Below are 126,534 nucleotides of genomic sequence, written 5' to 3'. Positions count from 1 at the left end.
TGGCAGAAACCCATGCAGACACTGGCAGAATGTGCAAACTCCACACTCTAGTCTTGGGCTACTGTGAATCAAACCTGGGTCCCTGGCGTTCTGAGGCTGCAGTATAACCACTGAGGCACAGTGCTGCCTGTTATAAGATCTTTTTGTTAAACCTGTCTTATTACAGATTGCCATGTCTAAAATACTGAGCTTCCTTTGTTGGTTACTTTGTACATGAAGGAGATGAGCAACTAAATATTAGGTTTCTACTGATTATCATTATTAGAATGTGATTCACCTTCTCCATGCAAACTCTCATGCTTTGAAGGCTACACTGTAATGTCCAAATCCTTTATTTGAAAAAAGATCATGCTTGGTGTGTTTTTATTCCTTCTCCCAATATAATCTCTCCTCTTCACCTGCCTGTATTGATATCTATCAACATGTGTTGTGGTCAGAGGAGGCTTTTAATGGCAGCTCTCACTCCAAAGTCTTAAGGCTGGTGCCATAAATTTTGACAGGCATGCAAGCTAACATATTACTGCTTTCTACTTTCACCTGGTATTCCAATGCCATCTTTTTTAAGAATGACATTGCTCAACATGCCACACATGTTCCAGATAGGAACTGACTCAGCACTGTACAGCCACTACTCAAACACACAATTTAAACTCCTCTTCCATGTCAGGATAGCCCCTGCAGGGCTATCTTCAGTTCTTCCTTGCTGTTTCTGTCAGGCTTCCTCCATTGCTAGCCTTCGGCGCATTTACCCGTGCAGAGTTGGAGTGCTGCATGAGGCCATAGGGTGGAGGGCAGCTTCAGCCTTCAGGAGTAACCAACTCTTCCAAAGGTTGAGAAATGAGCTGCTTCATGATTTGAATGTCAATGGCATGTACAGTTGGTGGATATTGGCCTGAAATGTTTGTTCCTGGATGAGCATTATACTTTGTGCTGATAGCGAGGTAGGCCTTCAAAGAGCTGCAGGAAGTGAGAAATGTGGTTCGAGATTGTAACTCATCTGTTGCTCAGCTAAACAACCAGTAGGAAGAGGAAGCCAGGAGATCCATGATGGACAAGTTTGAAGCATTTGCATTCACGTTCAGCCAGAGGGCCAAGTGGATGATAAACCCTGAAAACCCTCCTGCTAGACTTCAACCACTTTGATTAAAAAAAAATGGCAGAAGACACTGAATAACTTATCCATGATGTTCCAATGCAGCAGTAACGCTGGTATCTGTGACACTGTGGAAAATTGCTCAGGCCTGTCTGGCCTACAAAAGGGACAAAAACAATCCAGCTACTTACTGTCCCCTTGCTCTACTCTTTATCATTGCTAAAATGGTAGAACCGATTATTGTCTACAGTACAATCAAGCATCACTTTGAGGACTAATGTGCTCACTGCTCAGATTAGCTTCCAGCAGGGCACTTAGCTCCTGATCTCATTATAGCATTCATCCAAACGTGGACAAAAGAACTGAATCCTTAGAGGTGAGGTGAGACTGCCCATGACATCAAAGCAATATTTGACTAAACGTGGATTCCCGATGAAGAGAGTGAGTGTGTGCATGCGTGTTTCTGTATGCACATGCTTGGTAGAGTCTTGCATGAGTTGTGGCCATTTCAGAGACATGGGTAAAGCAGGGACAGGAATGGGTGTTGCAAGTTCTGGGAATTAGATGTTTCATTAAGTACAGAAGATAGTAAAAGAGGTGGGGGTGTGGCATTGTTGGTCAATGACCGTATTATGGTTGCAGAAAGGACATTTGAGGACTTGTTTACTGAGGTACTATGGGTTGAGATTCCTCCCCTGGCAGGAAAGAAGTCACCCTGTTGGGAATTTTCTATAGGCTTCCGAATAGTTTCAGATGTAGAGAAAAGGATAGAAAAGGTGATTCTCGATAGGAGCGGGAGTGACAGAGTAGTTGTTATGGGGGACTTTAACTTTCCAAATATTAACTGGGAGTACCATTGTTCAAGCACTTTAGACAAAAACTGATCCACCTAATGTGTGCAGCAGGGTTTCCTGACAGTATATAAACAGGCCAACAAGGGGTGAGGTCACATTGGATTTGGTACTGGGTAATGAACCTACCTAATGGAGTTAGGTGAGCACTTTGGTGATAGTGACCACAATTCAGTTATGTTTACATTGGCGATGGAAAGGGGCTAGTATATACTGTAGGGCAGGAGGGAAATGCAATTACGATGCGATTAGGCAAGATTTAGGATGCATAGGATGGGGAAGGAAATTACAGGGGATGGGCACAAATGAAATGTGGAGCTTATTCAAGGAACAGTTACTGCAGGTCCTTGATAAGCGTGTACCTGTCAGGCATGGAGGAAATGGTTGAGTGAGGGAGCTGTGGTTTACTAAGGAAGTTGAATCTCTTGTCAAGGAAGGCTTATGTTAGAATGAGATGTGAAGGTTCAGTTAGGGCACTTGAGCGTTACACGTTAGCCAGGAAAGATCTAAAGAGAGAGTTAAGAAGAGTCTGGAGGGGATATGAGAAGTCGTTGGTGGATAGGATCAAGGAAAACTCTAAAGCTTTCTATAGGTATATCAGGAATAAAAGAATAAAGAGTAAGATTAGGGTCAATCAAGGATAGTGATGGGAAGTTGTTCATGGAGTCAGAGGAGATAGGGGATTCACGCGCTTATCTAAACATTCTTCTACCACTGGCAGTGTTCCAGACTCCTTCCTCTTTTTCAAAAAAAAGCTTGCCTCTTAAATCTCCTTTTGAACTTTCCCCCTCTTTCCTTAAATGCATGCCACGTAATATTAGACATTTCAATTCTGGGGAAAAAAGGATTGTCAACTCTATGCATCTCATGATTTTATAGACTTCTATCAAGTCTCCCCTCAACCTCTACTGCTATAAAGAAAACAACCTGAGTTTTTCAAGCCATTCCTTTATAGCTCCTATCCTCTAATGCATGCAACATCCTGGTAAACCTCTTTGGAAAAGCTCTGGAATCCATTATTAAGAAGGTGGTAGTAGAATTGTAATACAATTTGTGACAAGTTGGTTAGAGTTCTTTGACAATGCAACAAATAGGATGGATAAAGAGAGCTAGCAAATATCTTATAGTTAGATTTCAAAAAAAGCATTCAAAAACATGCCATTTGAAAGACTGCTACATAAGACAAAAATCATGATATTGGGTTTAACTTATTAGTAAGGATTGAGGATTTGCTGATTAGCAAGAAACAGAGTTAGACATTTTGGTCATTTTCTGAATGGTAAACTACAGCTTGTGGATTGCCACAGGGATCAGTCCTGGGGTTTCAACTGCTTGCTGTTTAGATTTGGATGAAGGGACAAATTGTACTTTAGTCAAATGCACTGATAATACAAAGATAAATAGGAAATTAAGTTGTGAGGGGGATGCAGAATCTGCAATGGAATACAGATGGTTTATCTGAGTGAGCAGAAAATTGGCAGATAATAGGGGCAAAGTGTAAGGTTGTCTATTTTGGCAGGGATAATAGTTTTTAAAGAAAGGAAAAATAGCAAAAGAGGAAAGATTGAGCAGGTTTGGCCTATTCTCATTGGACAAGAAGAGAGGTGATCTTATGTAAGTAAGGGGGCTTGATAGGGTAGATGCTGAATATTTTCACTTAAGCAGCATTTTCACTGCAAAGAATTAAAAGGGAGAGTGGAGTTCTCCCGTTTAAACCTGGGATGAAGAAGAATTCTCTCAGAGAGTTGGTAGTGTTTAGAGTTTTGAATCCAGAGACAAGCAGTGAGAGGAGAAAGTGAGGACTGCAGATGCTGGAGATCAGAGCTGAAAATGTGTTGCTGGAAAAGTGCAGCAGGTCAGGCAGCATCCAAGGAACAGGAGAATTGACGTTTCGGGCATAAGCCCTTCTTCAGTGAGAATCAACTTAAAAGTGTTTTGGGAGAAGTCAGCTCAGTCACCTCGCCTGAAGTGATTAGAGACCTGGTATCAAAGAACAGTGAAGCCCCAAACATTAGATCACTACAGTGATTCCTCCCTCACTTTAAACCAGAGAGAGAGCTGTTAGAAAACTGTATAGCTTAGAAACAGCAGAACCTCAGAAGTGTACATCATCTTGACCAACAAAGACTGGCAGGAGCTCTGAGCGGACATATAAATTGAGGGAGGTTTTGCATCCACAAGATATCTAGGATGTCACATGCATGAACTGCCAGTATAGCATTTCTTATACAACATGTGGCTGATTTGGAGCAGTAATTCTCCTCACAATGCAGGAGGAGAGAGATTTTTGGAACAGTTGTACTAGAGGGTGATAGGCAGACAAGGAGAAGTGGAGAGATGGCAGGAGTGTAGGTGACCATTCGTCGAAACAAAAGAAAACAGCAGATCCAGGAAACCCAGGACTTGGAGCTGACTCACAGGAATGAGCAACATGACTGAGCCAGGGGTGGATCACTCTGGCGATAACCACAGTACTATGGTGCCTAATGCTACTCTGGGAAAAGAGAGAGGGGCTAGTGGAAAGATTAGTAAGGTAGTAGAAGCAGCTGACTCAATAGTTTGAGGGATAAATGGTCTAGTTTGCAACCACCATCGTGAGTCTTGTATGGTCTGTTGCCATCTGGGTGAAAGGGTTTTGGAAATAACAGAATAATTGGATAAACATCTAGACAGGCAGAGTGAACAATTAGTGATTGTGGGTCATGTGGGAACTAACAGCATATGGAGGGACAGCTTGGAGATCTTGCAGGACAAGTAGGGTTCTGAGAGCTATTGATTTTAATTTCCCTTGGGTTGATGCGAAAAAATAGATTTGAGTCATGGAAGGGGAGAAATTCCTGCAATGTGTGCAGGAGAACTTTCTGGAACAGTATATTTCCAGCCCTACTAGGGAGGGTCTGTATTGGATCTGATCCTAAGGAATGAGACAGAGCAAGTGGAGAACACCAGAATTGGGGAGCATTTGGGAAATAGCAATCATTACATAATGTATGGAGTTGGAAAGGATTTTAAAAATCAGTCGAGAATTAAGATCCTGGACTGGAAAAGGGCAGATTTTAGGGGTCTAGAAGTTGAACTGGAGCATGTTGATTGGAAACATATTTTGGTGGATTAAACAGTGGATGACAAATGAGAGAATTTCACGAATGTCCTTTAGGGAAGGAATCTGCCACCTTTAGCCCGTCTGCCCTATGTGTGAGTCCAGACCAACAGCAATGTGGTTGCCTCCCAACTGCCCTCTGGGCAATTAGGGATGGGCAATAAATGCTGGCTTGCCCAGTGATGCCTCATGAATAAATAATAAATGAATAATTAAAGCCAGATGAATAGGCCAGAAACTAGGTTCATAGCCATGAGAAATAAATAAGGGATATCCAAAGCTAGGGTCCCCCTAGATGCCTAATGATATTAGTGAGAAGATAAAGAAGAAAAAGGAGATATATGATGCATATCAGAATAATCATATCATTGGAAATTAGGAAGAGTAAGTCTAAAGCAGGAGAGAGCTGAAATAAGGAAGGCTAAGAGGAAGCATGAGGAAAAGTTAGCAGTCTGCACTAAAACAAACAGTAAAATGTTCTTCAAACATATTAATAGTGAAAAAGAGAATGGAGCCTCTGAAGCAGAGGATATGGCAGAGCTATTAAATGAATATTTTGCTTCTGTCTTTACCAACTTAGAAGATGTTGATAATAACCTAGTTGAAAACGTGGGTGTTTAACAATGGAATAGTGTAGTGATAGATAAAGATGAGGCACGAAAAAGGCTGGCAGCAATTTAAAACCTATTGTCAAAAATACTCATAGGATAGGGGTAATGATGTAGACTTCTTAATATTTGCTACCAAAGATTTCTCGAATAGATCTATTGGGTTTAGTCCATTGAATTGGTTTATGGTTATGTGTTAAGAGTTTAATTAAAATTGATTAAGGAAAAATTCATAAGAAAAAAAGACAATTCTTCAATGTTGGACTACATATCCATGTTTCAATAGAGTCGCACAGCAGCATGTAAAGTCATAAAGTCATAGAGGTATACAGCATGCAAACAGACCCTTTGGCCCAACTCATCCAGGCCGACTGGATATTCCAACCCAATCTAGTCATACCACCCAGCACCTGGCCCATATCCCTCCAAACCCTTCCTATTCATGTACCCATCACGCCTTCCTCACTATCCTCTCTACCTGTGACTGCACTTTCAAGGATCTATGAACCTGTACTCTAAGGTCTCTTCATTCAGCAACACTCCCTAGGACCTTAGCATTAAGTGTATAAGTCCTGCAAAGATTTGCTTTCCCAAAATGCAGCACCTCGCATTTATCTGAATTAAACTCCATCTGTCACTTCTCAGCTCATTGGCCCATCTGAACAAGATCGCGTTGTAATCTGAGGTAACCTTCTTTATTATCCACTACACCTCCAATTTTGGTGTCATCTGCAAACTTACTAACTATGTGTCTTACGATCACATACAAATCATATATATAAATGATGAAAACCCAGCACCAATCCTTGTGGCACTCCACTGGTCACAGGCCTCCATTTGGAAAAACAACCCTCCACTACCACGCTCTGTCTTCTACATTTGAGCCAGTTCTGTATCCAAATGGCTAGTTCTCCCTGTATTCCATGAGATCTAACCGTGCTGCTGCCTCACAGCACCAGGTTCCCAGGTTCGATTCCAGCCTCGGGTGACTGTCTGTGTGGAGTTTGCACATTCTCCCCATGTCTGCGTGGGTTTCCTCCGGGTGCTCCGGTCTCCTCCCACAATCCAAAAATGTGCAGGTTAGGTGAATTAGCCATGTCCCTCAGGATTCCGTCCAACAACTTGCCTACCACCAACGTCAGGCTCACTGGTCTATTGTTCCCTGGCTTGTCCTTACCACCTTTCTTAAACAGAGGTACCACATTATCCAATCTCCAGTCTTCCAGCACATCACCTGTGACTATCAATGATACAAATATCTCAGTAAGAGGCCTAACAATTACTTCCGTAGCTTCTCACAGAGTTCTAGGGTACACCTGTTTAGGTCAAGACATCCAGCACTTCCTCCTCTGTAATATGGACATTTTTCAAGGTGTCACCATCTATTTCCCCACATTCTATATCAATCAGGAACATTTAAGAACTTCTTGGGCAAAGATGAATGAATAGCAAATGTGCTACGACTAGAACTTTTCAAACAGGCGACAAAGGTGAATCTTTAAAAAATGAGATTCAGTGGTTCCTACAAAGTTAGTAAAGTGACCTGTCTGATAGATACTCCTGATCACAGGAAGAAAAATAGATTATGTTGTGTATATGGTGAAGCAATATCATCGCAGAGAAGGAGATGACAAAGAAAAAGTGTCAGTTGGTAAAAGCAGAGGAGGATGACAGACACAAGTATGAGTGAGGCAGATAATGATTATGTTGGCTGCTTTCCCAATGTTGTTGATGGAGTCAATAGATGGAAGGCTGATTTGCATAATAGATTGGGCTGTGTTCACGATTATGTGTAATTTTTTTGTGGTTTAGAGCAGGGCCCTAAGCTGTTGATAAACAGTTCACAAGTGAACTTCTGTAATTTGACAAACCAATACAGAAATAGTGGGGCAGTTAGACATCGTGTTCTCATATTTAAAGGAAGGACAATGGGAAGATCCAGTAAGGTTACTGAGCAAGTATAAGGAAATCTATAGCAATACACCTGCCTGTATGATGTTGTCGAGCAAGGATGTAGATGGAGGAAACTCGGTGCTGAAGAAACAACAATTGATCTTTAGTTGTATAAATGTCAGGTGATGCTATTTGAGTTAAAAGGTATCCCATTTACATTCCAAAGACTTATGAATCAGATCATAGCTGATTTACCAAACTGTTGTTTGTTTGGTCAATGTTTTGTCAAGGCTACAAACTCAGCCCTTTACTATACTCCATATACACTCCCATCTGTGTGGTCAAATTCTACTCTAACTCCATTTATAAGTTTGCTGATGACACCACCATACTGGGTTGGATCTCAAACACTGATGAGACAGAGTACAGGAAAGTGATAGAGTGCTTAGTGGCATGGTGTAAAGATAACAACCTCTCCCTCTACATCAGCAATAAAAAGGAGCTGGTCATCGACTTCAGGAAGTAGAGTGGAGGAAACACCACTATCTGTACTAATGGTGATCAGGTAGAAATGGTCAAGAACATCAAGTTCCTAGGAGTAACAATCACCAACAATCAACCCTGGTCCATTCATATTGATGCTACAGTTATAAAAGCAAAACTCCTCTACTTCTTTAGAAGGCTGAGGAAATTCAGCATGTCCACAATGACTCTTATCAATTTTAATAGGTGAACCATAGAAAGAATCCTATCTGGATGCATCACAGTGTGGTTTGGCAACTGCTGTGCCTAGGACTGTAAGAAACTACAGAGAGTCATGAACACAGCCCAGTCCTTCACGCAAACCAGCCTTCCATCCATTGACTCCATCTACACTTCCCACTGCATCACAAAAACAGCCAATATAACCAAAGACCCTTTCCAACCCAATTATACTCTTCTGTCAGGCAGAAGATATAAAAATTTGAAAACACGTACTAACAGATTCAAGAACAGCGTCTTCCCCACTGTTATTAGATTTTTGAATGAACCTCTCAAATACTAAAGTTGATTTCTCTCTGTAACTTCTCTGGCTGTAACACTGTATTCTATTCTATTGCCTATTCAGTCAGATCATAGGCACCCGTACTGATTCCCACGGTTATACCACTGCCCTTATTAATATTGCTGGTAAGTCAGCGTCAATATAATTTGAAAAGGGCTGCCACGTCTTATAAAACTGTTCCGTTTTGTGGTGCACCATATTTGTGAGATGGTCTTGGGGAGATGTTCCAACACCAGCCACCCCATAAGACCTGGTGGTTTTTCTGACGTCCAGTTCACCAGAATGTTCTTCCTCGCACAGTGGTTAAGAATGTTACACAATCTCTTCCCGTGTTCCCCCAGAGAGGGCAAATTTGGCAACCCCAAAAGAAGAAATACCAGATCCACGTAAATTTCAATTCCCAGGATAACCTTTAGATCCCTTACTATAGCATTCCAGTATCTCTGGATCTTACAAAAGGACCAGTAACAGTGTGTAAGAGTGCCTGTACTAATGTTACATTGGGGACACCCTGATGATATTCCTCTCTGGCACCATATGAGCCCTGTGTATGATCTTCAATTGCATGGCCTACGCTCTGTTACATACTGAGATTTTCCTTACATTCCCCCAGATGCCTTCCCATTCCTCTGACGAAATATCCTCTCCTAACTCTCAATTCCATGTCCTATAGAGTCCTTCCATGTCCTCCAGGCCACGACCTTTCTGTAAGTGATATAAAGCACTGAGTGAAAGAGCTCCCGTACACTGGAGTACTCTTTTCTCCATGCCTGCTTTGTAACACTGAGCCAGGAGTGTGGTCTTCCTCTGTATATAATCCCTTATCTGAAAGTACTGGAAAAGATCCCCACTGGACAATCCATATTTCTGATTTAACTGACTAAATTACATCAGGACCTCCCCTCAAGTAAGTCTCCCAGGCAGAAAATTCCCTTATTCTCCCATGTCTTAAAGCTGGAGTCCATTGTCCCAGATTTAAATCCTTGGGCTCCCACCAACGGAGTAAATGGCGAAGTCTTAGACCAATTGCCCTCGTCTTGCCTCATTTATCCTCCTGACTTTCACCGTATTTAAAATGATTGGACTCTTACACTGCTGGGTCACGGATTTCATCTTGTCCGTGAATAATAAATTAATTAAAGGATATCTCGACAGCGAGGTTTCAATATCAAGCCAAATCGACTCCGGATTCCCCCGTACTCCATCACCAACATATGCTAACAGGGCACTTATTTGGTATTTCTTCAAATCCGGAAGATCCAACCCTCCCTCAGCCTGCGAAAGCTGCAATTTAGTGAATTTAATTAGAGGATGCTTGTGGCACCAAATAAAGGCCCCTAGCCAGCCACTGGCCTCCGTAACACTTGTCGCGGTAGCAGCAACGGGAGCATTCTCATGGGGTATAGCAGTTGAGGAAGAACATTCATCTTAATCAGGGCTATTTGGCCCAACCATGATAATGGTAACCCCTCCCACCGCTGCAAATCCTGTTTTATCCTCTCTAGTAGTTATACATAGTTAGCTTTATACAGCTGGTGGAAGGAAGGGGTAATAAAAATTCCCAAATACAAGAAACCTTTTAGCGACCATCTAAATGGGAATTGCATTCCATCCTTTAGGTTAGGCACCTCCACTAATCGCCCCACTGGCATGGCTTCCGATTTTGTAAAATTGATCCTGTAATCCGGGAAACCACCATATGAATTAATTGTTTGAATCAGTCGACGGACAGACTTCTCCGGATTGGCCAAAAATCAAAGGACATCGTCAGCATATAGGGTGATCTTATACTCCCCCATTCCTACCCTTGGCGCTACTATTTCAGGATCCCTCCCTGATAGTTTCGGCTAACAGCTCAATTGCCAAGGTAAATAATAATGGTGAGAGAGGACACCCCTGTCCATTACCTCTCCCAGTGTTAAAGTTATCTGACTTAGCACCATTTTTTAATGACTGCCACCTTAGGATCATTATACAATACCACTACCCATCTGGCAAAGGGCCCCCCGCCTCAAACCAAAGCACTCTAGAACCTCAAATAGATATAACCATTCTATCCAATCAAACACCTTTTCTGCATCTAGGGAGACCACCAAATCCGGGATCAATCTTTGCTGGCATACCTGTACTGTGTTCAGTACTCTCCTGATATTGTTGGAGGAGCTACGGCCCTTAACAAAACCTGTCTGGTCTTCTTTTATAATATGGGGCAGGACCTTCTCCAGCCTCAGAGCCAGCATCTTGGATAAAGTTTTGAAATTGACATTCAACAGTGAAATTGGCCCATATGAAGTACATTCTTCAGGGCCCTTTACTTTCTTTAAAATGAGGGAGATATTAGCTTCCCTAAGAGTAGGTGACAGACAATCCTGTGTATAAGAGTATTTGTACATCCCCAGAAGTGGCTCCACTGACATGTTTATGAATTCCTTCTAGACGTCAGTTGGGAATCCATCTGGCCCCGGTGCTTTGCCACCCTGGAGATGCCTTATTGTTTCCTGCACTTGCTGTACCGTTACAGGCGCATTCAAAAGGGAAGCCTGTTCCGTGCTTATATTGGGGAGGTCAAGATTTCCAAACAAGGACTGCATTCCTATTGTACCATGTTCGCCCCCCACCCCCCGTGACCGATATAGCTCTGCAAAGTATTCCCTAAACCTAACATTGTTCTTTTTCAACTCGCGGGTAATCATAACAGCCTTCTCCCTAACAGAGGTGATAGATTGGGAAGTTTTTTTCCTCCTAGTCAGATAAGCCACATATCTACCAGGTTTATCTCTGAATTCAGATGATCTGTGTTTGGCAAAGGAGACCTCTTTTTTAGCCACTTGTGTGTGTATTGAGTTGAGAGCAGCCCGGAGAGCTGTGACCTGCTGCAGCTTGACCAATGACGGCCTATTATAATATACTTCCTCAGCTACCTTCAGCCGGGTCTCCAGCATCTGTTGCTGCTCTTCCCTCTGCCTCCTTCTAGTCGTCGAATGTGAAATGATCAGACCTCATAAATATGCCTTCGTGGTCTCCCAAAGTATTGCTGGATTACTAGCTATACTTGAATTAATATCCCAAAAAGCCCTGAATTCTCTTGTAATGTATTCAATAAATTCCCTATCCCCTAACAAAAATGGATCCGTGCACCAGTGATGTGCATCCATTCCACTACCCTTGATTTTAACATCTAAATACACTGGCGCATGATCCGAAACAGCTATATGCCTAATTTTGCATGCCAATGTTCTGTCCAAACCGTCATTTGGCATAAAAAAAACATGTCAATTTGCATATGGCACTTGTGTGGGATGGAATAGAACGTGAAGTCTCTTCCATTAGAGTGAAGGTACCTCGACATAGCCACTAATTACAAGTCATCGCACACGTCCACCAACTGTTTAGACTGCGCGGGCGTACCTGCCAGGCCTTTTGGCACCGTATCAATCTCGGGATCTAATAGGCAATTAAAATCCCCTCCTATAAATCATATGGTGAACCCAAGATTCATTAATTTAGCCACTGCATCAATTAGAAATTTAAGAGGGTGCGCCAAGGAACAACCTACATTCAAAACACTGTATTCTTCTCCATGTATTAGGGCATTAAGAATGATAAACTGTCCATGTTCATCCTTAATCTGCTCCATTACCTGGAAAGGGAGGTTCCTTCTTATCAGTACAGCCACTCCTCTACTCTTAGAGCAGAATGGTGAGAAAAATACCCTGTCATAACCCCCCCTGCTGCAGTTTCAGATGCTCCTTATCAGTTAGATGCGTGTCCTGCAGCAATGTCCACCCTTTCCTTCCTGAGGCTTCATAAGACCTTCTTTCTTTTAATGGGAGAATGGCTCCCTTTTATATTCCAGGTGCACCACCTGAACAAATCACTTGCCATGGTCATCTAGGGCAGCCCGTGGTTTCCCAGGAGGGGGGAGCTTATCCGAGGCGCGATGAGTTACAAAAATATTAATTTTATGCGATCTAAGAACTATTCTTATAAAAACTACAACTAAAAAAATCATTACATTTAACTGAAACAGACATCCAAATAACCCCCAATTCGCTCAAGATCTTCCCCCTTGCCCATAGGGGGCACTCCCCCCAAATCCTTAGTACCATCTTAACTCCCTCTAGCTAAAGCCGTGCCCTCGCCCCAGGCAATTCACAAATGAGGAGAATCTGTTATTTATTTACGTTCTGAGAGTTAACGATGGATACCCGTCCCCCCTCCACTCACCTTAGTCACAGATATAGCCACCCCCAATACAACATCAAAAGGACAGCAGTAAAAAAAGGAACCCTAGATAATACCAAATGACCGATATATAAAATAATCCCAATTTTACAAAACTGTACATATAAAACCGATAACCACAAAAAAGGGGAAAGGGGAAGAGGGAAGTAGAAAGGGGGGTAATAAACCGTGCCCCCCAAATCATTGTCGGTAATAATTCCCCCTCCCCTCCCACCCTGGCCCAGGACCTTCATTTCAAAGACTTCACAAAGTCCTTTGCCTTTGCTGTGGAGTCAAAGTTATATCCAGTCCCCCCATGAGTGAAACGCAACACGGCCGGGTACCTCAAGGAGTATTGAATGTTCAGGTCCCTCCCTTAATTCTTTTTTGACATCATCAAATGTCCTTTTCTTCTTAATCAGGGCTCCTGAAAAGTCCTGAAAAAACATTATCTTTGAGCCTTTATACATTAAAGCTCGTGAATTTCTTCCCAGTCTTCTCGCTGTTTCCACTATTCACTGCTTTCCTCTACAATGCAGGAGCTGCACAGAACTGTCCGGGGGCGCGGGTCCAGCCTGGACCTGAGCATTGCGATCCGATGGGCCCTCTCCACACTCACCAGACCCTGACTCCTAATCCAACCCCAGGAATTTCGGGTGCCATCCCTGCAGAAACCCGATGAGGTCCTCGCCTTCCCCGCGCTGCCACGATCCGCAAGTCTTTCCTTTTTATTTTTGTTTTCTAGGTCACCGACTTGATCCTGAAGGATCTGAACCTGGTCTGACAGAGTTCGGATCCTTCCCCCCTGAGACCTCCGATGCCACAGTCCTCTCCTCCACTGCCTTCAGTCTTCGCTCCAGCAGCTGGATTTCCTGCTCACACGCCTCTTGAGCATGGCAGGTAGTGGCTCAGCTGCTGCTTGAATCCACTCTCCGAGTTTGGCAAACTCATATAGGAAGTGTTGCTGTCCTGCTGGATCCAAAGGGGCAGTCCTGGGACACTGAGTACTGGCTGCAGGCACCCCTGAGGCAGTAGGGGAGTGTCCTATCTGCTGTGCTACTTTAGGCCCCTTTCCTTTACCAAGCTTCATCCTGACCTTAAAGCTGTCCCAGATTTCAGCAGCTCCAAATAGTCCGCGAGTTTAAATTAATACTTTTATCTCCTGGGGGTGATTGATAATGGGGGGGGGTTAAAGGTCCACCTTGCCCAGGGGTATGGCACAGAGCCCAGCACTGCAGACCACTCAGACTCCCGCCATCTTGGATCTCCAGCGAAGGAAATCTTAATAAATAACCTGAACAACAGACCCCACCACCAGGGATATATTTCCCTCCCCTCCCCTATCAGCATTCCGAAAAGACCACTCCCTCCGTGACTCCCTCGTCAGGTCCACACCCCCCACCAACCCAACCTCCACTCCCGGCACCTTCCCCTGCAACCGCAAGAAATGCAAAACCTGCGCCCACACCTCCCCCCCTTACTTCCCTCCAAGGGCCCAAGGGATCCTTCCATATCCGCCACAAATTCACCTGCACCTCCACACACATCATTTACTGCATCCGCTGCAGCCGGTGTGGCCTCCTCTATATTGGGGAGACAGGCTGCCTACTTGCGGAACGTTTCAGAGAACATCTCTGGGACACCCGGACCAACCAACCCAACCACCCCGTGGCTCAACACTTCAACTCCCTCTCCCACTCCACCAAGGACATGCAGGTCCTTGGACTCCTCCATCGCCAGACCATAGCAACACGACTGTTGGAGGAAGAGCGCCTCATCTTCCGCCTAGGAACCCTCCAACCACAAGGCATGAGCTCAGATTTCTCCAGCTTCCTTATTTCCCCTCCCCCCACCTTGTCTCAGTCAAATCCCTCGAACTCAGCACCGCCTTCCTTACCTGCAATCTTCTTCCTGACCTCTCCGCCCCCACCCCCACACCGGTCTATCACCCTCACCTTGACCACTTCCACCTATCACATTTCCAATGCCCCTCCCCCAAGTCCCTCCTCCCTACCTTTTATCTTAGCCTGCTGGACACACTTTCCTCATTCCTGAAGAAGGGCTCATGCCCGAAACGTCAATTCTCCTGCTCCATGAATGCTGCCTGACCTGCTGCGCTTTTCCAGCAACACATTATCAGCTCTGAACTCCAGCATCTGCAGCCCTCACTTTCTCCTGCCCAGTATTTACCAAACCTTTTAAAATAGCAACTGACACCAGTGATTTGGTCTAGGTGCATTCTCATTGCAAGATGATGAATCAGGAATAAAGAAATTAACCCAGATCAGAGGAAGTGCTATACAGGAGAAAGGAGACTTTGTGATTATTATTGGTTATTTAATGTTACGAAATCTATGCCGGGTTTGCAACGTAACATTAATCTTTACTGAGTATAATCCACTATCATTCATTGAAACGTTTAACACATGCGATGCATGTTTGTTCACTGATGCAACCGTGTTAACAGGTTTAGAGAAATATGGTAAAGAATATCTAAGATTTATATAAGGAATGAATGAGGATGATTGGGTGGAAGTCTTGCATATTGTTTTCTATAAAACAGATTTTTAAAATAGTCTTTCATCCAGACATAACATGGAGGTTGATGAAGACCACTTGTTTCTTGCACAGTTGGACTACCAGATGGGAAAAAAATACTGTTTAGACCAAGGAAACTGTAGAAGACACTGTTGCAGTTTTAAAAACAAGTTACTGGAATTCATTATGAGTTGTATCTATAATTTGACTTTTATTCTTGCAGTGGGGAAGAATGCTAACTAATCTGCACCTTAAGTGTATATTCAGGATGGTGTTGCCCAGAATCAGCGTTTTGAGTGATTTTTCTGGTTGTGTTTGTGTTCAGGGGTACACAGCATAGTAACTAGCTTTTGATTGATTCCTGAACAAGGCTCAAGAACCTTTTGTTTGGTCAAATCAAAAGAAATATTTAGTTTGCAAAAAGGAAGTGTTTGAATCTCTCTCTCTCTCTCTCCATTGTTTGTGGAGAACTATAGAACATTTCCTTTGTAACTGTTCTCACTCGTCATTTTCTTGTAAACTGCTGTCTCTACAAACTCCTTTGTGGAGAGAAAGAACGGGGCAAATGCCCATCTTCAGAGATACTGAAGGGGCAAGTCCTCACTCAGTGAATGGAAGACTGAGAATCAATGTATCCACAGCCTCACATCATCAGCAAAGAATCAGAAGGAGCTGAGAGAAAGCCAAAAGAAAACAAGAATCAACGTCTGTGATCCAGACTGGTGCCAGAATTGTGCTCTTTTCATTTTTTCCCTTCACTACCCATAATACGTGTGTCTTGTCTTGTCTCCCTATGTGTCTGTATATGTGTGTGAGAACTTAAGATGGGTTACAGTTTAAATTATAGAATTATAAGCTGACAATTCATAGTTCTTTCCTGCTATTGGTTAAAAATGATTTGATTACAATAAATAATTTATGTTAAAGTTAAAAACCTGGTGTGTACATTCTTTTAACCTGAGTTCAAGAGTTTAGTAGATTGGCTAATTCAGTGGCTTAATCAAGTTTTCACATTTGTGAAGGCTTCAGGGGCTCTATTTCCAGTACACGACCCAAGGGAGTCATGACAGGGAGAATGGAAAAGCTGATATTACTTAAACAGAGGAGGAGTGTAGAATCCTGAAGTGCAGAGATGTACTGGTGCTGTCCTGCTGATTTAATGGGATGCTATCCTTTATGACATGAAGAATTGAATTGAAAAGTAAGGACATTCAGTTTCAGTTACACAGGGCATCGGTGAGACACACACCGTGAATAGTGTGCGTGGTTTTGGTCCCCTTACGTATGGAAGGATGTCAGTATGTTGAAAAGTAATTCAAAGGAGGGTTATTAGATACCTGAAATGACTGGGTTGTCATATGAGAAAAGTTTGGTCAGGCTGGGCTTGTTTCCACTGGAGTTTAGAAAAGTGAGGGATGATTTGATTGTAATGAATAAGAATGGTCTGAGCAATTTGCATGTGAAAAGGAAGTTTCCGCCTGTAGGTCAGTCCAGAATTAAGTGACTATGGTCAAAGTTCAAGGACAAAGATTAGGAGAATTTTTTTTCTCTCAAGAGTTTGTGCAACTTTGGCACTCTCTGCCTCAGGGAACGGTGCATGTGCGGTCACCGAATATTTTTTAACACAGAGAGTGTTTAGTGTGTGGAATTAACATCCTCAGGAAGTGGTGGATGTGGGTACGATCACAAGTTTAAAAGACATATGGATAAATAGATGAATAGGAAAGGTTTGGAGAGATATGGGCCAAAAGTAAGCAAATGAGACTAGTTTAGTTTGGGATTATGTTGGGCATGGACTGGTTGAACCGAAGGGTCTGTTTCTGTTGCTGTATGACTCTATGGCTTGGAAATGTGGGATTCAAAATACAAACAGATCAGCCATGACCTTATTGGGATGGTGAAGTAGGTTTGAGGATCTATAAAGTCTATCCCTGTCCATTCTGGTCCCCTTGGCATATAAATCAATGTTCTTTCAGCCTTTTTAATCATTTTCTTTTGTGCCAAAACTGTTGTAACATGACCTGTTATCTGCCAAGCAATGTACATTGAGCTGTGAACAATGGGTCCTATATACTTGAGGGGATGGTGCTATATTGAATAAAATACACCTAGAGCAGGTGAATGGGACTAAATGCCTTTCACCAGATAGAAACTAGACAACAAGACAGAAGCAATGGATGGTAGTGCTCAGATCATCTCAAACTGATCTTGGAAATTAAGTTGCATCTGATTTGGTGAGAATTTGGATATGCAATGGTAGACACCAGAATAATGTTTCCCAAACCTTTACCACTGTGACCCCATCTCGAGGCTGGGCTGTTGTCATGACTCACTCTGTGAGAGTGAGATGGGAGGGTCTACGACAGCAGGCGATGGGGACAGAAGACCCGAGAGAGTGAGGTAGGAAGGGCTGGATGGAAAACATTGCTACCTCTGAGCTCACAATCCCAAAGTTTCATCCCATGACATCTCCCCCCAACCCTCTCCCTCCACTTTGGGGATCCCTGTACAAAAACCTACATAGGCAATACAAAAGACTAACGACGGCATGTTGTACAATGAAGAGCAAACTGTGTGTGCTATTTAGATCTTTATCCAAGTGTTTGTTTTTAATCTGTTCCCATATTAGATTCCTTACAATGTGGAAACAGGCCATTTGGCCCAACAAGTCAGCACTGACCCTCTGAAGAGTAACCCACCCAGACCCATTTCCCTCTGACTAACGCACCTAACACTATGAGCAATTCAGCATGGCCAATTCACCTGACCTGCACATCTTTGGATTATAGGAGAAAACCCACACAGACACAGGGAGAATGTGCAAACATCACACAGACAGTCACCCAAGGCTGGAATCGAACCCGGGTCCCTGGCGTTGTGAGGCAGCAGTGCTAACCACAGAGCCACTGTGCCACCCCCAAGCAGATATGGCTGTATATTCATTGATACTCACAGGTTTAAACATAATTATCACAATAAAGTCTGTTCCAAATTCTCTGTTTAATCAGTTGGTTGTAAACCCAAGCTACTAAATTAGCTCAAGGAAAGGCTAGTCAGTGGTGTGTTCCCGGCATTACTTTCCAACACAGTGTGGGTATTGAGTGAGAACAAGATTTACTTGTATTCCAAAGTCTGACAGGATCTGTGGGGAGAGAAACAGGGTAAACATTTCAAGTCTGGTATGACTCTTCTTTGCAACTTGTTTTTATCTTATCGGATAGAAATATCCCTGATGTGTTATGACAGCCTGGCTCAGATCTCACTAGACCCATAATTTCAAAAACAGCAGCAAACAATTTAATAAACTGGCTTGTGATTGTGTGTGGAGATGCACAATCTGATTGAATTGTTCATATGCCAATGTGTAATATAACAGCTACTTCCCAGTTCACATCTGTCTTGTGTCTGAGTCAATGAGTGGCCATTATGGATGGCCCACCAAAGATGGTCCGATTATGTTGCTCGAACCAAAATCTCCCCTCAAAACGCGTCATGTTTCTTCCTATTCAGGAGTCAATTCTATTCAGTCCCCTTTTTGAGATGATTTCAGGGATTTTCTCTGAAAATGATATGAGTTTCCCCAGATGGTCGATCAACTTCTGCACAGGTCTGTGTGATGGGAGCAAGAGTCGGAACAACTCAGTTGGTGAGGGCCAAGCCCTTGGCTTGAGGCGATGATCATAGAGTCACAGAGATGTACAGCACAGAAACAGACCCTTGGGTCCAACTCGTCAATGCCAACCAGATATCCCAACCCAATCTAGTCCCACCTGCCAGCACCCAGTCCATATCCAAACCCTTCCTATTCATATACCCATCCAGATGCCTTTTAAATGTTGGAATTGTACTAGCCTCCACCACTTCCTCTGGCACTTCTTTCCCCTCTCACACTAAACCTATGCCCTCTAGTTCTGGACTCCCCCACACCAGGGAAAAGACCTTGTCTATTTATCCTATCCATGCCCCTCATGATTTTATAAACCTCTATAAGGTCACCCCTCAGCCTCTGACGCTTCAGGGAAAATAGTCCTAGTCAATTCAACCTCTCCCTATAGCTCAAATCTTCTAACCCTGGCAATCACTCAGTGTTTTAAAAGTTTCACATTGGTCCTTCCAGTGAATTCAAGTTCCATCAGGGGTGGCTCATATTGGGAGCACCGTCACCTTGGGACGAAGGTTCAAATCCCCCATCCAGAGCTTCAGCACAGCAACCAGGTACAGGTGGGTACAGGGGACTCTGTATTTAATATTGGGCAATTTCGCTTAAATGTCGGGTGGTTATTAAGACCAGAGATTTGCAGACTGTTGCAAGAGTCGTTATGATGGTGTTTATCTCAGTGGAACAGTAGCTCAGTGGTTAGCATAGCTGCCTCATAGCACCGGGTTCGATTCCACTCTCGCGTGACTGTCTGTATGAAGTCTGCACGACTCCCTGTGTCTGCGTTTCCTCCAGGTGTTCTGGTCTCCTTCCACAGTCCAAAGTTGTGTAGTTTAGTTGGATTGGCCAAGGGAAACATGTAGTTACAGGAATAAGGTGGGGAGTGGGGGAGGAGTGGTAGACGAGGTCTGGGTGGGATGCTCTTCAGAGGATTGGTGTGGACTTGATGGGCTGAATGGCCTGCTTCTGCACTGTAGGGATTTTATGATAAAGACTGCACTTCAATAAAGAATCCTGAAGGTCTGAGACATCCAGTGGTTGTGAAAAGTGCTAGGCAGATATGGTGCCTTTCTTTTTGGGAAGCCTGTCATTGTGTTCCTCTTTAGATACACACAAAATCCATCAGTACGCAGGCCCAATAGTAGCGTCCCTACCTCTGAGCCAGGAGATCCCGATTCAAGTCCCATCTGCTCCAGTGGTGTGTAAAAACATCATAGAACAGGTTGATTAGAAAATATCTATCTATCCACACATTTGCTGTGATAAAAAATATTACAAAGATGTGTTGTTTACAGAGACATGTGAAACTCTAACTTTCTGTACTGGATATACAGGACCTTGCTCATTAACTTACAGTTGCCAAAAGACAGTGCGTTAGCAAACTGTGCAGCATTTTCCTCAGGAGGTAGATATTTGAAATATTCCAGTTTCAAAGGTCGAGTCTGGGTTTTTGAAGAGCGGATGGTTTTGTAGTTTGTTAATCATTTTATTGAGAAATTCGATTGCACATCCACTCTCTATATGACCTTAACGTCCTCCATTCTGCATGGCACCCATTGGAATTTGCCCCACATTATCCAGGAGATTTTTCTGTGTGATCAGGATAACCTTGTTACTCAGACGAGTGTGTGGGTGTTCAGTGGCTACATTGACATAAACTTTGAAACAGACCCTTGTACTCCAAGGTAAGCCATGTCTCGAGAATGGGAGAAAGTGAGGACTGCAGGGGCTGCAAAAGCAGAGCAGGTCAGGCAGCATCTGAGGAGCAGGAGAGTCGATATTTCGGGCATAAGCCTTTCACATTCCTGACTCTCTGGCTCCTCAGATGCTGCCTGACTTGCTGTGCTTTGCCAGTGCCACACTTTTTGACTCATGTCTCGAGAAATGACTACTGTGGCTCATCATTGTCACTTTCTGTCGATCTCAATGGTCCAGTGATTTTCCATGGACATTCACTGAGGTAATGTCAGCGTTCTGATCTCAGCGTGGCCAACTGGTAGACTCTACCACTTTGCCAAGCTAGAAACAGAGCAATCTCTGAAGGTTCCTGGTCACCATCCAAGGGATGGTGTAACTGTTGTGAGAATTACGGACACGGATGACATTGTGCTTCCTGTAGTTGAATAGCCGGCCAGAACTCAGTGATCAGGCTCACACGTTGCAGAGCTGCCACTGGGATGGAACAGGACTCCTGTGAACTTTGGCTTCCTCGAGAGAGGGAGGGATTAGGGAAACAGAATTTCTGAAAATACCCATTAACCACTCATAAGTCTTATCCAAATGAACTTTCCAAGTCAATACTTACGGGGAGGCAATGGGGGGAGCATGTTTGAGGTAGGTGGGGGAAGCTCGAAACTACTGGGGAAATAGAAGCTGACAGGACCTCTGCTATAGTTTACTCTCGTTCCTTCTTTTCCTTGATAGGTGACAGACAGGGAGATCAGAAGGTGAGCTGTGGAAGAATTGGCCCCCGGCAATCCGGAATGAGCAGCAATCGGTGGGAGCGAGGGAGGGATCAGAGCTGAATGTTTGTACGGCTCTGCTGACGCCTCAGCTAAAAATGTAATCGTACAGACCTGTAAATAGGAATGATTACTCTGTTTCGGTATGCAAGGAAATGGAATGTTTACATACGTATGGCGTGTCCAGTTGTATAGATCGTCAAAGTATTTTATGAATAAAGTATATTTTTGAAATTAAAAAAAAAGTTCGTACTGGCTTCCCTTGACCCACAAGCAATGCTAGAAACAAGCAGTGACCCACAGGATCGGCCTGCTGCCAGTTTACTTCAGTCACCGCCTTTCCTGGGAATGCCAGGAAACGGTGCATGAGGGTGTTCAACTCAAATCACTGCCAGAAGATCTGGAATGGAGAGCCTCACTTAACTATTCTGATTGTAGACCCACCAAAAATCCACAGTGTTTAAAACAGGAGTAGGTGAATATTTGGTTGGGGTGTCAGGTTCCACAAGAAATGGGACCTGGGGAGGCCATTCTGTCCATCAGTCCACTCTACTCCTTGATAAGATCTCCCCTCTCCTATCCACCCCCACCCTGCATAACCCTTGACCCCTTTGACATATTGAGGCTCATTTCCAGACCCTCCCACAAACCGGTGACAGTATTGGCATTGGGGGCAGGGTTTAAAATATCCCTGCCCTGGATTTCAACCATTTACGTCTTTTTTGAGCGAGCTGAGTGGGTTTTTCTGATCAGTTTCAGATTGGATTCGCATTGTTACAGTACAACTGGTGAGTGAGGTGTCCAGGCTAAACTGGTGCATCTTCTGGGATTGCAGGCAGATCGTGCTTGTCTACAGCTGCTCTGGTATCTGATAGTCTCAGGCTGACAAATCCATTGGAGCTTTCTGACTGTTCCAGAAAAACCTGAAAAGCAACATGGAAAAGTTTCATTAATACCGGAGATATTAATGTGTGTGTGTCTGTGTGTGTGTGTCAGGGTCTGTGTGTGTGTTTCTGTGCCTGTGTATATGTGGGTCTGTGTGTCTGTGTGTGTGTGTCTGTGTGTGTGTGTGCGTGTGTGTGTATGTGTGTGTTTATGAGTGCGTGAGAGTGTCTACATGTGCCTGCCTGTGTATCTTTGTATATGTCTTTGTGTATGTGTGTGTTTGTATGTGTGCATTTGTGTGCACATTCATGTGTGCACGCATGTGTGTGTGTGTCTGTGTCCGTGTACATGTATCTGTGTATATGTGTTTGTGTGTGTCTGTGTGTATGCGCGAGTGTGTGTGTCTGTGCTATGTGGGTTTGTGTTTATGGCTGCAGTGCCATTGTTTGTGTATACATGTGCACTTTGTGTGCTACATACATATGGGAGATATGACTGCTAAGTCATTGACAAATTCTGTGGCTTGTCCCAAAAGTAATGCATTTTTCCCTTGTCCCAGAACCCCAGCTGAAACCTGAATCACCAATTCAACGTGGGGGCACTGATGGAGGAATTGTCACAAGACAGCCATTTCCAGAAGGCATGCGATAAGGTACCACATGTTGGGCTACTTAATAAGAGCCCATGGTGTTGAACCTAATATATTGGTATAAGGGGGCATTTTCTGGATGGCAACTAGTAACTAGTGGAGTGCCACATGGATTAGTGCTGAGGCCACAATTATTTACAATAAACATTAGTGACTTGGATGAAGGAAGTAAATGCACTGTAGCCAAGTTTGCATAAGACACAAGAGTGGCTGGGAGGGCAATTAGTGAGGAATATAAGCAGTTTAAACAAGAAGGCAAAAACCAGTTCAAAGGAACATGGCGTGGAAAATGCGATGTTATGTGTTTTGGCAGGAAGAATAGATGAGGTGCATATTATTTAAATGGAGAAAGACTGCAAAAAGCTGCAGCAGAGCTGGATTTGGGAATCCTTATGCATGAATTCCAAAAAGCTATCACCTAAACTAAACAGATTATATGGCAGTCAAGTGGAATGTTGGCCTTTATTTCAATGGGAATGGTGTATAAAAAAGGTAGGAGAAAGTGAGGTCTGCAGACGCTGGAGATCAAAGCTGAAACTTTATTGCTGGAACAGCACAGCAGGTCAGACAGCATCTAGGGAAAAGGAGATTCGACGTTTCGGGCACATGCCCTTCCTCAGGAATCTGAGGAAGGGCATGTGCCCGAAACGTCGAATCTCCTTTTCCCTAGATGCTGTCTGACCTGCTGTGCTGTTCCAGCAATAAAGTTTCAGCTATAAAAAAGGTAGACCTTACTAAAACCATATAAGGCACCAGTCGGACCACAGCTGGGATACTGTGAACAGTTTTGGTCTCTTTGTCAAAGGAAACATATATTGGTGTTGGAGGTAATTCAGAGAAGATTCACTAGACTGCTTCTGGATATGGAAGGATTTTCTGATGAGGAAAGGTTAAAATACTAAAGGGGATTGATAAGGTGGACATTGAGCAGATGTTCTTCCTTGTGGGACAGTCTTGATGAAGAGTTGATAGTGTGGTGCTGGAAAAGCACAGCCAGTCAGGTAGTATCCAAGGAGCAAGAGAATCGATGTTCCAAGCATAAGCTCATCATCGGGAATGAGTCTTGACCAAGAGATCATAGATATAGAGTGACAGGAGGTTGGTTTAAATCTAAGATGAGGAGAAACCACTTCTCTCAGAGGGTCGTGAATCTGTGGAACTCACTGCCCCAGAGTGCAGTGGAGACAGAATCAATCAACAGATTCAAGAAAGAAATAAGACCATAAGATATAAGAGCAGAAATTAGGCCATTCAGCCCATCAAGTCTGCTCCACCATTGAATCACGGCTAATAGGCTTCTCAACCTCATTTTCCTGCTTTCTCCCCCTAACCCTTGATCCTCTTGACAATCAAGAACCTATCTATCTCAGCCTTAAAGATACTCAATGACCTGGCCTCCACAGCCTTCTGTGGCAATGATTTCCATAGATTCCCCACTCTCTGGCTGAAGAAGTTTCTCCTTATCTCCATTCCAACCTTTACTCTAAGGTTGTGCCCTCGGGTCCTATTCTCTCCTACACATGGAAACCATCTTCCTAACATCCACTCTGTCCAGGCCATTCAGTATTCGGTATGTTTCAATTAGATCTCCCCTCATCCTTCTAAACTCCATTGAATGTAGACCCAGTGTCCTAAAACATTCCTCATACATTAAGCTTTTCGTTCCTGGGACTATTTTCATGAACCTCCTCTGAACACACTCCAGGGTCAGTACATCCTTCCTGAGATATGGAGCCCAAAACAATATTCCAAATGTGGTCTGACCAGAGTCTTATGGAGCCTCAGAAGTACATCCCAGCTTTTATATTTAAGTACTCTCAAAATAAATGCCAACGTTGCATTCGCCTTCCTAACTTCGACTCAACCTGCAAGCTTATCTTGAGAGAATCCTGGACTAGAATTCCTAACTCTCTTTGCACTTCAGATTTCTGAATTCTATCCCCATTTAGAAAATAGTCTATGCCTCTATTCTTCCTACCAAAGTGCATGACCTCACACTTTCCCATGCTGTATTCCATCTGCCACTTCTTTGCCCGCTCTCCTAACCTGTCCAAAGCCTTCTGCAGCCTCCCCACCTCCTCAATGCTACCTGTCCCTCTACCTACCTTTGTATCATCTGCAAACTTAACCAGAATACCCTCAGTTTCTTCATCTAATGTATAAAATGAAAAATTGAAATAGAAAAGTGAAATAGTTATGCTCCTGATGAAAAGCGGGATAAAGGGCTAGGGGGAGTAGGCAGGTACGTGCTGTTGAGACCAGGATAAGATCAGCCATGATCACGTTAAATGGTGGAGCGGGCATGAAGGGCTGAATTGCCTATTCCCACTCCTAACCCCCAAGTTCCTGACTCAGAGTAAGGGGTCGCCCACTTAAGACAGAGGTGAGGAACACTTTTTGTTCTCTCAGAGCGGACTGAATGTATGGAATTCTTTACTACAGAGGGGTGTCAAGATTGGATCGCTGAGTATTTTCGAGGTTGAGATAAACATTTAATCAGTAAGGGAATCAAGGGGAAAGGCAGAATAGTGGAGTTGAGAATTATCAAGTCAGCCATGATCTCACTGAATGGTGGAGCAATTCAATGGGCTGAATGGCTTACTTCTATTCCTCCATCTTAGTGTCTTCCAAACACACCACACAGACCTATAGCCCCAACTCCGATATAGTTACTACTAAAAAAGGAAAGTATGCAAATTATTTTTTAAAAACTGTACTAAATATTACACTGAAGTTACTCCCAGATTATTTACAACAAATTGTTAAAGTGTTTTCTGTGGGAAATGGGTAGTAATTATTGGCTATCCCTAACTACTCTTGAACTGAGTGGCTTACTAGACAATTTCAGAGGGCAGTTACAAACCTGCCACATTGTTTTGGGGCTGAAGTTAAGTATCGGTCAGACCAGGTAGGAAAGCCCCTAAAGGACATCAGTGAACCACATGGTTTATTACAACAGTTGGTTATTGCTTCCTGAGTCACGATTACTAGGATTAGCTTCCAATTCTAGGTTTACAACCAACTGAATTTAAATTTCTCTACCTATTATTCTATTTGAACCCAAGACCCACAAACACTCAGTTGTGCCTCACGATTATTAATTGACTGACATTATTACAATGCCACCATTCTCCTGTAGAGTGGCAGGATAACTCAGTGGTTAGCACCGCTACCTCACAGCGCCAGGGACCTGGGTTCAATTCCAGGCTTGGGCAACTGTCTGTGTAGAGTTTGCACAAACTCCCTGTGTCTGTGTGGGTTTGCTTTGGGTGCTCTGGTTTCTTCCTGCAATCCAAAGATGAGCAGATTAGATGAATTGGCCATGCTAAATTGCCCATAGCATTCAGGGATGTGTAGGTTAGGTGCATTAGTCAGGGGTAAATATAGGGTAGGGGGAATGGGTCGGGGTGGTTACTCTTTGGAGGGTTGGTGTAGACTTGTTGGGCTGAATGGCCTGTTTCCACACTGTAGGGATTCACAGTCACTCCTTACCATTTCTCGGTCCCCCTTTTTGCCCTTTAACCTGGCCCTGTGGTAAGACTGATGTCTCTACGATTGTCCCAACTCCATTTATGATCCCCAAACCTCTGTCAGCTCTTTAACAGTTTATCATCATGACTCTCCATCAAGGTATAACAGCTACCCCTACTGCCTCAATCACATAGAATGGTTTCACGAATTAGAATTAGATTCATGGTCAGATGCACTCAAGTACAGAGATACATGCGTACAACGAAAAGTGTACAAAGTCGCCATTTCTGGCGCCATCAGGTGTTCTTGTCAGATTTCACGACTGAATTATGCATGCCTTCATTTGCAGAGAGTGACATTGCAGTCAATGATATTCCTAATCAAACCAACAGACCCATCTCCTGCATATTGCACTGATTCCTCTGTACAATTACCTGGTTCTCAGCCAGAGCTTGCTTTGCCAAGTAGCGCTCCCTCTTCACTTTAATTTCCACAGATTCAGGGATGTCTGGGACCAGCAAGTCAATCAGCCGCACAATGAAGAATACCACATGCTGCCAGAGAGATAAGAAAGGAGGGAGTTTAAGTGCGAGCAGTGCTTTCACTGGATAACAGCAAAGTGTCTAGATGTTGCTGAAAAGGTCACACTTAACCTCTCAATATTACATTCAAACTTAATAGATTAAGCACTTATGATTACCCAATAAAACGTTTGTGTGTTAAATTGTATGGAATTTATGTTTGTGAGTTTCTAATCATGTTTAACTCCATGCCTGATCCCATTTTGCTCCATGTCTGATCCAATTCTACATTGAGTCAGGTTCTGGTTTCACTCTTTGTCCATTGATCTTGAGCAGGGTGTTTAAAAGGCTGATATTTCACTATCACCCCGTGTGCAGCAATCAATATGAATTTCACTTATATTTTCCCGGAAATACATCCAGGGAAGTTATTTGGGTGGAACTGAGAAGTAAGAAAGGGATGATCATCTTATTGGGATTGTTATTATAGACCCCCCAATAGTCAGAGGGAAATTGAGAAACAAACTTGTAAGGAGATCTCAGCTATCTGTAAGAATAATAGGGTAGTTATGGTCGGGGATTTTAACTTTCCAAACATCGACTGGGACAGCCATAGTGTTAAAGGTTTAGATAGAGAGGAATTTCTTAAGTGTGTACAAGACAATTTTCTGATTCTGTATGTGAATGCATCTACTAGAGAAGGTGCAAAACTTCACCTTCTCTTGGGAAATAAGGCAGGGCAGGTGAGTGAGGTGTCAGTGGGGAGCACTTTGGGGCCAGTGACCATAATTCTATTTGTTTTAAAATAGTGATGGAAAAGGATAGACCAGATCTAAAAGGTGAAGTTCTAAATTGGAGAAAGGCCAATTTTGACGATATTAGGCAAAATCTTTCGAAAGCTGATTGGAGGCAGATGTTTGCAGGTAAAGGGATGGCTGGGAAATGGGAAGTCTTCAGAAATGAGATAACCAGAATCCAGAGAAAGTATATTCCTGTCAGGGCGAAAGGGAAGGCTGATAGGTATAGGGAATGCTGGATGACTAAAGAAATTGAGGGCTTGGTTAAGAAAAAGAAGGAAGCATATGTCAGGTATAGACAGAATAGATCGAGTGAATCCTTAGAAGAGTATAAAGAAAGTAGGAGTATACTTTAGAGGGAAATCAGAAGGGCAAAAAGGGGACATGAGATAGCATTGGCAAATAGAATTAAGGAGAATCCAAAGGGTTTTTACACTATATTAAGGACAAAAGGGTAACTAGGGAGAGAATAGGGTCTCTCAAAGATCAGCAAGGCAGCCTTTGTGTGGAGCCACAGAAAATGGGGAAGATACTAAATGAATATTTTGCATCAGTATTTACTGTGGAAAAGGATATGGAAGATATAGAGTGTAGGGAAATAGATGGTGACATCTTGCAAAATGTCCAGATTACAGAGGAGGAAGTGCTGGATGTCTTGAAACGGTTAAAGGTGGATAAATCCCCAGGACCTGATCATGTGTACCTGAAAACTCTGTGGGAAGCTAGAGAAGTGATTGCTGTGCCTCTTGCTGAGATATTTGCATCATCGATAGTCACAGGTGAGGTTCCAGAAGACTGGAGGTTGGCAAACATGGTGCCACTGTTTAAGAAAGGCGGTAAAGACAACTAGGGAACTATAGACCGGTGAGCCTGACCTCGGTGGTGGGCAAGTTGTTGGAGGGAATCCTGAGGGACAGGATGTACATGTATTTGGAAAGGCAAGGACTGATTCGGGATAGTCAACATGGCTTTGTGCGTGGGAAATCATGTCTCACAAACTTGATTGAGTTTTTTGAAAAAGTAACAAAGAAGATTGATGAGGGCAGAGCAGTAGATGTGATCTATATGGACTTCAGTAAGGTGTTCGATTAGGTTCTCCATGGGAGACTGATTAGCAAGGTTAGATCCCATGGAATACAGGGAGTACTAGCCATTTGGATACAGAACTGGCTCAAAGGTAGAAGACGGAGGGTGGTGGTGGAGGGTTGCTTTTCAGACTGGAGGCCTGTGACCAGTGGAATGCCACAAGGATCGGTGCTGGGCCCTCTACGTTTTGTCATTTACATAAATGATTTGGATGCGAGCATAAGAGGTACAGTTAATAAATTTGCAGATGACACCAAAATTGGAGGTGTAGTGGACAGCGAAGAGGGTTACCTCTGATTACAACAGGATCTGGACCAGATGGGCCAATGGGCTGAGAAGTGGCAGATGGAGTTTAATTCAGGTAAATGCGAAATGCTGCATTTTGGGAAAGCAAATCTTAACAGGACTTATACATTTAATGGTAAGGTCCTGGGGAGTGTTGCTGAACAAAGAGACCTTGGAGTGCAGGTTCATAGCTCCTTGAAAGTGGAGTTGCAGGTAGATAGGATAGTGAAGAAGGCATTTTGGTATGCTTTCTTTTATTGGTCAGAGTATTGAGTACAGGAGTTGGAAGGTCATGTCAATCATTAAAGCCTAGTCAATGGAGGGCAATTCTTCAACATCCTGTCTCATCAGATACAACCTTATTGGCTGCTCATGATCAGAACATCCCATTGTCCTCCAAAGATTGGAGCCTGGAATTCATTCTCAGAGGGGAATGGTGTTTCCCCTGTTGCCTACCACATGGATGGAGATGGCTGAAAGTCAAACTGAAAAGGAGGTGTATTCATTAAAAGGGGCTGCTCATTTGTTTTGTTCTGTGCATAAAAATGATCAGGACTTGAGAGCTGATATAAAAGTATGGAGTGGAGTGGACAAACTGGCAATCGCACTGAATTAATAGATGGTAGGTGAAATATTCTTGACAAGCTCGTGTTAGTTAAATATCTAGAATCTCTGCCAGAAACTGTCATGCAGAACAATAAATTTAACAGAAATTGGACAGGTGCTGGAAATGAGGAATATTAGTGAATGTGAGGAGCTGAATAGGAATATCGAAATGAACAGTGTGGGTGATGTAGAAAGGAAGATTGGATTGGCTGAGTGATTCCAGTGTGTGAGAATGTGAAGGTGTGATTAAAATCAGAAGAGTGCATGATTGCAGTGGAATAGGAGAAGGCATCATTGCATTTTTGCTTCTCAGTCATAAAGGGCAGGAGTTCAAATGCCAGGACAGGACCTGGGTATGCAGTGGGATGCAGTACTGTTGGAGGTGCTTACTGTCGGCTGGCATGTTAAACCAAATTAGCTAGTCTCCCTATTTAAACTGATATGAAGAATCTCTCAGCTTTGTCCACTTTTATTAAAAAGCTGGAATTCTCCTGATGTGCTGAGCATTGCTTATTCCTCAGCCAGCATCTCCCAATGAGACTACCTGGCTAACCCTTAAGCAAAATACTGTGGATGCTGGAGATCTGAAATAAAAACAGAAAATGATGGAGAAACTCAGCAGGTCTGGCAGCATCTTTGGAGAGAGACACAGAGTTAATGTTTCATGTCCAGTATTATGTTTCAAAAGGAACAGTCATTTTCGGACTCAAAACATTCTCTCTCCACAGGTGCTAGAGGACCTGCTGAGTTTCTCCAGCATTCTCTGTAGAATTGTTATGAAGATGCCTCATTTCTAATATTTTTGGGGGACGTATGTTTTGAAGGATGGCAGAAAAATGAATTTATTTCAAGGTTTTGTGGAAATAACTGGATTGATTTCTTTAAAAGAGGTTATCAAAAGGCTATGATGGATATTGGAACTTTTTTAAAAAAAAAACGAGGCTTCCTAGAAATTATGTGAGGTAAGGAATAGGAGGATAGAGCAGATAAATGTGTGGCTGAGGACCTGGTGCAAGGGAGAAGGGTTCACTGGATCATTGGAATCTCTTCTGGGGTAGAAGTGACCTGTATAAGAAGGACAGGTTACACCTCAATTGGAAGGGGAGTAATATACTGGCAGGGAGATTTGCACGAGCTGTTGGGAAGATATAAACTAGCAAGCTGGGGGGATGGGGGGGGTGGGAGGGGAGGTGGGGGGTCTGGTGGGGGTGTGGGGACTGGGGTGGTGAGTGGGACCCAGGGAAATAGCGAGGAAAGAGATCAATCTGAGACTGGTAGATTTGGGAAAAGGAACGAGTTAAATAGTCAGGGCAGACAGGAACAAAGCAGGAACAAGGTAGGACTGATAGATTAAACTGCATTTATTTCAATGCAAGGGGCCTAACAGGGAAGGCAGATGAACTCAGGGCATGGTTAGAAATATGGGACTGGGATATTATAGCAATTACAGAAACATGGCTCAGGGATGGGCAGGACTGGCAGCTTAATGTTCAAGGATACAAATGCTACAGGAAGGATAGAAAGGGAGGCAAGAGGGCGGGGGGAGTGGTGTTTTTGATAAGGGATAGCATTAAGGCTGTAATTAGAGAGGATATTCCTGGAAATACATCCAGGGAAGTTATTTGGATTGAACTGAGAAATAGGAAAAGGATGATCGGATGATCACCTTATTGGGATTGTATTATAGATTCCCCTCCCCCCCCAATAGTCAGCATGAAATTGAGAAACAAATTTGTCAGGAGATTTCAGTTATCTGTAAGAATAATAGGGTGGTTAGGGTAAGGGATTTTAACTTTCCAAACATAGACTGGGACTGCTGTAGTGTTAAAGGTTTAGATGGAGAGGAATTTGTTAATTATGTACAAGACAATTTTCTGATTCAATATGTGGATGTATCTACTAGAGAAGGTGCAAAACTTGACCTACTCTTGGGAAATAAGGCAGGGCAGGTGACTGAGGTATCAGTGGGAGAGCACTTTGGGGCCAGCGACCATAATTCTATTAGTTTTAAAATAATGATGGAAAAGGATAGACTGGATCTAACACTTGAAGTTCTAAATTGGAGGAAGGCCAATTTTGATGGTACTGGTCAAGAACTTTCAAAAGTTGCTTGGGGGCAGATGTCCGCTGGTAAAGGGACGGCTGGAAAATGGGAAGCCTTCAGAAATGAGATTATGAGAATCCAGAGACAGTATATTACTGTTAAGGTGAAAGGAAAGGCTGGTAGGTGTAGGGAATGCTGGATGAGTAGAGAAATTGAGTTTTAGTTAAGAAAAAGAAGGAAGCATATGTCAGGTATAGACAGCAGATATCAAGTGAATCATTAGAAGAGTATAAAGGCAGTAGGAGTATACTTATGAGGAAAATCAGGAGGGCAGAAAGGGGACATGAGGTAGTTTTGGCAAATAGAGTTAAAGAGAATCTTGGGGAGGTGTAGTTTTAGTTGTATGTATCACATTTCAGCTCTATAGATGCTCCACTGTTAGGTTTATCCAAAAGAAAGCCAAGGTAGTGTGGCTAGGAGAATGCCAGGAATCTTTTGAGCAGTTGAAAGCCGTCTTGATTGATGAACCCATGTTAGCTTCACCAAATAGCATGAACCTCTTCAAGGCAGCAATTGACATTTGTGATTTGTGGGTGTGTGGGTGGTTCTGTTATAGAAACATAGAAAATAGGTGCAGGAGTAGGCCAGTTTGCCCTTTGACCCTGCACCACCATTGAATATGATCATGACTGATCATGCAATTTCAGTATCCCACTCCGTCTTTCTCTCCATGATTCCCTTTAGTGGCACAAGAGTCACATCAAGCGCCCTCTCAAATGTATCTAACGAACTGGTCCCAAGAGCTTTCTGTGGGAGAGAATTCCACAGGTTCACAACTCTCTGAGTGATGAGACTCAGTCCTGAATGGCTTACTCCTTATCCTTAGACTGTGACCCCTAGTTCTGGACTTCCTCAACATCAGGATCATTCTTCCAGTCACATAAAAGTGGATACATCCCCACGACCTGATCAGGTGTACCCTAGAACTCTGTGGGAAGCTAGAGAAGTGATTGCTGGGCCCCTTGCTGAGATATTTGTATCTTCGATAGTCACAGGTGAGGTGCCAGAAGAATGGAGGTTGGCTAACGTGATGCCACTGTTTAAGAAAGGTGGTAAGGACAAGCCAGGGAACTATAGACCAGTGAGCCTGATGTCAGTGCTGGGCAAGTTGTTGGAGGGAATCCTGAGGGAAAGAATGAACATGTATTTGGAAAGGCAAGGACTGATTAAGGATAGTCAATATGACTTTGTGCATGGGAAATCATGTCTCACAAACTTGATTGAGTTTTTTGAGGAAGTAACAAAGAGGATTGATGAGGGTAGAGTGGTAGATGTGATCTATATGGACTTCAGTAAGGCGTTCGACAAGGTTCCCCATGGGAGACTGGTTACCAAGGTTAGATCTCATGGAATACAGGGAGAACTAGGCATTTGGATACAGAACTGGCTCAAAGGTGGTGGTGGAGGGTTGCTTTTCAGACTGGAGGCCTGTGACCAGTGGACTGCCACAAGGATCGGTGCTGGATCTACTACTTTTTGTCATTTATATAAATGATTTGGATGCGAGCATAAGAGGTGTAATTAGTAAGTTTGCAGATGACACCAAAATTGAAGGTGTAGTGGACAGCGAAGAGGGTTACCTCAGATTTCAATTGGATCTTGATCAGATGGGCCAATGGGCTGAAAAGTGACAGATGGAGTTTAATTTAGATAAATGCGAAGTGCTGCATTTTGAGAAAGCTAATCTTTGCAGGACTTATACCCTTAATGGTAAGGTCCTAGGGAGTGTTGCTGAACAAAGAGACCTTGGAGTGCAGGTTCATAGCTCCTGCCTCTCTTTTGCAGCACTTGTAGCCTTGTATGCTTTGCTGTTTCAAATGCTAATCTAAATAGTTCTTAAAGGTATTGAAAATTCCTGTCTTTACTACCTTTTCAGGCTGTGAGTTCCAGATACCCATTATCTTCTATGTGAAAAGATGCTTTTCCTCAGATGCCCTCCTGCCTCTTACTTTGAAACAGCCCCTCTAGTTATTGACCCCTCTACTAAGGAAGAAAAAAAAACCTCCTTATCTAACCTATCAATACTTCCTCATAACTTTCTACTCCTCAATCAGGTCCCCCTCAGCTTTCTGTGCTCGAAGGACAACAACCTGAGCCAATCTAGTCTCCCTTCAGAGCTGAATCACTCCAGGCCAGGCAATAACTTGGTGCATCTTCTCGCCATCCCCTCTAGGGCAATTACATCCTTCCTAGAGTGTGGGGACCAGAACTACACACAGTTATACAGCTCCAATCACTGATGTATTTCTGCCTGTGTCAGCATCCTGGTTATCATCCATACTCCATTAACAGTTAACATTATTACCAACATAGATAACCTGTTTCAATGATGCTGATTAAGGAATAGATACTGGCCACTGGTACTAAGGACAGCTCCCCTACTTGTCTGTGAAATACTGCAATGGGGTCCTTTACAACCAGCTGAAGTTTATCATCTGATCTAATCTGAAAGCCAATGCAGTGTTCTCTGGATTGTCAGCTGTAGCTCATGTGCTCAAGTCCGACAGATTTTAACCTGGGTCCCTGCAGTTCAGAGGTGACAGTACAAATCACTGAGCCATGATTGACACAAACCATGGGGTCTCTATTCACACTGAGCTCACCTACTATAGTGACATGAAGGTAATGAAACACAGACAAAGTATTGAGACCTGACAACTAATCAGGCCACAGCTAGAATATCACCAAAGAATCCCTACAGTGTGGAAGCAGGCCATTTAGCCCATTGAGTGCACACCGACCCTCCGAAGAGCATTTCAAACAGACCCACCACACCACCCCTGTCCCTGCCTACACTATCCCTGTAACCCTACATTTACTCTGGCTAATCCACCTAGCCTGCTCATCTTTGGACTGTAGGAGGAAACCAGGGCACCCAGGAGAAATCCATCAGACACAGGGAGAACGCGCAAACTCCACATAGACAGTCAGTCATCGAGGGTGGAATTAAACCCAGGTCTTTGGCGCTGTAAGGCATCAGTGCTACCACTGAGCCACTGTGTTACCTTGGTCACCTCACTTCTAGAAGGATGTATAAGAAAATCTTTGGGAGAATATAGAGGAAATTAACCAGAATTGGTGCAAAAGGGCAGTTTTAGCTAAATGGTAAGTTTGCAAAAGCTGGGCTTGATTTCCTTGGATCAATGAGATTCATCAGGGATCTTATTGAAATGTTACGACAAGCTTGAATAAGGTCAACAAAGAAAATGGTTCCCATTGGCTGACGGAGACACAGATTTAATGTTTTGGGTAAGAAATGTGGGGGAAATGTGAGGTAGATGGAGACAGAGGAAAAGTATTATCTTTAAAGGAATTTGGACAGGCATTTGAGGGAAATAAACTTGCAGGGCCAAGGGGAGTGAGCAGGGAAATGAAACTGGATTGTTCCGCAGAGAGTCAGCATAGAGTCAATGAGCCAAATAACCTCATTTTTTACCACTGTGGCTCTTTGAATGTAAACACTCTTTCCTTTCCATTCCCTTTTGTGGATCAGATTAAACCTTTAAGAGTAAAACTGATCGTCTGACTGCAGGGTCTGTGCTGTCTGAAACATGTAGGTGTCAGTTCCTAAATGTACATCTCCAAAGAGCTCCTCCATGTCTGACTGGTATCACAGATCGATGGCCTTGTTCAGAACATCAATTACATTCCCCACGTGATACAATCGAACCAACTCACCTCAAACACAAAGACAAACGCCAGACGAATTGCCAATAGTTTCCAGTATGTCAGACTAAACTCGCCACTGGGATCCCTGAAATCTCTGTACCTGTAAATCAGCAAGCACACACACATTATGGGTTGCCAACTACTTTGGGTGAAGAGTCAACTGCATTATTTCTGTGTTCCCCTTGTGCCAGGAGACACCATCCACAAGGCACCAGTCAGGAGCGTGATGGAATATGCCCCAATTGCCTGATTGAGTGCACTTCCAACAACACTCTAGAAGCTCGATATCATTCAGGACAAAGCAACCTGCTTGATTAGCACCACATCCACCACCTTCAATATTCACTCCCTCCCCCATCAACACAGAGTGGGCCATCTACAAGATGCATGGCAGCAACTCACCAAGGGTTCTTAGACAACACCTTCCAAACCTGCAATTGCTACCAGAACAGGGGAGGGGAAACATGGCTAACTGCTGCTTCTAACTTGTATGTTCACCACCCAGCAGCAGCAGCAGAGGCAGCAGGTTGTCAGGGTAGGTATGCGTGTGTGTGAGAGTGCTTCAAATTGGAGCCTCCCTCTCTCAAACTTTCCAAAATGCGAAATAAAATAGGATGTTTGCAGATGTGGGGGGCAATTGTGGAGGGTGTGGGGGTGGGGTTTGTCCCCTTTGGAGCAGCACTTCGCAGAACTCAGGTGGCCGGGGGGGTGGGAGCTGGGGGTGTTGTGGTGGGAGGAGCAAAGCAGGCCTTAAAGCCGCCTCATCAGGTCTGCCCCCTGGGGGCCAAGTCCAGCATCTAAACTGTCCTCCGTCCCCTCTAGGAATTACCTGTTGGCTCCCTTCAAATTGGTCTCAAGTGGTCCTTATGGTCATGTAAGTGTCTACACCACCACAAGTCCAAATCCCACATCTGGGAAAATAGTCCAGGGCAGGAGCTGGGGAGTCAGAATGCCGGTCGCCCGTTTCCCACAATGACTCATATTCTGATGCTGTGGAAATACTTTGGGGTGTAGGAGTGGGTAGACAGAGTTTGAAAGTGAGAGACTGACCAACCGGAACTGAGTTCCAAACCCAGGGACCTGGGTTTGGAAAGTAAAGAGGATAACATGGCTATGGGCTTCACTGTCATACAATTATTCGACTTGGATTGTTGTCCGGTAATCCTGGCATCTGCACCGAGGTGAGGAATCGGGGGACGGGTGGGCAGGGGGTGATCCAGGACTCCGTCTGAGGAACGTCTCCAATTGGGCTCATCTCCACTAATTCTGCAGCCTTCCTATTTCCACCGATGGTCCCGATACCACTGATAGCCTGGCTCTCCTGTGCAGCAGGTTCTTAATTGGTAAGGACATCAAAGGTCATGGGGAGAAGGTGGGAGAATGGGATTGAGAAACCTATCAGCACCATGATCGAATAGCAGAGAAGACTTGATGGGCCAAATGGCCTAATTGTGCTCCTCTACATTACAGTCTTAACAGGAACTGCACTATGACCATTACCTGAGCAAGGTAGACATTGTAAAAGATAGCCATCTCATACTGGAAATGATGGAGGATGCCATGCAAGGTGGAAATGATGGCCCAATGGTTTTAGCTGGTCATTTGGGTAATTGCCAATTGGTTGTTCCAAGCTTCCTGCCGGGTCTGAGGCTGGAGAGCTGGAGGTCACCATCAGGCCCCGTTTCAGAGCTTACGTCAAGAAACCCCTCCCGCACAGCTTTCTTTGAATCAAAATTCAGTTCTGGAGTCTCTTGCTGAGGAAAGGAGGGACAAATATATTTGATGAGCTTTCCTCCCACAGCCCACGCACACCTTCGTGGACCTTGAACACCAGCCGCCATTTCATGTCCTCTCACAACTCATACACCCCCCCCCCCCCGCAATAATGGAGCCTTTCAATCTCCCAAAGGCAGCGCATAAGGAGCAGCCCCTCGGGATCTGCTCCACCATTTAATGAGATCATGGCCAATCTGAAAATCCTCAACCCTACTTTCTTCACAGCCTTCCTGACCCACTTACTGATTAGACATCTGTCTATCTCAGCCTTGAATATTCCCAAAGGATTAAGAAAAGCCCAGTCTCTCCTGTTGCATTGTTGCCTCTGAGGTAACACCCAGTACACTCTCTGCCCCAGCAGCACAGCGGTTACTTATTCCAGTGGAGTTCTTGAAACAGCTCAGAGCCAGCTTGAATTTGATGTTCCTGTGTTATAGTCTCTCTTTAGGTGCCTCACCCTTTCCTTGTCTTACCTGCATGTGATATTGCTCTGCTGGTTGAAGGATGTGCTGGTTGAATGTGCCAAGGTGAAGTTGGTGTATCCAGTCAGATTATTCTGGTGCATATACTGGTAATATTGACGAGGCAGAAAGTCTGAGGTGAACGCAATCAAAAATGCCTGTGGGAGGGGAGTATGTTGCATGTAACTATGGCACTCAGCACTCGGTCAGTTTGATTTTGTTATTGAGCAGCTGGTTACACATATTAGAACCCCCCCCTCATCCCAGTCAGATGGCCCAAGGAGGCAAGTAGCGAAATATTATGTCACATCGGCAGAAACTTGTCAAAGAGCCGGGATTTCAGGAATGTCCTAAAGGGGAGGGATGAAAATGTGGGAGCTGATGGCTTAGCTGACAATAGTCCACGAATGACAACCAGAGACATGTGATCCAGGGACATGTGATCTAGGGGCACATCACCTGGGGACATGAGATCCAGGGACACACCATCTGGGGGCATATAATCCAGAGACATGTGACCTGGGGACACACAATGCAAGCAGACACACGATCTGGGGACACTTGATCTAGGGACACGTGATCTGGGGACATGAGATCTGGGGACACATGATCTGGGTACATGAGATCCCGAGACATGGTCCAGGAACATGCGATCTGGGAGCACACGATCCAGGGACATGCAGTCATGGGAACAGGTGATCTTTAGGGACACACAAAATACAGATTTGGAGGAATGCAGAGATCTCAAGGCAGGGATTATGTGGTGGTTAATGTTTCTTCCAGGCTGGTGGGCTGTGCACAGATTGCTCCTTTAAGCCCTCACACGTGCAGTTTCCTGCAGAGACCAAAGACACTGGCTTCAATTTCTCAAAATTGAACTGAAGGAAATTTCAATTTAGCCAGTGCTGAAAGCTGGACAAGCAGAAGTGGTGGGAGCATTAGAAGAGGTGCTGCTGACTGTGCACTGTTGGGGTCAGGGGCAGGTGCAGCAAGTAGATGAGAAATAACCAGGGACTAAGGATGGATCGCCAAGGGACACCAGAGCTAACAGTGCAGGAGTGGGCAACAGAAGTCATTGCATTTAACTCTCTGGCTGGAGGGATGAGACTGGAACTTGGCAAGGAAGGTTCACCAGCTGGTGGAGAGAAATCGGAGGATACAGAGGGATAGTTGCTAAGAGTCACTCTCCACACGGATGTTCTTTGGGATTTGATTTATCAATGCTGGTTAGGGAGGAGCAAATCTGGGACTGTGAGAAAGTGGGTTAGGAAGGTGCTGACTTGCTCTAACAGGGGACAGGCAGGTTGAAGAGGACAGAAGGTTTCAAACATAAATGCTAAAAGTATTTTATTTTAAGAAGACTTGTGACAAAATTAAAAGGGAGCATCTGAGGAGACTGAAGGGAGACATTTACGTTTTGGAGTCTTGCTGGAAAGGGAGATACATTGCAATGGTTTTTCATCCTGCACTCATCAGGATAAGTGCAAGGAAACCACATTTCACCACCATTTTCTATTGGAGGGAAAAGAGCTGATTGTTTAACAAGTCGACTCTGATTTGCCAAGGCGCTGCCAAAGGTGTCTCTAAGCCCATGAGCCCTTATATAAAGCCCTTTTTAGTTTTACAGTCTGTTCTGATATAATGCAAAAGTTGTGTTCCCCTCGCGATCCCGCATTATAAGAAAATTGCACAATAGCAGCACCACTTAAACCAATGGGCCCGGATTCACATTATAAACAATACAGGGAAGGAAAATTCGCGTTCTACAAACAATGGTCTAAATTCTTCAATCGTGTTATACCCAATTTGCATTGAAGAAATGCGCATTATAGCAAAACCGACTGTATTTCTTATTTTCTTAACCTATAATTATATTATGTATATATAATGTGCCATAACCTTTTTCTTTATTTTCTCTATGTTTGTACCTAGGTACTTTGTACCTAAGATGGCGTCGTGTAATTATACACTTTTCACTGTACTCTTGTTCTTTTGTAATTTAGGTACATGTGACAATAAACATAATTCTATTTCTGAGTGATTAAAAAATGCACTTTTCTTTTTGTGTGCAGAGAAAATGTCCTTACCTATGAAAATACACACCTTTGTTTTGAATGAAGTAAGGACATGTATCCGAATGAAGTAAGGACTGTGAGATCAAGTTAACGATGGCAAATTTCCTTCCCTAAATGACATTGGTGAACCAGATGGATGTTAAGCTTCACTGTCAGTATTACTGAGATGAGCTTTTAATTCTAGATTTATCAATAAAAAATATTCCGCAATTGAAAGCCAGTCTAAGTGTGACCATTCCTAATGAAGGGCTCATGCCTGTAATGTTGACTCTCCTGCTCCCTGGATGCTGCCTGACCTGCTGTGCTTTTCCAGTGCCACCCTTTTCAATTCTGATCTCCAGCATCGGCAGTCCTCACTTTCTCCTAAGTATGATCATTGTCAATTATCATGAAAAAAGGAGACAGGTGCCGGGATACTCACGTTACTTAATATAGCAAACATGGTGATGGTTTCCAGAATGTTGAACCAGATCCCGATCTCCTGAGCTCTCTCCACAATTGGCCGCCTGTACTCACACACAAACTTGTTGGCATCCAAGCGGATTTCTACCCAATTATTGAGAAGGGCAAACAAAGGAGCCAATGGGCATGCAGCGACAAAGATGGTGATGAATCCGAACTGCAGGACTGAACATTGAGAGACAGTGACCATCATTGTTAGAATGTGCCTTGGAAATTAAAGAAGCAAATTGCATTTGCAAAGCACCTTTCACTTCCTCTGGATCCTCTAAATTGCCTCACAAGTTGTCTGCATAGTTTGTCCTACAGGACAATGGTAATGCGGGAGAAGACAGCACCCATTTTGTTGCACTATCAACAAATAAAGTGAATGGCTAGTCAATTTGTTTTTATTTGTGTTGCTTTAGGACCATGAGAGATTTAGCCAATTGGATACTCTGACAATCTCAAATGCATCTACGGCCGTCAGCAAGAAATCAGAACAATGTGTTGTCTCCTTGGTGCCAGGATCAAGGATATCTCGGAGAGAGTGCAGAACGTTTTCAAAAGGGAGAGGGACCAGCAGGAGGTCGTTGTACACATTGGAACTAATGACAAAGGAAGGGAAAAGGATGAGATTCTGAAGGGACAATATAGAAAGTTAGGCAGGCATTTTAAAATGAGGTTCTTGAGGATAGTAATATCTGGATTGCTACCAGCTAGTGAGGGTAGGAATAGGAGGATAGAGCAGATGAATGTGTGGCTGAGGAGCTGGTGCAGGGGAAAAGGCTTTGCATTTTTGGATCATTAGAATCTCTTCTGGGGTAGAAGTGACCTGTACAAGAAGAACGGATTGCACCAAAATTGGAAGGGGACTAATATACAGGCAGGGAGATTTCCAAGAGCTCCTCGGCAGGTTTTAAACTAGTAAGGTGGGTGGGTGGGTGGAACCCCGAGAGATAGTGAGGAAAGAGATCAATCTGAGATTGGTACAGTTGGGAAAAGACGTGAGTCAAACAGTCAGGGCAGGCAGGAAGAAAACAGAGAACAAGGTAGGATTGACAAATTAATCTGCATTTATTTCAATGCAAGAGGCCTATCAGGGAAGACAGGTGAACTCAGGGCATGGTTAGGAACTGGGATATCATAGCAATTACAGAAACATGGCTCAGGGATGGGCAGGACTGGCAACTTAATGTTCCAGGATACAAATACTACAGGAAGGACAGAAAGGGAGGCAAGAGAGGAGGGGGGAGTGGTGTTTTTGATAGGGCTGTAATTAGGGAGGATATTCCTGGAAATACACCCAAGGAAGTTATTTGGATGGAATTGAGAAATAAGAAAGGGATGATCACCTTATTGGGATTGTATTATAAACCTCCAATAGTCAGTGGAAAATTGAGAAACCCCAAGTTTTTGAGGAGATCTTAGTTATTTGTAAGAATAATAGGCTGGTTATGGTAGGGAATTTTAACTTTCCAAACATAGACTGGGACTGCTATATTGCTAAGGGTTTAGATGGAGAAGAATTTGTTAAGAGTATATAAGTCGATTTTCTGATTCAGTATGTGGATGTACCTACTAGAGAAGGTGCAAAACTTGACCTAGTCTTAGGAAATAAGGCAGGGCAGGTGACTGAGGTGTCAGCAGGGGAGCCTTTAGGGGCCAGTGACTATAATTCTATTAGTTTTAAAATAGTAATGCAAAAAGGATAGACCGGATATAAAAGTTGAAGTTCTAAATTGGGGGAAGGACAATTTTGATGGCATTAGGCAAGAACTGTCAAAAGTTGATTGGAGACAGATGTTTGCAGGTAAAGGTGGATATAGCCCCAAGACCTGATCAGGTGTACACTGGAACTCTGTGGGAAGCTAGGGAAGTGATTGCTGGGCCCCTTGCTGAGATATTTGTATCATCGATAGTCACAGGTGAGGTGCCGTAAGACTGGAGGTTGGCTAACGTGGTGCTACTGTTTAAGAGAGGTGGTAAGGAAAGCCAGGGAACTATAGACCGGTGAACCTGACATTGGTGGTGGGCAAATTGTTGGAGGGAATCCTGAGGAACAGGATTTACATATATTTGGAAAGGCAAGGACTGATTAGGATAGTCAACATGGCTTTGTGCATGGGAAATCATGTCTCACTAACTTGATTGAGTTTTTTGAAGAAGTAACAAAGAGGAGGGCAGAGCGGTGAACGTGATCTACATGGACCTCAGTAAGGTGCTCAACAAGGTTCCTCATGGTAGACTGGTTAGCAAGGTTAGCTGACATGGAATACAGGGAGAACTAGCCATTTGGATACAGAACTGGCTTGAAGATAGAAGACAGAGGGTGGTGGTGGAGGGTTGCCTTTCAGACTGGAGGCCTGTGACCAGTGGAGTGCCACAAGGATCGGTGCTGGGTCCTCTACTTTTCTTTGGAGGTATAGTTAGTAAGTTTGCAGATGACACCAAAATTGAGGTGTAGTGAACAGCGAAGAAGTTTATTTCAGAGTACAAGGGAGCTTGATCAGATGGGTTGATGGGCTGAAGAGTGGCAGATGAAGTCTAATTTAGATAAACGTGAGGTGCTGCATTTTGAAAAAGCAAATCAGAGCAGGACTCACACTTTAAGATCTTTAAAAGGGACCTAAGGGGCAACATTTTCACGCAGAAGGTGGTGCGTGTATGGAGTGTTGCTGAACAAAGAGACCTTGGAGTGCAGGTTCATAGCTCCCTGAAAGTGGAGTCGCAGGTAGATAGGATAGTGAAGAATTCGTTTGGTATGCTTTCCTTTATTGGTCAGAGTAATGAGTACAGGAGTTGGAAGGTCATGTTGTGGCTGTACAGGACATTGGTTTGGCCACTTTTAGAATATTGTGCGCAATTCTAGTCTCCTTCCTATCAAAAGGATATTGTGAAACTTGAAAGGGTTCAGAAAAGATTTACAAGGATGTTGCCAGGGTAGGAGGATTTGAGCTATCGTGGGAGGCTGAATAGGCTGGGGCTGTTTTCCCTGGAGTGTTGGAGGCTGAGGGGTAACCTTATAGAGTTTATAAAATCTTAGGTGCATGGAAAGGGTAAACAGTCTTTTCCCAGGGATGGGGGAATCCAGAACTAGAGGGCATAGGTTTAGGTTGAGAGGGAAAAAAATTAAAAGGGACCTAAAGGGCAACTTTTTCACGCAGAGGGTGGTATATGTATGGAATGCCTTGCCAGAGGAAGTGATGGAGGCTGGTACAATTACAGCATTTGGAATGCATCTGGATGGGTATATGAATAGGAAGGGTTTCGAGGGATATGGGCCAAGTGCTGGCAAATTGGATTAGATTAGGTTAGAATATCTGGTCAGCATGGACAAGTTGGACCGTAGTGTCTGCTTCCATGCTGTACATCTCTATGACTCTAAATAAAGTTATGATCTATCAAGCCAGATGCCTGTCTGCAATCTGACTTGTCCAGTAATAATGTCAGCTGGGATCTGACTGTGAAGATGTTTCTCCTAATGTCTCTAATGCTGATTACTTTAAATCTGTGCCCTCTATTAATCATTTTATGAGGGGAAACAGTTTCACTGTCCCGACCTTTCCTGATTTTGAAAATAACTATCCCATCTCTGAGGAAAACAGTCCCAAATTCCCCAACTGACTCGAGTAACTGAAGTTCCTCAGCTCTATAACAATCTCTGTGAACTTTCACTCTCTCTACTGTCTGCACATTCTTCCTAAGGTGTGGTGTCCAGAACTAGACATAACATTCTAGTTGATACTTAAGCAGTGCTTCATATATGCTTAACATACATTATACACATTTACACACAACTGCCCTGTTCCTGCACCTATTTTAGAGTTGTATCCTTTATGTTATATTGTCTTCCATGTTCTTCCTACCAGAATAAATCATTTCTCATATCCATGAACTCTTCCTTCACTTCAGGATAAACCATGCTCTGATTTCCATCACTGTCTGTTAGTGTTTTAGGGAGCAACTTACCCATCTCAAGATACTCATCAAAGAGCCCTTCATAGACCAATTGTTCATAATCCCTCTCCCATGGATTTTGAATTGGAATGGACTTCTCTTTGGCCGTGCCCTTCAGTTTCCGTTTCTGCCACCAATATTTCAACTTCCTGTTCGATGATAAACACAACAGAATCCAAAGTTAAGCATCCAAATGAATGCTAGCTCAAAGTCAGATCTGAGGAGTTACTTCCGGCAAGGTGAAACGTTAGCTGCTTTTATTCATAGTTTCCTAATAGTGCAAGTTTTCATCAGGATGACAATGCGCTTTGGCAAAGATGTTTCTAAGATGAACACGCATCAACAATGTCGCTCGGGTGCATGATCAATGGTCATTGATTCATTGAGGGTTCATGGTCACGAACGAGACACTAAGTTTTGAAGCTTAAGTGTTTGGCACATTGGAAGGAACAAAATAAGTGGTTGCTAAGGGCGAATTTCATTCTTCAATTCAAAGCATTGCTTTTGGAATGTGGTCAACCCATGCACAGAATAAAATGGGAGTGTTGCAACAAACTTGTCCTGCAACCACCTTTTCCCTTCACTACTCTAATTCGCAGATAAGAACATTGAAAACAAAATTGGCCAAGCAGTGGGACCATTCAGCCCGTGGAGTCCAACCCATCATTTGATTAGATCGTAGCTGATCTTCGAGTTCATCTTCATGTTCTCTGAACTCTTCCTATACCTATTAAATCTTATGCTTTTAAAATGTAGAAATTATGCATCAGGGAGGGGGGGGGGTTTAAGGTTTCTTAGGCCATTCAGCCCATCGAGTCTGCTCTGCCATTCAATCATAGCTGATAAGGTTCTCAACCCCATTCACCTTCTTTCTCCCCATAACCCTTGATCCCCTTGACAATCTAAAACATATCAATCTCGGTCTTAAATATACTCAATGATCTGGCCTCCACAGCCTCCTGTGGCAATGAATTCCATAGACTCTCTGGCTGAAGAAGTTTCTCCTTACATGGAGTTAAATGTCACACATGATCTAATTTGAGCTGTCAAACACAGTTGAGGGGCTGAATCGACTACACCTAATCCTATCTCACTGTATCTACAACTTTTTTTTTTATAGATATTTTTATTAGAAATTTAACATTTTTACAAGTTTACAAAAATAAACAAAACTCTCAGATATAAACATTGATATACAATTAGCTCAAATATACAATAGCCAAAATTTGACAAAAAAAAACAAAACAACAAAAAAAAAACCGAAAAAAAAACCAACAAAAAAGAACAAACAGACAAAACTCAGCTATCTACTAATCTAACCTACAACTAACCAGGGTGTATATTTAAGTCTCTTACATGCTCGGGATGTGTTAACATCAGATATGATAAACCCGTATTCGTGCGGGATTCCTCCCCCGAGGGGCCCCGGACCAGCCAGGTCTGTAGTCTCAATTAAATAAAAGCCCTTGTTAGGATAGCCGAAATATCTGTATTTATGTAATTCAAAAAGGGCTGCCATATTTTATAAAATAATTCGGTCTTTCGGTGCACCATGTTTGTAAGGAAGTCAAGGGGAATACATTCCATAATTAGTCTGTGCCAATTTGAAAGTCCAGGGGGGCCCTCCGCCACCCAATTCATCAAAATATTTTTCCTTGCACAGAAAGAAAGAATAGAAAATAGTCTCTTCCCGTACGTGTCCAGGGAGGGAAAGTTCGAAAAGCCCAATAGAAGAGATACGGGGTCCACTTTTATTTCCGTTCCTAAAATTTCTGTCAGGGTACTTGCTACTTTAGTCCAATATCCACGGATCTTATGACAGGTCCATAAGCAATGTACAAGAGTGCCCACCTCTATTTTGCATTTAGGACACATTGGAGATGCTCCTGCCTTAAATTTTGCCAATTGAACCGGTGCTATATGGGCCCTATGAAGTATCTTCAGCTGGATAGCCTGGGTTCTGTTACAAATAGTAATTCTTCTAGCATTTTCCCAGATATCATTCCACGTTTCTGTGGAGATTTCTAGTCCCAGATCCTGATCCCATGTTTTAAGCAGATTATCCATATCTCCCGATACTTCATCATGTAGCAAATGATAAATATTACTGACGGAAGATACCCCCACTGGTCGTAGGACACTACATTCTCTATCGGATTTATAAAGACTATCTAATAACGTAGTCTTCTTCTGTATAAAATCTCGAATTTGGAAGTATCGAAAGAGGTCTCCATTGGGTAATCCGAATTTCTGACGCAGCTGTCCGAAAGACATCAGGACCCCATCTTTAAATAAATCCCCGAGACATGAGATACCCCTGGCTCTCCAGAGTTTAAAAGTGGCATCTGTTAACCCCGGTTGGAATCCCCATGCTCCCACTATCGGTGCATAGGGGGATGTTTTATGTGAATTACCCTCATTTTGCCGCATTATATTCCAAGCCTTGATTGTATTCAGTATTATAGGGTTTTTACAGTGATCTGTAATGATTTTCCTCTTGTCTGAGAATAAAAGGTTAATAAGTGGGTATTTTACTTGAGAAGCCTCGATGTCCAACCAGATTGATTGTGGATCAGACAAGACCCAATCAGCTATATAACTTAATAGGGAACTTAATTGATATTTCCTAAAATCTGGGAAGTCCAATCCACCCCTTGCCTGTGGAAGCTGTAGCTTCTTCAGCTTAATGAGGGGCCGCCTATGGTTCCAGATAAAGGAACTCAGCCAGCCGTATAATTTACATAAAGCTGTCCTCGGCAGCATCACCGGAAGCATTCTCATAGGATATAGGAGACGGGGCAGGATATTCAGTATCTACAACTTTAACTCCTGACCATTTGTACAAAAAAATGTAAACATTCACGGCCATCAAGACTCCTTCACTATTTTGGGTTGAATAGGTACTATTTAAAAATTCACATCGAATTGGATACTCACGGGATGACAAATTCCTGTGTATTGTTGATGATTTGCTTCCCAACCATGATGACTAACAGTTCCTGAGCTAATTCAATCAGGCAGCCACCAGCACCACACTGCAAACATAAAACAGTGACTCATAATCTGTCGTAGATTAACCATCTTGTTCAAGCAGGTCGTGGAACACATTCTCGAGCTGATGGGGCTTGAATCTGGTCCAGAGATGGAGACACTACCACTGCATCTCGAAAGCCCCAATAACCTGTATGCTTGACAGCCTATTGGGAAACCAGCAATGGCAGACAAACAATGCAGGGGACTCGCAGTGAAAATCCATAATGGGCTACCATTTAATCAGAGAGAGAGCCAACATGCCATTGTTAGAGGTACATATCTTCCTAATCCAGTTATGTTTGCTGAGGAGGTCACCAGTAACAGAGTTCATGGATGTTGTCTGAATGGACTTCCAGAAAGCATCTCATAAAGTTCCAAATGAAAGATACATCAAAATGTGATCTTTTAAAAAATATATTCATCCTTGGGATCTGAGTAGCACTGACCAGGCCAACATTTATTGTCTGTCCCGAGTTGCCCTCAAGAGGGTAGTGGCAAGCTGCCTTCTTGAACCGTAGCAGTTTATGGGGTATAGGAACACCCACAATGCCGTAAGGGAGGGAGTTCTAGGATTTTCACCCAGCAACACTAAAGGAACTAATTCCAAGTCAGGATGGTGAGTGGTTGGGAGGAGAACTTGAAGGTGGTGGTATTCCCTTGTGTCTGCTGTCCCTGTCCTTCTGGATGGTTGAGGTCACTGTTTTGGAGGGTAAATGCTGTATGTAAGTTAAGAATCTACTTTTTAAAAAAATTATTCTTTCACAGGAAGTTGGCATCGCTGGCTAGCCCAGAACATGTTGCCAATTAAGATATAAATGCATTGGAGGTAGTTCAGAGAAGATTTACCAACCAAATGCCTGGAATGAGAGGGTTGTCTTATGGCAAAAGGTTGGGTAGGCTAGACACTGGAGTGTAGAAGTGTGACTCAGTTGAAACATACAAGATTCGGAGGAGCCCTGGGTTACCTCCACTTAAACAGAGGAAATGCAAAAATAAATTCTCTCACATGATCACGAATCTTTGGAACTCTTCCTGGGAGCAGCCTTTAATATTTTTAAGGGAAGGGTGGGCAGATTGAAAGATTATCCAAGTAGGCGCGTAAGAACTCAGGAAGCCTGAGTTAATTTCTTGCGCAGCAACAAAATGGAGTTGCTATTGTGGTGTACATAGGCTAGTCCCAGCCTGGGACAAACAGTTCTGTACACCCATTCCTGGGTCTGCTTTGTTTTATTTTAATCATCCTGTTCCGAGATGTTATGACATTCCTTGAACCCGGGCCTCCTGTCTCAGAGGTAGGGACACTACCACTGCACCACAAGAACTCCTGGGCCTGCCTTTTGTTTTCTGTATATACCCAAAAGTGCTATCACACACAACTGAGTGACCTTTGCACCAGCAAACTCACCATTTGGGTTTGCTTTTTAAAAAATTAACCTGCTCAGAGACGTTATTAAAGCCTCAGGAGTAAGTGGGACTTGAACCTGGGTCTCCTGGTCTAAGCATTATAAGAGCCCTCTTTGGGTCTGCTTTATTTTCTCCTCTTTTTCCTCTGTACTCTGAATTGTCATCACACACAACTGAGTGACTTTCCCGCCAGCAAAATCACCATGATATTTACTTTGTTTTTCCTTTTTAAACACTAACCAACACCAATAAAACACCCAGATAACCAAATAAATGTTTATTCACAATGCCCATTATGGGCAACGCACACCATCAAAAGTGAAGGAAGAGAGGGAAGGGTCTGAATCAAAACGGAGTTGGAGGGGATGTCTGATTTATTTAATTTTCCAGTCTCAGAGATGTTATGACACACCTCTGGAATGGGTGGGACTTGAATCCAGGCCTCCACAGCCCAGAGGTAGCAACACAACCTCTGTGACACAAGGGCTGTCAAGGTTTGCTGTTTAAAAAAAGAAATTCCAGGGTCTGCTATACTTTCGAGTCAACCTGTTGAGACACGTTATTATACATCACTGGAGGAGATGGGACTTGAACCTGTGCCTCTTGCTTCAGGAGGAGACACTATCACTGCACCACAAGAGCGCCTTCAGGGTAGAGGTATTTTTTAAAAACGTATTTTTCTAATCATCCTGTTCAGAGATGCTATTACATACCTCTGGAGCAGATGGGACTTGAAGATGGGTCTTTCGGTTCAGGGGTAGGGACACTACCACTGCACCACAGAAGGCCCCTTTTAGGCTATCAAAGACTATTGGTCTGATGCAGGAGGCATGATGGGACCATGTCGAGTGGTTTCTACCTGTGCTATTATGTGGGGCACAAGGACAGGTTTGGTCACAAGTTACTTGTATTTGACTTCACGTCAGATGAAGACTAAGGTATGGCAACAACAGCAATTACAAAAATGATATTATGATTCAGAAGGAGAAATACGTGCACAGAAGTGTCATGGAAGAACTAAAGCAAATCACAGAAGACAGGGAAGTCACAAGGAAGATGATGCTTTGTGCCACCCCCCCCCCCCAACCCCCACGTGACCATGTGTGACCACAAGATCTAGAAATTGGAGTAGGACGTGAACTCTTTCATTTACAACATCTAAGACTGTGACTCCAATTGATGTTAATCCAAGTAATCCAAGCATTGAGAGGATCTGCATGTTTTCTACTATCTGGTCCACCAGGATTTGAAATGTCTAGTTGCCAGCCTTAGTGGGCTATATTTCAAGATCAATCCTATCTAAGTATTTGGTTTCCACACCTGCTTGATAATGGAGATGGGGATGGACTGGAGTGATTAAGACTCAGTGAATTGAAATGGACTAACCATGTGTTACAGCAGCTAACTTTATCTTATTGGGGGGGAGGAATTGGTATTTTTTTATGTGAATGTATAAACAACTTCATCTTGTTTACAAAATTTCCTTTCTATATTAAAAATGATGTCAAAAATAAAATAGAACATTACCTGGGTCTCTGGATTTACAGTCCAGGGATAATACCACTAGGCTTTTGCCTCCCCGGGAAGATTTTTATTTAACCTAATTTTCTAATAAACCTGTTTAGCGATGTTATTACACGCATTTAGCGCAGGTGGGACTTGAACTGGTCCTTCTGGTTCAGGGTAGAGATACCACCGCTGCACCACAGAGGGCTCTCACCGATATAAAGGTGATGAGTTCCAGCTGGGCAGGCCATTGTCTGTTACCATGGGAACTCATGCTCAACGAGCTCCACGGTGAGATTAATTTGTGAGTACCCAGGGCCTTTATAAGGGGTTATCACAAGATGGGAATGTGGATTTGAGGTGTCAAACAAATCAGTAAAGATCTTATTGAGTATTCGATCTATTCGATCTGATAGGATTTGTAACCAACAGCATTTATTGCAGTTATAATCCGCAGTAATTCATAGACTCTCCTTAAACTCCCACAAAGAGGATTTATGAGGGCAGAGCGGTAGATGTGATCTATATGGACTTCAGTAAGGCATTCGACAAGGTTCCCCACGGGAGACTGGTTAGATCTCACGGAATATAGGGAGAACTAGCCATTTGGATACAGAACTGGCTCAAAAGTAGAAGACAGAGGGTGGTGGTGGTGGAGGGTTGTTTTTCAGACTGGAGGCCTGTGACCAGTGGAGTGCCACAAGGATCGGTGCTGGGTCCTCTACTTTTAGTCATTTATATAAATGATTTGGATACAAGCATAAGAGGTACAGTTAGTAAGTTTGCAGATGATACCAAAATTGGAGGTATAGTGGACAATGAAGAAGGTTACCTCAGATTACAATGGGATATTGATCTGATGGGCCAATGGGCTGAGAAGTGGCAGATGGAGTTTAATTCAGATAAATGCGAGGTGTTGCATTTTGGGAAAGCAAATCTTAGCAGGACTTGTACACTTAATGGTAAGGTCCTAGGGAGTGTTGCTGAACAAAGAGACCTTGGCGTGCAGGTTCATAGCTCCTTGAAAGTGGAGTTGCAGGTAGATAGGATAGTGAAGAAGGCGTTTGGTATGCTTTCCTTTATTGGTCAGAGTATTGAGTACAGGAGATGAGAGGTCAAGTTGCAACTGTACAGGACATTGGTGAGGCCTATTCTGGAATATTGTATGCAATTCTGGTCTCCTTCCTATCAGAAAGATGTTGTGAAATTTGAAGGGTTCAGAAAAGATTTACAAGGATGTTGCCAGGGTTGGAGGATTTGAGCTATAGGGAGAGGCTGAACAGGCTGGGGCTATTTTTATTGGAGCGTCGGAGGCTGAGGGGTGACCTTACTGAGGTTTACAAAATTATGAGGGGCATGGATAAATAGACAAAGTCTTTTCCCTGGGGTCGAGGAGTCCAGAACTAGAGGGCATAGGTTTAGGGTGAGAGGGGAAAGATATAAAAGAGGTCTAAGGGGCAACTGTTTCATGCAGAGGATGGTATGGGTATGGAATAAGCTGCCAGAGGATGTGGTGGAGGCTGGTACAATTGCAACATTTAAGAGGCATTTGGATGGGTATATGAATAGGAAGGGTTTGGAGGGATATGGGCCGGGTGCTGGCAGGTGGGACTAGATTGGGTTTGGATATCTGGTCAACATGGACGGGTTGGACCGAAGGGTCTCTTTCCATCCTGTACATCTCTATGACTCTATGACTCTATGAATAGGGGAGCAGTGAGGGCAGAGCGGCCTATACCTATACCTGATCTATATGGCTTCCCTTGAGAAAATGGTGATGATCCACCTTCTTGAACCACTGCAGCCCACAGGGCAAGGGTTCACCATGGGGCGAGGCTGCTGAAATAATGCAATGACCCAAACAATACATTATCACAGTGAAGCATAAGTTTTGGCAAGTGGCTGAGGACTGAGGGGCAGCATAGTGGCTCAGTGGTTAGCATTGCTGCCTCACAGCACCAGGGACCTGGGTTCAATTCCAGCTTCAGGCAACTGACTGTGTGGAGTTTGCACATTCTCCCCATGTCTGCGTGGGGGTGCTCTGGTTTCCTCCCACAATCCACACCTGTAGAGGTTAGGTGAACTGGCCATGCTAAATTGCCCTCAGTGTTCAGGGATGTGTGGGTTAGGCGCATTAGTCAGGGGCAAATGTAAGGGATTGGGTCTGGATGGGTTACTCTTTGTAGAGTCGGTGTGGATTTGTTAGGCTGAATGGCCTGAAATCACACTGTAGGGATTCTACGACTGGGCTAGTGTGAAAGATAAATAAATGTTTTAATATCCAAGCAGAACCTTCTTTTGTTAAACAAAAATCCTGAACAGACACTGGGAATATGTTTGGATGGAAGATTGTCAGACCAAATCCTGGCCTCTTTTTAATATTTAGATTGGGAAGCCACACCTTTATAAGTAAGTTCAAGGTGCCCACTCCACAGTGGCAATGCATGCCTTGAACTTCACCTCCAACCCTCTGGAGGGAAGGGGCAAGAGGGCATTTGAGACCCAGGACAGGAGTCCTGCAATCAGAAGGGAATGCTCACACCTGGAATTTCTATCAAGTTTCTCTGTCACATAGCTTCTTAACTTTACAGGCCACTTATTGCCCTTAATGGAATCAAGTAAAAATACATAATGTCATGGGAAATCCGCTCCTAAATATCCCCAGCTCGCCCGGCAGACAGAATGGAAGGAGATGGGGATGAGTTGCTCCTCCCATTATGGCCTGGTTCTCTACTTGTGCTTGCTGCTAAGGTGGGAGGGAGGTGACCTGTGAACAGAGCACCAACGGGCAGTTAGGAAAGTAAGCGATAGCAGGGAGGAAAGGCCACCTTTAGCCAAGGATGGGATCAGGAGCTTCCATCTCAATCCGGGCTTTCCATCCACCAGTTCAGGGTGGGGGCACCTATCCAGGGTGGGCGGATATGGGGATGAATGGGAGGAGGTGACTCCAAACTGATTGCAGTGGGAGGGAGAAGGGGACTGCAAAATGACTGTGTTTGGAGGCGAACAGACTGTAAGAGGGGCAGAGGAAAGCTGCAATGGAGTGAAAATAGTTTTAAATCTGTCAATAAAGGAATACTCAGCTTAAAGTCGCCGAGGTAATGAATTACTTGCAAATGAAAATAGAATTTCTAGTTTAGGGCTCTAGTTTAAGTTCAGGAGCTGCAATATTTAGGAAAAAATGTAGTGGATCTGATTGTAATGACATTGTGTCAATTATTAACATAATTCTGAGATTGAGGTCTGAGATGCAGTAAAAAGAGTCTTAATTGTCTGGTTAAAATATTCCAATTTTAGCTCTGACCTTATACATCTGTGGACAGTGTGTTTAAGGTGATGGCTTTTTTAGGATAGAAGAGAGTTACAATTACTAATTAAATTTTTTTTGTTGCTAACTGATGCCTGTTGTCTTGTATCAGTTTAAATACCATGGAATTGTAGAAATTACTTCTTGCCTTCTGTGTTGTGGCACTCAGTTTAATGGAGAGTTGTTTATTATTGATGAATTCTTCTAATTCTGTTTTGGTTCAATAGCCTGCATGTCATCTCAAATACAAAAAAGGTATTGTGACCGCGTGATTATATAACCTACTAAATGAGTTAGTGAGTTTGAAAAGGTATTCTGCAAAATATAAAAAAGTAGCCCTCGAAAATAAAATGACCCCTGAATAGGATCCGCGCATGACCATGATAGGTAAGGCCCAAGAAAGGCTAACTAGCTGGAAATTCTAGGATGGTCTCAGAATTTACCTCACATTGCACCTTGCCCAATGGGAGGACATTGATGGATGGATATAACAGGAGCACCCAGGTTAGGGTTGGCTGGTACATACTGGTCTGGCTTGTTCTGGTAATGCTGTGACCCCAGCACTCCCGCAGCCTCCAACATCACCCCAACTCCACACCCAGACACACACACACATCACTGCCTTCTCCACCTCCTGAAATCTGAACATATTCTGTGATTAGGTTCTGCGAAGCATTTGTAAATCTGATACCTACAGACTCGTTTCTGACTCCAAGCAGCGAGCCATAGTGTTCAGGATAACCAACAAACCTAAGAAACACAACAGAGTGGAAATAGGTTCAGCATTCACACCATGCAAAGACTTAAGCAAATCAAACAGATTCTGGGAGTGATCCCAATTGAGAATCCCAAGATTTTAAATGATGTGGTACAGTTGCAAAAGGACTTCCTAATTTTTTTTACCACCTCTCCATTTGAACCAAAATACTAACATTTAAACCTTTCCCTAGACGTTGCAATAAGGTGAAACAAACATCACTGGTAGACTGAGAGAGAGAGCAGAGGAAATATGCACTGGAACATAGGACTAATGTGGGATTGGCTCCTTTGAGCTGCTGCGCTATTCCAATCTCGTCTGATCTGGTTTTAGTGCCAATCCTACTTTCTATCAGTCCCATGTCTGAACAAGAGTCACTGGAGTCATTTTTCTCACATGAGCCCTGTCTTGCTTCTCCTTAAATACATTCCTGAAAAGCAATCTGCTCTGCTACTGATAAAAGTTGTGGTCATTGTCTTCAATACTTATTTGAGAAATCTGTACTGAGGTTTTGAGGTATTGAGGTAGCGTTTGATTCTTTTAAGCGAACGACATTTCGTTTCTACCAGGGACCCTACTGGGATGGGGTGCAAAGCACCGCTGTTCTTAAATGTACCAGACGACAGGTCTATTCTGAAGCAATTTGTTCCCCCCACCCCAGGCTAGAAAGGGCCACTCTTTACTGTTACCCAGTAACAACAAGCTAGTCTCAGACCCTGCTTCCCACAGTTGAATAACAGTTAGGGGGTTGACTATCAGTTGAAGATACAGACATATTGGCAGTACAGGGTACCACCAACTTGGAAAAGGACCTCTCATCAGGCATTCAGGCAAGATGCCAGAAAGCAATGAGCACCCCACAACTACACCCCGAAGTGAACTATCATCCAGAAACCTTATTGTAGTGAGAGTCAGATTCTTGGAATCAATTTCCAACCACTGAGTCATAGAAATGTAAGCCATAGGAACACACTCTTCAATCCAACTCATTCATGCTGACCACGTTTCCCAAACTAAACCCGTCCCATTTGCCTGCATTTGGCCCATATCCCTCTAAGCCTTTCCTACCCATATACCAAATGTCTTTTAAACTTTGTAATTGTACCTGCATCTATCACTTTCTCTGCAGTTCATTCTATACACACACCACCCTCTATATGAAAAAGTTACCCTAATCCCTTAGGTCCCTTTTATATCTTTCCCCTCTCACCTTGAACCTATGCCCTCTCTATGCCCTGGGGAAAAGAACTTAGCAATTCACCCTATCCATGCCCCTCATGACTTTATAAGCCTCTATAAGGTCACCCCTCAGTCTCTGATGCTCCAGGAAAACAGCTCCTCTATTGAGTCTCTCTCTATAGCTCAAACCCTCCAACCCCAGCAACATCCTTGTACATTTTTTCTGAACCTTTTCGAGTTTTACAACATCCTTCCTACAGAAGGGAGGCCAGAATTGAATGCATTATTGCAAAAGTGTCCTGTATAGCCACAAGATGACCTCCCAAATCGTATACTCAATGCACTGAGTCAGAATCCCAGAACCATATCCCTGGAAGAACTGGAAATGTATCCCAGCAACATTCAGAACCATGCCCCTGTCAGACTCGGCCTGTTTGCAAGGGCAGAACTCAAGAAAACACCCATTTGTTTTGAAGAGCGGAAACTCTGCTCACCGGCCTTTGAAGAAAGCAATGTAAATTGGCGAGGAATAGAAGTTGATGAACTGGAAAACAAACACCTTGAAGGTAAAGGCATCTTCATACTTGGACTGGGTCCTGTGCATTTCTGGAACAGACAGATACAACATTGTTCATCCTTTCACCAAGAGACTGATCATTCTCGATCATCACCTCTATTATGTCTAGCTTCCCTGAGGGGTTAGGAAGGGCAGCCCTGTGGGGTCATAGTGACTATTACATTGTCCTTTGATCTGGGTAAAACATTTCTTCCAAAAATTGTTCCTGATAGCACATGGAGCTTACTTGGGGATACAATGGGTTTGATCCTCCATACTTGTCAACTCAACTCTGTTGGAGTTGGTTAAGAAAGGACAGAGGGTTGTTTGTTTGTAGAAATAAGGATTCGGCAGGATGATGGCCTTGGTGAGGCCCATCCCTGGAAAAGAAAACAAAAACAGAAATTGCTGAAGAAATGCAGAAGGTCTGGCGGCCTCTGTGGAGAGGAATCAGAGTTAACATTTCAGGTCCGGTGACCCTTCTTCAGAAAAGGAGTCTGGATATGATTCACGTTCTTTTGCTCGTCAGAACAGAGGGAAAATCAGACTTCCACCCCAGTTTTCTTCATCATCCAGTAGCCCTGCTCCATCACTATTTCGCTGAGGGGGTGGTCTTTAATGCAGAGAAGTCTAAGATGATTCATTTTGGCACAAGGGATAGTGAGAGGCAATGTAGGCTTAACTACACAATTCTAAAGAGCATTCAGGAACTGAGGACCCTGACAATTTGTGTGGGGCAATCGAACTGAGAATTAAACTCCGAGTAGGCTTCATTTAGCACACTCAATTCAATTCTGGGCACCAGACCCCAGGAAAGATATAGAGGGTATCAAGACTGATATGCAACAAGACCACCAAGAGATCTGGGCAAACAGGGTGGATTGACAAACTATGATAATCTGGTTGACCTGGATAATCTAAATTCCATATCGTTATGATGTGTAACGTCGTGAGCTTACCCCATCTCGTGAGGAGATGAGCCAGTGACGTATACACTCGGGCCAACAGGAGGATGACCAGTAGGTTAACCACAGATCCTGTTATACTGGCAATTCTTGATGCCTGGAAATAAAGAATAATGTACAATAAATATTTCAGAAAGGTATAGACTAAACAGTTACTATTCAATCTGCAATAAGATATACATCCAAATTCAAGAATACATTGATTTAAAATATAAGAAGTTATGATTTGAAAATATATGAACGCCAAATCCTTCCCCAAAATGGTCCTTGTCTTCGTCTGATTAGTTTTGTCCCACATTGACCCCTGACCCAGACTCCCTCACAGTGATTGGTCCCTGACCCTGACTTCTCCACATTAATTGGTCCTTGATTTTCAATAAAAACTGAAGTCAGAAACAAAAACTGAAACTGCTGGAAAAGCTCCGCAGGTCTCACAGCATCTGTGGAGAGAAATCAGAATTAACGTTTCAGGTCCAGTGACCCTTCCTCAGAACTCCACTGGACCCAAAATTCTCTGTTATTGGTCCTTGATCCTGACTCCTCCACAATGATTGACCCTTGACTACAGCTCCTTCACATTACAGACAGCATGGTGGCTCAGTGGCTAGCACTGCTGCCTCATAGTACCTGGGACCTGTGTTTGATTCCTGCCTCGGGCAACTGTCTGTGTAGAGTTTGCACGTTCTCCCCGTGTCTGCATGGGTTTCCTCTCACAATCCAAAGATATGTAGGTTAGGTGAATTAGCTATGCTAAATTGCCTGTAGTGTTCAGGGATGTGTAGGTTAGGTACATTAGTCAGGGTAAATAATGAGTAATGAGTTTGGGTGGGAGACTCTTTGGAGGTTCGGTGTAGACTTGCTGGGCGAAGGGCCTATTTCCACACTGCTGCCTCACAGCGCCAGGGACCCGGGTTCAATTCACACTTTGGGTGACTGTCTGTGTGGAGTTTGCACATTCTCCCCGTGTCTGCGTGGGTTTCCTCCGGTTTCCTCCTACAATCCAAAAATGCGCAGGTTAGGTGAATTAGCCATGCTAAATTGCCCATAGTGTTAGGTACGTTAGTCAGGGGTAAATGGGTCTGGGTGGGTTGCTCTTCGGAGGGTCAATGTGGATTTGTTTGGCCGAAGGGCCTGTTTCCACTCTGTAGGGAATCTAATCTAATCTAACAAAAAAGTATTTGGCCCTTGACTCCGGCTCCTCCACACCAATTGGCCCTTGACTCTGACTCCTCCACAGTGATTGGTTCTTGACCCAGACTCTCCAACACTGATTGGCCCTTAACCCTGATACCTCCACCCTGATTGGTCCATGATCCTGCCTTGCCCACATTAATGGGCTCTTAACTCTGTCTCAGCCTGATTGATCCTGCCTCCTCCCTACCCTGGCCAGCTCTATCCTGCTAAGTCATTGTAAGAATATCCCGATGATCAGACACGTAATGAGCTCCTCGAAGGGAATGCTGTCCCATGTGATATTTCTTAATTATCCAGGGCAGGACTGAAGCAGTGCTGGACAGTTTGAGCTGTCACCATTCAGCTGAGGGGTATGAATTGTAATGCAGAACAATCTAGAATGATTCATCTTGGCAAAAGGGATGGCGAGAGGCAAAATAGGCTTAACAGCCTAAAAACCTGAGAGGTAAAGACCATTCAGGAACGTAGGAACCCTGCAATTTGTGTGCATGGAGCTTAAAAGAGGGCAGAACATATTCAAAGCATAACTAGTAATGCCCATGGGATATCGGGATTCATAAGCAGAGGTACTGAATACTAAAGCCAGGAAGTTCTGCTGAATCATTTAGAAAACTGCTAAGGCTACAATTCTGGTCACCACACTTTAGGATGAGGATCATTGGGAGGGTGCAGAAGAGATTTGTCAGAAAGATTCCAGGAGATTTAGCCAAAAGGTCAGCTAGGCAAAGCTTCGAAAAAAGGATTGAGGAGAGATTTGACCAAGTTGGATGAGCTGATGGTGCAAATGCAATGGGACACAAGGTTGGGTAGCATGGTAGCTCATTGGTTAGCACTGCTGCCTCACAGGGCCGGAGATCCAGGTTCGATCCCAGCCTTGGGTAATTGTCTGTGTGAGTTTGCTCCCATAGTCCAAAGATGTGCAGGTTAGGTGGATTGACCACACTAAATTGTCCATAGTGTCCAGGAATGTGTAGGTTAGGTGGGTTAGCCATGGGAAATGGAGGATTACAGGGATTAGGTGGGTGGTATACTTCCACACTTGGGATTCGATGATTTATGGTTTTGTGCAAACATAGAGCAGGGGCTAGGGCTAGGGGAATGTGAAGAACAATATTCCTGCAGTGAGTGGCAATGACCTGGAATGTGTTGCCCACAGAGATGGTGAAAGCGTAGACAAGAATAATTTCAAAAGCAAATTGAGTAAAGGTGACTGGCAAGCAACTAGGATAGAGCAAATGAGAGTGACTGGAGTTGCTCTGGCGAAAGTCAACATGGACTCAACGGGCCAAATTACCTGCTGCTATGTCGTAACAACTTTACAACTGCATGACACTGTGACATTAAACTAAGGTTCCTATTTTCCCTCTCAAGAGGATGTAAAAGAAGACCAAAGCTATGGGAAGGATATTATTAAATTGAAGAGGGTGCAGAAACGATTTACAAGGACATCACCGGGACTATAGTGTTTGAGTTATAAGGAGATGCTGGATAGACTGTGGGGTGTAGGAGGCCGGGGAGGGTGACCTTATAGAGGTTTATAAAATTTACAAAATACCTTTCAAGAACTGTAACAAACACTACATTGGACAAACAAGCAGAAACCTAGTCACCAGGATACATGGACATCAACTAGCCACAAAACTACATGACCCACTCTCACTAGTATCCTTACACACAGATGAGGAAGGACACCACTTCGACTGGGACAACACATCTATCCTAGGACAAGCCAAACAGAGACACCCACGAGAATTCCTAGAAGCATGGCATTCCAACCGGAACTCTATCAACAAACACATTGCCTTGGATCCCATTTACCAACCCCTGAGAGAAAGAACAGGAAATGACATCACCAACCCAAGAAACCTAAATACATAAATAGAAAGCGGGCCATGCCACCAGTGCTTCATCCGGAGGCTCACTGAAGATGTTACCTAGTATGGTGATGAAACGTCTGAAATTTAACCTTCCAGCTCAATGAGCAAACCTACGTCCAAGAGGTTTGTAAAATCATGAGGGGCATGGATAAGGTGATTAGCAAAGGTCTTTTCCTCAGGGTGGGGCATAGGTTTAAGGTGAGAGGGGAAAGATTTAAAAGGGGCAACATTTTCACACAGAGGGTGGTGCATACATGGAATGAAGTGGTAGATGCAGGTAAAGTTACATTTAAAAGACATTTGGACAGGTACATGGATAAGAAAGGTTTAGAGGGCCAAACGCAGGCAAATGGGACTAGTTTAGTTTGGGAAATGTGGTCGGCATGGACAAATGGACCAAAAGGTCTGTTTCCATGCTGTAGGACTCTATAACTCAATGACATCGCATTGGTTAAAATGTAACCCTCAACCAACACCCAAAAACAAATCTGATGACTATCTCATGGCTACAGCAGCTTGATGGGAGAAATTGGCCATTACGTGAAGCAGTGTCCTTTCATTCGGAAGGCACTTTAATGACTGTCTAGTGCTTTCAGGTAGTCACTGGCACCTCTCCTTGAGTTCTCTGCCTCTAGGCAGGTCTGACCCACAGCAGCATGACATCCAGCAGAGGGCCAGGGTAAAGAGTCAAAAGGTGTGGTGCTGGAAAAGCACAACAGGTCAGGCAGCGTCCGAGGAGCAGGAGAATTGACGTTTCGGGCATAAGCAATGAAAAACATTTGGGCTTATACCCAAAACGTCGACTCTCCTGTTGCCTGACTGACTGCGCTTTTCCAGCGCCACCCTTTTCGACTCTGATTTTCAGCATCCGCAGAGGACCAAGCCCCATGCTGCTGATACCAATTTCCAATTTATTCCCAGCTCACAGGTGACCAGGAATCTCTCCCATCTTGCTGCCTATCACTAGTGTGTGCTGGAAGGATTTACAAATTGATCCTCAGGCAGTTTTGACTGCTTTACAAACACTAGATTAGAGTGGTGCTGGAAAAGCACAGCAAGTCAGGCAGCATCCGAGGAGCAGGAAAATCGACGTTTCCAGCAAAAGCCCTTCATCAGAGTCTAATCTAGACTCTGATCTCCAGCATCTGCAGTCCTCACTTTTGCCTGCTTTACAAACACGCCTTCCCAAGACTTAAACCCTGGAGTTTCAGGCTCAGAGGCAGGGACACTACCCTCTGTGTCACAAGATCTCCATTCAGAGACGTCACAGAAATACAAATTCTTTGATTATTTTTGAATGCGGTTGTCCAGAAGTCGTGCACTCACAGTTGCCAAAACGATGCTATTTCCTGTCTCATAAATTAAGATTTTCATGATGGTGCGGTACAGTATGACAGAAATCAGGAAAATGACAACCACTGCAGCCTGCAAAACAAACAAATCACAAATCAATGAATGCAGCACAACTATTGATTAGTGATACCTAGACCCTGTTAGTTAATAACACAGGCGCAGTGTTTGAATTGCACTCTGTAAGAGCGGGTCATTCCCTTTCTACTGCTTGCTTTATTGCCTGTTTCATTCAGTCATTGTCTTGGCAGGTTTTAGTCAATGGTGGTTTGCTCTTGCCTTCCTTTCTCAGGGTTAGGGTGATGAGGCACCTCCCATGTCTACCTTGATCTGAATGGGAAATGAACCTATGCTGCAGATCTAACCAACTGAGCTAATTACATACACCAACATTCTGCTAATTTGAAAACCAAAAGAAATGTGGACGCTGTAAGTCAGAAACAAAAACAGGAGTTGCTGGAAAAGCTCAGCAGGTCTGGCAGCATCCGTGAAGATCCTATTCTGAGGGTCACTGGACCCAAAATGTTTTTTATTCCTATTTGAGTGCCCATTAGCCAATAAACTATTTGCTATACATAGAAGATGCATTTTGTTGAAACATTTAATTTTGAACTGATCAGGAAACCTTGTAAGAAAACTAATTCATGACACACCAACATTCATAACTGCAAGCGAGGAGAGTGCTGATTGATTGGCTGATTGGGATTCTGATTGGTAGAGGTGAATGCATCAGTCAGATATGACAGACAGCTTTCAAAGGAAACGTCATCAATTTGAGGGGAGGTAAACCCCAAAGCTCCTGTAGTGGGCACTGGTCTTGGAACCAAATGCTCCCCCTTCAGAAATACCAGGCTGTGAATAGAGGGGCAAACAGTCGGATCAAACAGCCCTTCAATCACCAATGAATGACCACTTTGGGGAAGACAAACTGTCATCCTTACTTGGTCTGGCCTGCATGTGACTCCATACCCACCCTCTGGGCAAATGGGGAAGGGCAATAAAAGCTGGCCCAGCCAGCAAAGCCCTCATCCCATGAATCAGTTAAAAAAAATTCAGTCCTGATTCTTTTTCAAATATTTTCTAATCAACTTAGTCATAGTGTCAAAGAGATGTACAGCACAGAAATAGACCCTTCGGTCCAACCCGTCCATGCTGACCAGATATCCCCACCCAATCTAGTCCCACCTGCCAGCACCCGGCCCATATCCCTCCAAACCCTTCCTATTCATATACCCATCCAGATGCCTCTTAAATGTTGCAATTGTACCAGCCTCCACCACTTCCTCTGGTAGCTCATTTCATACACGTACCACCCTCTGTGTGAAAAGGTTGCCCCTTAGGTCTCTTTTATATCTTTCCCCTCTCACCCTAAACCTATGCCCTCTAGTTCTGGACTCCCCCACCCCAGAGAAAATACTTTGTCTATTTATCCTATCCATGTCCCTCATGATTTTATAAAACTCTATAAGGTCACCCCTCAGCCTCCGACACTCCAGGGAAAACAGCCCCAGCTTGTTCAGCCTCTCCCTGTAGCTCAGATCCTCCAACCCTGGCAACATCCTTGTAAATCTTTTCTGAACGTGTTCAAGTTTCACATCTTTCCGATAGGAAGGAGACCAGAATTGCACGCAATATTCCAACAGTGACAAGTGGAACAAGTGAATCAGAAGAAGGGACACTACCAGATCCTTTTGTTTAATAGTCTTTTAAGTATTAAATAAAGAAACAAACTAATTAACTAATTGATTACTCCTTAAAGGGACATAAATGACAAAAAAGGAAACAAAGTAAAGTTGAAGGTAAAATTACATATATGGGCTAGGTGATGCACTGAAACACCCTGAGGTGCCCACTAGTCACAACAAGTCTCAAGTGTGACATTGGATATAGTGTGCTCCACCTCCAAGGGCACACCAGTTGTTATTGGGAAGTCAAAAGAGGAGTGCCTTATTTATCGAGTGCCCTTTCATACCAGGAGCAGGATCACCATGGAACTGGTGATCATTCGCTTCAGCCTGTCCTTCTCTGGGAAGTATGGCTCCTCTGACCCTGTGATTGGATTCCTCGTCGTCATGGGAGCTACAACCGTGAACTCGGGCCGAGGGCGTTCCTGAAAATGAAAACGTCAAAACGGATCAACCCCATTGGAATGGCATGACGTTAGGAAAGCGGGTGAAGGCAGTCACAAGTAATCACGCGACGGACGCATTAGCACGAAATTGTCAACTGTGCGCCTCGGGGTCGCGGGCGATAAGTAAAGGAAGGAAATCAAGGCCTTTTCAGATGTGAGTTCTAAGGGTTACAGTACACCCACAAATCTCAAGAACAGACCAAACAGGACTCAATAAAGATCATGTGCAGAAAAATAATTTGAGCAGTCGGTCAGATTTGAAAAGCTACACAGATCTCTTCCAGAGGGCAAACAGTAGGTCAGGAGTTGGACCCAGGGGTACTTGGGATGCTGGCTGTCACAGAGCAGCTGCTGACGAGCCGCAATGGGAGGTGAGAGGATAGGATGAGGCAGCATGAGCCTAACATACACAGCTAGGCAGCAGATCCCATTGCAGGTGCTAACGGCATTAAGATCCACACACCACCTCAGTCACTGATAGACCAGAGTTTCCCAATTTACATTTGCAGTCCTGAAACTAGTTCAATATATAATGGTTTAAGCACAAACCAGCATCCGATGGAAATAATCTGCAGGCCAGGCTGTATCTGTGGAGAGAGACAGAGAGAGAAAGAATGAGAGAGACAGAGAGAGAGAAAGACAGAGACAGCGAGACAGTGGGGCACAGAGAGAGAGAGAGAGACAGAGAGAGAAAAGGAGAGACAGATAGTGACAGAGACAGACAGAAACAGAGAGAGAGAAAGACAGAGAGAGAGAAAGACAGAGAGAGAGACAGAGAAACAGAATGAGAGATACAGAGAGAGACATACACACAGAGACACAGAGACAGATGGGAAATAGAGAAAGAAAAGGAGAGAGAGAGAGATAGTGGCAGAGTGAGAGAGACAGACAGACAGAAAGAGAGAGGGAGGGAGAGACAGAGAAAGGCTGACTTAGCAGTTGGATTTTTGGCCAACAGGTGGACACCCGGGTTGACTGTCAGAGTAAGCCTCACCGTGTGTTCCTCTGATCAGGCAGTTTGGGGGGCAGCCGTGGGCCCTTTCTGCAATATCAAGGCCCCACTCCCTTCCCTTAGGGTACATGGTGCACCCCACAAGAGCTGTTGGCCAAGCCGAGCCAGCTACCACATTCGCCAGAAACACCCTGAGGACTGAGCTGCTGCTGCTGAGAGGCCAGTGATGGTGACCAGGCCCAAGGTCTTCGCTATGTGTGTTTTTTTGGTGGAGTGGGAATTTCTGGGAGTTACAGGGAGACTGGAAGTGGGGGAAGGGCAGGAGTCTGGCAACTAACAGCCCCCTTCATCTCCATCCCCATTCCTTCACAAATTAGTGCAGGCCAATGAACATGCACCAAATGGCCCCTGCCCACACTGTCTTACCAGTAGGCCAGGCTGCCTGTTTTGTCCAATCAGGAGCTGAGATCATAGCAGCCCATGGAGGAATGGTCCCTTTGGTCATCCTGAACTGGCCATTAATTGACTAGTTAAGGACCTTAATTAGCAGCAGCAGGCCCAGAACCAAATTCCAGCAGAGGGGGGTGGAATAAGGGGGTAGGCTGGCTTTTCTGGGACATCAGCAACCCTTCTAATAAAAGTCACCTTACCATCTCAGACTCACTGCCTCTTGGACCAGACATTTGGACAAAAATGTTTCAGGTTGACAGTTTTTCATCGAAATATAGGCAAACGGTCAATTTGTGGCGGGATCCTGTGGCAAACACTTGACAGCAGACACTTATACAACCCATTTTTGAAAGACCTCATATCTCAATAACATCATTTATAACCTCAGGACGTCCCAAAGAGCCTGTGAGTTACATTGCTGTTGTAACCAACTGACACACAGTCAGCTCCCACAATCAGCAACATGATTCAATAATATGCTTTAACAATATTGACTGCAGGGATAATTACAAATGTTAGAAAGGGGGAGCAATGGCTTAGTGGTCATCATAGAATCCTGACAGTGTGGAAACAGGCCATTTGGCCCTACAAGTCCACACTGACCCTATGAAGAGTAACCCACCCAGACCCATTCCCCAACCCTATTATCTACATTTCTCCTGATTAATGCACATAACCTACACATCCCTGAACACGATGGGCAATTTAGCATGGCCAACTCACCTGATCTGCACATCTTTGGACTGTGGGAGGAAACTGGAGCACCCGGAGGGAACCCACACAGACGTGAGGGAGAATGTGCAAACTCCACACAGACAGTCGCCCGAGGCTAGAATTGAACCCGGGTCCCTGGCGCTGTGAGGCGGCAGTGGCAACCACTGAGCCACCGTGATGCCATAAATTATCACTGAACTGCTAATCCAGAGACCCCGGTAATGTTCTGGGGACGCAGGTTTAAATCCTATCGCAGCAGACGGTGGAATTTGAATGCAATAAAAATCAGCAGAAGGCGACTGCCACCTGGTCTGGCCCATTGGGACTCCACACCCACAGCAACGTGGCTGACTCTTCATTGCGCTCTGGGCAATTAGGGTCGGGCAATAAATGCTGACCTAGCCAGTGATGACCTCATCCCATGAATGAATTTAAATAAATGTTAACAGCAAAAGGTAGAGAGTTTCCTTGCTTTTCTTTAGAAGAGTGCAATGGGACCTCTTACAAAACACCTGGAGGGCTGGTGGGCCTTAGTTTGACTTCTTCTTCAACAGGCAGCACCTCTGAACTGCCACACTCCTGTAGTACTCCCAGTAACATGACAGCCTCCACACTACCACTGGATTTATCAGGCCAGCTGAAGTGTCTCTGGAGTGGGATTGGAACCCGTAGCCTCGGTTTGTGGGGACGCTATAGGAGCCGGGGTATCCTGGTAAGGTCCTGCCTGTTTTGTTTGTTCAAAATGTCTCTTACCTCAGTTTCCTCAAAGTCCAAGCAGTCCCACCTGTGGGCCATGATCGCACGCTTTCTCTTCCAGTACTCAAGGAAGCTCACCGCCCAGAGCGACATGAAGATACTAAAGAACACCGTTCCCCCATTATCAAAGAGCTGGCTCACCTGAAGGCCAGGGAGACAGAAACATGGCCAGCAATGTAGATATATTTACAAATACGCAAACCCCCCACCCTGGTGTCTAGGAGATTAAGGGGTGATCAATCTGAAGGATTTGAGATGGATGAGAAAAACTAGATCCTGGACAGGCCACAAATTTTCCAGGGTTGATCCCAGCCAGGCTGGATTCCTCATCTCAACTGGGCTTGAGCAGATGAATTAGAAACTAGTTTTAGTGACCTTGGACCAGGGAGGATCAGAGGAGACATTTACATGCCTGATCACCAGCCAATCATATCTGCTCACTCGCAATGACTCTTCTCCACCAGCTTATGCCGATGAGTCCCCTACCTTTGAACCCCCTGACTGGTGGGAGAATCGGGTTAACATACTGTCACAGGAGTATTCTACTGCAGAAGTGCACTGTGGTGCAGTCACTCAAACACCCCCAGGGCTCAGTCAATGAAGAAATGGGTTTACCTTGAAGAGCGAGCAGATACTGGAGAGTTTCCAAGTTTTACACTTTGTACAGAGCGGGCACATACTGTAATTATTTCCTTGTTCGCAGATTTCCTTTCTGGGTAAAGACAGAGAGGAACAGAAATTATAATCATGGGGACTGTGTCCATGTCACCAGCCACATGAGCTGTCCTCCCAAACCACAGGCTGAGTCCTTCCTCCAGAACCAGATTTGTTGTTTTATTCTCATCATCTTTCCAATTCAGACAAGATTGTAAACCAGATTCAGGCTGTAGTTTTGTTCAGTATGACCACATTTGTACAGTGTGACCACATTCATACAGTAGTAGTGTAATCACAGTCAGTGGTGTTGGACAGTGAGGTCATAGTCAGTCTGTAGTACTGTACAATGTGATCATTGTCAGTCTGTAGTTCTATAAAGTGTAACTGCATTCAGACTGTACTGCTATACAATGTGACCACAGTCAGACTGTAGTTCCATACAGTGTGACTACATTAAGTCTGCAGTTCTGTACAATGTAATCAAATTCAGGCTGTAGTTCTCATCAATGTGCAGGTAGTTCTGGGATAACACGTGTTTCAGTAGCGCGATTTGGCTATAACGTCACTGAAGAATTAGGGAATGGTGTTTTCGAGAATGTTTACTTCTGTTGGTAATAGCGCAATTCCAGTGGAGATGGGTTCGTGCGCTTCATTCTGCACGTGCAACAATGTCAGGCTGCCGACAGAGCAGCTTCCTGTGAGAGGTACTGTATTTTCTTCTACTTTTTAAATGTACTGTGTTAAATTTACTTTTGTTAATAAACATGATTTCAACCTTCATTCGTTCTGTGCTATATTTTGTGTTAGACGTTTGGGTGATTTTTGTTTGATCACATGTGATATTCTTTACTGGTCTGCTCCCAACCCCACTTTTCCCATTATTTCTATTAAGCGATTTCCTATTAAATGAGTTCTAGGAGAACTGCTTGTCACCACATTCAGACTGTAGTTCTGAACAGTATGATCATATTCATACTGTAACCCTGCACAGTAGAAGCATATTCTGACTGTACTGAATGACAATGTTCAGAATGCATCAATATACAGATGTGACTATAATTGAACTGTAGCACATACGTTGTGACTACATTTGGACTACATCCCTCACTCATTGTTTGGCATAAAACTCACGCAGGAATGTCACTCAGCATCAGGTTAATTCCAACAATGAAGACCACAGTTCCCACAATTGCTGCTGGTAACAGCCACCCTGTGTAAAATCCTGAAAAAAATAACAAGTTAACATCAATTACTGAACATCCAGCCAATTGTTGCATTCAAGCTGAGAGTCAGTCCTGGCTCAGTGTACTGCAGTCAGTGGGGCAGGTACAGAAAGTAGGAGGAGCTCTGATCACGGACACTGATGGGATGAGGATAATGTCCAACTACATCGGACACAGAAACAGGCCATTCAGCCCAACAAGAACACTCGAGCCTCCTCCTGCCCCATGAAAATCGACTCTCATAGCCTTCTATTCCCTTCGTCCTCACTTGGCTGATCAGTTTCTCTTTAAAGAATCATTACTAATCCACTTCAAACATTCTCTATGTTGACAAGATTCTGACCCCAGTGAATGGAAAGGAGTTTCTTATGAATTCCCTTCTGGTAATGTTATTTTGATCTCCTCTGTTCCTCATAAGAGGAAATGTTCTCTCTGTCCCCACTCTCGAAACCTCTCATCATTTCCTCAATCAGGTAACCCTTCATGGTTGTATTTTTTAAAACTGATCCAGTCTGTCAACTCTTTCTGATGTTTTAATGTGCACTTTTCAGCTATTATCCTTGTCAGTCTTTCCATATCGTTGCTGTAAGAGATCATATCCAATACTGGTATGTAACTAGAGACATCCCCTGCTAAGACCAACATTAACCACATGGAGGCGGTCTTGCATAGCTTGGGTAGGATTAATAAGGCACTGAGACCCAGTTTGCTATCCCAATTTGAGTCATGGGTTTATATGTCAAAGGGCAACGGTTAGAAAAGCTTTACTGCACGCTCCACAGGGATATCACTGCTGCAGGCAGTTAGGAATCAGGACGTGATAGGTCATGGAAAGGCGCGTGCAGAGAATTTGTTTGCAGAGTAACCAGTCAGTGATGAGTTCCTACAAGTAGGGTCGCACCTGTTGCTTAGTGGATTAATAAAGTGTTTTCACCTAATGTTTGTTTCATGTTATCTATTTTCACTGTTATCTTTTCCAAAATGTCATCTAGTATTATTGATTCTGTTTAAGCAAGTTTTAGAAATTTGTGCATCCACATGACTGTTTGAAAACTGTGAGCCAGTGAATAAGATCAAGCCCCAGATTCTGTGACTCGCACATGAATTCATGCAACAACCTTGCAAAGACACACAATATCACACTGTGTGAAGCTAAATAAATATAGTATTAGGCATTTCCTGAAGTACAGATCCTGTGAAATGTGTAGATCCACTGTTCAAGTCAGTATCATCATGCTCTCCTTTTCATGGAGTCATAAAGTCATACAACATAGAAGCAGACTCTACAGTCCAACCAATCCATGCTGACCAGAATCCCAAACTAAACTAGTCCTGGCCCATATCCCTCCAAACTTTCCTATTCATGTACTTATCCAAATGTCTTTCAAACGTTGTAATTGTACCCACATCCACCACTTCCTCAGGAAGGTCATTCCACACACAAACCACCGGCTGTGTAAAGAATTTTCCCCCCATATCTTTTATAAATCTCTCTCCTCTCACCTTGAAAATGTGTCCCTAGTCTTGAAATCCCCCATCCTATGGAAAAGACAAGCAACATTAAGTCTATCCATACCCATCATTATTTTATAAACTTCTATAAGGTCACCTCTCAACCTCCTACGCTCTAGTGAAAAACGTCTGAGCCTTTCTTTATAACTTAAACCTTCCATACGCGACAACATCCTGGTAAATCGCTTCTGAACCCTCTCCAGCTTAAAAATATCTTTCCTATAACTGGACAACCAGAACTGGACACAATGTTCCAGAACAGGCCCCACCAATGTCCTGCACAACCTCAACATGACTTTCCAACTCCTATACTCAAAGGACTGAACAATATCTGCAATTATGACTGCAGAGTTTTATTCATACTCAATATTCATGGTGGACAAGTGGGTGGGATGCAGGTTGAAGGTTTACAGAGCATACTGTACTCTGCACCAGCTCCATTGGACTGATTTGAGGCTCCCCTTATGACTGTAGATTTCAATCTCGTTGAAGACAAGGATTAAACTGAAAAGTCACTCACGCAGAACCGTACCTATCCACGCGAAGTAAAATGCAATCTTCTCTCCAAAATAATTCCGGATATGGTCCATAGGTTGGTACTTGTACCACTTGCCCCAGCGAGCCCAATGCTCATAAAGTACCTGCCTACGGCTGAGCTGTTCATCCTGTTCACCCCGAGTCTGGTATGGACCCTGCAGACAAAACCAATGGCGAGGTTAGTGATTACCTGGTTCTTAGCAGTTGCTCAGAGTTTACACCAGCGATGCCTTCCCTCTCCTTGTTATAGTCTTTTACTTTCTTAATTTGAAAGTCAGACTATTTACAGATATGATGTGGAGATGCTGCAGTTGGACTGGTCAAAAATCAAACACCAAGTTATAGAGCAACAGGTTTGCCATGCCTGAGGAAGGGGCAGAGCTCCAAAGGTTGCAAGTTCAAATAAACCAGTTGGACTATAACCTGATGATCATTTGATTTTTGACCTTATTTACAGATAGATTTACTGTGAAGCCAAGTTGAATGCATCTGATTTTGACTCCTGATGCTTCAGAATGTCCTTATAAGACAAATTAGCATTAGATACTGATTGACAGTGATTTAGAATGTGCCTCCTTATAGCACATCATATCTTGCATAGTAGAACTCTTCCCTAGGCTCCATGTACCCAACCAAACCACAAGTGGGAACATTCCCACCATGCCCATGGTTTTGTCTAAGCAACGCCTTTGGTTGGACTGGCCAGGTAAATCTTTCACTTGAGTACTCCCAATAGGGGAGGTCGGACAGTCAGAGGGTGGATGGAGCCACACAGGGCACTGGCTAGCTTTTTGAATTCAAACAGGACACAAATCAGGCAGGCTGATGGCTCCCACCTCTTCAATCTTATCCCACATGACTCCAACTGAAACACCGAAGAAGAAAATACCGATCCATGGGGAATTCCCAATGGCTCCCGTCTCTGCCTCTTGCTGGCTCCTTCTCTTTGTTTGTACTCTCACTGCTGCCTTTCTGCTTCTCTCCTCTATCTTCCTGCTTCTTTACACTTTGGTCGTATCTATTCTTTATTCCCTTTCCCCTTCACTATTTCTCTCCAGTTTTTCTTCTCCGTTCCTTTTCTCCTCAGTGTGGTTCCTTTCATCAAACTGCTAGAATCAGATACTGACAAGCTCCACAGTGCATTACATGGAGCACAGTCCACATTCTAATCTTTTCATTCAAACCTTTTAATTGTGCTCTTGTATACAGAAGCTCCTGTGCAATTTCTTATTGGTTTTAATACTGACTTTGTTGTATTGATGGCCCTTAGAGTTTGGGGCTCCTACAAACAGGAAGGTCTTGTTCACATTTAGGTAGCATGGTGGCTTTGTGCCAGGGGCCCGGGTTCGATTCCACCTCGGGTGACTGTCTGTGTGGGGTATGCACATTCTCCCCGTGTCTGCGTGGGTTTCTTCCGGGTGCTCTGGTTTCCTCCCACAGTCCAAAGATGTGCAAGTTAGGTGGTTGGCCATTGGAAATTGCTCCTAGTGTCCAGTGGCAGGCAGGTTGAGTGGATCAGAGCTGAAAATGTGTTGCTGGAAAAGCGCAGCAGGTCAGGCAGCATCCAGGGAACAGGAGAATCGACGTTTCGGGCATAAGCCCTTCTTCAGGAACCTGAAGAAAGGCTTATGCCCGAAACGTCGATTCTCCTGTTCCTTGGATGCTGCCTGACCTGCTGCGCTTTTCCAGCAACACATTTTCAGCTCTGATCTCCAGCATCTGCAGATCTCACTTTCTCCAGGCTGAGTGGATCAGTCATGGGAAATGAGGGGTAGCCGAAATTGGGTGTGATGCTCTTCAGAGGGTTGGTGTGGACTTGATAGGCTGAGTGGCCTGCTTCCACCCTGTAGGGATTCTACATTTTTCGAACATTTATCATTTCAAAGAACTCTCTCAAGTCAGTCTTTAGCATTCTCCTTTTCAGGGAGAGTAGGCCCAGCCTGTTTTTGCCTCCCCAATACTTACAACCTCTCAGTCTGACTAAACAAGGCCTTTTCTCGTATTTTCTCCAGTACTTCTATTTCCTTCTAGAATTATCTGCCCAATGGATAGCACTACAACCTCCAGGCAGGTTGAGGGGAATCAAAGCACCTGTTATTGGCCCCAATACAATCTACACAGGCCACCCAGCCAAACTGCACCCACCAACTCCAAACGGGTCTGAGTTACTGTGGCAACATACACAGTTCCATGCATCTTGTCACCTGGATAATGTCGCTGGTGAATCCAAATTTCCTCGCCATTCATGTGTATCGGAAGTATTTACAGATTGATAAATGACCTGTTTGACTGTGTTACGAATGCACATTTCCCGGCCTGGATTGGACTTGAACCCAGAGCGTCTGGCTCAGAAACAGGGAGGTAACCTCGATTTCGCTGCTCCTCGGATGCTGCCTGAACTGCTGTGCTCTTCCAGCACCACTAGTCCAAAATCAGAGACAGGGACACTACCTTCTATTCTCAAAGACCTGATCTACTACCTCTTTCTTCCTTTTGCAATATCTTGGGAACAGTACTGCAAGGGAGGTAAAACATTATATCTAAGTGTAATGAAATGTCCGTGCTTTTGAATTCTGTCCTTCTAGAAATGAATCCCCATGCACAGTTTGCCTTATAATCCAATGTTGCTGCTGTAAATAATTAGTGTATCTGTACCGTACCCCATTCAAACTTTGATTTTCAAAGGATTGTGTGCCATCCTTTATTGCTTCTGTCAAAATGAATCAATTCATGGTTATCTACATTGAAACTGTTCGTCAGTTTCACACTCATTTGACAACGTCTGTTAATGTTGTATTATACTTTATGGCACATTTCCTCAGTCCAGTTGAACCGGTTTGCCCCAATTGGTGTTCAGTTGTAACGTACAGACACCCAGAATGTCAGCTGCAGGAAGGAGGTGGTGTAGAGACAGAGACTATGAACTGGGATTCCAGAACACCCTCGGTTAATGTTCTGGGGGACATAGATGCAAATCCCACCAGGACTGATGGTGAAATCTGAACTTAATAAAAATCTGGAATTAAAAAAAACTAACCTAAAGGATGACCATAAAACTGTCGCTAAAACTAAATCCCACCTGGTTCACATTTAAGGAAGGAAATCTGCTGTCCTTGCCTGGTCAGGCCTACATGTGACACCAGACCTAGAACACTCTCTGGACAATTAGGGATGAGGCAGACATCTAAATCCCGTGAGGTTTTTTTCTCAAAGTATTGGGGTACCCGTGACAGACGTTTGGAACTTAAACAATAAAGCAGTGCTCTTACATCGTGGAGGGGAAAGGCTGCCGTAAACACGTTTGCGGTCAACAGGCCATTGATGCCAATCTGTGCCTTTCGTTGAAGCCCGTACTTAGTCCTTGCTAATATTTCATAAACCTGTCCAAGGAGGGAAGCAACATCAGAATTGATCAAATACATTAGTAAACAAATTAAGACATGACAAGACCCAGTCTCTGAAGGCACCGCTCCTAGACAGTGGCATGGTGGGCTCACGCTGCCTCACAGTGCCAGTCTCCTGGGTTCAATTCCACCCTCGTGCGATTGTCTGAGTTGAATTTGCATGTTCTCTCCGTGTCTGCGTGGATTTCCCCTGGGTGCTCCAGTTCCCCGTGCCCCACCACATAGTCCAAAGATGTGCAGTTTATGATTGGCCATGCTGAATTGCCCATAGTGTCCAGGGATGTGGACTAGCCATGGGAGATACAGGGTCACAGGGTTAAGGGCATGGGGTTGGGTCTGGGTGGGATACTCTTTGGAGGGTTGGTGTGGTCTTGACGAGCTAAATGGCCTGCTTCCATGATTCTAGACAAAAACAGGAAAATCTTTCTAAAACCTGTACAACGCATTAGTCAGACCACACACGCACGCACACACACACACATACACACGCGCACACACACCCGCTGTGAACAGTTTTGGGCCCATTATGTAAGGAGAGACACTGGAGGCAGTCCATAGCAACTTCTTTAGGCTAATACCAGGATGGAGAGACTGTCTTATATGGACAGGTTGAGCAGGCTGGGCTTGTACTTATTGGAGTTCAGAAGAATGAGAGGAGACTTTATTGAAACATACAAGATTCTGAAAGGTCTTGACATGGAAGATATGGAGAGGTGATTTGCCCTTGTGGGAGAGTCTAGTACCAGAGGGCGTAATCTCAGAATAAGGGGTCATTCATTTATAACAGACATGAGGAGAGATTTCTCCTCGAAGCGGGTAGTGGGGTCTTTAGTGCAGAGGGCCGGATCATTACACATGTTCAAGACTGAGATGGACAGATCTTCAATTAGTAAGAGAATCAAGGGTTACAGAGGGAAAAAAAGAAGCAGAAAAGTGAAGTTGAGGATTACTAGATCAGCCATAATCTGATTGAATAGCAGAGCAGATTTGCTGGGCTGGATGGCCTACATCTGTACGTATGTTATAAGGTCATTAAAACCGAGTTCCAAAAAATCAGACTGAAATCTAATTTAACTTGCACCATTCAGTTTGAACTCTGTGTACATATAATCATCAGATCATCCATGATTTTACTGATTGGCAGACCAGGCTTGAGGGGCTGAATGGCTATTTTTCATGGTCTTGGCAGAAGCTCCCTGGGACAAGGAAGCTCAGCCTCTTCATTTCATTGAGTGAAAAACAGAGATACACACGAGGGAATCAACACGATGTTTTTTTTAAGATTCACTACAGTGTGGAAACAGGCCCTTCGACCCAACGAGTCCACACCGACTCTCCGAAGAGCAACCCATCCAGATCCATTCCCCTACATTCACCCCTGACTAATGTACCTAACACTACGGGCAATTCTCATGGCCAACTCACCTAACCCGCACATCTTTGGAATGTGGGAGGAAACCCACGCAGACAATGTGCAAACTCCACACAGTCAGTTGCCCAAGGCGGGAATTGAACCTGAGTCCCTGGCGCTGTGAGGCAGCAGTGCTAACCACTGAGCCACCATGCCACCCCATAAACATGGACATCATCTCCCAAGCTCACAAACCACTGCCCATTATCCGGGACCTATTTAATTCCCAGCAACAGACCTTCTAACCCAACCTGAGCATTGCTGTAAAATAAACTGCTGTAACACTAAAAGCGAATGTCAATGTTCCCCATACCAACAGGAAACAAATGTGACTCAGGTATCGCTGAACAAAGCGATGTGTTGCCAAAGCTTTTCACCGGGACAAACAAGAACGAAGGGTTCCAAGGGAGCAACAATTTATACTGTATAAGAGTAGAAAGTGATTGGTTATCAAGTGGATTCAAATTGATTGAATCTCCGCCATGGAGAATGCAGCAGGAAGGAAACGGCTTTTCCCAAAGCCTTTGTTTAATTCTGTAAAGACAAAACACTTCTGATTGACTGAGGCATTGCCATGTTAAATGCACAAAGGAGGAGTCGAGTGTTATTATTTGAGAGATTATTGCATGCTGCTACTACTTAGTAGCAACACAAGCAGCGCTCTCCAATGCAGGATGATACAATGGTTTTGAGAGGTGTGTTTTGTCCTGGTTTTGGTTTGAAGAGAGGTTTTATGTCAGAGGTACCAAGCTGTCACTGCAAGCCCATAAACAGCATGTGAAGGCCGTGGGGTTGGCTGAGGAATGGATGGGGCAAGCTCCTACAAGGCCAGGATTTTTAGTTTTAGTTTCTCAGCAGCAGTTGCTAGAGTGTTGAGGCTGGGGTTTGGAAACTACAGCTGTCCCTGCTACTCTCCCTCTGAGTCTTCGAACATAGAACAGTACAGGCCCTTCGGCACTCAATGTTGTGTCAAACTAACCTAACCTCCAACCACAAGGGATGAATGCAGATTTCTCCAGCTTCCTCATTTCCCCTCCCCCCACCTTATCTCAGTCCCAACCCTTAGACTCAGCACCGCCTTCTTGACCTGTAATCTTCTTCCCGACCTCTCCGCCCCCACCCCCTCTCCGGCCTATCACCCTCACCTTAACCTCCTTCCACCCATTGCATTCCCAACGCCCCTTCCCCAAGTCCCTCCTCCCTACCTTTTATCTTAGCCTGCTTGGCACACCTTCCTCATTCCTGAAGAAGGGCTTATGCCCGAAACGTCGATTCTCCTGTTCCTTGGATGCTGCCTGATCTGCTGCGCTTTACCAGCAACACATTTTCAGCTCTGATCTTCAGAATCTGCAGTCCTCACTTTCTCCTAGTTGATTTTAACCTACTGCGAATCCTCTTGCAAGGATGCCTTCCTTGAAGAAGCTCTCTTCCTCCCTCTACAAGGATCTCAGTGAGTCCCTCTCTCACTGCACTCCCCAGGTCATCTCCTCTGCCCTGAAGCTCTTCAGCCACGTTCTCAAACAGACTCGCTACCACAGCCATATCTCCTTCCTCAGCACCTGTCAACGGAACCGACTGATCCCGCACGGACTCCGGACTACGTTCCGACCAACAAAATTTGGACCCAACCAGGACATCCAGTACCTACAACAAATCCGAAGCCTCCAGCAACAGACCTCCCTCCGGAACCTCCGCTCCACGCTCGCAGCCATGCGCTGCTACCTACATTCCCTGCAATTAGACCTACCCCAGCTCAGGACAACACTCTCACAGACCTGTAAAGGACCTCTACTGCTCTTCATACTTGCGGAATGTTTCAGAGAACACCTCTGAGACACCTGCACCAACCAACCCAACCGCCCCGTGGCTGAACACTTTAATTCCCCCTCCCACTCTGCGAAGGACATGCAGGTCCTTGGCCTCCTCCATCGCCAGACAACACGACGCCTGGAGGAAGAGCGACTCATCTTCCGCCTAGGAACCCTCCAACCATAAGGGATGAATGCAGATTTCTCCAGCTTTCTCATTTCCCCTCCCCCCACCTTATCTCAGTCCCAACCCTCAGACTCAGCACCGCCTTCTTGACCTGCAATCTTCTTCTCGACCTCTCCGCCCCCACCCCTTCTCCAGCCTATCACCCTCACCTTAACCTCCTTCCACCTATTGCATTCCCAACGCCCCTTCCCCAATTCCCTCCTCCCTACCTTTTATCTTAGCCTGCTTGGCTCAACTTCCTCATTCCTGAAGAAGGGCTTATGCCCGAAATGTCGATTCTCCTGCTCCTTGGATGCTGCCTGAACTGCTGCGCTTTTCCAGCAACACATTTTCAGCTTTGATCTCCAGCATCTGCAGTCCTCACTTTTTCCTAGTTGATTTTAACCTACACACCCTTGACTGTACTAACATTTCCTCTTGATGTTTTTCCTCCTGGACTGGAGAATTGTCTGTGAGACAATCTATTTTTTTCCTGGACTTGCCTTTGTCAAAGGGGTGTTTGTGGGATGTTACTATATTGGATCAGTTCATTAGTGGTAGGTAATAATTTATTATTCTGTTAAGTTTCTAAATGAGCTGTTATTCCAATTTTGTAAACCTTCTCAAAAATTGCAAATATTTTGAGGGGGTTTGGTCTGGCCCATAACAACTAACAGGATGCTGCCATCAAACCAAAAAGATGAGTGGCCTACAACACTGTGTGGCATATGAGTTTCAGTGCCAGTGTGATGCCAAGTTTATAAATCCTAGGACTTCTAGCTGTTGTGATATACCAAACAGCACCTTTGCAACAGACAGAATACTGGCATACTCAACCAGCCATGCTGGCAAATCTCAAACAGTGTCCAACATTAAATTTGATCATCTGGTTGGTCAGCAATAACCGAATAATATTGAGTGTGCAAAGAATTGCTTTTACAATCAATTTAAGATGATCAGTCAAGCTTGCATTGATGCTTAATAGAAGCTACATACATTCACATGCAGAGCCCTGTTCTCTGCAGGTAAGAAGAACCAAATATTGTGCCTTTTTCAATTAAACAAAAGCTTGGGGGACATCTGTTCTCATCTCCATGACAACACTTTAACCAATCAGAGATCATTTGCCAACCAATCAGCATCCTTTTCCTCATGTAATGTAAATTGTTATTCCTTTTAAAATGTGGCATTCTTGCATCAGTCCTGAACAGTGCAAAGTGAAAAGCTTCAATATTCTCTTTGTCTGCAGCAATACTCAAGTCCTGAATTACCAAGTTACTTAATGAGTTTAAATTAAAATCTCCCCAAATGAAGACACACAACCATAGCAACTAATACAGTGCATGGTTCCCTGAGAGAAAGGTTACTCTTGAAGGCCCAGTACTCACGATCTGATGCCTCTGTGTGTTGGTGAAGAAGTCCTCCTTGTTCTTATTATTTAAGTACCTGCACAGGAAATATCTCCAGTAAATATCTTCAATAATTGATTCTTCCAAATTTGCCAAAGTTGTGAAAACACTCGACATATGAGTCCAAGAAGAAAACAGTACACAAGCGCCTAGCAATGGCCATCTCCAACAAGAGACAATCTAACCACCACCCCTCGACATTCAATGGTGTTACCATCACTGAATCCCCCATTTTCAACATCCTTGGGATTAGCATTGACCAAAAACCCAACTGGACCCATCATATAAACACAGTGCCTACGTGAGCAGGTCAGAGGTTAAGAACACTGTAGCAAGCAACTCACCTGCTGACTCCCCAAAACATTTCCACCACCAACAAGGCAAACGTCAGGAGTGCGATATGATGTGTGGCGATCCAACAGCACTCAAGAAGCTCGACACCATCCAGGACAAAACAGCCTACTTCATTGGTACTACACCCACCAGCATTCACTAAAAAGCATCTCTGTTTACAAGGTGCAGCACAGAAATTCACCAAGTCTCCTTTGACATCACCTTCCAAACATGCATGCCCTCTCCTAGGCCACACTGGACAGTGATAAGTCTTCCCCAGTAAGGTGAAATTCCCATCCATGAAGAGCTACTGGCCAATCAGTGGTTGATAATTGTATTGAGCAGTAGTGCCTCTCGGTGGCTGCTCTCGGTACTGCACCCACGTGAACTCATTATCCTGGTAGAAGAACATAAGAAATAGGAGCAGGAATATACCATTTAGCTCTTGAGGTCTACTGCGCCAGTCTATCATGGTTGACCTACGCCAGGCCTCCACTCCTCTCTGATGCCAATTCAACATTGCCCTCAACTTCCCGTGTTCTGGACCAGGCCAGAACCCCTCAAAACATTTCAAGTAGGTCGCCCAGATCCTAACTTTGCTAGTTGTTTTAAGCAGATGTAAAGTGGATATTCCAGGAGAGAATCAGCTGGTCAAACCACCTAGTTTTAAACAGAACAATTTATTTACAAGATTACTGAATGAAACACAAAGAACAGAAAGCAGAATACCGAATAACTTAACCTATCCGAAAACCCAACAGACTATCCCAACTTAATGCTGCTGTTCCAAATACTTGCAACAATCCCCATAAACACCCTTTGGCACAAAAGGTAGAATCAAACACAGGGTCTTACAGGGGAGAAGTCAGAGGGAAAGCACCAGCATGGACCTGCTTCTTTGGGTCCAGCGGCTTTTTTTCACACTACTGCGAGGGAAAAAAACAAACCAGAGAAAAGCTGAGCAGGGGAGAACTGGCCACTCCCATTTCATTGCACAATTATTTTTTTTTTTAAATTTGAAAGCCTTCTGCCTGAGACAGTATCTGATTTCTTTTATTAAATTGGCCCTAAAATCCCTCAACTCCAGACTTTTCGGAGCCTGTGTCATTTACAACCTCTCCGAAAAAAAAAAGCCAAGGACAACATAACCTTGTTAAAGGAGCACTTTCTTAAGACTCGACATTTCAAAAATCTCTCTCCTTCCATCCATTCCCGCTGCCTTGGGAAAGCTGCCAACATACTCAAAGACCCCTCCCCACCCTAGTTCTACTCTCGGCCACCCTCTTCTGTCGGGCATACATGTATGAACAGATTCAAGAACAGTTTCTTCCCTGCTGTTATCAGACTTTTGAACGGACCTCTCAAATATTAATCTGATCTGTCTCTCTCTGCCCTTCTCTGTGGCGGTAACACTGTATCCTGCACTCTGTATGGTAGGATTGGCCTGTATAGGACGCAAAACAACCCTTTTCACCGTATCTCAGTACACGTGACAACAATAAATCAACCAAATTTTTAAATACTTTCCTGATGAACCTTCACAGGTCTCTGGAGTAGAGAATGTCAAACAGTCCCTTCTCGCTGAGTGAGAAATTTCCTCACATCTCAGTTTTAAATGAACATCCCCTTTGTCTGTAACTATGCCCCCTGGTTGGAGAGAGCCCCTCCCCCACCAATAGTTAAAACTTCTTCTCAACATCTATTCTGACAATCCTCTTCAGAATGCTGTGGGTTTCAATAAGACCACCCCGCATTCTTCCAAAGTCTAATGATTAAAAGCTTAACCTGTTCTTGATAAATCAACCCTTTCATCCCAGGAATAAGCCCAGTGAATCTCTTTCACATTTCTGTGCCTTTACTCCCTGCTAGAGGATACAATCACGCCACCCTAAAGTACAGAGGCATTGACACTAGTGGCCAGAAGGAGAAAGTTGTCAACACTCAACAAGGGATCTCCTGATCCATCAAGGCACAAGCCACTTCAAGGCTCAGTGACTCCGCCATGAGGTGCAACAATGGCCCCAGGAAGAGATAGGAAGCCAACCCCAGACTGCAGATTCAATTTCCTTGTCACAGTCCACTCCCACTGCAGAAAAGTTTGTAAATCCAAAGTTCCTCAGTCATCTGAAGACTCATCTAACCTGACAAAGAATAGACTCAATTTTGAGGGACTACTGCCACTGACAACAACAAGGCCTAGTATTGTCAGTGATGACGAGGCCTGGTGTTGCCAGTGACGACAAGGTCTAATGTTGTCAGTAATGATGAGACCTAGGGTCGTCACTGGTGACGAGACCTAGTGTTGTCATTGATGCCCAGGGGTGGGACAAAGGCTTGTCACAGAGGAGTGTTCAGCCATGAGGGAGGAGAGGGTCACTGTCAATGTTTCCAATGTCAGGTCTCTCAAGCAGCTGCAGTAACGAGGACCTTCCCCTCCCAAACTGACCCTCTGGGAGCCAGAAGCAACACTCCATGGTTTACTTATCATGATTGCCCCACCCCCCAACCCCCACCCCACATAGAGGTCTGGATTAATACTAGCTGTAACAGGATAAGGCCCTCATGTGCTCATTAACTTTCAAACTGGAGGGACTCAGTTGGCAGCCTCCTCTGTGTGTACCCGTCACAGACATCACCAAGGTGGAGATGGGAAGAAGGGGGATAGAAGGTCACCCCACCCAACATTCTGCTATCATTAAATACCCTCTGCCACCAAACACGCCACAGTGGAGGGCATTCAATTCTGCACCCCACCCTCCACATCTTTAAATAGCATCATGGGTAAAATGATTTCACAGGAATATTACTGAATTACATTTGACTCCAACATTAGAAGATATTAAGACAGTTGGGCAATAGCTTGGCCAAAGACCTAAGTTTTGAAAAATGAGGGAAAAGAGAGAGAAAGAGAGGGAGAGGGGGAGGAGAGAGAGATTAGGAAAAGGGAGGGGAAATCTGGAATTTAAGGTCTAGGTAATTGAATCAGGAATGCTCAGAAGGTTGGAGATAGACGAGCAAGGAAGTTTCAGAAGATGCAACACATATCAATTTTCGGAAGGCTCACTGGCTCAGTGGTTAGCACTATCACCTCAGAGCACCACGGTCCCAGGTTCGATTCCACCCTCAGGCGACCGACTGTGTGGAGTTTACACATTCTCCCGTGTCTGCATGGAGTACTTTAGGGTGCTCCAATTTCCTCCCAAAGCCCAAAGATGTGCAGGTTAGGTGGATTGGCCAGGGGAAATGCAGGGTTACGAAGCTCGGGTGGTGGTCTGGGACTGGGAAGGATGCTCTTTGGAGGTTTGGTGCAGACTCGATGGGCTGAATGGCCTCTTTCCACACCATAGGGATTCTATGATTCTAACCCACAGCAAATCAATCCACCCTCACCCAACATAGTCTGACAGAACACAGAAAACCAGAATGTAGAACAAACAGAGATATATGAGGTTCATTCACAAGACTAACGTGCTTGTGCCCTCGATGGAGATGGGAATGTTTAGATTTTACTGTAAATACATTAACACATGTTGCCCTAACATTATCATTGTAAACATCTTTATTAGACCATTTCTGGGATGTTTGATTCGCCCATAGAGATTCAAGATAAACTTTTGTAATTTACCCTCAAGGTAATTTTTCAAGCCCTGAAATGAGATATTTGTCTTTTTAACTTTGTGTCTTGTTTTTCTGTAAAGCTGTAATGTAACTTTCATTTTCTTCAGTTTTCTATATTGTAACTAAGGATTGTACCTAAGTACCTTTGTACCTAAGATGGATGGCACTATAAGCGACAACTTATAAACTTTTCACTGTACTCATTTGAGTACATGTGGCAATAAAGCTAATTCAGTCATTCATCGGTCTAGTAAATCCGTGGTATATCATGGCTGAATATTCCCAAACTGCACTGAGTGTCCAGGTAAGCTCTGATCAAGGTTCTGTAACCTCACTTCCTTCCCTTAATATTCCACTCCCCAGCACCCTGATCAACTTTTATCCCCAAACTAATAGATTATTTATTGCATTGCTGCTTGAGAGAGCTTGCTGTGCACAAATTGGCAGCTTTGTCTCCAACATTGCAACCATGACTCTACTTCAAAAGCAATTCATTAGCCGTAAAGTGCTTTTGGATAACGTAAGGTCATGAAAGGCGTTATAGGAATGCAGTTCCTCCTTCCTTGACAGGGTGGCCTGACAAGCGAATAGAGTTGAATTCATACAGACCTTTCTAATTTGGAGCGTCGGAACGGGCAGGTGTAATACTCCAGAGGGGTGCTCGGAAAGGCTTCCGACATGATGTTGTGGATCCCCAGCTTCGAGAGCAAGTCCTCTGACCAGTTGGAGTGAGAGTTTACAGAGGCCTGAAAGGAACAGTAAGTCCGGGTCAGTGAAGCTGCAGCTGTGTCAGAAACCTCCACCCTCGGTTGAGTAAGCCTCTGAAACAATCGTCCATAAAGCTCAGGTCAGGAGTTTTGTGCTAATGATCACTTGTTATCCAAGCTGACACTGTTCCTTTTTGTTCTTTGAACCACTATTATTGTCAACTAGCCTTTTATGTGGCCCTTCACCAAACACTTTCTTAAAGTCGACCAACATCCACTGCAAATCCTTCATCAGACATTTTCTGTTCCTTCACCAAACAAAATCAATTGTTCCACACAATCTGTCTTTCACAAATCAAGGCTGGTGATCCGTATTTAACTTATGTTTGATGATTTTTTTTTTCCTGATGATGGTTTCTAAATCCTTACCTATTACTGACATTAAATTGACTGTAGTTATTATGCATACCCTTAAATCCTTTCTTGAGCAAGGGTGTCACATTTTCCCTTCCCCATCCTCTGTCACCCACGCTGTTATCTAGAGAAGATTGAAAGATTATGACCAGCACTTCTGCTACGTCAGTTTCCAGTTCTTTTGGTGACCTGGGAAGCAAGGCATCTGAATCCAGCAACTTATCCACTCGATAGCTTGTCAGGTTGGAAATATAAGTCCCTTTAAGGGTTAACCAGGGCAGCTACAGAGCTGACTGAGAATAGCTGATGCTTAGTGGATTTGGGGGAGAGAGAGTTTTTGAGAGAGATGGGCACCACAATATTTCCCCATCCAACTCCATTTAATTTAGTGCTTCCTCACTTTCCTTCTTTTTTGTTATTGGTACATAATTTATTGTTTGTTTTATTTCGTTAGCATCGTGATTTGGCAATGGGTTAATAATAAACCAGGTTGACTTCAGAATTGAGAGGGCTGGCTTATGGGGAGAGATTGAGTAGACTAGGACGATACTCACTGGAATTTAGAAGAATGAGAGGGCATCTTATAGAAACGTACAAAATTATGAAGGGAATAGGTAAGATAGAAGCAGGGAAGCTTGTTTCCACTGCCAGGTGAAACTGGAATTAGGAGGAAGAGCCTCGAAATAAGGCGGGGAAACAGATTTAGGACTGAGTTGAGAATAAACTTCGTCACTGAAAGGATTGTGAAACTGAGGAATTCTCTGCCCAGCGAAGCAGTTGAAGCTACCTCGTTGAATGTTTTTCAGACAAAGATAGGTTTTTGAAAAGTAAAGGAACTAAGGATTATGGTGAGCAGGCGGGTAAGTGGAGCTGAGTTCATGAAAAGATCAACCACGATCTTATTGAATGGTGGAGCAGGCTCAGTGGGTCAGACAGCCCACACCTGCTCCTATTTCTTATGTTCTTGAAGTGCCGGGTTCCTTAGCATTCCTTTATTTTTGTTAATGTTGCATCGCCCCTGGTGGGCAGTATTTATAATGTTCATTTGTTGATTATTTGGGTCAATTGGTAGTGTGCTTTCAAAAGAAAAAGTGTTGGGTTCCTCTCTACTGTGGGGAGGTTTGGCTTCTAGACAGGGAAAGGGTCCAGAAGGAAAAGGTGGGAAGTGTTGTTTGTGCTAAACAATAGATTTACAATAAAACCTCTGTAAATCTCTGAAAGTCTTTTGCTGCCTAATCATGGTCTGTTAAACATAGCCATCCCATTGCAGTGCATCTGTCCTCCCAATTTTTACCACATCTACACCAGCTCCATGTTAATCTTTATTTGGAGGGCTGGAATGCAAAAAGGGGCAAAAGTTACATTCGAGTTGTACTGAGTTTTGGTTGAACCGCACAAAATGCATTGAGTTCAGTTCTGGGCACCACGTTGCAGGAAGGATATATTAGCCTTAGAGGGATTGAACCACGAATACATCAGAAACACAACAGACTTAAAATGTCTATGGTGACCCGGGAACAGCAAAGTAAGATAATAAACATATTAGTTCACGTGACCTGGTGACCCTTAACATGAAAGCAGTACCAACAGGAAGTTGAGAATGAAGCTCTGTGCTGACAGACAGAAAGGAGAGCTACTGATGCAAGTAGGGGAGCTGGAGGGTGAAGATGGTCAGTGAAGAGATGCAGACACAGAGAGAAAGTGGAAAGGGACAGAAAGAGGAACATATTAAGAAAAATGGCTCCCAGGAAGAGGTCAGTTTTTCTGTTTGGCATAAAGTGAGATAGGATCTTTGGAAGTACTGGGTGAGGAGAAAGAACAGAACTTAAACCCACAAAGCTGTGTGAATTGTTCAGAGATGCTGGTGTATATTTTCCCAGACATAGGTAAATGGTGAACATGGACGTTATTGGTTGGCTGGTTGGAAGGGAACTCTTAAAAGTTACACAATCAGGATATCATGACATAAGGGAGAGAACATTTTGTTGAGACACTCACTATTTCTGCTTTATTTTTCTCAATTTTCTTTTGCTAGAATTAAGAGTTGAACTTTGGACAGCTGCAAGTTTTAAAAGAAAAGAAAACAAACGCAGATGTTTGCTCCTGGGAGCTGGCTGGAAGATATTGCAACTTAGGGTCCGACTCCTGATCCGGGAGGCCTGGGTTCAAGCCCCACCTGTTCCAGAATGTGTGTGATACATCTCTGAACAGTTTGATTAGAAGAATAGGTTAAAAAAAGAGAAAGGCAATGCAACTTAATTACTAATTTAAACAAAATGAAGATGATTCAGCATTGAGTGTTGTTATTCTGAGGACTGGCAGCTGATTAGATGTTGAGTTGGTCAGTCAGGGAGGTCTGATGCTAACCAGCGAACCACAGAGAATATTGATGACAAAAGAGAAAAATAAAAGAGAAAACCAGCCCTGACTGCAGAGTGATTTTGGAAGCTTTGGGACTGGCTGTTGCTTTCACTCTAGTTTTCTGTCCAGTTATAGAGCTGTTGAATATTCTGACATAAGAGTTCTAGTCTGTAAGAAATAAGTACAAATCTACTGAAACTGTTTGTATTCCAATGACTTTGAAATTAAGTATACAGTTACATGATTGTAAATAACTCATTATCCCAGAATTACATAAATGCTTGGTATTATCATTTGAAACTGTTTTATTGAACTGGCAAATTACAATTCTTATATTTTCTTCTTAATTTATCCTTTAACCGTGCTGGTGTTTCAGTCTGTGTGTATGAGAATTGGGTTATGAACAAAGAAGATGGGTTTTAAATCATAAATATTAATTAGATGATCTTGTTGTTTAGCTTTGTCCTGCTAAAGTTACAGTATTAATAATAAATTGTTGATTGTTGTTTAAGTTATAAACTTGGTGGTCAAGTTCTCTTGCTAGTAAAGACTGGTTAGGAACAACTGAACAAATTGAGAGACATTGAATGTTTTAATTTCACTATGTTGTGAATCCAGTGTTAGTGAGGGTGGAACTAGTTTGACTTGCTAACCCCGGATCGTAACAGTTTGTGGATGTGAACCTTGCTGATAGCAATCATACCGAAAATTGAAGGCGAAAGCTCTTGTCAGATAGGACTCTGACCGACCCAGTGTGAGTAATTAACAGCACATTATGGAAATGTGACGCTGTGTAATACCATGTCTGGTGAAGAAAGATATCTGTGTTTGTGAGAGTGATACTTTTGTTTTATTGATTTTATTTAAAGTGAAATTTACCTTCATATATGAAGAAGTATATGTGTTATTTCATTTCGATTCTGATTTATTTGAAGGCAATAATCTAATTGGCATTTTCTTCTCTCTGGTGTCATTTTGTAAATGTAATTATTTTGGTTCATGGTTCCCTCACAGTGATGGTAACAGGTTAATGAGGGCCACTGCCAAATAAAAGGCTTCTATTCTCTTGAGTATAGAAGCTTCAGGAGTGATCAAATTTACAATGATTAAAGGATTTTATACAGTAGATAATAAGAAACTATTTCCTTTGGTGCGACAGAGTTTAATTTAGATAAGTGTGAGGTGCTGCATTTTGCAAAGGAAAATCAGGGCAGGATTTATACACTTAATGATAAGGTCCTAGGGAATGTTGCTGAACAAAGACATTAGAGTGCAGGTTCATAGCTCCTTGAAGGTAGAGTCACAGGTAGACAGGATAGTGAAGAAGACGTTTTGTATGCTTGCCTTTATCGGTCAGTGCATTGAGTACAGGAGTTGGGAGGTCATGCTGCAGCTGTACAAGACATTGTTTAGGCCACTTTTGAAATACTGCATTCCATTCTGGTCTCCCTCCTATAGGAAGGATGCTGTGAAACTTGAAAGGGTTCAGAAAAGATTTACAAAGATGTTGCCAGGGTTGGAGGACTTGAGTTATAGGAAGAGGCTGAATAGGCTGAGGCTATTTTCCCTGGAGTGTTGAAGGCTGAGGGGTGACCTCAAAAGTTTATAAAATCATGAGGGCCATGGTATTTTAGGCAAGGTATTTTCCCCAGGGTAGCACAGTCCAAAATTAGAGGGCATAGGTTTAAGGTGAGAGGAGAAAGATTTAAAAGGGACATAAGGGGCAACTTTTTCTCCAAGAGGGTGGTGTGTGTACAGAATGAGCTGCCAGAGGAAGTGGTGGAGGTTGGTACAATTACAACATTTAAAAGGCATCTGGATGGGTATAAAAAGGAAGGGTTTAGAGGTATATGGGACAAATGAGACTGAATTAAGTTAGGATATCCAGTCGGCATAGGCGAGTTGGACTGAAGGGTCTGTTTCCACGCTGTTTGACTCTGTGACCAGAACAATTCATGTCAGGTTTTGGATAAACAACTCTTTTAAATTTAACTGGAAATACTGGAGGAAGGTGAGGCTCAGTAACATGAGTCCTACTGTCTTCAGGAAAAAGTGGGACTAAAACTAGGCTTGAAGGTAATTAAAGTAAGTAAAGATTGAGCCTGTTCACATATAATTCACCAACCTGCAGTGGAACGCGTAGCTTCATGTCCTCAGCATAAAGGCACAGCATCTTCCATGGAACGCTCAGCAAAATGTAATGGATTCGGTGCTTCTCATTCTGTGTCTCATGCTGTGGAGATAAATCCAGCCAATAACCAAGCAATCTCCACAATCCTCTTTGTCCTCCTCCAGTACTGGCTTCTGGAGAATGCCCCCACTTTAATCCCTTTACCACTGGGGCCCACGCCGACCATTCTCACCTGAATTCAGAGCCAGTGTGATGCTAGTCATAAACTTCGGTTGTTTAATGCCGAAGATGGGCAAATTGTACCAGACAGTTTTTCTCTTCAGCTGTTCGCAACTGACTGTACCCAACTAGCCCATTCCTGAAAATTCCAAACAGTGTCCAACTTTAGGTGTCATTCCATAATTGGACAATGTTTGCTAAATAATCCCAAGTGTGCCAATAATTACACTGACGACTGATTTGGGATTGTCAGTCAGGGTTCACAGCATGTACTAGAAGCTACCTATATTAATACGTAGTGTTATGGTGCAGATCAGACCCCCTCAAAATATATTAAGAAGGTAGCTTAGACTCTAACATTTTCTTATTTTAAAGCTAATGTGAGGTGCTGTATTCCAGATGAAATTTGATTGGCCAAACTACTCAAGATTAAGCAAAACACAATTTATTTGATCACTATAGTTCAAATACAACAAAAGAAAGAGGAACTTTGAATAACAACTCTATAGGAAAACGTAACAGAATAATAGATGATTTTACTACTAAACAGTAACCGTTCCAATATTGTAACATCCCATAAGCACACAGGTGGCAAAATGGCAAATTCAGAGGACAGATTGTCTTACATGCAGTTCTCTAATCCAGGAGGAAAGAAAATCAAAAGACAATTCTGAAAGACAACTCAGAGACAGAGAGTGTTGCAGTCAAGAGAGATTCACTGCCTTCCAACCCTGCTGAGACCCAGCAACAACTGCTGAAAGATTAGTTAAAAATCCTAGATGTGTGAGAGCTTCACCACAACCACTCAGGATGCTTCTATTGTTCCAACTTTTAAAAAAAAACAAGGCCTCACAGGTGTTTATCTTCTCACAATCTGCTCATCACCTGTTTCCCCCAATCGCTCTCTTGAAAAGAAAAACAGGACAAAACACACCTCTTAAAGCCACAAAATCGTCACAAAAGTCCTGTTCTTTGCAAACAGAAAGAAGATGTACTGCACCTGTTTCAACTCAACAAGATCATCAGTGGTCCATTTCTCAGGGCAATGCCTTGACCAGTCAAAGTCACCCTGCCTAGCTTAAATTTAAACAAACAAGTCCCCATCAAGGAGCTGAGCACATAACTGGTTAGTTGTTCTGTGCAGTATGGAGACAGCTATCAGATGAAAATTGTTTGTTTTTAATTGATCCTTTCATGGGATGTGGGCCTAACTGGCAAAGCCAACATTTGTTGCCCATTCCTAGTTCCCCTTGAACTGAAAGGCTCGGCAGGCTATTTCAGGACACAATTAAGAGCCAACCACAATGCTGTGGGTCTGAAGTCACATGAAGGCCAGAACAGGTAAGGGTGGCTGATAAGAAAAGCCATGAGTCAGGGATATATGTCTTTATGACAATTGATGACCGTTTAATGATCAACATTAACTCAGATTAATTTTCAATTCCAGAGTTATTTATTAATTGAATTTAAATTCCACCGGCTGTCTTGATATATCTTGTCTTCAATATTAAACTGAGGCTCTACCTTTCTGTTCAAGTGCATGGGAGTAGAGAGCTCCCCCTGCTGTCAATGTGGGGCAGCAGTCATCACTCATTCAGCGTGTGTAGAGAATGGGTAGTCTGGGCAGGCTATCAGAAAATGGCGAGGGGCTGACAGCTCTGAATTCCCTGCAGAGTTGGGGGAGAGAGGGAAAAGGGACAGAGAACATAAACTTAAAACAAAATTTAGAAATGGTTAACTCCAGAATTTCAAAACTGAACTCAGCATGTATTAATGATGATGAGGTTCCTTGTGAATTGATCATGGGAACTAGTGAAGTGGCAGCAGGTAAATTCAAGCTGGTTAAAGGAGCAGGGTGTAAAAGGAGAGATTATGCTCTCTGCAAGTTTAAACAATGTTAGAATGGATGTTTACATTGATCTCACTGTACCTGTTAATAGTGTTCTTTGTATGCTGAAGAAAGAAATAAAAGCATTGATCCTCAAGTCGCTCTCTGCACTGGGTGGTGCTCCTCCAAGCAGCAGAAATATTCTTTTTACAAACCTCCCGCTGGGAACAGCAACTCACCTTTCGAAACATCTCATGCAATTCTTGCTCTGTTGTTCCATAAACCATGCAAATAGGCAAGATATGCAAAACCAGGTGGAGAATAATCCCCTCGAGCTGATGATTTGCTTAGGGAGAGGCAAGGCCATACATTTGTTGAGATAACAACACCAGTGGGTTCCAAGTGAACTGCGCCAGGCATGTTCCTTTATAGATTAACAAATTAGCAGGAGAAGTAGACCATTCAGCCCTTCAAAAGTGTGCCTCCATTCAAATGGCTCTACTTCTCCAGGGGGGCTAAGGAAATTTGGCATGTCCACAGTGACTCTGACCAAGTTTTGTCCAGATGCATCACAGATTGGTATGGAAACTGAAGGCTACAAGAAATTACAGAGAGCTGTGAATGCAGCCCAGTCCATCACATAAACCAGCCTTCCTTCCATTGACTCCAGCTGCATCAGGAAAGCAGCCAACATAATCAAAGAGCCTTCCCACCCAAGTTAGACACTTTTCCACCCTCTTCCATTGGACAGAAGATACAAATGTTGGAATACACATACAAACAGATTTAAGAACAGCTTCTTCCCTGTTGTTATCAGACTTATGAATGGATGTCTCATATATTAGAGTTGATCTTTCTCTGCACCTTCACTGTAACTGTAACACAATATTCTGCTTTCTGTTCTACTACCCTACATATCTGATGTACCAGATTATTGCAGATCTGTTTGTGTTTCGAATTCCACATTTCCACCCGTCCTCGATAACTTTTCACTCCCTGCCTACCAAGAATCCAACCATTTCTGCCTTAACTATAATTAGTGATCCATAATGTTGTGGTTTAGGCTATTCTTGACTAAACAATGGAGTCAAAGGTTATTATTATGAGGAAATAGGAAAACGGTGTCATGACCACAACCAGATCAGCCATGACCTTTCAAATGGTATAGCAGGCTTAAAGGGGCTGAATGGCCCTGATCTTAATTCGTATGTTTGCATGACCTACCCTCCCCCCCCGCCGCTCCCATACTGTCCCCTCCCAATGCCTTGCTCCTTGATCTGTGCTCTCTAACAAACCTACTCTCTCCTGACCTTCCTACCTTCTCCCACAAACATTTTCCTCCCCCCATGCCAACCTACCATTTCCATGAGCAGGCCATTCCTCCCAAGGTTATCTAGAAATTTATTTCTCCATCTCGTCTCCTGGGCTAGTTTTGCGGTTACTTTCGCTTCCTGGTGAGTTTCACTAGCACCGTCCACATTTTCAGCTGTCACGCTCTCAGGCAGCTTCCGTAGCTCCTCTTCCCACACAAGGACAAAATCTGGAATCAATGTCGAAGAACACAAAAGTGTTTTAATCTCTCCTGTCTCCCTGCCAGGTTTTGTTCAATCAGCAAATCCTCTCCGCTGAACCCTCCAAGTTGAACAGCAAAAGTTGGGACTGAAATATCCAACTCACTCAATCAGAAGCTAAATGTCAGCTCTCAGGCTGGCGGCCTCAATCAGTTTACAGCTAGCTCAAAATCTACCACTAAACCGCAGTAACATGTCAACGTCACGTGGCACAAGCAACATGGGAAACATAACTGTTGCAAAAGTGGAGCAGACGCATTTTACGCAAGACTGGAATTAAGGAGCATTCTCATAACCAAAGTAAAGGAAGCTTTTCTCTGACCCTGGTCATAGAATCATACAGCAGAGAAACAGACCCTTTGGTCCAACTCGTCCATGCCGATTCCCTTTCCCAAACTAAACTAGCCCTATTTGCCTGCGTTTGGCCTATATCCTTCTAAACCTTTCCTATCCATGCACATGTCTTTTAAATATTGTAACTGCACCTGCACCTACCACTTCCTCTGGCAGTTTATTCCATACACGCACCACCCTCTGTGTGGAAAAAGTTGCCCCTCAGGTCCCTTTTATATCGTTTCCCCTCTCTTTAAACCTATGTCCAAAACCTCAAATTTGGACTCTGCAACCCTGGGGAAAGACCGTGGCTATTCATCTTATCTATTCTCTCAAAGGTCACCCCTCAACCTCCTATATGCTAGGGAAAAATGTCCCAGCCTATCCAACCTTTCCTTATAATTCAAACCTTACAGTCCCAGTAACATCCTTGTAAATTCTTTCTGCGCCCTTTCCAGTTTAATAACATTCTTCCTATAGCAGGGTGACCAGAACTGTGTGCAGTATTCCAAAATTGGCCTCACCAATATCCTGTGCAGCTGTAACATGGCGTCCCAACTTCTCAATGCTCTGATTCATGAAGGCAAGCGTGCCAAATGCCTTCTTTACCATGCTGTCTTTCCCTGATGGCTCTTTCAAGGAACCATGTCCCTGCACCACTCGGTCTCTCTGTTCAACAACATTCCCCAGGGTCTAGATTAGAGAGGTGCTGGAAAAGCACAGCAGTTCAGGCAGCATTCAAGGAGCCCCTTGGATGCTGCCTGAACTGCTGTGCTTTTCCAGCACCTCTCTAATCTAGACTCTGGTTTCCAGCATCTGCAGTCATTGTTTTTACCTAGTTGATTTCAACATTCCCCAGGGCTCTACCATTAACTTTGTAAGCCCTGCCCTGGTTTGTCAATCCAAAATGGAATGTTAGCTTTTCTCTGAGAGTACTTAATAGAGCAGTGTTGAGCAAGGAACAATGATCAATGCAAACGTTATTACTTTATCCTTCTGTGGGATGTGAGCATCGCGAGCAGGGATGCCCCGAACACAATTATTGCCCATCCCTTTTACTCTGCAGTTCAGAGGGCAGTTAAGTATTGCTGTGGCTCTGGAGTGATGCGTAGGCCAGTCCAGCCAAGAATGGTAGATTTTCTTCCCTAAAGTGGCATTAGTGAACCAGATGGGTTTTTACAACAATCAAAGGTATGACCTTCAAATGGTACAATTTAATTGACTCAAGTGTAAACACCACCAATTGTCACGGTGAGATTTAAGCCCATGGCCCCAGTGCTCTGGGTTATGAATCCTGTAGCATTAAAATCATCCCCTTTACCCTTTAGTGCTGATATTGTGAACCCTTCCCAAATTAAAACCGAAAACTAAAAAGCTCCCCAAACCAATTTGGCAGTAAATGAACAAAACTCACCGATTCTGGTCTTCCCATCACTGAAAAAGTTAATTTTTTCTTCTTCCTGTGGGTCTGCTGTGAACTCTATGAATCCATCATTGACCTAAGTAGAGGAATGCAGCAATTAATGTGCTTTTAGGAGTTACCAAATCTCTGAGTTAGCGCAGGAGAACGCTTATTGAAACTTCAAACTGACACACTTCTCACTAGCTTCGTACATACCACACCCTGACCCCCATCCTAAATCAAAATGAGATCGGCCAAGACTCTGCTGTCTGCTGAACGCGCAACAAATCCCATCCACCCCATCAGCAGTGCGCTCTCTGGCTTACACTGGGTTCCAGTTAAGTACCACCTTGGTTATAAAACATTTTCAAATCCCTTCCTCCCTCCCTGCACCTCCTCTTGCTGCCTCACGATCTCCTTCAGCCTTACAGCCTTCCGAAGTATCTCTGCCTCTTTTGGGACATTCCCAATTCTCAATGATTTGGAGGTGCCAGTGTTGGACTGGGGTGCACAAAGTTAAAAATCACACAACACCCAGTTCTAGTCCAACAGGTTTATTTGGAAGCACTAGCTTTCAGAGCGCTGCCCCTGCGTCAGGTGGTTGTGGATTCTCAGTGCTCTCATCATTCCTACTAATGAGGACCCAAACCCCAGAATTCTCTCCTCAAGCCCCTCCATCTCTCTATCCCACTTCCCTCAAACCTTCCTCTTTGACCAAGCTTTTACTATTTGACCTTCTCATATGGTTCGGTTTCAAACATTGTTAGATCATGTGAAACACCGAGGGGATGTTTTATTGTGTATGTATAGTACAGTAAATATAAGTTGTTGGTCCTGGAAGAAAGTGAGTTAGAGCAGGAAATGCTGGGATAACTCTTAACTTCAAGTCAGTAAGAATAGAACAGAGAGAAAGAGTGAAAGATGGCAAACTTGATAAGTTGGAGGGCCATCATAAAACACGTAGGGAAGGGCAAAGACGGTCAATAATATTGTTCAAGGCACAAGAAAGGGAAACCAGAAGTGAGTGGGCCAAAGCAACAACAACCTGCACTCATATAGCACTTTTAACTTTATTACAAAGTAAGACATCCTGAGGAACTTAAACAAATTATATTTGACACATCTGGGGATGGTAGGTCAAACGGCGAAACAAAACATGATCGCAGAGGCAGCACGGTGGCTTAGTGGTTAGCACTATTGCCTCACAGTATCAGGGACCCTGGTGACTGCCTGCATGGAGTTTGCACATTGTCCCCATGTCTGCGTGGGTTTCCTCCGGGTGTTCCGATTTCCTCCCACAGTCCAAAGATGTGCAGGTTAGGTGGAGTGGCCATGCTAAATTGCCCAGAGTTTTCAGGGATGTGTAGATTAGCTGCATGCATCAGGGGGAAAAGTAGAGTAATAGGGTTGGGGAATGGATCTGGGTGGGATACTGTTCAGAGGGTTGGTGTGGACTTACTGGGCCAAAGGGCTTGTTTCCACACTATAGGAATTCTAATTCTAAAAAGAGGTACGTTTTAAGGAACGAGTTAAAGGAGGAAAACAGAGCAGGAGGTTGGGAAGATATCCCAGATCTTCAGCCCTAAGCAACTAAAGACATGGTCACCCATAGCGGAAATGGGGTAGAGGTGGTCGCTACGAAACAGAGTTTGAATCAGGATTGGAGGCCAACAACTCCAGTCTTCCTAATTCTTCGTTTGAGGAACCTTATCAAGATTCAGGCGATAAATCAGAGGCAGTAAAGGAGTTGAGAGTTTGGATGGTGAGTTAGAGCTGGTTGTCATCAATGTACATGCAGACCGTGTTAGATCATGTTACTAAGGGATGAGAAATAGGAGGATGAATGATCCCAGCTGATGTTACTGCAGGTAAACCAGATCCCAGGATGAAATGTGGTCTAACAGATCTGTTTTTAAGTTTTAGTTAACATGGTGCTCATTGCAAACTTAATTTAACAACTCAATAAAACAAAAGCAAAGCAAAACAAACCAAATTACAGAAGACAGTGAGAAAAGAAGTTACTAAAACACCCAGGAAAACAAAGTTTCAATCTGTTCCTGAATACCATCACCTTTTACAGTGATTCAAACCCTCCACCACCAATGCTCAGTATCAGCATTGTATACAATCCACAAGACACAGTGGAGAAACACACTGAGACAGCACCTTCCAAACCCACCACCAGTTGCATCTAGAAGGTCAAAGGCAGCAGATACATGGGGACACTAACACCTGTAATTTCCCCTCCAAGTCACTCACCATCTTGACTTAGAAACTCGGTGTTCCTTCTGGGGCATTAGGTCAAAATTCTGGAACTCCCACCCAAATGGCTTTGTGGACGTATCTATATTCCAGCAGTTCAAGAAGGTAACTCATCATGACCTTCTCAAGGGCAACTCGGGATGGGCAATAAATGCTGGTCCAGCCAGTGACGCCCACATCCCATAAATGAATTTTAAAAATCTGGGAAAATTACTTCTGTATATCCAATCTTAAATTTGACGCAGATGATTCATCCTCATTCTTGTCTGTGAATTGTGAAGTCTTCTCAGATGAATACTCACAAAATTAAGAGCTTAGACTTTCTCAGTTTTTAAAAACCTGCAGATTTCTAATTATCACTTCTGATCTGGAAGTTGCACAAAGTAAACTTCTCTGCTGAGGTAATTCTGCTTTCCCTGAACTGCCCTACACTCTCCTGCTTCCTGTCAGGTCTCCTCTAATCTGGTGAAGAAAAGATAAAATGTTTTCTAATATAAAATTGGTTTTTGATTATCCTGACCCAAAACCCAGCAAATGGTCTTCAATGTTTACCTCAGTCACAGCTCACCACCACCTTCTCAAAGGCGTGTAGAGTTGCACAATAAGTGCTGTCCCAACATTCCATGAATTAAAAAAAAAAGAACATTACAATCCTCTATTAATACTCCTGGACATTGGCTGAACTGGGTCACTGTTCTGGAAAGACTGCCACAATTAGTTAATTTTTTTAAACTCTTCAGAAAAATAATCAGCTCTTTATGCCTATATTTGAAAATCCTAACTCTTAAAAAGTATTATTTAAATCCTATATATAAATTAATACATAGACATAATATTTTATGTATCAGTCACATTTATCAAAAGGAGGCCACGAATAGTGGGAGTTCCAGACATTGCAGCGCCAGAATCGGAAGAAAAGCTATTTTGGTCATTCTCTGGCTGCGAAAGATCCATTAATAATGTAACCAACTGGACAATTGAGGAGAGATCCCAAAGGAGGATCGATAGTGTCAAAGTTGTAAACAGACTGAGCTATGAGGAGACAGTGGGGCAGAAATAATGTCATTAGACAAATTACCCACATACCTAGGCTAATACCGTCACAATAATTGACAGAAATTGAATTATTTATTAAAACAAAGCTAGGTCTATGTAAATCTGCCATGAAATAATCATCGATCTTCATAAAAACTCATCTTGCGCCTTTACATGAAGGATATCTATTATCCTTACCCAGACTGGTTGATATGTGACTCCAGACCCAGAGCAAAGGAGCTGATTCTTAACCAGCTACAAAACTCGCCTCACAAGCCAGAAACAAAAACAGAAATTGCTGGAGAAACTCAGCAGATCTGGTAGCATCTGTGGGGAGAAAGTAGAGCTAATGTTTTGGATCCAGCAACTCTTCTTCTGAACAGTTTTGACGAAGAGTGGTTCAATTGAACCTGCCTCTGTCAGACTATCAAAGGCACATTCCAGACTTTAATCCCCCGTCCTGTGGCAAAACCTTTTGCTCCTTTTGTTTTTCTTTGCCAGCCTCTTTAATCCATGCCCCGACATTTGTGACCCTACCTATTGTGTTCAGACCCCTCGTGATTTTGAGTGCCTCATACCAGGTCTCCTCTCAAACCCTCTCTTCCCCAAGCCACAGCGACTGGAATCTGTAGACTTTTGCTGGATTAATTAAAACTTGAGTAAACGGCACCCACCTCCTGCATTGCCACGAAGGTGTCATCCTCCTCATTTTCCAAGCTGCCATAGTACTCATTCTTCAATTCACTGGGTGAAATGAGGTTAATGGCATCATTCTCTTTGTTGGCTTTACTCTTCAACATAGCGTTTCAGCTTCTCTTTTTTTTGGAAATCGGTGCCCAGTGTTGAACCTGCTTGGGAAATGAAAAGCAAGACCCTTGAACGCTTTGAAGAGAACTCCCCGCAGAACTCCTCTCACTCTGTGGTAAACATCAACACTATCGTGCGTTTATACAGTTCCGCTGAACATCTTGCGGACGATCGGAACTCTTTGTCGGGATGAAGAGTTTAGGACAGCTTTGGACTGTTGTGAGTCGAGACAAAGAGGGACTAGGGGGAGAAAGTGGACAAGAACATTTGGGCTAACTTTGCAGAAGGTCAATGGACTTTCAGAGTAGATGTGGTGGCTGTCATAGAGTGATAGAGATCGAGTGCATGCCTTTCAGCCAATCAAGTCTGTGCTAGGCAAAAACAACCACCCAATTATCTTAATCCCATTTTCCAGCACTTGGCCCATTGCCTTATCTGCGAGTGTGTTGCTGGAAAAGCACAGCAGGTCAGGGAGGTCTGACCTGCTGTGCTTTTCCAGCAATACACTTTCAACTCTGATCTCCAGCATCTTCAGACCTCACTGTCTCCCATTGCCTTACCTTTCTTGGCATCGCAAGTGCTCATCTCAATACTTCTTCAACGTGATGAGGATCTCTGCTTCTCCCACACTTACACTAATTTTGATGAGATGGATCAGAGTAAGTTATTTTATCTAATCTGTGGGGCAATAACCTCTGGGCATCAATCTAAGATTGTCACCAAAACTTCATAGGAACTGGTAAGTTTTTTTGTAAAATAAAACACATCTGTAGAACATGGAGTGCCCCACTGTGAGAAGAAAGGTAAGTCATGGTGATCCAGTAGGCATCACTGTCAGTACTAAAGGTTCAAGTCCAACACCAGGACTTGAGCGTAAAGATCTGAGGGAGTGCCGCAATATCAAAGGTGCCATCCTTCAGAAGAAAAGTTAAACTGAACACCCCTCTAACCTCCAAGATGGACGCCATGGATCCGACTGCAAATATTTTGACATAGAGCAGGGAGATCCCCTTTGGCTAACACTTATTCATGAATCAATATTCCAAAAACATTTACCTCATCATTATTTGATTGTGCAAGCATGTTTTGCACAAATTGGCTGCATTTCAACATTAAATAAACTTCAAGAATATCCCACTGGCTTTGTGGCATTTAGGGACGTCCTGTTGTTTGTGAAATTCCAGTTCAACTCAAGTTTTCTTCTTTCATTATTATTTTTAAAAGGGGAGTGGATAAATAGTTTGCAAAGAAATTTACAAAGCTGTGGAAAAGATCAAATGGAATTGGACAGCTCTAGCAGCCCAGTAGTGAAAGATGGCGCCTGAAGAGTGGAGATATGAATGTTGGTTGGTTCCAGTGTTGGCGGTGGAGGTGAGATGGTGGTGCAGGTATCGTTGATGATGAGCTGGCTCAGAACTGATGGACTCTCTTTTAAGCTGTATCTTTTTTTTTCTTAGAGTCATAGAGATGTACAGCATGGAAACAGACCCTTCAGGCCAACTCATCCGTGCTGACCAGATATCCTAACTGAATCTAGTCCCACCTGCCAGCACCTGACCCATATCCCTCCAAACCCTTCCTATTCATATACCCATCCAGATGCCTCTTAAATGCTGTAATTGTACCAGCCTCCACCACTTCCTCTGGCAGCTCATTTCATACACGTACCACCCTCTGTGTGAAAAAGTTGCCCCTTAGGTCTCTTTTCTATCTTTCCCCTCTCACCCTAAACCTATTCCCTCTAGTTCTGGACTCCCCGACCCCAGTGAAAAGACCTTGACTATTTACCATATCCATGCCCCTCATGATTTTGTAAACCTCTATAAGGTCACCCCTCAGCCTCCGATGCTCCAGGGAAAACAGCCTCAGCCTATTCAACCTCCCCCTATAGCTCAAATCCTCCAACCCTGGAAATATCCTTGTAAATCTTTCCTGAACCCTTTCACATTCCACAACATCTTTCCAATAGGAAGGAGACCAGAATTGCATGCAATATTCCAAACGTGGCCTAACCAATGTCCTGTACAGCCGCAACATGACCTCCAACTCCTGTACTCCAACTTCTGACCAATAAAGGAAAGCATACCAAATGCCTTCTTCACTATCCTATCTACCTGCGACTCCACTTTCAAGGAGCTATGAACCTGCACTCCAGGGTCTCTGTTCAGCAACACTCCCTGGACATTACCTTTAATTGTATAAGTTCTGCTAAGATTTGCTTTCCCAAAATGTAGCACCTCACATTTATCTAAATTAAACTCCATCTGCCACTCCTCTGCCCATTGGCTCATCTGATCAAGATCCTGTTGTAATCTGAGGTAACCCTCTTCGCTGTCCACTACACCTCCAATTTTGGTTTCAACTGCAAACTTACTAACTATCCCTCTTATGCTCACATCCAAATCATTTATGTAAATGACGAAAAGTAGTGGACCCAGCACCGATCCTTGTGGCACTCCACTGGTCACAGGCCTCCAGTCTGAAAGACAACCCTCCACCACCACCCTCTGTCTTCTACCTTTGAGCCTTCTTATTCTTAAAGTATTCCACATGGTGGCAGATCTGGATAGGCTGAATGGTCTCATGGATTGCTGTAAAGAAGCTAATGAAGGGATATATTTTTTGGATTAGTGATGCTGGAAGAGCACAGCAGTTCAGGCAGCATCCGAGGAGCAGCAAAATCGACGTTTCAGGCAAAAGCCCTTCATCAGGAATAAAGGGATCCAGTAGAGAATATTGAAAATTGTTAAGTGGGGGTGGAGGGATCAGCATTTATGTCTTCAAAGTTAGGGTTGGGGTTATTTCTTCATTTAACCCTATGACAGTGCTCTTGCCTTACAGCCCAAAATAGACCCTGGACTCAATGCTCATGCGGGTAGTTATTGCCCGCATGAGCCTCTTCTAAGACCTTCCACAAACTTCATTTCATCGTATCAGCATGTTTTTCTATTCCCTTCTCCCTTGCGCTCAACTAGAATTCCTTACGTGCACTGTACAGTCAATCACACAATTGTCATGTTCCACACTCTCACTGCCCTGAGTAAAGTTTCTCCTGAGCTCCCATTTGGATTTAAGAGTGGCTGTTTGGCATGTCCTACTGGATTTTAGATTCATGCATATAAAAGAATACTGGGCTAGATTTTAATGTGCAGAGTGAATAAGAGCTTGGCTATTTCCGTCTGAGACGAGGTGGAATATTTTCACTCAGAGGCAAGTTTGCATTGTCAAGAGGCTTGTGACTCGAGATTATACTCTGCACATTATAGAGATGGCATCCTTGTCTCCTCTGATAGTTCACAGCCTGTAATATTTTCCCCTTACCTATAAGAGACCATTTCCTGACTCTGATAGGGTCCCCCTGTTATAGCTGAAGAGGATTGAGAGGAGATTTACCAGGTGTTACCGAGAATGGAGGGTTTGAGTTATAACGAGAGGCTGGACAGGCCAGGACCTTCTTCATTGGGGTACAGGAGGTTGAGGGGTGACCTCTATAGAGTTTTATAAAATCATGAGGGGTAAAAATAAGGTGAATGGCAGGTGTCTTTGCCTTAGGGTGGGTTTTCAAGACTAGAGGAGAAAGATTTTAAAAAGTCATGAGAGACAATTTGTTTTTACACAGAGAGTGGTTCGTGCATGGAATGAACTTTCTGAAGAAGTGGTGGATGCGGGCACAGTTAACACATTTAAAAGACAATCATATAAGTTCATGAGTAGGAAAGGTTTGGAGGGATATGGGCCAAGTGGAGGCAGGTGGGACTAACTTAGTTTGGGATTACGGTTGGCATGGACTGGTAAGTCTGAAGGGTCTGATTCTATGCTGCATGACTCTATATCCTTGCACTTCCACACCAACGATGGTGTTGGAGGTGTGTTTGATGAAGCTGGGTGTGCCCAGGTTGCCGTGTGCGTGGGTTCAATGTTGCCCAGCACCAGGGTGCAGCGAGCTGGCTTCCACCTGGCAAGGCTGATGTAACTGGCAAACAACCCACCAAGGACCCAGCTAATTGTGGGTGGTTGACCGGGAGATTCTGCATATGTCTGGAGGGTTTCAGAGTCCAAAATAATTCAGAGGACATGATTTGGACAGACACTGGCAGCCTGCAATCAGCAGTTCCAGCGGGCAGCACATCTCTGCAGACAGTGGATATCCCTGGGACACTGGTGTTCAGAGAAGCTCAGTTTTAGTCTGGCGAGGTGATGGTGTCAATGGATTAGTGACTCAGATATTGTCCCGGGGTCTGGGTATGAAACCTCCCCACAACAGATGGTGGAACTCTAGTTCAATATAAAACCTGGAGTTAAGAATCCAATGATGACCATGAAACCAGCATCCAATGTCCTGATTCACTAATGCCCTTGAGTGAACAACATCTGACCAGAGGAAGTGGTGGAGGCTGGTACAATTGCAACATTTAAGAGGCATTTAGATGGGTATATGAATAGGAAGGGTTTGGAGGGATATGGGCCGGGTGCGACTAGATTGGGTAGGGATATCTGGTCAGCATGGACGGGTTGGACCGAAGGGTCTGTTTCCATGCTGTACATCTCTATGACTCTATGACTCTTTGTGATTCAACTCGCAACCATGTGGTGGAGCCTTAACTACCAGAGAATCATATAGTCCCTGCAGTGCAGACAGAGGCCATCAAGTCTGCACCAATCCAGTGAAGATCATCTCACACCTACCCCATCTTTCTGACTCTTTAACATGGCATTTCCGATGGCTAATCCACCTAACTTGCGCATCCCTGGACATTATGAGCAATTCAGCATGGTCAATCCACCTTAACCTGCGCATCTTTGGACTGTTTCCTGATTCCTAATGAAGGGCTTATGCCCAAAACGTCGATTCTCCTGCTCCTCGGATGCTGCCTGACTCGCTGTACTTTTCCAGCTCCACATTCTCGATATCTTTGTACTGTGGGAGGAAACTGGAACACCTGGAGCAAACCCACACAGACACGGAGAGAATGTGCAAACTGCACACAGTCAGTTGCCCGAGGCTGGTATCAAACCCAGGTCCCTGGTGCTGTGAGGCTAGAGTGTTAACCACTAAGTCGCCATGCTGCCCTCTGAAATGGCCCTAACAAGCCACTCAGTTGCTACAAAATTCTCAAGAAAGGAAAGAAACTGGATGGACAACCTGATATCAACTAAGGCACTGGTAACAGCAATGCAAAACACAGTCCTGCTCACAACTGCTCAGATGCCATTTACCATTTGAGAGAAAGTGAGGGCTGCAGATGCTGGAGATCAGAGTCAAGAGTGTGGTGCTGGAAAAGCACAGCAGGTCAGGCAGCATCCGAGGAGCAGGAGAATTGATGTTTTGGGCATAAGCCCTTCATCAGGATTTACCATTTGAGCTCATTTTGCATTCACTTGCAAATGTCAATAACATTGGGTAAACCATGACACCTCAAAAGTAAGCTCACATATGTGTGTGTGTGTGTTGGAATTACAATGAGCTTTTATTATCCGGTGTACTCAAGTCCAGGCCAGAGGTACAGCAGCACAGTGAACCACCCACGGTGCCATCTGAGGTACAGGGGACCTAGATACCAACTCTTAGGTTAAAAAGTAGAAGATATAGTAAATAAGTTAAAAGTACTGTTGTTCTCAGAAAAAGTGGAAAATAGGTAATAAAGTTAAAAGTTCCAAATTATGTCTTTCTTTCTCCAAGCTGGGCTTTCCCTGCACTGGGTTCAATCTGATCCCCCTCCTCCATACTGAGTTCAATCTCTCCCCATTCCCACACTGGGTTCAATCTCTCTCTCTCCCCACCCGCACTTGATTCAATCTCTCCCCCCCCCGCCCCCCCGCACACTGGGTTCAATCTCATCCCCCACCAACCCCCACCCGCACTGAGTTTAATCTCTCCCCCCTCCCGCACTGGTTCAATCTCTCTCTCCCTACCCACCTCGCATGGGTTCAATCTCTCTCTCTCTCGCCTCCCCCCCCCCCGCACTGAGTTTAATCTCTCCCCCCCCCCACACTGGGTTCAATCTCTTTCCCCCCCCCCCCGCGCACTGGGTTCAATCTCTTCCCCCCCCCCCCACACTGGGTTCAATCTCTTCCCCCCGACCCCCCCCCGCAAACTAGGTTCAATCTCTCTCTTCCCCCCCCACTGGATTCAATCTCCCTCTCCCCCCACCCCCACACTGGGTTAAATCTTCCCCCCCCCCCCCCCACACTGGGTTCAATCTCTTCCCCCCAACACTGGGTTCAATCTCTTCCCCCCCCCTCCCCCCCGCACTGGGTTCAATCTCTTCCCCCCCCCCACACTGGGTTCAATCTCTTCCCCCCGCCCCCCCCCCCGCAAACTAGGTTCAATCTCTCTCTTCCCCCCCCACTGGATTCAATCTCCCTCTCCCCCACCCCCACACTGGGTTAAATCTTCCCCCCCCCCCCACACTGGGTTCAATCTCTTCCCCCCAACACTGGGTTCAATCTCTCCCCCCCCCCCCCTCCCCCACTGGGTTCAATCTCTCTCTCCCCACCCCCAAACTGGGTTCAATCTCTTCTTCACCCCCCACACTGAGTTCAATCACCCCCTTCCCCCACACTGGGTTCAATTCCCCCCCCCCCTTCCCCACAACACTGGGTTCAATCCCACCCACCCCCCCAACACTGGGTTCAATCTCTGTCCCCCCCTCACCTCCCACACTGGGTTCAGTCTCCCCCACCCCCCGAACACTGGGTTCAATCTCTATCCACCCCCTACACTGGGTTCATTTCCCCCCACCCCCACCCCCTGCACACTGGGTTCAATCTCTCCCCCCACACTGGGCTTGAGCTCTCGATCCCTGTGCCTCTGTGCTCCTGTCACACTGCTGACTGCCATCTGGGCTCACCGGTCACATTGCCACAGGCTGCCAGAATCCTGCGCTGGTGCTGCTCCGGGACCTCAGCCACTTCCACAATACCCTCAACCATTAGGAAGCTTTAATTAAGCAAATGAGTAGTCGGAAACCTGCCTTTCACACAATGTTTTCCCTCACACAGCCTCAACCTCTGAACTTTACACCCAGCTTCCTAATGCACTGACACTTTCCCCCCAGTGTTGACAGGCTCCTCCCACACCTCTACCCAAATTCACCGTGGGGTTCAAACTACTCCATTCGCCACATATCTACCCTTCCATGCCCCTTTATAACTTTAACACTTCTATAATCCTCTTCTTTTCCCTCTTGTTTCTAAGGGTGAAAAGTGGGGACCTCAGCAATCCAGGTTTAATTCACTAACAGGCTCCATACGTCATGTGCTTGTTAAGTGCCCAGTGTGGGAAGGGTGGCATTTCCTACATAACCATTCTGGACGGAAAATAAAACTGCTATTGTTGATTTCCTGTCAGCAATCTAAGCCTCACTCTCTCACACCAGGATGGGGACAACACCAGAACGAAGAGAAGGAAGAACAGTACGGAACAGGAAGGGTTCCTTCAAGCCTGCACTGACACAGGATGCCTTTCTAAACTAAAAAGCTTTGGCTATAATACTGTGTGTATCCCTCTGTTCTCTGTTTATTCATATATCGACAAGATGCCTCGTAATCGTTGTTATTGTAACCACCTCCTCTGGCTGCGCATTCCAGGCACTTACCACCCTTTGTGCAAAAAACATTTGCCTCTCACATCTCCTTTAAACTTCCCCCCCCCTCCCTTTGACCTTAAGTCTACGTCCCCTAGTCATTGATATTGCGACCCTGGGGGGGTAAAAAACCTCTGTCCGTTCCGTCCACGCCTCTCAAAATCTGGTAGACTTCGGCCAGTTGGAGTAGAGTTGAGATGAAGATTGAGAGGACCCTCCTGCCCTTCCGCTCGAAGGCCCTGCAGCTCCACAGGAATGAGGGTGGCACGGGATGTCAAAGGTCACAGGGAAATCTGGAACTGTTTACAGCGAAATCTGAAAAAGAATCTCAGAGGAAACTGTGCAAGGCTGAGAGAGAGGGTGAGGGTGGGGGTTCGAGAGATCAGGGAGAGAGGTCGGGAGATCAAGGACAAGGGATTGAGAGATCAGGGAGAGGGCCCACTGTGCAAAATCCTTTCCCATTCAAACATGCCACCTCAGGATAATTTTCATGACACAACGAACGCCTTTACATCACATTTTGCACCGCAAAGTAAAAACATAATCACACAGATACAATTATTAACTTTTGCTATCGTGTGTATCACAGACTGACATCTGTCATTCCAACAAGTTTAATGAGGGTTAATTCAAACATGACCCCGGCTGACCTGACAGTGAAAAACTTAGAAACCGAAATAACCTACAGATGAGTCAGAGGCATTAACATGTGAACACACTGTCGTGTTAATAGACTCCTGCAACTCCCTTAATTCTCACAGCACGCTCGGTCTACCTGTACCAGATGGACTTCAGCAGTTCAAGATACCAGCTCATTGCTGTCTTCTCCAGGGCACTTACATGTTGGAATCAAATGCTGGCTTCACCATTGGCAACCACAGCCCATAAAATAAGTTCTAAAAATGCACACCCACAGGCAATATATTCACACCCACATTAAATTGATTCGATAATCACACAAACACACATCGACCTGTATTTGCCTAATCGACCATGAACAGTTACCCGATTGAGGTGATGGCTATGATCTCATTTACTGAAATAATTGCCTTCTGGCATTTTTCTGATAAGCAAATCAATCCAATAATTTCCCATGTGAGTTAACCCAACTGCAAACACAACCGAACCAGCATATGAAGATGTGGTCATGATAAGTTGTTGAGGGACAGTACAGTTCAACTCAACACAATCCACAAAGAGTCAACAGCAAGAAATGCATTGGGTGGAATCTATAGGGAGGTGAGATTTGTGGAAGAAATATTTGAGAAGTCTGTGGTCAGGTAAATCCCAACGTCAGGAGGTTCTCAGTCCACCTTTTATGTTGCTGCCAAGTGATGTGATGATTTTCTCGTGAAGCAGCAACACATTGCTCATTAAAGGGGATTAGTGTTTGTTAAATGAGTCATTAGCACTAGAGCCTGTCTCATTAATGCTCAGTTTCCTGTTTTACCAAACACATCAAACAAGCTACATATTGAAAATTCTTGACATGCAAGTCAGAGCACGGTTCCTGGCAATTTCAACTTACCGCTGGCTGTGGAGTAGATATTTTCTAACCAACAATTGATGTTCAGAGATGTTATGATGATAGGGACACTGTCACTGTGCCAACAGAATCCTGATAGAGACTGGAGCTTAAAACCAGTGCTGTAAATTTGGAGAGAATTCTCTTGCATTAAACATGCAAGAGAAAGTCTTCACACAGTGACATGATAACATTGCTCAGTTGTAGAGTCATACAACCATTTGATTCCAACCACTCCATGCCAACTATAATCCCAAACTAAACTAGTCCCACCAGCCTCAGCTTGGCCCACATCCCTCTAAACATTTCATATTCAACTCCAGGGAAAAGACTCTTACCATTCACCTTATCTATACCTCTCATGATTTTATAAACCTTAATAAGGGCTCCCCTCAACCTCCTATGCTCCAGTGAAAAAAGTCCCAGCTTATCAAGCCTCTCCTTATAACGCAAACCCTCCATTCCTGGCAATGTCCTGTTAAATGGGCGGTACAGTGACACAGTGGTTAGCATTGCTGCCTCACAGCGTCAGAGATCTGGGTTCAATTCCCGCTTCAGGCATCTGTCTGTGTGGAGTTTGCACATTCTCCTCGTGTCTGCGTGGGTTTCCTCCGGGTGCTCCGGTTTCCTCCCACAGTCCAAAATGTGCAGGTTAGGTGAGTTGGCCATGCTAAATTGCCTGTAGTGTTAGGTGAAGGGGTAAATGTAGGAGAATGGGTCTGGGTGGGTTGCTCTTCGGAGGGTCGGTGTGGACTTGTTGGGCCGAAGGGCCTGTAAGTAATCTAAATCTCTTCTGAAACTTCTCCAGCTTAATAACATTCTTTCTATAACAGGGAGACCATTAACAGAGATAAAATAGGCTTTAATTACATAATGCATGGTTTAATGAAGAAGAGAGAGCATGGAGTTAATCTCTGACTAACTTTTAGCGAAATAGGAGAAGGTTGATCAAGATAGTGTAGTAGATGTTTTATATATGTTCTTTAATAAGGCATTTGACAGGAAGTTAGTTAAGAAAGGAGTAGCCCATGGAATTAAAGAGAAAGTAGTGACATGATATACAATTGATTCAATGACAGGAAGAAAAGGGGGTGATGGATGGGTATTTTTCAGTCTGGAAGTAAGTAAGGGTGGCAGGACAAGCTCATAAAGTAGTTTTTTGCTTTTCAGAAGGCAATTTAAACACAAAGACATTGTGCTGGAACATTCTGCAACACTGGTTAAGATCTCAGCTGGAGTTCTGTGGTGTATTGAAATGGGACATGTTAGAGACAAAGCCCCAAGAAAGAGCCCGCACAATCTTTTTCAAGATGCGAACTCCCTGCCAGTATATTTGAAAGCTTGTTGGCACGTAAACTAAAGGAGGTGACCAGCCTGCCAACCTCCAGCATACCGTTGACACGTTCAAGGTAAGGATAAAATGTCAAGTAATCCATTCATCCTGAGACCTATTGAGATCCTTAAGAGGCCAATTAATGCCCATAAGGATCCCAGTGCACTCCACCGCTCGAATTCCTGTGGCTAAGAAAGGCAGGCAGCCCACAAGCTTGCATTGTACCGGCTAAAGGTGGACAAGGACCTTTAGTTTAAGGGAGGAGGCAAACCTCCATTACTCACAAATGGGGATTACATTTTTGAATGCCCCAGTATTTTTTCTCATGGATTATCCTGGACTTTAATCTCCAATTTCTGACATTCCAGGAACATTGGAAACTCTATCACAAGGAAGCTACAAAGTCATAATGTTAGATTAAATGAGTGACAAAGATCTAGCAAATGGAGTATAATGTGGGAAAATGTCCTCTTTGACAGAAACAAACAAAGAAAAAGGCATATTGTCAACATTGCAAGAGATTGCAGAACACTGAGATGCAGACAGATCTTGGTATGCTAGTGCGTGAATTACTAAAGGTTAATATGCAGGTACCGCAGGTCATTGGGAAAGTGAATAGAATGTGACGCAACTCCTAACTCACCATGTACCAATCTAACAGGCATGTCCCTCATGAGCAATGTCACACTCCATACCGTATTCCAGTACAGCTTACCTTCAAGCTGTTGACAAAGTAGCTATTGGTATTGGCTGACAGTTTCTGAAAGATTTTCCCTTTCTACTCTCTCCATGTCTCTCATGGTTTGGAGCACCTCAATCAATTCTCCTCACTTACATATGAACATACCAATTCAGAACAGAAGTAGGCCATTCAGCCCTTCTACTTGTGGGCTGCCTGCCTTTGTGGGCTGCTTGTGGGCTGCCTGCCTTTCTTAGCCACAGGAATTTGAGCGGTGGAGTGCACTGGGGTCCTTATGGGCATTAATTGGCCTCTTAAGGATCTCAATAGGTCTCAGGATGAATGGATTACTTGACATTTTATCCTTACCTTGAACGTGTCAACGGTATGCTGGAGGTTGGCAGGCTGGTCACCTCCTTTAGTTTACGTGCCAACAAGCAACAAGCCTACTTTGTGGGCGGCACGGTGGTACAGTGGTTAGCACTGCTGCCTCGCAGCGCCAGAGACCCGGGTTCAATTCCCGCCTCAGGCGACTGACTGTGTGGAGTTTGCACGTTCTCCCCGTGTCTGCGTGGGTTTCCTCCGGGTGCTCCGGTTTCCTCCCACAGTCCAAAGATGTGCAGGTTAGGTGAATTGGCCATGCTAAATTGCCCGTAGTGTTAGGTAAGGGGTAAATGTAGGGGTAGGGGTGGGTTACGCTTCGGCGGGTCGGTGTGGACTTGTTGGGCCGAAGGGCCTGTTTCCACACTGTAAAATAATCTAATCTAATCTAATCTACTCTCAGCAAGATCATGCCGTTTCGATTCCACAATCCAGCCTACCTCTAATATCCTTTGACCCTCTTGTTAGACTTTAAACTATTCAATTGCCCTGTCTCCAGGCTCATGACTCTCTGAGAGAAAAAAAAATTCTGCTAATCCTTTGTCAAAAATGGGAGATCCCTTATTGTTAAACTGTGTCCCCTAATCTATGGGTGGCATAGTGGTTCAGCGGTTAGCAATGCTGCCTCACAGTGCCAGGGACCTGGGTTCAATTCCACTTTTGGGTGACTGTCTGTGTCTGCATGGGTTTCCTCTGTGTGCTCTGGTTTCCTCCCACTGTCCAAAATGTGCAGGTTGGGTGGACTGGCCATGCTAAATTGCCCATTGTATCCAGGCTGGGGGTTAGACATGGGAAATGTTGGGTTACAGGCAGAAGATAGGGGGTTGGTCAGGGTGAGATGCTCTTCAGAGGGATAGTATGGATTTGATGGGCTATAAGGCCTTCCACACTGTCAAGATTCTGTGGTTCTCCTTGGAGAAGAGAAGGCTCCACATCGGGAGTATGGAAAACAGTTTTAGTCTCTTTATTTATGAAAGACTGAGAGGCAACAGTGCTAACCACTGAATCACCGTGCCATCTTTTTTAACCATAGAGAAAAAAAATGGAGGGGGGCATTCTGCTTTTATCACAATGGAGCTGGTGTAAGTTACAGCAAGTCAGTCCCTCTCCAACGGGATGTTGAGACTGGATCTCCAGGTCATAAGTCAGACGTGTAGCAAATTTATACAATTTTTCTAAAACTCTAATGATTTCTAGCACAAGAGAACTTTTTCAGTTGACCCACAAAAACAAAGTTCTGGGGATAAAGATATAGAAACATCCAGCCCGTGATTTCATGCCAGCTTTTCCAGGATTCCAGCATACAAGTGGCTGAACTGTACCAATCGACCCCCCCCCCATTACTCAGGGGAGGGGGTGGGAGCGTGGGAGAGACCAGTAGATCCCTGCAGAGAACAGACAAAGTTAAAAATCACACAACACCAGGTTACAGTCCAACAGGTTTATGTGGAAGCACTAGCTTTCAGAGCGCTGCTCCTTCATCAGATGGTTATGGGTTTTCCACAATCACCTGTTGAAGGAGTGATGCTCCAAAAGCGAGTGCTTCCAAATAAACCTGTTGGACTATAACCTGGTGTTGTGTGATTTTTAACTTTGTACATGCCAGACCAACACCGACACCTCCAAATCATGAGAATAGACATGTCACTTTGGATATTCACCAGTTATAACTAGTAACACGCACTGCAAACAAAACCAGGCACTTCAACTCTCTAAGCACCAACAGCTTGCTGGATTTAGGAATTTCCTCAGTAGATTTTGTTCTGAAAAGTGAGGAAGGAATCAGGAAGTAACTGGTCCTCTCGACTCTTTAATCCCTGTTTGTTTTGCCTGGCGCTCTCTCTTACTCACTCTCTGCAATGACATATGAGCTGCGTGTGAGTGCAAATCAGGGAAACCCAGCAGGATCCTGTTCCTTTATCTGCCACATCACAAGGATGCGTTTATTGAGATAACATACAAAGATCCGGCATTGAGGGAGGTGGAGCCCCAGCAGTTCCTGCATCAGGAACATACACATAAACAGACAGCATTGTTTTAAGCACAAGCAGTGACAGACATGCTCCATCAGTTGATCCCAGACTGTCAGCCTTTCCCAGCACAAGACGTGTATGGCCAAAGTACAACAGGGAACCATTCAGTTAACTGACACTTCCGGTGTCTCAAATATATGTAAATAGTATCTTGCATAAGCAAGAACTGTCTTGATTTGTTGCAATTGTAAGGAAAGACATTTATTTGTTTCTCCATATGCAAAGTATGTACAGAAGTGAACTACTCCAGGAACTATGTATGTATATAAAGACCTTTTTTCATGAATAAAGTATATTTTTGAAATAAACATGTATTTAGAAATCAAAGGACATATATTCTTTATCATATATTCCTACACCTGATTGTCAGTAATGTTTTGTCTGTTTTTCTAATGCTTAATTCCAGTTCCCCCAGGGGTGTCTGAGTGTGTGTTGGGGTCAGATTAACGGCTGCAACACCCACTCCAACACATCGACAGCACAGGCTGTAACAATTCAACTTGGCTAGTTGTAGGATCTATCCTTATGTAAGGCCTACATTCCAACCAGACAGGGAAGGGATACGCTGTGACAATGGGTGGCATCGTATAGAGAACAAATTAAAGCAATACCTTTCTACACTGGGCCACAATCTATACACTGAACAAAAGCGCATGGTGTTCCTACTGCCCATACTCTACAGGACAGATTGTTACTGCATTAATCCAGTCCTAACCTCACCAAGAAAGAATGTTCCTGCAGTAATCCAGTCCCACACTCCACAGGACAGGCTGTTCCTGCAGTACCCAGTCCCACACCCCACAGGACAGGCTGTTCCTGCAGTAATCCAGTCCCACACTCCACAGGACAGGTTGTTCCTGCAGTAATCCAGTCCCACACTCCACAGGACAGGCTGTCCCTGCAGTAATCCCGTCCCACACCCCACAGGACAGGCTGTTCCTGCAGTAATCCAGTCCCACACCCCACAGGACAGGCTGTCCCTGCAGTAATCTAGTCCCACATTCCACAGGACAGGCTGTTCCTGCAGTAATCCAGTCCCACATTCCACAGGACAGGCTGTTCCTGCAGTAATCAAGTCCCACACCCCACAGGACAGGCTGACCCTGCAGTAATCCAGTCCCACACTCCACAGGACAGGCTGTTCCTGCAGTAATCCAGTCCCACACTACACAGGACAGGCTGTCCCTGCAGTAATCTAGTCCCACACTCCACAGGACAGGCTGTTCCTGTGATCATATCCCACATGTTCCTCTGATCATATCCCACATGAGCCTCCTTGCAGCCTGCCTACCCCAATATTTTGGGTAGCCCTGTAATCCCATCTCTTTCATTTTTTGGTTCATCCTCAAGAGTGTCTATGGTCACTGCCTCAGGCACTCCCTATGGTGGAATGTTCCACCTCTCAACCACTGCCTGAGTTTCTCCTGGTCTCACTGCTGAGTAGTTGCCACTGTGTATTTTTGGACTTAAGTTCTTGTCTCCCATAAAAGTGGAAACACCTTCTCCAATCTGCCCTTCCACACCACATCTTTATTTGAATAACCTCTATTAAAACATCCCTTAACCTTTCCTTCGCAAAAGTGTCCCAGCAGGTTCACTATTTCTTCACAGTTATGAGTTCTTACCTGCAGTATCACCCTCTCCAGTGTTTAGAGTCATAGAGTCATACTGCATGGAAACAAACTCTTCTGTCTGCCTCGTTCACACCAGCCAGACATCCGAATCTGACCTACCCATCTGGATGTCTTTTAAATGCTGCAATTGTAGCCTCCACCACCTCCTCCAGCAGCTCATACCATACACGCACCACCCTCTGTGTGAAAATGTTACTCGACAGCTGTCCTTCAAGTACATAATCAGAAGACTTTGGGGCAAGCTCTCTCACATAGCCAGGAGAAAGTGAAGACTGAAGACACTGGAGATCAGAGATGGGAGAGTGGTGCTGGAAAAGCACAGCAGATCAGGCAGCATCCGAGCAGCAGGAGAATCTACGTTTCGGGCAAAAGCCCTTCATCAGGAATGAGGCTTGTGGGCTGGGGGTAGCTGAGAGATAAATGGGAGGGGGGTGGGGTTGGGGAGAAGGTAGCTGAGAAAGCGATAGTTAGATGAAAGTGAGGGAGAAGGTGATATGTCAGGGGGGTGGAGCAGATAGATGGGAAAGGTGATGGACAAGTCAGGAGGGCGGTGCTGAGGCGTTCTTCCTCCAGGCATTGGGTGGTAACTCTTAGTTTACTTTGCAGCCAAGATGCAATCTACCTTTAAGTAGCACCAGCCACTTCCAATACTAAATCCCCCACTGATGTTTGGAATTATATTGTGCAAATAATATTCTAATTGCACAACAATCAAAGCACTATATTAGAGGAGGCCAAGAACCACATGCCATGAGAACAGGACCCTGTTTAGTCATTTTATTGGATTATTGCTATCTCTGTATGAACTTTATCCATTGCCCTTCATTCAGCAACATTCATTACCCATTCCTCAACAGAGATCTATCTAATTTTGACATTTTTAACCAACAGCCTCACCTGTTTCTCTTTGATGTAAATATTGTGAATTTTCACTCGTGTTAGGCAAAGAAATGTTTCCCGAGAGAACACCTGATGTACTCCAGCTCTAACTTCATAGACCCATAGAGCCATAGGAACGTGCAGTATGGAAATAGACCCTTCGGTCCAACCCGTCCATGCTGACCAGATATCCCAACCCAATCTAGTCCCACCTGCCAGCACCTGGCCCATATCCTTCCAAACCTTTCCTATTCATATACCCATCCAGATGCCTCTTAAATGTTGCAGTTGTACCAGCCTCCACCACTTCCTCTGGCAGCTCATTCCATTTCACCCTCTGTGTGAAAAAGTTGCCCCTTAGGTCTCTTTTATATCTTTCCCCTCTCATCCTAAACCTATGCCCTCTAGTTCTGGACTCCATGACCCCAGGGAAAAGACTTTGCCTATTTACCCTATCCATGCCCCTCATAATTTTGTAAACTTCTATAAGGTCACTCCTCAGCCTCCAGGGAAAACAGCCCCAGCCTGTTCAGCCTCTCCCTATAGCTCAAATCCTCCAACCCTGGCAACATCCTTGTAAATCTTTTCTGAACCCTTTCAAGTTTCACAACATCTTTCCGATAGGAAGGAGACCAGAATCGCATGCAATATTCAAACAGTGGCCTAACCAATGTCCTGTACAGCCGCAACATGACCTCCCAATTCCTGTACTCAATACTCTGACCAATAAAGGAAACCATACCAAATGCCTTCTTCACTATCCTATCTACCTGCGACTCCACTTTCAAGGAGCTATGAACCTGCACTCCAATGTCTCTTCTTTTTAGATTCCCTACAGTGTGGAAACAGGCCTGTTCAGCAACACTCCCGAGGACATTACCATCTCCCTCTAGCTCAAATCCTCCAACCCCGACAACATCCTTGTAAATCTTTTCTGAACCCTTTCAAGTTTCACAACATCCTTCTGATAGGCCTAACCAATGTCCTGTAAAGCCGCAACATGACCTCCCAACTCCTATACTCAGTACTCTGACCAATAAAGGAAAGCATGCCAAACGCCTTCTTCATTAGGAAAATCGACGTTTCGGGCAGGATGAAGGGCTCCTACCCGAAACGTCTATTTTCCTGCTCCTCAGATGCTGCCTAACCTGCTGTGCTTTTCCAGCACATCTCTAATCTTGACTCTGATATCCAGCATCTGCAGCCCTCACTTTTGTCTTCTTCATTATTCTATCTCCCTATGACTCTTCTTTCAAGGAAGTTTCAAGGAATCTGCACTCCAAGGTCTCTTTGCTCAGCAATACTCCCCAGGACCTTACCATTAACTGCATAAGTCCTGCTAAGATTTGCTTTTCCAAAATGCAGCACCTCACATTTATCTGAATTAAACTCCATCTGCCACTCCTCAGCCCATCTGATCAAGATCCCGTTGTACTCTGAGGTAACCTTCACTGCCCACTACACCTCCAATTTTGGTGTCACCTGCAAACTTACTAACTATACCTCCCATGTTCACATCCAAATCATTTGTGTAAATGACAAAAAGTAGAGGATCCAGCACAGATCCTTGTGGCACACCACTGGTCACAGACCTCCAGTCTGAAAAGCAATCCTCCAACACCACCCCTCTGTCTTCTACCTTTGAGCCAGTTCTGTATCCAAATATTTAGTTCTCCCTGTATTCCATGAGATCTAACCTTGCTAACCAGTCTACCATGGGGAACCTTGTTGAACACCTTACTGAAGTCCATATAGATCACATCTACTACTCTGCCCTCATCAATCCTCTTCATCATTTTTTCAAAAAACTCAATCAAGTTTGTGAGACATGATTTCCCATGCACAAAGCCATGTTGACTATCCCTAATCAGTCCTTGCCTTTCCAAATACATGTACATCCTGTCTCTCAGGATTCCCTCCAACAACTTGCCCACCACCAACGTCAGACTCACCAGTCTATAGTTCCCTGGCTTTTCCTTACCACCCTTCTTAAACAGTGGCACCACGTTAGCCAAACTCTAGTCTTCCAGCACCTTACCTGTGACTATCGATGATACAAATATCTCAGCAAGGGGCCCAGCAATCACTTCTCTAGCTTTCCATAGAGTTCTAGGGTACACCTGATCAGGTCTTGGGGATATATCTACTTTTATGCGTTTCAAGACATCCAGCACTTCCTCCACTGTAATATGGACATTTTTCAAGATGTCACCATCTATTTTCCCAGATTCTATATCTTCCATGTCCTTCTCCACAGTAAACACTGATGCAAAATACTCATTAGTATCTCCCCCATCTCCTGCGGCTCCGCGCGTAAGCTGCGTTGCTGATTTTTGATGGGCCCTATTCTCTCCGTAATTACCTTTTGTCCTTAATGTATTTATAAAAACCCTCTTTGCCAAAGTTATCTCATGTCCCCTTTTTGCTCCCCTAATTTCCATCTTGAGTATACTCCTACTGTCTTTATACTCTTCTAAGGATTCACTCGATCTCTGCTGTCTATACCTGACATATGCTTTCTTCTATTTCTTAACGAAAACCTCAATTTCTCTAGTCATCCAGCATTCCCTACACCTACCAGCCTTTCCTTTCACCCTGACAGGAAAATACTGTCTCTGGACTCTCGTTATCTCATTTCTGAAAGCTTCCCATTTTCCAGCCGTCCCTTTACCTGCGAACATCTGCCCCCAATCAGCTTTTGACAGTTATTGCATAATACCGTCAAAATTGGCCTTCCTCTAATTTAGAACTGCAACTTTTAGATCTGGTCTATCTTTTTCCATCACTATTTTAAAACTAATAGAATTATGGTCGCTGGCCCCAAAGTGCTCCCCCACTGACACCTCAGTCACCTGCCCTACCTTATTTCCCAAGAGTAGGTCAAATTTTGCACCTTCTCTAATAGGTACGTCCACATACTGAATCAGAAATTTTTCTTTATACTCTTAACAAATTCCTCTCCATCTAAACCATTAACACTATGGCAACCCCAGTCTATGTTTGGAAAGTTAAAATCCCCTACCATAACCACCCTATTATTCTTACAGGTGACTGAAATCTCCTGACAAGTTTGTTTCTCAGTTGCCCGCTGACGATTAGGGGGTCTATCATACAATCTCAATAAGGTGATCATCCTTTTCTTATTTCTCAGTTCCACCCAAATAACTACCCTGGATGTATTTCTAGGAATATCCTCCCTAAGTACAACTGTAATGCTATCCCTTAACAAAAACACCACTCTCCCTCCTCTCTTGACCCCCTTTTTATCCTTCTAATAGCATCTGTATCCTGGAACACTAAGCTGCCAGAACTGTCCATCCTGAGCCATGTTTCTGTAATTGCTATGATATCCCAGTCCCATGTTCCTAAGCATGCCCTGAGTTCATCTGCCTTCCCTGTTCAGCCTCTTGCTTTGAAGTAAATGCAGTTTAATTTCAGTTCTACCTTGTTCTCTGCTTTGTCCCTGCCTGTCCTGACTGTTTGACTCACTCCTTTTCCCAACTGTACCAGTCTCAGATTGACCTTGTGGAATTCGAGGAAATCACTTCCAAAACCTAAAATACCTCAAAAAAGCCTCTTGAGCTTCTTCCACCATTTAATATCATAGAATCCCTACAGTATCTCCCCCATCTCCTGCGGCTCCACACATAAGCTGCCTTGTTGATCTTTGACGGGCCCTATTCTCTCCCCAGTTATCCATGGTTAGGCTAATTTTGCAATACTACGTTCAATTTTGGTCTTCCTGTTATAGGAAAGATGATGTTAAACTTGAGAGGTTTCAGAAAAGATTTACAAGGATGTTGCCAGTTTTGGAGAGTTTGAGCTGTAGAGAGAGGCTGAATAGATTGGGACTATTTTCCCTGGAGCATCGGAGCCGAGGGGTGACCTTATAGAAGTTTATAAAATAATTAGGAGCGTGGATAGGGTGAATAGCCAAGGGGTTTTTTTCCGAGGATAGGGAGTCTAAGACTAGAGGGCATAGGTTTAGGATGAAAGGGGAAAGGTTTAAAAGTGACCTAAGGGGCAACCTTTACACGCAGAGGGTGTTGCGTTTATGAAATGGTGGAGGCTGGTACAATTACAACATCTAAAAGGCAGCTGGCTGGCTATATAAACAGGAAGGGTTTGGAGGGATATGGGACTAGATTAATTTAAGATATCTGGTTGGCCTGGATCAAGTTGAATGGAAAGATCTGTTTCTGTGCTGTACATCTGTATGATGCTAAGATTCTGATAAATCTGGACTGCACCCCATCCAAAGTCAAGATATGTTTCCTGAGTTCTAGGTCAGTGTCTCCCCCTCTCCATACACTGTGCACCATGTCTCCTTAGTCCAAAGATGTTCAGATTAGGTAGAATTGACCATGCTAAATTGCCCATAGTGTTCAGGGATGTGTAGGTTAGGGGCATTAGTCAGGAGAAATGTAGGGTAATAGGGTAGGGGTGCAGGTCTGGGAGGGATACTCTTCAGAGGGTCGGTATGGCTTGTTTCCACACGGTAGGGATTCCCAAAATGAGGTGTGGTGAGCTGAAATGCTGATGTCGCAAACTCAAAGCAGCAATATTTACTGTGGACCTCTGACCAACTCCTGAATGTTGCCCCCCTACTCTAGCAGGTCAGTCCTTCACTTTCAGTCATTTTTCACCAAGCCCACCTCAGTGTCCCATGTTCTCTGAGCGGTTACAATAATTTTCAAAGAGGAAAGAGCCTGGGAAGCACTGGTGACATTCAAACAAACAGCGTCGCTCTTGCTACAAACAACAGCAATGATGCCCTGATACATGAAGTTAAAGAGGACACCCAACTGATATCCCCAGTGGTCTCTGACACAGGCACACGAGAACCTGGGTCCCGTGCCAGTATCATCTTATGTGACAATACACTCTTCCCTCAACTCAACCCTCACACCGCAACATCAAATAGACATGCATATTAATCAACAAACAACATAATCTGACAGGGTGCGCTTATGGTGCAATGGCAGTACCCTATCTCAAGATCCACTTCGGAATATAAAAGTGCCACAGAGGAGTGTCATAACATATCCCAAAGTCATAAAGTAATCTGTCCCACCTCAAACAAACAGTCCAGCCTCCACACGTTCTGTATTCACTTCAGTTAATTGATGGCACAATGCATTGAAGGAGTTTTGGCAAATTTCAGCTGGAACTTGAACACCTGGAAGAAACCTAAATAGCTCGGAGCATTTATAACATCTCTGATTAGAAAATATAAAGGGTGTTGAAGCAGGGCTTCTACTTGTTGCAAAGACCCAGATGAGAAATTCAACTACTCACCACCCGGGCAGAATCATTGCTCCCTGTCTCAACATTTAAACTCACTCTTTAGGGATGTCTTTAGTTCCTAAAGCACCTGCCTGCAAAATGCAGGCTGAAGTTTTCACTCTCGGGATTGCAGTGCAATTATTTGCTAATAAATATTAGCAATGATTCCCTACCTTGTCAGGTTCTGTCCATCATGCAGTCTTGTGAACCTTTCATTCAGTAAGGTGCTGGCGATATGTCTCCCAGAGAACACCACACTGTGACCCATACACCAGAGCCGTGCTCTGGATTAATGCTCTGCCTCGCACGCACAAACAGACTGTGAGGAAGTGTCGGTCTGCAAGGAAGTATCAGCAGTGTTGAGGAAATTCTTGTTTGTTCAACAGTGCACCCTCCTGGTGTGCAAACAATCCCTTAGTTTGCATGGAGCAGCGAAAGAGAGAGAGAGAGAGATGAGCAACACATCAAACTGGAACTGTCACTAAAGGAAGCTCTTTCTGTGACCGTCAAATCATCACCAATTCAATTATACTGTAGAGACTACACCGTGTGTGAAGGAGATTATGGATGATCATATCCAGGTGTTGATGAAAGTAAAATACTGCAGAGACTGGTGATCTGAAATTAAAAAGACAAAGTGCTGGAGAAACTCAGCAGATCTGGCAGCATCTATGGAGAGAGGAAACAAAGAGTCCAATATGACTTTTCTTCAGAATGGAGGTGTTAGGTGTATTTGAAGTAGCCAATACAGATGGAAACTGGTTTCTTCCAGTGGACAGCATTGGAAAGGAAAAGGAGGCAGACATTTAAAAATAGACTGTTCAGGATCGATGCTGCAAGATCATAGGAAAGAGGGAATAGGCCATTCGGCCCTTCAAGCCTGCTCAGTCATTCAATATGATCATGGGTGATCTGATTATGACCTTATTTCACTTTCCAGTCAGCTCCTCCTTAACCCTCAACTCCCTTGTCCATCAAAAATGTTTATATTAAGAAGGACTTTCATGTTAACTATTATCTAATTTCTTTATTTTTATTTTACAAAGTCTATGAAGGTCTGTATTGCTTTAGATTTTAACTTCGTTTCTTTTACTATATTGTACCTGAGTTTTTTGCATCAAGGTACCCTTGAAAGATGGCCCTGTGTGTGGCAACTTTAGACACTTTTCACAGTACTAATGGACTTGAATAGATGTGACAATAAAATCTAAATCTAATTTAGCTTTGAATATATTCAATGATTCAACCTCCACTGCTCTCTGTGGAAGAGAATTCTAAAGAGCGGATACCTCCAGGGAAGAAATTTCTCCTCATCATGTTTTCCCTATTTGACACTCTCCCATGGGGGAAGAACGTGATCCAGGGATCCATAGTGTATAGTCCCCTCAGAACCTTCCGTATGTTTCTATAAGATCACCTCTCATTCCTCAAAACTCCAAAGAGTGAAGGCTCAACCTGGTCAACATTGCCTCAGAAAGCAAACCCTTCATCCCAGGAATCAGGGTGACAGGAAGCAACTCTACATCCTGGAAATAAGGAACTCACCCGAGTTTCACCTCAAGCTGCTGAGCCTAAAGGTCAATTGAAAATTTCAGGAATTTTCAGGGGGAATTTTCTGTAATCAAGGTGGGCGGATGGGGTCAAACGTACAGATTAGCCACAATCCTATTGAATGGCTAACATTACAAATCACGCTCATTTTTATAATGTAAAACAATTCACAAATCAGACAAAATTTTGATAGAGCTAAAGGACAAGGTGTTAAAATGGGTGAGGAAAAGCAATGAAACAAACAAAGTTGGGAAGGTGCAGGATGCTAGAATTTTGGGAATATAAAGACCCAAGGTTCTGGGGCTGGTGGGGGTAACAGAATTAGGGAGGAGACAGTACGGTAATGCTCATGATCAAGGGCACTCTCAGGTGCCCAACGAAAAGCATTAGGAATTGTGTCCTGCCGAGACACACCTTCCACCCAACCCTTGGTGCTGAACACCCTGCCCCTCCTGCAAGGCCACTGCACCCAGTCTGGAGGAGCACAGGATGTACCACAAGGCTCCCTGTAATGTGGTGAAGCCTGCCCCCCCGCCAGATCTGCAGGCTCCTACCATGCTCCTCTGCCCCTCTTCTCTATGATACAGGGCTGTATTAACTGGTCCCAGTGTCTGGAGTGAGTCTCAGCATGCCCCCTCCTCCAACCCACATGGAGCGCCAACAGTCTCTACCTCATGGTGTTGGGTGATTCCCACACTGCTATGCTTCATCCCTTGCCATTTCTAGTCCTCCATCAACCTCCTGTTCCCACCTCACACTCTGATCCCTGCCATTTCCCTCATCTCCTCTCCGACTTCCTTCTTCCTTTCCCTCATACTCTGCCCTGAATTCAGCACTCCATCCATTTCTCCATGCCTCATCTTCTATTGCTCTCCCTTCAGTTCCTCACTTTCCCACTCAAACCTCCTCACCTTCCCACCCCTTTCCTCTGCCTGTGCCTGACTTGCCCCTATATCTCCTATCATCTTTTGTCTTAATTTCTAGCTTACTATACAGCTTCAGCTATTTGTGGAATGTCATTATTCTACAGTGTCCGCATTCTGAACAGTGCTTTAAAATGACAGATAATGTTGATTACAATGACCTGGTCTGTATATATTGTACACCTAAATTGAGTTAACTGGACTCATTACTGCTTTTACTCTCTCTGGACTTTCACAGCATTCCCTCAATGCATGGGGTAGAGACAAGGAAATCAGCCAGTGATCCCGATGAAATTAGCCCATGATTCCAATCAAATCAGCCAGTGATCTAGTTGGATCAGTTGGACCGAAGGGTCTGTTTCCATCTTGTGTGACTCTATGACTCTAGCACATCAAGGAATAAAAGTAAGATACTGCAGGTGCCTGAAACAAAAAGAAAAGGTTTCTTAGAAACTCAGAAGCCCTGCAGTTACGAAGAACTAAATCAGGAACAGAACATTAACTCAATTTCTCTTGCTCTACAGATGTTGTCAGACCTGCTGAAACTCCAGCTCCTTCTGTTTTATAACTAATTCAGAGACCAATATTTCTGTTCTGCAGTGATGGGTTCACATCACACCATGGTGTCTGGTAGAATTTAAATTCAAACAGCAAATGTGAAATATAAAGCTAGTCTCAGTAATGGTGACCATGATAACTATCACTACTTGTTGTAAAAACTCATCCGGTTCCCTAATATCCTTTAGGGAAGGAAATCGGATGTTCTCACTTGATCTGGCCTACAAGTGTCTCCACATCCGCAGTGATATAGTTGCCTCTTAACAGTAGATGGGTTGCGAGAAGGCCAGAGGTAGGCAATATCACAGAGATGGGGCTAGATGGAATTGCTGATGGAGTGGATGTGGGGCTGGGATTTCTCAAGATTACTCCAGCTTCTAAATTCCAATAGAATCGAGGAATGATTTTGGAGGTTATTCAGCTCATCACAACTTTGCTGGCCTTTTGAAAGATCTATTCTATGAGTTATAATCCCCTGTTCTTGTAACCGTTCCCCTTCAAGTACCCAATTCTTTCTCAATGTTAATATACAATCTGCTTTCTTCACCTTTTCAGATTGAATGGCCCAAATCAGACCAATTCGCCACCTTGGGTCTTTCTGCCAATCACCTTCAGTGCGTGTTCTCCATTAACTGACCCACTGGAAACAGTTTATCTTATTTACTCTGTCAAAACCCCTTCCTGGGTTTTGAACATTTTGATCAAATATCTTCACATTCTCTACTTTAAAGAAAACAACCTCATATTCTCAAGTTTACTGGAGCTAGGTGGAGCACAAACAAATTTGTACAGAGTTACAGCATTGACGAGGGAAAGTGAGGCAACTGCTGATAATTGAGATGATAATTCCAGATTGTTTTTCATTTCAATTCTACCAGTTGCCATGGTGGAACTTGAACCTCAACTCCCCTTCCCTCTAGTACCATTCAAGTAAATCTCCTCTGCACCCTTTCGAAGGTATCCTCACTGAAGTGAGACATCCAGAATTGAATTTGATATACCAGAATTTATTTTTAAAATGTTGAGCATAATAATTTCTGTCCTAAACATCTTGTAATAAAGCCAAGAATTCCATATGCCTTTTAACTGCCTACTTGACTTGTTCAGTCGTCTTCAAAGGTTTACGTAAGTAAATCCGAGGACGTCAGACTGCAACCTGTTCAAAACTTGTACTGCTAAATTCATCTCTTTTGTTCATTCAGATTAGATTTTCTAATTTCAAACTCACCACAGTCTGTTGGGGCGGGGAGGTGGTGTTGGTTGGTTGACATGTTTTGGAGATGCCAGCGTTGGACTGCAGTGTATAAAGTTAAAAATCACACAACACCAGTGCCACTGATGAAGGAGCGATGCTCCGAAAGCTAGTGTGCTTCCAATTAAACCTGTTGGACTATAACCTGGTGTAGTGAGATTTTTAACTTTGGTTGGTTGAGGTGGTATCAGTTGGTTGTGGTGGTGTCAGTTAGCAAGTTAGCATAATTGCCTGGACATCTGGTTTGCAATGGAGAGTGATGCCAACAGCAGGGGTTCAATTGCCACAGTGGCTGAGGTTATCATGACGGACTCTCCTCAAACTCTCGCTTTGTCTGAAACATGGTGACCCTCAGGTTAAAGACCAGTTGTCTCTCTCAGAACAGAGTAGGGCTATGGCAACTTTACATTTGATCTCAATCTTTTTTTGGAGGGCTGCGTTTGAGACCAATGCTACCATTAGGTGGAGCAGAAGCAAATTTGCACAGAATTACAGCACTGACCAGGGGAAGTGAGGCAACTGCCTATCGTAGAGATGATAATTCCAGCTGCTTTTTCATTTCAATTCTACCAGTTGCCATGGTGGAATTTGAACCTCTAACCCCACAGAACTGAATTTCTCAATGACTAGTCCATAACAATACCTCGAAGTTGCTGCAAATTAGGCTCTATAATGAACACCATGAAATTATTCTTGATGAAGAGCTTGTGCTGGAAACATCGACTTTCCTGCTCCTCGGATGCTGTCTGACTGGTTGTACTTTTCCAGCGCCACATACTTGACAGTGATCTCCAGCATCTACAGTCCTCACTTTCTCCTGCCATGAAACTATTGCCAATTGTCCTTACAAACCTACCTGATTCACAAATGTCCTTGAGGGAAGCAAATCCGGTGTCCTTACCTGGTCTGGCCTACATGCAGCTCCTGACCCACAGCAGCAGAGTTGACTCTTCACTGGTCTCTGAAACAGCTGGCAAGCCTCTCAGTACAAGGGCAATCAGGTACAGGCAACAAAAGCCCTCAAAACCCTCACCCCATGAAAGAACAAAAAAAATGCTAACTTTAGGCTGTCATGATTTGGAGATGCCAGTGTTGGACTGGGGTGGACAAAGTTAAAAATCACACAACACCAGGTTATAGTCCAACAGGTTTATTTGGTGGTTCATGATGAAGAGGCAGTGTCTCAAAAGTTAGTGCTTCCAAATAAACCTGCTGGACTATAACCTGGTGTTGTGTGACTTTTAACTTTAGGCTGGCAGAAGCCAGTAAGAAGCCAAAGGCCTCCGGAATGAGAGAGAAAAAGAAAAATCAGCCAAAGCCCCCAGTCCCGATCCTGATTTAGTGAACTCAGTTCATAAACATTGACGCTTGTGGATACTCATCTGTGATTGAATAAGTGAATGATCTGCCCAGCAGGAATTGGCACCCCCTGCAAGGATTAAGTGATCCAGACATCACTTAGGTAAGTGATCTTTAACAATGACAATCCAGAAAGTCCTGGTGTTTTGATCCAGATTTCTCTGCATGGTTTAGCATTTGCCTTCCTGGTGGAAGAGTGTGTATATTAAAATGAGGCAATGCTGAGCATATGCTGTCAGCAGGAGGACATCATTTACATGGCCTTTTTGCCAGCCTGGGTCCCCAGTGATCAGAGATCCAGATACTGGAGTCATGGCCATAGCTGACACTGAAATCTGCCAGAAGGGTGATCAGTCCTTCTGTTGGGATGGCAGTGAGGATTACAGTAGCTTTTCAATGCCAGATATTTATTGAGTTCAAAAGTCATTTTCTGCGAATGGTGGGGTTTGAACCCATATTCCTGGTATATTAGCCTGACATTCTGGATTACTGGTCCAGTGACATTACCACCATGACTCCATTCCCACTCCCTCACGGGAAATGAAAGCTGAAGCTCACAGAATCAGAGGAAGATCGATAATAGTTAGGAAATTGGCCAAGTAGTAGGAGGTAGATTACAGGCAGGTATAGCAATTGGAGTACAGATAGTTCTTCTAGAACACAATTGATGAATTATGGATGTTGTTTGCGTAATGCAAACTTTCTGCTGAACAGGTATACCAGGTTTGCTGCAACACAACCTTCTACAGCGTGATTTCTATAGGGATTTCCCATAGTGCGATCTTCCATAGCAGGAGGTTGCAAAGAAACGCAACACATTGTAGCAGAGCGACCACTATTACAAAGAAGGCAGATGAATTAATGGCACAGATTTGATTTGATTTATTGTCATGTATATTTATCACAAATACGGTTGTTTAGTGTCGCCACTCCCTGATGCCATCTTAAAACACAGAAAAAACACCAAAACACAGAATATAGGGCCAGAAAAATAAAACAAGAGTCTTGTAGTCTTATCTCAATAGAGTTGCATGGTCTATGGAACAGCTCCCACTTCTAGCTCAGCCATGGGTCGGGATCCTGGCTCCTCCAGCACGATACCTCGAGTCCCTGCTGCAAAACCGACTACACACCTGCAATCGCACTTTGCCACGCTGCCAACGCTGGAACAAAGAGCCCCCACTCTCTGACGCCATCTTTCCTTGTGCTAGCACCACCGCACGAGTTCATGTTGAGCCAACATCGCTGATGCAGCCATCAGTGCCACAGGGTCCTGCGTTGGGACCAAACTTGCTGCCGTTGCCACCTCTGCAGCTAGGTGCCCAGACCGAGCCATAAACCTGGACCCTCGACTCAGCTAGTAAGTGTGGACTGGGGATTAAGCCTGGGATCTGCTCCTCGCTTGCCGGGAGATTTCATCCTGGGGTTGTTGTTGTCTCAGATGCTTTCTCCTTTATCATAGATAAACAAAGGACAACACCATGTCACTGCTTTTACAGAAGCCTGGCTAAAAGGGCAGAATTGGCAGCTCAATATCCCTGGATGTAGAGTTTTCAGGCATGATAGAGTGGGTAATCAAAAAGGAGGAGGGGTAGCAGTACAAGTCGTTTTTCTATAATGCAGTTGTGTTCTTGTGCAATCCCACATTATAGAAAAAAAAATCACTTTTGAAACAGCACTTAAAGAGTTGCTGATATAATCGCATTACAGTCAATACACGTTTTAAAAGTTTGCACTTTAGAAACAGCGTCACCAATTCGTCAATTGCATTACAGTGAATTAGTGTTAACAAAACACGCATTACAGAAAAACGAGCTATATTGGCTAAAGAATCATTTACAGTTGTGAGAAGGGATGATATAGGAAACGGGTTAACAAATGAGGCTTTATGGGTTGAGTTCAGGAATAAAAAAAGCAGTCACACTGTTAGCAGTATACTACAGACTGTAAATAGAAGGAAATACAAGTACATATCTAGGCCAATTCTCAACTGCAGGAATACAGGACAGTAATAGGAGGTA

At 44.1% G+C, this 126,534-nt stretch overlaps 1 protein-coding gene and 1 pseudogene across 5 annotated transcripts; one reads left to right on the top strand and one right to left on the bottom strand.

Annotated features, from left to right (window-relative positions):
* Positions 1 to 20,472: 20,472 nt before the first annotated feature.
* LOC122555703 (anoctamin-7-like) lies at positions 20,473 to 119,178 on the bottom strand. 5 transcript variants are annotated; one of them, XM_043701740.2, is made up of 24 exons: positions 119,044 to 119,178; positions 97,402 to 97,575; positions 93,443 to 93,527; positions 91,483 to 91,664; positions 88,072 to 88,179; positions 83,074 to 83,210; positions 78,493 to 78,550; positions 73,585 to 73,695; positions 70,311 to 70,470; positions 68,175 to 68,265; positions 67,002 to 67,098; positions 66,384 to 66,527; positions 63,356 to 63,493; positions 61,360 to 61,458; positions 56,957 to 57,059; positions 55,936 to 56,047; positions 54,201 to 54,255; positions 47,193 to 47,290; positions 44,268 to 44,404; positions 40,279 to 40,484; positions 37,795 to 37,940; positions 35,555 to 35,645; positions 26,912 to 27,031; positions 20,473 to 22,395 (listed from the first exon to the last, which is right to left on the bottom strand). In XM_043701740.2, the coding sequence occupies exons 2-24, from the start codon at positions 97,525 to 97,527 to the stop codon at positions 22,279 to 22,281; spliced, it is 2,721 nt and encodes a 906-aa protein (XP_043557675.2). In that variant the 5' UTR covers positions 97,528 to 97,575; positions 119,044 to 119,178; the 3' UTR covers positions 20,473 to 22,278. The 5 variants fall into 5 exon arrangements, 4 of the variants coding, with proteins under 4 accessions (XP_043557675.2, XP_043557676.2, XP_087849991.1 ...); XM_043701741.2 differs by having other exon boundaries at positions 97,402 to 97,578; positions 119,044 to 119,154; XM_087993865.1 differs by lacking the exon at positions 119,044 to 119,178 and adding an exon at positions 106,649 to 106,769.
* Positions 49,534 to 49,995, top strand: LOC122555704 (protein mago nashi homolog pseudogene; annotated as a pseudogene).
* Positions 119,179 to 126,534: the final 7,356 nt, after the last annotated feature.

Source organism: Chiloscyllium plagiosum, unplaced genomic scaffold, assembly GCF_037043375.1.
Source record: "Chiloscyllium plagiosum isolate Xiang-an unplaced genomic scaffold, Cpla_swu_hap1 HiC_scaffold_13, whole genome shotgun sequence".
NCBI classification, from domain to species: Eukaryota; Metazoa; Chordata; class Chondrichthyes; order Orectolobiformes; family Hemiscylliidae; genus Chiloscyllium; species Chiloscyllium plagiosum.
This window is presented reverse-complemented; position numbering and strand designations above follow the sequence as displayed.

What these genes read in the sequence shown, in the direction of transcription:
- LOC122555703 (XM_043701740.2), bottom strand. Translation starts at nt 97,527, where the DNA reads ATGTTGAAGAGTAAAGCCAACAAAGAGAATGATGCCATTAACCTCATT. An exon ending in CGACGCTCCAAATTAGAAAG is followed by an intron (nt 78,551 to 83,073) that starts GTCTGTATGAAT and finishes TTTCCTGTGCAG; the next exon opens with GTACTTAAATAATAAGAACA. An exon ending in ATGCTGAGTGACATTCCTGC is followed by an intron (nt 67,099 to 68,174) that starts GTGAGTTTTATG and finishes GTCTTTACCCAG; the next exon opens with AAAGGAAATCTGCGAACAAG.